Below are 110,217 nucleotides of genomic sequence, written 5' to 3'. Positions count from 1 at the left end.
CTAAATCTGCCTGCTAGAGGAGCAAACAGCACTAACAGGATGCTGGTTCTCGGCGTCTGTGTGAAAACCATAAAAGTGTACCTTACAGCACCTAAACACCAGTAAGATGCAAGCATGCAAAGTGAGCGGGTTTCCACTTCTACAGAAGGAACCCAGAAAAGTACTCCAGATGTCTTCGGAGATCGAAGCAATGACGTTTCACCTAAGAGAAATTTCGGTAAGAAACACACAAGTCCCATAGTATGGAAACCTGTCCTTTGGTGGGATAAAGATGCAGGTGTTAAAGACACGTGTATGCTAAATGTGTGTAAAAGCACTTGTACCTTGTTAGGTGAAAAGGACGGGGTGTAAAAAATGTACAAACAGCATACTTTCAACTGGATGTGGTGGCTTAGTGGATGGACTGAAAGAAAAGCTTACAGTCTCCTGTAAGTATAACAGTGACCCTTTCTGAATATTTAATTTTTCTGTATTTTTAAATAGAAAAGGGTATATAATGATGTATATGTCAGCTTTATTATCAGGAAAGAGGCTCTAAGCGGTACAAGGACTGTACTCCCTGTATTTCAGGATGGCTAGACAAGCTGCAGTTTCTGACCGTTTCTACCCTTCTGGGGTTTTGGGGGTCAGTTCCTCCCACCCCCCAACCTTGTTTGTCAGGTTTCCCAATGGCCCCCTGGCTGCAGCAATGGGGCCAACGGCATTCTCAAAATGTTCCTCAGCCTGACTATGGAAGATCTCCATGGAAGAGTCTCTGGAGGGGATTTAGGGACCTGCTCACATCACAGACTAAACTCTCAGAGAACAATTCATTCCCTAGAATAGGATCAGGGAGCTTTTTCTGTAAAATTCCAGAAAGCAAAGCTTTTCAGCTTTGTGGATCTGTCAACCACTATTCAACTCTGCATCTGTAACATGGAAACAGCCATGGTCATATGTAAATGAATGAGCATGGTGTGTGTCAATAAAACTTTATTTACAAAAACAGGTGCAGGGCCAGATTTGTTGCACAGGCTGCAGTTTGCTGATCCCTGATCTAGAAAAATAGAAGTCACTGGCTATAAGGAGAACCAGATTGGAGAAGGGCCCCACCTGGTCCCCACCCATGGGCAGAATGAAGCATTGGTCCACTTAAGTCTACGCTTCTGGCTCTCTCAGTACCGGACACATTTATTGAACCCTGACAAGTGCCAGGCACTGGGATGAGCCACAAGAAGGGGACATACTTGTCCTCGTCCTCTTGGGGCCTTCAGGTTAGTGGTCAGGCCAAAAGCCACTAGGCAGGGGCACTAAACGTGGCCAGGTAGAAAACACAGGCCTAAGGATCAGGAGAATCAGGTCTTCACTTCACATCTGCTGTGTGGCATCAAGGAATTCACTTGAGCTTTCTGAGGCTGGCTCATCTCGGAAACAGAGACTTGAATGCTTAGTGCCAAACAATGGAAAGACTCAGTCAAGGCCTGATAGTAGATAGGGCCACCAGTGTAGGCAGAGGCAAAGGATATGCAGTACTTCCCATCACTCTTCTCCAAGACATGAGTGGCTGGGGTGTGCGGCAGGAATTACAATCAGCAAAGCCACCAAGTGTTAATTTCCTCTGCCAGAGTTCAGGGGTGAGCTAGACCGGGAACCGAGGGCCATTTAGGGGTCTTCTGGGGAAAATGTGTCCCTGAACATTAACTAAAGCTTGGAGCAGCCTCGTCTTAAAGTGAACGGTGTGGCTCCTTGGGTCCCCAGCCGGACAACTAAGGATTTGCTATCCAAACAGCCTGCAACCTTCTTACACTCGGACATTGCTAAATACTCATCTGGGGGCCAAATGTGGCCGTGCTGCTGATGGGTGATGGGTGAGAGTGCTGCAGCCACCACGTGGTGATGGGCACAGTCACACGGTGGGCGCCCAGTCCCAGCAGCCTCGCTGGCACCTATACGGCTCTGCTTGTGGGAAGGACTATCATATGGTTACGTCTGGTTCCTTAGCTGTTTCTGGGTGGGGACTGTTCTTACGAAACAATACCAATAGAGAGAGGAAGCATTAGGTGGCCAAGTCAGCAGAATTTAGTCTCAACCTGGTATTTACCAGACATCAGCTGGTCAACTACTGAGGAAAATGGGAAAAGAAAAACAAACAGATAAAACCCATGGGATTCTGGAAATATGTGGAGCAGGGACTGTATCTGAAAGGCCAGGAGTAGCTGAGATCTGATTATCTTCGCAATTTGCTGGGGACTCGCTAATTGTGGCCCCTCCCCCACAAGATGGCCACTGTCTACGTGTGACCCTATGTCCATTTCCCTAAAAATGGAGGAAACTGCAGGAAAATCGGGGTGGCATCTCATAGAATCATGCCTGCCTTCCTAAGTGGCCATTGTGCCACTGAGGAAACTGGGGCTCAGGGAAGGGCCCAGGGGATCGGAGCCCAGGTAGGCCAGATAGCAAAGCTTCTGGCTTCCTGTCAAAGAGGAGTCTGGCTTCCCAGGTGGCACTAGTGGTAAAGAACCTGCCTGCCAATGCAGGGGACATTAAGAGATTCAGGTTGGATCCCTGGGTCGGGAAGATTCCCTGGAACAGGAAATGGCAACCCACTCGTTTTCTTGCCTGGAGAATCCCATGGACAGAGGAGCTTGGCGGGCTACAGTCCACAGGGTCGCAAAGAGTCAGACACGGCTGAGTGACAGCATGGCACAGCTGCAGACGCAGCAGTTTTCAAATTTACCTGCCACAGGACCCTTGGTTCAAGTGAAAGCAAAGGTCTCCTAAAATAGAGAACAGAGATATTCTAATAAAAGGTCCTACCCTGGAGAGGCAGAGGGGACTACACCCAAATGCCTGCCCTTCCCTTCCCCTTTCCCCAACACCCTCGTGGACACAAGGGAGGGTTCACAGAATGCCATTTGCTGATTTGAAAGACTGAAGGGGAAAATGGCCACTTCAAGGCCCACCAGAGCCAGAACGTCATTCTATTAGGGGAAACACTGATGGAAACTGCCCACCCTGGCCAGGCCCGATAGTAACCACTTGCATGAGTTATCTTACAACAGGAGGTTCTGGTAACGAACACAGAACTACCAAGCCACCACCGGTGAGAATTCGGGAAAGGTGAAGAGGAGAGAGGAGACGCCAGTCCATATTTCCTATGAACCTCCAAGAATCCTTGCTGGAATCCATCTTGGCCTCTTGGTCCACACCAAGGACCACATCATGGTGGTCCATCTACCACCAAGAAGGACCCTGAGTCAGAATGATTGGCCAGAGACAACCCAGAAACTAACCCCTTCACCATAAAACCTGAGACTGTCAGCTACCTAGCAGAGCAGTTCTCCTGGGTTCCCTTACCCTGCTGCTCTCCACCTGGGGGACTGGAACCCTTTCCCAAAAAGTCTCTTGCTTCATCAGCACCTGTGTCTCCTAGGACAATTCACTACTGAGTGCTAGACAAGAGCCAACCCTTGGGCCCTGGAAGGGGTCTCTTCCTGCAACAATTCCCCTTCTCAATGAGAACAGTTCAGCCCGATTCTGGCTCTATATCTGGGCAGCTCCAGGAGCTGGCTGCTTTCGATGGAAGCCTACAGAGTAAGCCAGTCCTTCAGAGTGAAAAGGGACTCTCTAGGGCTCACTGGATCAGCTTAGGGTGGACAGCAGCTGGCACAGGGGCTGGTCCCAGACCGGAAGGCCAGATGGCAATCAAATCTTAAAAAGGTGCTCCAGACTTCGTGATTTTTCCAAGGAACATAGCAGTTGAAGAAATCAATGCCTCCAACAAGCAACCCCAAACCCTGGGCCTTCCTTGGCCCTAAAGGTACGGAGATTAGGACCTCGGAACTCAAGGGGCTCTCATGGGGGAAGACAGAGCTGTATGAGGAAGCAGTCTTGGTTGCAGACACTCAACTCAAACTGGCTTAGGCAGCAGTAGGATTCCTAGGGTGTTTCGGAAAGCTGGATCTCAGCCATGGACTCAGGGATCAGAAGGGAACCAGGTGCTTTCTTCATCACTGCACACGTGCCCTGCCTGCTTGCTCCCCACACCCCAAATCCAACTCCTTCGTAAAGGACTTGCTGCCACTGAAGGTGGCGGGTTCATTGGTTCAGCCTGGGGTGGACTGTAGTCAGGGGAAGGTCATATTCTGGAAGCAAAGTACTGTTGCCCAGATATTCCACTGGGAACCTTCATCTCCGATAATGTCTGTATTTTCAATTCACTCATTCAACAAATGTTTATTAACAGTGTATGCCAGATTCTACAGACACCAGCGTTAAGTACTGGTTCTGTCCTCATTCCATTTGGGAGAGACAGAAACTTAAGAGTTGATAGAGCTGGTGGTAACAGGTGTTAGGAGCTCTGCAGATACTGGGGGTGGGGGAAGGATGGGTGGTCCTGAGAGAATAGCACAGGTGGAAACGCAGAGGTAGGTCTCTGACAAACAGAACATTAGGAGAGGAGGTCAGGAAGCCAAGGGCCAGGCTTGAGGACCTTCCAGCTTTTTATTCTGAGTGGGATGAAAAGCCATGGAAGGTTTGGAGCCTACAAACAGGAGTCAGTCTACTTTTTCTAAAAGGGCTGGATTGCAAATTTCAGGCTTTGTGGCCACTGGGTCTCCTAGTGCCTACTCAACTCTGAGGAGGTAGAGTGAAAACAGCCACAGATGCTGCTCACATGGGTGTGGTTGTGTTCCAATAAAAGTTAGGGACACTAAAACTTGAATTTGATATAATTTTTATTTGTCACTGTTCTTTTGTGTTTGCTGTTTTCTTACAGCCATTTAAAAATGCAAAAAACTCCACTTCTTAGCTTGTGGATTATACAGAAACTTCCAACAGACAGGATTTGGCCTGTGGGCTTTTGTTTACCCAACCCTGCCTCAATACCTTAAAAGGTTACTCTGGCTGCTGTGCCAAGAACAGACTACAGTGGGGGACAACAGGAAGCTGCATGAAGACATGATGGTTAATTTTTATGTGTCAGCTTGCCTGGGTCACAGGGCGCCAAGACATTTGGTCAAGTGTTCTCCTGGGTGTGTCTGTGCAGGTGTTTCCGGGTGAGAGGCACATTTCAATCGGTGGCCTGAGGAAAGCAGATTGCCCTCCCCAGCGAGGGTGGGCCTCATCCAATCAGCTGCAGACTAGCATAGAAAGGGCTAAGACCAAACTCTTTCTCTGACTGACTTTGAGCAGTTTTGCTGTCTTTGGACTCAGAACTGAAACACTGGGTCTCCAGCCAGCTGACTGGAGACATGGGGATTCGGCCTCTGCAATCATGAGCCCATTGCTATGATAAATCTCTCACTATATACGTATATGGACACATCTCGTTAGTTCTCTTTCTTGGGAAAACACTGTACAGGTCAGTTCGTTTCAGGGCGGAAGGGGGCATGAACTACCAGGGTTACAGTGGCAGTGTGAGAAGTAGCTGGAATATGGGTGTTATTTTCAAGCTGGAGCTGACATGAGTGATTTATGGGCTGTGACAGAGGAGCCAGGAGCCAGGTGGGGTGGGTGGGAGGCAGGGGTGAGTCAAGGGGGCACTCATACAGTAGGGCTGAGGAGAAGACAAGAGGGGAACCATTTGTGTCTCCCCCAGAGACCTTGACAGACTCTATTCAGGGAAATGTCACTCTGGAAGCAAAAAAGGGAAGAGGTGGGTAGGGGTAGAGGTAGCGGAACCAGTTACAAGGCTGTTCAAATGGCAGGTTGCTCTGTAAGAGGGTGAGATTTCTAACGGTGCTCAGGGCCCACATGGGGATCTCTACTTTGTGGTCTTTGGGGACATTTTAATCTACTGCCCTGGTAGAAGCTGGCCAGGCTATACAAACTGGCTTGTCACTTTGGGAAACTGCAGTTGAGGATGGCAGTGTGTTGACCAGGAAGTGCTTTGTCTTACCTTTTAGAATCCAAATAGCATCTTGGCACAGAAATGAATCTGCAGCAACTTCCTGTTATTTATGGGGCAACTTCCCAGCTCTCAGGCCTCATCACTAGAGCCCCAGAGCTGGGATTTTGTTGCTGAAACCCTGAAGGTAGACTTCTTGACCTACGGGGCACTGAGCTTTGGTTCAAACAACCTTTCCTGGCTGGGCCGCTTGGTCATTGGCTCTATTCCAATTTTTCTACAGGCCCTTTAAAAATCTCACTATAAAATAAGTATGTCCTCAGTGAATGCCAAGATGAATGGAACCATGGTGGGGAGGGGTGGTTTAGAAATGAGTAACGAGAAGACAGCAGGGCTGTAAAGAAGATGAAGGTGCCCTGCTCCACACACCCAGCTGCTGCAGCACCTCAGGGCCCCCCAGGACCCTGTGTGACCCTTCGCACTGTGATCTGTCCATACCCCCAAGACTAGCCGGCTGTGAAGGTGGGATGGTACTTGGTGTTTAAAGCCCTTGCACACAGCACCCGACACCAGACCAGTTATTTGCTCTTCCCCTTTCAGACACAGATGACCCCCCTCATCTCTTTCAACCCAAAGCTTTTCCTACATCCGAAACTGTCTGCAGGCCTTTGTCTGAATCATTTCTCCCCGGTGCTGCTCCAAACCCACCATGTCATATTTTCCAAAACTATTGAGTCTTTCAGATCACCATGAGGAAGCCTCCATTTAAAAAAAACAAACCAACCCTCAGCACCTACTGGTTTTGGTAACAATCTGTCCACTTGCTTTTCAATCTCCTGAACTGACCGCTTCAATGGATTAATATCTGGGCTGACCCCAGCTCCAGGCACTGCTCTCTGCTCAGGGGAGCTGGGTTCCTCCCCCCAGCACACGCCACCCTCCATTCATGAACTCAGGCTCTGAAAATCAGCTTTCTCATTTTCATCTCCATGCAGTAAAATGAAACTGCACTGAATCTCCCAGAGCCCCCAGCTTCTCTCAACTCACCTTCCTCAACGTTGCAACCCAACTACCAAACCTGGCAGCCACCTGACCCCCAAAGACCTTTATATCCGGAATAATTTCTCTTTCCACTTTTCTCTTTCGGAAACTTCAGTCAAGTGTTCTATGACTAGTGTCTCCTAACAAACCCCTTCCACTTCTAGGTCTGTGTTAAACCAGTAAGCGGTGGACTAAATTCCGGGGGACGGGATGAAGATTGTTGCTACCTGCTCATCAAAACCCTCTTGGACTTATTAATAAAACTGGACATGCCCCACCGAGGAGGTGGAACCATCCCTGTTCAAACAGAGGTGGTAGCTGGGACTGAGATTAAGCACATTAAAATACGTTACCCCATATCGTGCTGGTTGAAAACACTTTCCCCGTGCTGTGGCCTTCATTTTTATGCCAAGTGTTGAATATATAATTTGCTTTTTATGCAGCCCATCTATCTTCTCCTGTGTGATGCATTCTATCGCTTTAGGATTTAAAATCTTTTACCCACTCTTAAGTCGAGATAAGAAGGGACTGATTTTTTCCTTCTAAATTTGAAGGGAGAGAAGTTTCCTGAGACCCAGACATGAAGAAGGATCTCACGGATGCAGTGGGGGAGGGGAGGGTGGTACGAGTTGAGAGTAGCACTGACATATGCACACTCACCGCGTGTAAAACAGGCAGCTGATGGGAAATCGCTGTACTGCCCCAGGAGAGCAGCCTGGCGCTCTGTGATGACCTAGAGGGTGGAGTGTGCGGAGGGAGGCTCCAGAGGGAGGGGTATATACAGACCTCTATCTGGGCTTCCCTGTTGGCTCAGAGGGCAAAGAATCTGCCTGATTCGCAATGCAGGAGACCCAGGTTCGATCCCTGGGTCGGGAACATTCCCTGGAGAAGGAAATGGCTACCCACTCCAGTATATCTGTATCTATAGTTATGACTGGTTTGCGCTGTTAAACAGCAGAAACCAACATAACATTGTAAAGCAATTATCCAATTTTCAAAAAAGTTTCCTTTTGTTTAACTACTGACCCTATGAAGCATGGACACTGGTGTTCCTGGGAGACCCTAAGGTGTCCCTGCCCCCAGTGAGACTTTAATGTCCCACCACTGAGTGACAATGCCTCCTGCGTTAACGAACTATTATCACTAGTACATTATTAACTTCTTCCTGGGAATTAAGACATTTATAGGAAATTAAGAAATTCAGAAAAAAAAAATCCAGTTAATGAAAAATTACCCACAACTGCTACCCTACATAGCAACATTTGTGGTCTTTATCCTACCTGTAAATATTTGTTACATATACACGCATCCATAAGCTCTGTGCTTAGTCGCTCAGTCGTGTCCAACTCTTTGTGACCTCATGGACTGTAGCCCACCAGACTCCTCTGTCCATTGGATTCTCTAGGCAAGAATATTGGAGTAGGTAGCCATTCCCTTTTCCAGGACCCTCCGTCCCAGGAATCAAACTGGGGTCTCCTATATTGCAGGCAGATTCTCTACCAGCTGAGCTACCAGGGAAGCCCTCATATCCTTAAGAGGGTTTGTCAGAAACAACCTATTCTGGGGTGGTTAATAATGAACCCACCCTGCTCAACTAATTCCTACTCCTCTAATTCCCAAACATGCCTCCCGCTAGCCTCCCTGGGATAGAATTTCCAGAGGTGAAAACATCTGAAGCTTCTGATACACCCTATCAACCTACACTCAGCAATGGTAACAATTTACATACACTCTCTCCAGGAGTGGAGGAAAAACTTTTCAGCCCATTCACAGAAGGAAAGGTGGGTGTCCTTGACCATGACTCACATCTGTGAGCCATGATGGCTTGAGGACCTGGGGATGCGCCAGTGGAAAGAGAAGGGCCACTTAGGGTAAAGAGAATCTGAAGCGCCAGCAGAAGTTCCTCTGGACGCAGAACACCGAGAACGGCAGCAAGGGAAGTAGCCTTTCGAAAAACAGAAGTTCCCCCTCGACGGGGCCTGGCTGTCTGTCTGGGGCTAACACCCTGGGCCTTCTGGCAATGAAGCGAGGCAGCCGAGGGGAGAAAACCAGTCAGTCGTAAACACCCTGCACCACGAGTCTGCACCATGATCGTGGGCACTGAGGGGCTGCAGACAGACGCGGCCAACTTCCGCTTCCTGCAGCCACGGACGGACAGGCAGACCATGGCCCTGGCCTCTGTTCTCCCCACAGACTACAGCAACTCTGGGAGAGGGAATTTGAGGAGAGGAGGCTTCGTGCCAATGAATCATCGTAGTCACAGACATGTAGAGAAAACAAACAGTGGGAAATTCTTTGCTATGATCACTGAAATGTCACGGGATAATCTTTCAGTGTAGAAAGGGGAGCTGAGAGAGGGCCATGAAATTTAAATGACCTCAAATGACCCTGAAAACCTTTTGTTGGAATATAAATCAGTCAAACCAAGGGTACTGGGCTTCTAATGAAGAACTGTGGTGGCTGTGCAGGGGGCTCCTTGGGTGACCAGACACAGCTATTTCTCTCACCTGAACTCTCGTCCCTCCTTCACAGTAAGGGGCTCAGCAAGACTGGCAGTCTGCCCCAGATCCACCCCTGGGGAAGGCTGGAGGCGGGTTCTGAACCCCACTCCACCTCCAGAGCCGGGGGGCCCACCCATACATGCCCCATACTTACCCTCCGAGAAAGGGGGGGTTCCACTGAGTCAGAGACACTGTGTCAGGCAGCAAGGCACTCGCTGCCTCAAAGACAGCGGACGTGTGAAATAAACACGGACACCGTTTTGTAATCAATTTTTTTCTTTTATCTTTTAAAATGGAAGCAAGTGTTTCGACAGAATACGATGGCTGCTCTATAAGAGCCGATCTAGGAGTAATTCACTGGGTCTTCTCTCGGATAGCTCGGATTTAAAAAAGAAAAAAGACAAAACAAGAAAAATAACCCACAGAGCGTCAGACACCAACTCTGAGCCTGGCGGGGAATCCGTTCATTAAATACGCCATAAGCTACACACTCAGGTCAGAATAACCGGCTCCTGCCTCCTCGTCTCTCCAAACCATATTCCTTACTTACGGTGTTTCACCAACAACAGCAATTTTGCTCACTTAATTAACTGGGTATCAGAACCTTAGAACATCTCTGAATCTTAATAATGAAGGTCTTCAGCAGATTGTGTTATAAAGAAACACATACGGGCTTGAATATAAACCACTGTAATTATTGTTTTCTTTATATCTCATTATCCACTTGAGTATTTAAAGCACACACATACACACATGTACACACAAAACCAAACATTCAAATACCCTGAAACTGTGGAGACAGCAATCCCAGGGTTGGCTAAGAACACGGTACCTTTTCTACGTGGACACATGGACACCTTGGACACCTGTCCCAACCCACCGACACCACACTCTGCCTCAGCCTGGCCCCCTGCTCACAGACTAGTCCAGCCAGTCCCATCCCGGCCCCACACCCGCAGGCGCACATGCAAGCGTTCCTGCTGTGGTCCCAAAGGCGTGACACGATCCCTGTTCCATCACTCAGCTCTTCCAGAAGGGCTCCTTATACCTTTCTTTCCTCAGGCATGCGCTCTGAGAAAATAGAAATGGAGAGGGGTTTCTGCTAACCCAGGAGCGGGGCAGGCCTGGGAGCTCAGTGTCTGGCCCGGGACTAGGCAGCCTCTAGGTTTGGACCCAGCCTTGGAGCCACTGCAAGGGGCACGGGTGAATTTGTGTAGAGGGTGCTCAGGGACGAGCGACACCATCAAAGCTACAGTAGATGTCTGCTTCCTTCTCGGCCCTTCTCAGTCTCGGTATTCAACAGCACCCTCTGGCCTCCGCTTAGCAGAATGCAGTTAGGACCAAAAGGCAAGAGGAGGGAAGCCCTGAGAGGGACAGCTACATGCAGAGGAAGGGAGAAAGGAAAAGGGCAGGAGCTCCAGGGACGCTGGCGGGGGGTGGGGGGTGGGGTAAGCTGTCCTGCACAGGACAAGCGGGACAGCAGAGGATCGCGCAGGGCGACATGGGGCGGACGCTCCCCTCCGGGTTCCCTAGTCTGTGCCCCGCCTAACCTTGGGTAAGCTGCTGAAACTGACAAGAAGGAACACTCCATAGCATGTGTGGCTCCTCATCCTGGACACCCTTGTCAAGTATTGACCAAAACCTGAAATATGACATCAAAAGGGATGAAGGCAATAGATTCTATGTGTGTAACAAAACTGCAGAAACACATGCTAGTTTGGGTTAGATTATAATCATCTGAAGCACAGGATAACCAAGAAGCAAAATTCCATTCTGGTACAACCACCCAATTTCTAGAAAAGAGAAAGAAAATGATTCAATATGAGCCTTTTTTTTTTTTTTTGGATCAGAAGACTCAATGGGAGGGGAAGGGTGGGAATACGAATCCACGTGATTTTTCAAGTCTTCCTTTTGTAGTCATTAAGATGACCAGGTTTGTGCTGCAGAGAAGTCAGCACCGTGTGGCTACGGCTCTGATTGTTCTCAGTTGAATGTTTATACAAAATAATATCTTATCTTCATTTAGTTTATAAACATACACAGTGCTGTCCCTTTCAAATTAAAGAAAAAAAAAACCCACACACAAATACTGCAAAGTAGCAAAATATAAAGAAAAAAAAAGAGCTACTTTTGGTTTTGGCAACATTATAAAAAGCAATGTGGCATTGGTCCCTGTTTGTAAAAAAAGAAAAGAAAGAAAGAAAAAAAAGATACTTGGGCAGGACATTGAATCAGAATTGGTTGGGTTTCTAAAATTCAGAATATCTGGGATTTTCAAAGTAGCACTTTTGTCTTTTAGAAGTTCACAAGTCACATAACACTTAAAACATCAAAAAAAGTTTTCTGGTAAAAAGCTCAGCTTTTAAATCACATTTTTTTCCTGCAAATTTGGGAGACGAATTGAGTTCTTACTGGAACGTGGCCTGTCGCTGGTCAACAGATCTGAAATGGAATGTCTCCAAAGGCAGTGCCTCCCTTCGCCCTCCCCGGGACCACGCCTTCCTGCTCCCATCTGGGGGGTGGGGTGGACCTTCAAGCTGCTATCTTCGCCATCTGCTGTTCTAACTTGGAAATACGCTCATCTTGATTGCAGATTGTGTCTTTTATAGATTTGATCTCTTTTAAAATCTCATCCAACTTGGCTTCATTTTGCTAAGGAAACAAAAAAGAGGGGAGGGAAGAGGGTGACTAAAGGCAGCGAAGTTCCACACAGGCAGCATGTACGGGGCATAAACGGGATGTTCTACTTGGAAGCAGCAGGTCGCAGGCTGGACCTGGGAGGAACGCAATGAGCGCCAGCTGGTTCCCTGACCCCACAGCAAAGCAACTGTGCATCACGGCTCCCGGCCCCTCACCTATGCACCTACCTGATGGACTCTTGGGATATAGTTAAGCTGTAGGAAGAGACTGAACCCTGCAGGGCTGCCCACATTCCAAATACCCCAGTCACCCTACTCAAGCAGGAACACCCTCTATGTGGCCAGGGTGAGGGTGACCTTCTAGAGGCGGCCAAGCACCCATCAGCTCCTGTGGAAGGTCCTTCCTGGGAACTACATCCGCCGCCCTGTGGCTCCTCTAAAAGCCTGAGCTTCTCCCTCGTGGAGATGATTCTTGGGGAGGAAACCCTGCTGTCTCCAAAGTCATGGGGCCTCAAGCAGCCTCCTTGGCCACAGCCTGAGGGCACCTGTCCTCTGCTTTGCCACTCCTCTCATCATCGACAACGCCCGGCCCTCCTGGCCCCCAGAACTCCCTTCCATAGCCTGCTGATGCCCCACCCTCTTCCCCTCCCTGGCTCACCCCTGCCCTCCCCCGGGCCACACGTGTCTTCACTGCCAGCTTCTGCTCCCTGACGTAACACTTGCTAAGACACCCAGGGTCATCTCAGCCTCTAAGTCCCACTCACTCCAGATCCTTCCATCACTCGAACACCCAGCAACTTCTAAACTCTCTCACCACTCCTTCCTTCTGGGACCTCCTCTCCCCAGCATCAGTAACAGGCTGACTTCTATCCCAGTCATCATAAAAAAAAGAACTAAAGGAATCAAACCCATAAATGCCATGTGGTCAAGGTAGTTCCTACAGATAATGCCTGTTATCACAGCTGAACCCTGCCTGTCCAGTGGGGACAGTGCTTGCAGACGCCCAGGGCTGGCAGGCACCTCTGGGAGGACCAGGCCAGGCCAGCCCACTCCCCCAGGCCCGGCGGTCCTTACCCCGCTGGCTGCATCTGCGGTCTTCTTGGGGATACTGATCAGGTCGCACTTCTTGTTTGCCGTGGGCTTGCTGTCCAGAATGTTCTTCTTGACCACCTTGAGATCCCTGTTTTTTCCAGGGATGTATCCATGCTTCAGCGAGATAAGGAGTGGATCGGCGTTCTTCCCCTCGAACCACTCTTCCGCCTCCAGGGCCGCCTCAGGCCCTGCCGTATCGGGGTACAGGTCATCTTGGAAAAGGTCAGACTACATGAGACACAGAAGAGAAACTCACAGGTGAGGAAGAAAGGTGTGGAATGCTTAAAATTCTTTTTAAACACAGATCACCTAGACAACTGGGCACTTACCTTTCTGGGGACAGTCATGATAATAGGCTCACACTTTCTTTCATGAAGTTTGAAGAATCTTCAAAGGAGAGATAAAGGCAAAGTGTTATTAAGTGAAACAGGCCAAGTAACAGGCTTAGTGAGGATTCTTGTACATGCTGCATTTGCCCATCACCTCATCTGACAGATCCTGGTGAAGAGGGAGAACTCAGTGTTCCCATTCACAGAGGAAGAAGGGGAAGTGAGAGGAGCTATGCTGGGAAATGGCGGACAGAGACATGAACCAGGAGCAGAGGCCATGCGTTATTGGTGACAGTCAAGTTCCAGTTACCGGGGGGCTGATGAGCCATGGGGAAATGATTAACATCACCAATAAGGAACCGCTTGTGAGAAAATCGCCAAGTCGACAGCCAGGAGACAATGCACACCCACCTCTCTGACAGTATCTATGACCTGGATGCCAGGTCTTCGGCCAACATGAGGTGGCTGAACATTCGTAAGTATAAATAGGGTTTTTAAAAAGGAAATGAAAACAATCCTAGGAATTAAATGTTGGCATCTGAGCAAACCACATCAGGGGTAACACTCAAGAAAAATCTGGAATTATTCATAGCGTGAGAAGAGCAGGAACACCAAGCCCCAAACCTGTGCAGTCAGCTCAGCGGTGGGACGACGGGCCTGAGCTGGAAGGCCAGCTCCACTCCCACCCCAGGGCTTGTGTCCATCTCAGCCAGACTTGAGCTCCTCATTCATGAAGGGGGTACACCAGCACCCACCTCACGGCGTGGAAAGGGGATCTATCTGGGCCATGTAGTTAACACATTGCCCCACACGTAACCAACACCCCAGAAACAGTAAACAGGAGGCGTCCTGACTGACCCACTTAAACAGTCGCTCCTCAGTATCCAGGGGGGATGGGTCCAGGACACCCCAAAACACGGAAATCCAAGGATGCTCTCAAGTCCTTTACAGAAAATGGTACAGCGCTTTACAGTCTAAATCATTCTAGATGACTTATGACACCTAGGGTGACGTAAATGCTAGGTAAACAGTTGTGAACACAGCGTAAATGCTATGTAAATCATGTCCCACGTGCCACAGATTCAAGTTCTGCTTTCTGGAACTCTCTGGAACTTTTTCCCCTCGGTATTTTCAATCCACAGATGCAGAACTTGCAAATTCCAAGGGCTGACTATGGTCTCTTCAAACGTTTAGATGACAGTAAACCTGTTCCCAAATCCTGAATGTAATTTTAAAGTTCAGATTCAGTCTGTTGTGAACCACGTTTTGCTTCTGGCTACCCTGTACAGCCTGCTTCCCTGGCCAGGGATCGAACTCATGGCTCCTGCAGTGGAAGCACAGGGTTTTAACCACTGGGCTACCGGGGAAGTCCTTGAACCATATTTTGATTACTTTAAACCGCAATTTAGAAGTATTTGTGACAGCTTCATTATTCTGGCTACAGAGTTGAAGTATTTAAAAAAAAAACCCTGTAGTGATTATATAAAAATGGGCCCATAAAATTTTCTTTTATTTTTAAAGATGTGTCAGTTATCTGTGTGACCAGCTTAGCACACTTAAACAAATGTCCATGTAAACACAGTGTTATAAAGATGTGGTATGATCATATGCTTGATAATGTTGTGCTAGTTATTTTGTTCTTTAAAATGGCCAGCAGTTGGTTGGTACTGAGAAAAAAAGCCTGCCCCTTAGGAAAGTCACTAGCAACATGGAATACGCATTTTTTAAAACTCCACAGAGTAATAGAGAGAGGCAGATGTTACACAACACAGATGACCTTCCTAAGCCAACTAACATCCGCTATGGATCTCTGCTTCTCTAGTTTCAGATCCATGGGGTCCATGAGCCAGTTAGGAACCTGGCAGGTCCCCTCACAGGGCAGGAAAACCATCTCTCAGTTCCATCCTGGGGACAGGCTCCCTGGTTGCCTGCCAGCGGACACTGGCCGCAGCTGTAGCCTGAAAACAAGAGGCAAAGATTTCACTAAATCAGGGTGTGAGTCACCCCAGTGAAGCCACTTAACTGCTGTATTTCAAGTTTATAATCTGGAGGACGGGGAGGGCACAGTTGGATTAAATGATTTTGAATGGTTCCTTCTTACTCTCAAACCCCGTGTTTCTAAGGAGGAAATGAGACACTAGTTCTACGATTCTACTATACACACACAGGTAGAAAGACAGGGCACAGCAGAAGCACGTGCTCTCACAGAACATGGACGGCATAAGCCTTCTAAATGCTTTCCGATACCGATTCTTTACCTGGCAATCTCACATTTGTTGACATCGAGTCCCCTCTTAGGCATGTAGCCCATCCCCCTCTGAGGCTCCTTGCTGCTGAACGTGTTGAGGTAGTGGACATAAGGGGATTCATCCGTGATCTCGAAGTAGCGGATACTGCTGTCGCCCTACAAGAAACAGGAGACGTGAGCCAAAACACCTGGTTTAGGTGGGCGTCTCACTCCTCCCTGAGCTCAGCGCTGACTGGGACTCAGCTACGAGGCTGACCTTTTTCTCCCCTTATGAGGCTTGGCCTCAGATGGTTTCACTTCCTGAGAGCAAGCCCTCGCTTGTGCAAGGCTAGCATGCCCTCAAAACGGCCTATTCTTGAGGGCTTTGACTGTCCTGCGCTGCGTCTGACACCAAGGCAGAGTAGGGGAAGAAAGGTTCATCGCCCAAAGGAATGATTTTAACATTCCTTCATGGCACAGGTCTGAGGGCACTAACACCACACAACAGGATAAGAAGTACGATTTCTCTAATGAAGAAACATTAGTTTCAGCAAGTACCCTTTAACTTCAGATTGGAATGCTATCTCACTGCAATGTGTCAGGTTCTGCTATCATTTTGTGTAGATGGTCAGAGTTTTCTGAAGATCTGAATACACTGGCCTGAGGATAAATAACTATTGCGCAGTTACATGAAACAGAGTGAAGGCAGCCCTGCTGGGCAGAGGGGAGAGAAGAGGTCTGTGGAAGAAGTGATAAAGAGCTGGGCAGTACTCCACCCTCCTCTCCTTTCCCAGGATCTCCATCTGTTTCAGTGATGCAACTATCTAAAGCAATGAAGACAAGCTAATCACACACTGCTTTCTACATACTCACAATAACTCTCTACCCATCTGGCTGATGTGGTCTATGGCAGATGTTAACATCGCCAAGTACGACTTTCAAGAAAACAGACAAGATCTCAGTTTCTAAGTAACTGACCTATAAAAATGTCAAGCAGGTCTGCAGCTCACTCCATCAGTTGTGAACAGAAGTAATAATAAGACACCCCCAGCTTCACCCAGCAAGGGACTATCTGACAGGTTTGGGGAAGGGAACATATCAAGAGATTTATTTTTATTAATTCAAATATTTCAACTACAAAAATTCTACATGATTATTTAACCTACAAAAAAAGAAGGGATACTGAGGTCACGACTTTCTAAAATGATGTAACAGTAATGAAGATAAAGCTACCAACACTTTAGTTAGGCAGCGATCATCAGGCAGCAGAAAGGGGTTCCGAGTTTTGTGTGGGGTCTTCCTGTAATGACTGTCACCTTCTGACACTTGAGTCAGGCCACATAATCCAAGGCCTGGCTCTTAACACAGAACTCTAGGAGTAAGAACCCTCTTGAGAGTCTCTGAGGCCCTCAAAAGCCCATATCCACAAAGCGCTATTCTCTATACAATTGCCCATCTACTAAAGCTCTGAAGGATAAACTTTTCTTCTTACAGGATTAAATTTAAGATCAAACAGGAAAATTACTGCTTACCTTTCCACATAAGTAAATGATACTGGTGTCGGGGTCGTAGAAAGGCAGCAAAACCCCATTGCTAGTGTCCATTTCATGAAGAGCAATTGGTTCCTCCATGTTTTTCTGGAAGAAAAAGTATATATATACACACATATATGTACACACACACAAACACACGTACATACACACACATTTTAAAAGATGAATTTTCATAAGATGGTACCTTCTTTCATCTCTAAGTTAGCCATTTCCCTAAAATAATGAAAGTTTAAACACACATGTAATACTCATATGTGTAATTACCAATAAGAATACTATATGAGATCCAGCTCACTGAAGTGTGCTGACTTGACTGCATAATTAATGCACCCATCAGTGTGATGCCATGAGAGACGAGAGAGTCCATCTCTTCTGTGACTACTTTCTTTTTAAAGTACTTTTTCTTATTAAAAAAAAAACTCATGTTCTTTAGAAAGTTAAAAGGTGCAGGAAAAATACAAACCTCACCGCATACACCATACTCCACGGTCCAGCGCGGGGCAGGGACTGCTGTGGCCTCCCTCCCTCCCTCCGGCACACAGGCGCACAGAGGGGTCACACCACACAGGCAGCTCAGTGCTTCTTTCCCACTGCTGCTGCCATGAGCAGTTTCCCAAGCAGGACTATTTTGATTTAGACATTTGATCACGTTCTTTAGGAAACATTTTAACTAAGTTCAGAACTTATTTCCCAAGTCTAAAACACTGGATTCTTCATGCATTCTTTCAAAAAACAACAGTCAACATGGACTCCTTAGGAGTATCAAGAATGTATTTTTATTTATTTATTTATTTTTTTTCAAGAATGTATTTTTAAAACACATTCAGCAGTAAGTCTCCAGTGAGGATGAGAACTTCACATCCAATTTAAGATGAGCGGGAGTTTGGCATATGACACCAAGAACCCTATCATCTACTGGCCCACCTCAAGGCGCGCCCAGAAAAGGGAAAGCTCAAGGCCGCAAAGGGGTGGCAGGGCTGCAAAGGCACGTACCGGGTTCCAGAGAGCCAGCTGCCGCTCACTCATGCGACTGAAGCCAGTGGTGAAGACATTGCCATCGGCCAGGAAGATGGCTCTCATGGGTCGGGCTCCTTCATGTGCTTTCTCCTTCTCCTGCGTGAGAAAGCAAAGAGGCAGTTTACACATAGTCTGCCTGCAGGAAGGAAAAATGAAGGACAGTGGGGGCTCAGTGAACCCAGCTACACCCCACATGCCACTCACATCAAAGGTGCGACTGCGTGTGCGCACCTGTATGTGCACACGCACACGTCAGTACTAACCACCTCCCCTCCCTGGAGGAGCAAACAGAGATACCAAGGGATCTGGCCGAGGCCCCTCGGCTGGTGAGCAAGCAAGCATGCCAGGCCTGGACTGAAGGCCCTCAGCCCTTCCACCAGCCCCTGCCACCAACTCCAGTCCAGCCTCCGCAGAAACACGTGAAAGGGCTCTGCCAAACATTTGTTTCTCAAAAGTATGATAATAACCTAAAGGTGGATATATGCTATGGCATCCAGCAATTTCATGGGACAGGAAATCGAGTCGGTTAACCCTTCCTTGGCCTCATCTGTTCAATGGGAGCCCCCCAGCTCTGCTCTATGGAAGGTTCTAGTGGAGAAACCACACGCACAGGTCCTTGATAAGCGCCAGCCACGCCTGTCACCTGACGCATAAAAAGCAAAGCCGGAAGCCAGAAAGAAAAACACCAATATACTAATGCATATATATGGAATTTAGAAAGATGCAAATGATAACCCTGTATATGAGACAGCAAAAGAGACACAGATGTATAGAACAGTCTTTGGGACTCTGTGGGAGAAGGTGAGGGTAGGATGGTTTGGGAGAATGGCATTGAAACATGTATATCATCATATGTGAAACGAATCGCCAGTTCAGGGTTGATGCATGTTACAGGATGCTCGGGGCTGGTATGCGGGGATGACCCAGAGGGAGGAAAAGGGGAGGAGGGAGGTGGGTTCGGGAGGGGGAACTCATGTACACCCGGGGCAAATTCATGTCAATGTATGGCAAAACCAACCAATATAATACTGTAAAATAATTAGCCTCCATAAAAAAAAAAAAAAAAAAGCAATGCCGGGCAAGAGCTACCTTCTCAGAGAAGGGTTGTGACAGGGCACAGATATGGGAGAAGTGACTAAAGGTCTGACTATCCATCTTTGTCATAATGTGTGATTTTGTGGAGGCCTAGCTCAGAGGGCAGGACCAAGGATGTTGTGCTGTGGGAAGAATGCTCAGCGTCATCAGGCCCTTTAACAACGAACTGAGGAGCAGGGGAGGGCATCCACTGAGCTACCTGCAGTCTGAGGCCAGCATGCAGTTAAAACTCTGTGGGTTAGCTGATCTAGACTCGCCAAGTCTTTAAGGGTGATGTTGTATCTTCAACTTAATTTTTTTTAAATTTTATTTATTTACTTATTATTTTTGGTCATGCTAGGTCTTCGTGTGGGCTTTCTCTGGTTGTGGTGAGTGGAGGCTGCTCTCTAATTGCGGTGTGCAGGCTTCTCACTGCAGTGGCTTCTCTTGTTGAGGAGCATGGGCTCCTGGGTGTTTGGGTTTTAACAGTTGCGGTCTCAGGCTCCATAGTTGTTGTGTATGGGCTTAGCTGATCCACAGCATGTGGGCTCTTCCCAGATCAGGGATTGAGCCCATGTCTCCTGCATTGGCAGGTGGATGCTTCACCACTGAGCCACCAGGGAAGCCCTAGACTTGCAAATTCTTAAGTAAACTGATTAAAAAACTTTGTCTCTCTGTGAGAAATGGTTGCCAACTGAGAGGGAGAAAGTGAAAGAAATAAAGTGAAGTCGCTGAGTCGTGTCCAACTCTTTGCGACCCCATGGACTGCAGCCTACCAGGCTCCTCCTCTGTCCATGGAATTTTCCAGGCAACAATACTGGAGTGGGTTGCCATTTCCTTCTCCGGGAGATCTTCCCGACCCAGGGATTGAACCTGGGTCTCCCACATTGTAGGCAGACGCTTCACCATCTGAGCCACCAGGGAAGTCTTACCAGGAAGGCTTGGGTAAAAGCTGCACGTGCACAGCTCTGAAGAGAAGGGCGACTGGGAGACAGAAGCCCGGACAAGCCTTTTCTGATTCACAGTTGGATCTCTGTACACAGCAAGGGTCCACGGACTGGCAGCCCAGCCTCTCTGGTCTGTGTTAAAAAGCAGAAAGCTCTCACCCACTGCAGCACGACAAATACCGGGGCTGTTGCCCTAAGAATACTTACAGCAACAATCTCCTGTTTCCTCGGATCGATTACTCTCACTTTCTTGTCTTTGGAGGCTGTGCAGATCAGACTACCGTTCCGGTTCCAGCTGACATTGTAAATCATGTCTGAATGCATGTCATCCAAGTTTATCAGGGCTTCCCCCGTCCCCACATTCCAGATGATGATGGCATTATCACAGCCTGCAAGCAAGCAGAACCACACCCTCAGGGATGAGAAACGCCTGCACAACAACACATCTGTGAGAACCATAAGCACAGGGAGGATGAATATACATATGTACTGAAATGAAGATGCTAATTATAAGAAGCCCTACTTGCCAGGAGTCAAAACCTGAAATGATCAAAGGAAAAAGAGATTTGGATAAAAGAAACATGGTAAAGGAAAAATACAGCTTATTAAGTCTGGGTTCATGTGAAACAAACAAGAACACTAAGCAAACAAAAAGAACTGCAGGAAAATAGAATCCTATTTTTTTTTTTTTTAAATAGAGTTAAATGGGCTGGTGGATCCTGAGTGACTGTAAGTTTCCTTTTCTATAAAACATGCATCAGAACGAATACAGCTTCTTTCTTTTCCGGAGAAACTAAAAATAAAGGGTTTAAATAACGGTTTAGGAGACTCAAGACAAAGACTGTATAGGAGGTTACTGCAGTCAATGGTGCTGGTCTTGGACCAAAGCATGTAAATTACAGTAAGTGAACGGAAATGCCCAGCCATCTGCTCATAGCAGATTTTTATCTTCAAAAAGGAGAGAAAAATAGGCCAAAACTGGCCTGGTTTGAGAAGCACAAACTGCCGTCAAATAGGCACATAAATTCAGAACCTGATCCCCGAAAAGGCCACAGGTCAGCCGAGCCACAGCCCCTCAGCTCATCAACCCATCTTCCCTCCATGGTCAGCACCCTGTCCCCAAAGGCCCTTTAAAAAGAGGCACCATTGTTGCTTCCAGGACATTAGCACAAGGAGAAAGCAACATAAAGGATGGACATCCTGAAGGTGAAACTGTTGTCAATGAGCCAATTCTGCAAACACTTAGAAAAATTAGCTACTGATAACCAGGACACCTAAGTTACCTAAGGGTTCAGTCAGTTTAGTCACTCAGTCGTGCCCAACTCTTGGTGACCCCATGAACCGCAGCACGCCAGGCCTCCCTGTCCATCACCAACTCCCGGAGTTCACCCAAACTCATGTCCACTGAGTAGGTGATGCCATCCAACCATCTCATCCTCTGTCATCCCCTTCTCCTCCTGCCCTCAATCTTTCCCAGCATCAGGGACTTTTCAAATGAGTCAGCTCTTCGCATCAGGTGGCCAAAATATTGGAGTTTCAACTTCAACATCAGTCCTTCCAATGAACACCCAGGACTGATCTCCTTTTGGATGGACTGGTTGGATCTCCTTGCAGTCCAAGGGACTCTCAAGAGTCTTCTCCAGCACCACAGTTCAAAAGCATCAATTCTTTGGCAATCAGCTTTCTTTATAGTCCAACTTTCACATCCATACATGACTACTGGAAAAACCATAGCCTTGAGTAGATGGACCTTTGTTGACAAAGTAACGTCTCTGCTTTTTAATATGTCTAGATTGGTCATAATTTTCCTTCCAAGGAGTAAGCGTCTTTTAATTTCATGGCTGCAGTCACCATCTGCAGTGATTTTGGAGCCCCCAAAAATAAAGTCAGCCACTGTTTCCCCATCTATTTCCCATGAAGTGATGGGACCAGATGCCATGATCTTAGTTTTCTGAAAGCTGAGCTTTAAGCCAACTTTTTCACTCTCCTCTTTCACTTTCATCAAGAGGCTCTTTAGTTCCTTTTCACTTTCTGCCATAAGGGTGGTGTCATCTGCATATCTGAGCTTACTGATATTTCTCCCGGCAAACTTGATTCCAGCTTGTGCTTCCTCCAGCCCAGCGTTTTTCATGATGTACTCTGCATATAAGTTAAATAAGCAGGGTGACAATATACAGCCTTGACGTTCTCCTTTTCCTATTTGGAACCAGTCTGTTGTTCCATGTCCAGTTCTAACTGTTGCTGCCTGACCTGCATACAGGTTTCTCAAGAGGCAGGTCAGGTGGTCTGCTATTCCCATCTCTTTAGAAGTAGGAAATGGGTGAAAAAGCTGCACAACAGTATGAAGGGTTGGAATTCTGGGATGGAGACTTGACCCGTCCTCTTCCTCCTTCATCACAGGCAAATAAGTAACTCCAGCCACTGTGGATGGATCATATAGTCTTAAAATATGCACAACGCGGCAATCAACCGTTCTCCTCAGCTTGTACAAGAGAAACTGGGCTTGGTCTGCCGATGATACCCTAGGTCTGACCTCGATGAGGCAGGCAGTAGGGTATTTTCCATGATGGAATTCCACCTTTGGAATTGTTTTCTCTCCTTATCAGACTAAGGTTCTGAGAAAAACACTGGAAGGGTTCCCAGTTATAGCCAATTGTGATTTTTAAAAAAAGAATCTTTTTTTTTTTAAAGTAGTTCTTGGTTTCAATAGGCACTAGGCATTTGATTTTTAAATTAACTCACTACATCACAAATACCTTTCATTCCTAGTTTAAAAACTGGACTTCTCTCCTCTTTACTGGTAAAGTGAAAGACTTTAAAATTCTACCACTAACATTAGCACTGCATTTTTAATAAGCCAATTTTTTTAAGGTACAGTTTGCATACCAGGCACTCATTTTAAGTATACACTGGTTAAGTTCTGACAGACATATATACTCATCTAGCCACTATCACAGCCGAGATCTAGAACATTTTCATCACCCCACAAAGCTCCTTCCTGTCCTTTGTATTGCTTCTATGATAGTAGATAAACGCTCATATTTTTGAACCAAGAAAAAGATTTCTTTAAGATGAAACTTGGAAACTAATCAAGTTGGAAAGCAACAGGGAACAACTAGGACTTGGTCACAAGGTTCACTGCAGTGCTGTTTAACAGTGGAAAAAGCAAAAACAACCTTAATGTCCAAAAACAGAGGACTAACTAAATAAACAGAGGTATCCAGACACTAATGGACTACTAATGGAGTCATTAAAAATATCACACAGTGTGTATGAAAAGGACTACAGTGTACCAGCAAGTGCAGAAAGCAGGTCACGTGAAAGAGTCTGAACCCTTCTTTGTGTGTAAAATCATTTATGCACACAGAAATATCTTCTGGAAACATCAAAATGGGGTAATGATGATGTTTCCTCTGGGTGACAGGGTCATAAGTGATTTTTATTTTCTCCTTTTTGTTTATATATATTCTCTATAATATACATGGACTCCAAGAGAAAAATGGAAGTATTTTTAAAAGGAAAGAGCATATTTAACTAACAAGATCACCCCAACACTGGCAGCAATACCAGAGCTCCTGATTCCGGCTTGGGCTCCTTCTACCCTATCAGGAGCAACACTACAACTGCGGGCTCTGGGAGCCCCAGCGGGAGCCGTGACCCTGCTGAGACCCACTGGGGTCACAAGGCGCTGGACACCCTAAGCAAGTACGTGTCCATGCCTGGTTCTAGACAAGAAGTCCACAGCTTTCACTAGATCTGCCCAAGTGGCCTCAACAGACACACACGCGCGCGCGTGCACACATGGGTCAGGGGACACCTGCAACCCACTCTGGGTTCTTCTGATTTCACAGCTGCCAGCACAGTCAGAACGTGTCTGTTGCTTCCTCCACACGGGGCAGTGGGGAGTGAAGGGGAGGGGAAAGCAGAGGCCGCGCGGCTCCTACCTGCGCTGAGAAGCACATTGCGGGCCGTCGGGTGCCAGGCTACGATGCCAACTCTCTTTGAGTGGCCTTCTAAGATGACCACGGGCTCGGTCAGGGAAAGGGTGAGTCCATTTTCTGGGATCTGCCATACCTGTTGGAAGAGGAAGAAAGATGATCCACATGAAAGTGGTCGGCTTTGGTTATCAGATTTATTGCGACCATCCCGTGGGAAGCCTCGCTGTGCGTAAATAGAAGGCACGGTCGTCTCTGGATGAAAGGCTGAATGTGGTGAAACACGAACAGCTGTTTTTCAAATGGAGCAGGATAGCAAAGAGCAAATATCCATCAGCTCTAAAAATGTTAGACCTCTCTGGCTTTTATTTACTATTAGTGGAGATTTTATTTTATAGTCCCTGTTAAGTTAAAAACTCTCCAGTTAGAAGCATACCAAAAAATTGAAAGAAAAATTAAAAAATGACTGAAGCAAGCACCCCCAAAAAGAAGCACTGGGGTGAAAACCCCTAGGTAAGCCCATTGTCTTGAGGGGAAAGCAAACTCTATCCACCAAAGGTTCTTGGGTGGTGGCAAAGCTTTTCAAACATCATATTTTCTATAATTTTACATTGGGAAAATAAAAAGATACCTAACAGTTTTGTAACATGTACTGAAGAAATCTTCTTACAAAAGAAAAACCTTAATTGGACTTCATCAAAATTAAAAACTTTTGTGTTTCAAAGGATACTATCAAGAAAGGGGCAAGACAACCCCCAGAATGAGAGAAAATAATTATGTCATATATCTGAAAAATGACTTTTATCTAGACCATATAAAGAACTCAATAAGAAAAGAAAAATAATCCCATTTTTTTAAATGAGCAAGAAATCTAGATACTTCTTCAAGGAAGATATACAAATGGCAAAAAAAGCACATGAAGAGCTACTCAACATTATCAGCCACCAGGGAAACAAATCAAAACCACAATAACATATCACTTCATACTCACGAGAAGTTTGGAATCAAAAAGACAGATACCAACAAGTATTGGGGAGGATGAAGAGAATTCAGAGCCCTCATACACTACTGGCTAGAATGAAAAATAGTACAGCCGCTTTGGGCAACAGTTTAGAAATTCATCAAAAGATCAAGCACAAAATTACTCTCAGTTCAGTTCAGTTCAGTCGCTCAGTCGTGTCCGACTCTTTGCGACCCCATGAATCACAGCACGCCAAGCCTCCCTGTCCATCACCAACTCCCAGAGTTCACTCAAACTCATGTCCATCAAGTTGGTGATGCCATCCAGCCATCTCATTCTCTGTCGTCCCCGTCTCCTCCCACCCCCAATTCGCCCTAGCATCAGACTCTTTTCCAGTGAGTCAACTCGACGCATGAGGTGGCCAAAGTATTGCAGTTTCAGCTTTAGCATCAGTCCTTCCAATGAACACCCAGGATTGATCTCCTTTAGAATGGACTGGTTGGATCTCCTTGCAGTCCAAGGAACTCTCAAGAGTCTTCTCCAGCACCACAGTTCAAAAGCATCAATTCTTCGGCGACCAGCTTTCTTCACAGTCCAACTCTCACATCCATACACGACCACGGGAAAAACCATAGCCTTGACTAGACTGCTAGGTATCCAAGAGAAAGGAAAATATATGTTTTGCACCATAAACCTATTATTATTCATCATACCCAAAAGGTGGAAACAATCCAAATGTCCAGCAACTGATAAATGAATACAAGAAATGCGAAACACATTTCCCAAAGAAAGGGATGAAGTTCTGACACACTGGACTTCCCTGCTGGTTCAGTGGTAAAGAATTCACCTGCCGATGCAGGTTTGATCCCTGGGTGGGGAAGATTCCCTGGAGGAGGAAATGGCAACTCACTCCAGTATTTTTACCTGGAAAAATCCCATGGACAGAGGAACCTGCCAGGCTTCAATCCATGGGATTGCAGAGTTGGACACAACTGAGCATGCACACATTGACAGATGCTACAATGTGGATGAAGCTTGACAATGCTGGGCTAAGTAAAGAAGCCAGTGATGACAATCCACATATTGTAGGATTCGTGCATATGAGATGCCCAGAAAGGAAAATCTATAGAGGCAGAAAGTATACTAGTGGTTGCTTAGTGCTGGGTGTGCGTGTGTGTGCAACAGCATAGAACATGGGGTTTCTTTCTGAGGTGGTGAAAACATTCTGTGGTGATGTCTGTGGTGATAGTGGCACATATCTGTGAATATACTAAAGACCACTTTAAATAGGATAGCTATATGTAAATTTAACTCAATAAAGCTGTTAAAACCAGATATTAAATAACATTTAAGCTTGTGAAAAGGTTAAAGATTAAAACAATTATTTTCTTCTGTATGAAGATTAAGTAAATCTTCTACCATAAAGAAGTGTATGGAACTAGTTCATAACAAATTTAGAACTTGCCAGTGGAAAAAGTCATGCTCAACAGTGGAACAAGTGAGAAACAGAATTTTCCTTTGTTGGGGATTTTTAAGGAGGAGACAAACAACTGTCTGTTTTCAATTGCTTAGTGGAGGCAGAGTCTGGATTAGGAGTGGTTAAGGTTCAGCTCGGTTCTGTTGTCCTGCAAAGAATCAGAACAAAAAGGGTGCCAGTCTGAGGACTGTAGGAAAGTCGTGAATTATGGGATTATTCAGAACCCTACCTTCTGAGGGCTTAAGAAACCACCTAATATCCCCTGAATGCTCCATCATTCAGCGGGTTTTAAGGCAGATATGAACCAGCAGGGGAAGGCAAGGGGGACCGACCTTGCTCCTTCCCACCCCTCACCCAGACCAGGCTTCTCTCCTCCGAACAGAACAGACTCTGGCCTGTGGCCCCCTCTCCTGGAGTGTGGGTGTCTGCTACCCTCTAGTGTTATCTATTTGCTTTCCCCTGTTTTTATTCAAGGGTTTATGATCAGTAAAACAGCTCCACATTGAACTTGGCTATTTGAATGTAAATACATTCAGGACAGAAATTTTGAACAGAAAACAAGTACTGATTTAATCAAAGCACGAAGTCGGCAGAGAAACAATTAGGAAGTGGGAGTTCAGTGACTCAACAGGAAATGCATTTTGCAAAATGAATTCTGACCAGGCTTGGGACAGAAAGCATGTAATTCCACATGCTGTCTCCAGGTGGCATTGTGACCACGGGCTGCCGGGTTTTCCCACAAGGATCATAAAACCTTCAGTGACTGACTGACCCCAATTAAATAGTGCATTTTCTAAATCCCTAATGAGGCGTGGAGTGATGGGTGGCTTTGGATATAATCAGCATTTCCTGTCTTAAACATGAGAGCTCATAATGGGACTTCATCTCTTCTTTCTCAAGCTTCTTCATCCATCTTTTCTTTGGATGGCAAGGAGATTTTAGTGATGGTGCATAATGTTTATTATATACTCTTCAGTTCAGTTCAGTCGCTCAGTCGTGTCCAACTCTCCGCGACCCCATGAATCATAGCACGCCAGGCCTCCCTGTCCATCACCAACTCCCGGAGTTCACTCAAACTCATGTCCACAGAGTCGGTGATGCCATCCAGCCATCTCATTCTCTGTCGTCCCCGTCTTCTCCAGCCCCCAATCCCTCCCAGTATCAGAGTCTTTTCCAGTGAATCAACTCATCGCATGAGGTGGCCAAAGTACTGCAGTTTCAGCTTTAGCATCAGTCCTTCCAATGAACACCCAGGATTGATCTCCTTTAGAATGGACTGGTTGGATCTCCTTGCTTAAGAGTATATAAAAATACGAGGAAATTCTTTGTCCCTTCTTTACCTCACTTTTGGCAGACCTCATGGTTCCGTCAACAAGGCTTATGCATTTCACCCAGACACCTAACCCATCTTACTACCTCGGTCACTCACTCAAGAGCACTTTCCTTGAGTAGCCACCATAACACAGGCCCATTACCAAGCAAGGAGGGGAAGGACAACTAAACTCAGATCCTGCTCTCAAGGGGTTTACAGTCTTAACAAAGCAGAGCGTGCAGTCTATGAGACTGAAAGTCAAAGACAGCAAAGTCAAGCAGACAGCTGGAGCACGGGCTCAGGAACCAGACAGATCTTGGTTCCACTCCAGCCCAGGCCTCTTATGGTGATGGTCAAAGGGCTCAGTACAGGGAAGTGTCAGACTTCGTTTAGTGCCGTGAGGACTAAACGACTTAACAAAGTCCTGGAACAGTGCCTGACAAACAGTCAGTGCCCCCAGTACAGTGCAGGGGTGAGGAATACCCTAATTCTTCTACATATCTGCTGTATGACCTTAGGGACATTCACCTAACCTATCTGGACCTCAAGCTTCCTCACCTATAAAACGGGAATAATGAGGACTCTGTTCTCACTGGGGTTGTCTGGAGACCAATGTGACAACATGAATCTAAAGCACTCAAAACAATGCCTGGCCTAAGGCAGGCTCTGGGTAAGTGTTAGCTGTAGTTATTACCTGTCTTTTTCACTAGGAAACCACAGAGTCTACACTACCAACACGACACTTGTGTAAGATAAGTGGAGTGAAAATTAAGTGTCACGAGGTTGCCTTCCTGCCACCTGAGTCTGGTACATCCGGGAAGATTCCCTGAGGAGACACCTCTAAGGATGAATGGGAGTTAGGTGACAGGTGGAAGCAGGAAAGAAGGAAGGAAGGAAATCAAGGATCTAGTTTCAAAATAAAACAGATGTAGGGAGCAATTTTCTACAGAGTAGATGCTCCAAAGAGGCTAGCTGAGGGGCTGAGAGACAGCAGAGTAAGAAGGTAACACTGGCAGGGGATTCCCAGAGGAGGGGACAGTGACGGGAAACTCCTGTGCAATGAGACGCCAAGACAGCAGCCCTCGAGCCTCTGCAGGGAGGAAGGCGGACTCAGGAAAGGACTGGCACACCTGTAAGTCCTTCCACACAAAGTGGACACAGCCCTGCTCGGTGCCCACTGACCTGGCTCACAGGCCTGCTGGTACATGGCTCTTTGCCCTTTGATGGGCTCCCTGCAACAGCCACAACGGCCTTCCAGTTTGGACTGGAGAGATCGCAAGAGTCCCATTCAGTCTAGGTTTAGTTTTCCTGCGCACGACCTGGGATGCAGCCTGGTGTGGATGCTGGCCAGGATGTCAGAGACCAGGTTTCCGCCAGAGCTGGGACGCTCATGGGCCACGTTAGCATGAATAAGGGGCTTCACTTCTGGGAGCCTCGATTTCCTTGTTCAATTCATGGGACAGCAGCAGCTCTACCCTCTCAGGGTAACTGGAAAGGTCAAACACGTCGAAACATTCTGCACCCCCAAGCATCACCCAAAGGTGAACTACTACAAATGGAGTGACCTTTGACAAAACTGTCACCTCTCTTGGGACTGGGCTTCCTGAGTGGTAAAATGGGACACACTCCTGCCTCACTCTGCTGTTAACAGTGATTAAATATAATCACCACATGAAGGCTTAAAACAGTGCCTGGCAAGAAAAAAAAAGGGATCTATGTTCATGATTATTTTTCTTGTTGGAACTGTGACCCCTACGACCCCAATATGTAATTTTAAGTCTGAACAGCAGGATTCTTGGCAATAAAATTAATTTGTCTTCAAATTAATTCAGCCCTGTACCTAACTGCCTAATTTATGTCCAAGATATCACATGTGTGAAAGCTCTAGTTCATGTCTGGGCCAATTAGCACAAATGAGATCAGCTCTGATCTCCAGGCTGGTCCGTTAGCTTCTCTGTGTTCTGTGGCCACAGCAAGGACTCTAATACCACTCGCTCTTCCAGAGGCACACTCAGGGAGCAGAGAGGAACAGAGGCATCAGACACCCTCTGCTGAATCCTCAGTGGGCATTCAGCCTGGCAGCCACTACAAGCTATCCCCTTGCCGCCTGGCTTTTTTCGTTTTTAAAAATAATACTGTGTATTCCTGGCATTTTCTGTGTGGATGATACATTACTAAGGCAATGTTTTATCTTGTTTTGTTTTGAAAGAAAGGGGGAAAAAATGCCATCAGTCTTCAGGGCTTCCAGATGAAAAAGTGAATCAGTGGGTGAAAAGCCAACATGGTCCTGGAAAAAAACAACTTTAAGCCCCTGTTCAGGAATGATGGTATCACTGGTCTTTTCCCACATGAATTTCTGAATATGAAAAAGGACAAGTCCAGAGAACAGTTCTAATAGGAAAAAAGTGAAGAAAATTAAGAAAAGCAGATTTCTCTCAAAGCAGTCATTTTAAAGTGTATCTGTTTGACGGTTTTATTTCTCAAACACAGTGCAAATTTAAAGCAAACACAGTGTTTCCAGACACCGCTTCCCTGTTTTAATTACCCATCGTGAACTTGCTACCGGGCCAGCTACTGGAGTTACGGCCATAAAAAGGAGGATTCCCCACAAAGGCCGCATTTTTTTTAAATGCAGAAGAAATCAATTCCAAAAGCAGAATGAAGGAAAGTGCTGATATGAAGGGGCAGGGAGAGGCTGAGACTGCAGCCGCTGCAGAGCAGCAAACCCCCTGCAGAAGCCACCGTCCAACCACCTCAGCGGGCAGGACAGAGTCAGGACATCCCTCAACGAACCATGACACTGAGAACAACACTGGTCTTGAGAAAATCAAGACCTGAGAGCGGGGTTCCGATGTGCCAAGGAATAGCCACTTGGCCAATGGCCCAGATGCAATCTGGATAGAATGGAAATAACAAGTTCTGCCGAATGACTGAGAGGGATTAGAGCCCTGGGGAATGTGTGCTCATCACCAACCATGTCACTTCCATCTTTATTTCAAGGCAAAGCCCACAACAGGAAAATTTACAACAGATGCAAAACTGGCTAAACTAGGGAGCTGATCACCGTTGTTGTCCACAAGAGTGTTAAGACCGATTTGGGAAAAGGGAACAGTGTCCATTTAAACCTCGTCATTTGGGACCATCAGAACCTCCAGGTGAAAACAAGTAAGAGTGCTCCTCCTGCAGGAACATTCCCTCTCCCGGACTCTGGAAGAACCAACCAGATGGCCCCACTGTCTGGATAGCTGGTCTTTGCATCTGTGTTTGCAGATAAGGGACATTGTTGAATTGACGCCACTCAGTAAACCCTACCTTGGCTGCTCTTTGTATTATATAAGGTGCTGTTATTTTCTTGGAGTTAAAATTTTCCCAAGTAAAATACTCAGCAGCTGTAATCTTTCAAACTCTCTGAGGAGATTTTGTTAAAGAACTCACAGAATCAAAAAATCGGAAAACCTAGGAGCAGAGTACAATTTCCAGGAGTAGGGTTTATATCATTGCTATTTGCTTGTACAAAACATCACTTCAAGAAGCAGTACACCAGGACTTTCCTGGTGGTCCAGTGGTTAAGACGGTGCACTTCCACTGCAGGGAACACAGCGTCAATCCCTGGTCAGAGAACTAAGACCCCACACCACATGCCAAATGGAGTGGCCATAAAATGAGAAGAAAAAAACAAGTAGTACATCAACAGCAAACTGCCTGTAAAACTTACCTTCAGGTGGCTTGAAGAAGCCATCCCTAAATGACGAAGGGAAGCGCCATGAGGCCGGCGCTCCTCCTCTAAAGGTGCGACCAACACTAACACCACCGTCTCGGAATCAAGCCCGCACGGTGAGCCAGCCGCCACGTAAAGGCGGAGGGCCTCACGGAACAGACCATGAGCCCAAGGAGCGGGTTTTAAGATTGATTTAGGCATCTACCGTTCAGCTGGGAAACTGGTTTTGTTGTATTTTTTTCTATTGAATTATCTGCTGAAGACATTCTTACTGCCATGAATCCACTGTAAGAAAAATAACTCATTATATATTTATACCTTCCTTGATCCTCTCAATTGTGTGTTTATTTATTTAATTCTCTCAATTTGTGTGTTTATTTATTTAATTTAGTTTTTGAAACAAGTAAGGTAACTGAGGCTGGGAGCATCGATGTATATATGTGTGTGTGTGTGTGTGAGGCCTGGGACTTTCTCAGCATCCTTTCTCTGCAAGAGCTGGGCCCTGATAGCAAGCTACATTTGCAGCTCCTGGGCTATCACCAGGTGGAAACTACAGCCAATTTCTCTTCTTTTTTTTAATTAATAAAAGCTGCTGTTTGAAATCATTTGGTCTATTGTACGGTGTTCTTTTATCTTCAGAACAAGTGGAAAAATGAGGTATTAAGAAGCAGGTGGGGGAGGAGATCAAATACTTCTTAAAAAACTTTTTTTTCAACTGCTGAGTTATTAAAACATTTTGTAATTAGCCCAATAATAATATCAAATGATGTGAGGCAAATTAAGCAATTAAAATATCAGCCCCATACTTAAGGGACTAAAAAAAAAGCTGGAGGAAGATTTATCCCAAATTTACAAAATGTTCACTCTGGCAAAACCAATAAAGGGGCAACACGGGAGGATTCTGGGAAGATGGTGGTGTCAGCGGCAGATCTCCCCAAGTCCCTGCAGAAAAACACAGAGCACTCAGATGAGAAAACAAAACACAGGGACCACATTTACAGAAAACGAGGTGACAACCCAGATGCAAGTAGGTGGAGGAAAATCACCAACAGCCACACAACCCGTGTGCTGTTGGTCTCTGTGTGAAAAACTTATGGGGCAGCAACGGGGGCCCCACAGACCTGAGCAGAGCAGGCCGTTACGAGACCACAACGGAAACAGGAGGGACTCTGCCTTCTCCAACAGTGGATGAGAACAGGGAGCTGAAACAGTAAAGGTCTGAAGGGCCTAGAGAAATAGAGACCCCAATATTCTAGAAGGCAACCAGAGAGGGCTCCCTTCTGAGACAGGCCCACACTGAGAGGCAATTCCAAGAAATGGAAGCAAAGCTGAGCAGGACAGAAGTAAGATGGACAAAGGAATCAGAAAGGTCAAATAAAAAGCAGGTCAGGAAATACAGAGCAAGTCACAGTGTTCCTCAACACTACCTGAAAATGACAGAAGAGGGCGCTCTGCAAAGTTTGAATAGCTATAAAGCAGACCAGCTTTCGAAAGCTTTGGAAAAACTGTGAAGTGAAGTGAAGTCGCTCAGTCGTGTCTGACTCTTTGCGACCCCATGGACACCAGGCTCCTCTGTCCATGGGATTTTCTAGGCAAGAGTACTGGAGTGGGTTGCTATGTCCTTCTCCAGGGAAGCTTCCCGACTCAGGGATCGAACCCAGGTATCCCGCATTGTAGACAGACGCTATACCGTCTGAGCCACCAGGGGAGTCAATTCACATAAAAATAAGAGAGAGGTAAAATAAATAAAGGCTCCAAAACTACTATGAGAAAAAAAGAGAATAAGGTAAAGAACAGCACCCCGAAAGACAATACAGAACACTAACAAGATCCGCGCCAAAAAAATGATTTAAATACTATCACACACGCTTCAAAAGACATTATTAAGAGAATAAGACAGGAAACATTATAAGTCTGAACTTGAAAAATTTAAGAGCAAGGTTGTGGAAATCAAGAAAAAATTAAAAATACCTTAGAAACAAAGGCTAACTAAGAAACTAAGAGCAAACAGACACAAGTAACAACCCCAAAGAAATAAAAGGTAAAAAGCAGAAAAATTTTAGCCTACAAGCAATGAGTAAGAGGGGTGTCTCTGGTACACCCATGCAGGGGGCCAAGGCCCGCAGACCCCAGTGTGGCTGAATTCTGCAGGTCCCGCCATGTGACAGCACCCGAGGGGCTCCTGAGCCACCCAGTGACCCTGGGATGGAACCCTCGGAGGATCTGAGCCTCTCCACTCCTCTTGTAGGCATCCGGGTTCCTGACCACGCCTTTCAGGCAGGACTCAGCCCAGGCGTTTGCGGGACCACTTGCTTTCACCAGCACCAACCTCAGCCCTCAGGCCAGCTCTCTGAAAGTCAAGGAATTCCAGGACCTCTGGCCTTGTCTGTCCCTGGATTGACTGGGGACCAACTGGGGACAACCAGAGTCCTGAGGCTGACTAGGCTCAACTGTGGTCTACTTGCCTGTGCCTGGAAAGTCCGGCATCCTTTGCCCGGTTGCGCCCTGGGGAGTATTGGGCCATCCTCCAGCAGTATGGGCTGCTCCCCTCACATGGATCCTGCCTGTGAAACTACAGGGACGGAGGCCTGGGGACTGGTGCTGGACACTGTTGTGTCCAACTGCTGGTGGCTGGCAAGGCCTCTTTGCAGAGGCTGCTGGGGCTGCAGTGTTACTAGTCTGACCTTTTAAGGCAAAGTTTCTTTCTGAACACGACAGATAGACCAGGCCTCTGAAGCTGCTGCTTAAGCCTCACACCTGGTTGGGGAGGGGATATTTATTTATCTGTAATTTCATATATCAGTCACAAGCTGAAGAGAGATTTTTTGAACATTCCTAGGATGGCCTCGTTCTCGTAAGTTTCTTCTTGTTTTGATTTCTGAAAAATAAAAAACAGATTCGGAATCTAGTGAGAGCCTCTTCTCTGGTGGACAGTGGCATTTCAGGTCCAAATCAGCCAACACATCAGTTGGTGCTTTTTTAAAGTCTCAAGTGACCAAAGGCATGAGTTTGTGTTCCTGAAGCTGGGGCAAAGTTAGGATATAAACTGTAGCGCCAAACACTGCTTCCACTGAACCAGGGGTTGGTTCTGTGCTGTCACTGCCTGGTGGAGAGTCATCATTATGGTTTAATGGTGGGAAGTAAAAAGTTCTTGGTGGGATGGGGGCATGGTGTGTTGGGTCCAAATGAAAGACTAATGAAACATAAATCTCTACTGTCTTTTTCAGCCCCTTTTTCTTAGTCATAATATAAATTATAATGAATTATACCTACAACACATTTATTTAAATCCAATATCTACTCAGCAGCGTTTCTCTTCATTCAAATGTATATACCAAGTGTTAAACTAAACATAATTACTGTTGGGCATTTGAACTTTGTGTTTTCTTTAATAAACAGAAGTGCTATTAAACATCTTTGTAAATGCAAAAAAAAAAAAAAGAAGAAAAAGAAAGGTTTGGAGAGAAACTGATAAATATCAAAGCTAGATAGATAATATCAAACATCAAAGAAAGAAGATAAAGCATTTGGATAACAGGAGTCCCTGAAGGAAAACAACAAAGCAAAAGAACAAACTTTGAATACTTCTAAGTCAAGAAAACTTTCCTGGAGGGAAGGGGGAAAAAAAAGGACTTGAAGCTACACTGAAAGAGCACAGCACACATTCAGAAACACCAACTCAGAATAACCACAAATAGTCTAGCAAAATTTACTACATTTTAAGGAAAAAACAAAAATCTTATGAACATCTAGGCAAAAAGAACATACTCTATAAGGAAAAGAAAATTACACCATCATCTGGTTTTTTATAGCAACACTTTATGCCAAAATAAGATATTTAAATACTCAAGGAAATGCTGCGTGCCAAGGATTTTATATCCAGAAAAATTTACCTTCAAGTATAAAGGTCACAACAAGCTACTGTTAATATAGAAGAGCTTAGAGCGCTTGTTTCCACGAGCCTTTCCTAGTTGATTCCATCCCTTGGAACTGCTCCTCAGTATGGATCCAGCCCATCCCAGGAGGGAGCCCTCGCAGGTTGGTTTCCAGAGAAGTGGGGTCTACCAGAGGAGGAGTGTCAGATGATCTAAATCACTTTTTTTAAACTGCTTTCAGCAATCATGACAGTGGTGATACTATTGGTATTTTTAGTGTGAGACTACTGTGTGTATACCGTGAAACAGCAAATGAGATAGATTAGACTATTTTAATTCATCTTGAATCCCTGAAAACCAGGATTCTGGGTGTGAAAGAAAGGAGTCAGAGATGTATTATTAAAGAAGTCAGATAAAAACTCTATAGTCCTGACTTTGAACTAGAAAGATTAAAACTAAGTCACAAGGTATTATATCTTTAAATGTACATGTATATTCTGAACAAATTTACTGCACGGTCTTATAAGCAATGGTCACCATAGTAACAATGAGCATCCCTGAGCACCCGGACAGTGACCTAGAAATTCAATTTTCCAAAGAAACCAGAGCTTCTGAAAGAAAGGCCGATTCAAGGTGTGGGCCAGAGATGTCCAGGATGGGCCTTGGACACTTCGACATACCAAAGAGTAAGGAAGCAAGAGAAACAAGTAGGGTCATGTCAGAAGGACTCGTGAACTGCAGACAGGTTCCATTAACAAAGACTGAATGAGCTGAGCTTTGAAAGAAGAACTGTAATGGATCAAAACCTGTGAAATAAGTTCAAATCCATGAGTTCCATATGAAATGAAAGGGGAAGAAAACCTCCAAAGGAAAAACTAACTGGTCACCTTCTGAGGAAGACCGAGAACCAATTCACTATCTTGAAAACCGGGTAAATAAAAGGAAAGAATCAAATGTCTACCCTGCTTTCCTGGATGAACTGTACTCCTGGGTAACTAAATAGCAGATAAGAGGGAGGACCAGCTTACAACTTTTACCAGCTGAAAACGGAAAACAACTGATATCCAGTAACTGCGCAAGTTAAAAAAAAAAACAAAAAAACAAGCATCTTGAGACCTCATGCCTTGAGGGAGACCAGAATTGGAGCTCTAGGCTTGTCAAAGGGTTGGAATCTAAATCTAATCACACTCCAGGATGCAGCTGCCAACTCGCAGGGAATCTGAAAGACAGAGAAGCAGGTTGAACTGGACCATGAGGGTGCAATCAGCAGAATCTGGACTGCTGGAAGCTTCAGGTCGAAGGTCAAGCGTCTTCAACAAGGAAAGGATGGAGGAAGAACTCCTGTAGACTAGGAAAGACTTAAAAGATCTATCAAGCTCTTAAAACTTGGAAGACTGAACTCTAGCATCATCCAGAGATGCACGTTTGCATGATTAAAACCACAAAGAGAGGCAAGGAGGTGAATTTACTGGTTACTTGTGGAAGGAGGGGTGGCTCGGGATTGGGGTGGGCATAGGCAGAGTCTGAGAGGGCTGGGAGAGTCCTACTTCTTGACCTGGGTGGTGGTCAAAGGATGTTCACTCTGTCATATCTCTCAATTCACTTTTTTACCTAACTGATTAGTGTGTTTTATAATATAAAGGTGGTTGTTTTCTTTTTTTAAAGGGCAACATGACCAATAATGCTGGAGATGAGGAAAGATGGGTCAAACACCCTTCTCTAAGAAAGGTTAAGGTTTCTTAGATTAAGATTTGGCATTGGGTCTGAACACTGTTCCTCTCCCTTAGCAAAATGTGTCTGCAGCCATTCAAATGATCAATTTAGCAAGGCATGTTAAATGGAACAATTCCTTTCAATAGCAGCATATTTCTTTAATATGCTTTGGCTGCCAAAATCATGAGATCACAGGAGGAGTTATCCTCAGCCAAAAGTCCATGAGAAAAATTGGTAAATGTTTAAATGGCACAGTTCAGGAATTAATTTGTGTTTATGTAAAATAATTATAATTAACAAAGCCTTCCAAACAATGTTTCTAGGTCTGGTTCAGTGCACAGAAAACCAAGCGGGAGCTACCCGAGTGCAGTTCTTGCAGCTCTCCACTGCCAAGTGAGAGGCTGCCTTAGGGAAGACCTGTCCCCATCCAGACCTCACTTCAGGACTCCCCTTCCTCACTCATGCTCAACCTTTCCAGTGGATGTTGGGATAGGGTTAAAAATGGATCCAAACCCATAATTACATTTGAAGGCTAAGAAGAACAAAATCAAGAACAAGAAGCTTCACTTTCAAAAGTATTCCTTCCCTCCACCAAAGCCTGGTTTCACACATAACCTACTTTCAGAACCTAGGGAACACAAAGAACTTGCTTTAAAAATCTTTCAAGTTGGATGTTCGTACACCTGCATAGAAAGGACTTTCTTAATCAGGGTCCACAAACATTAGCTTGGAAATAAGCACTTGTAGAAAACTCATTACTATCTCTCAGTATCTGTTTCATGTCCCATTTATCTGTATAACCTCTGGCATCATACTTCACTGGAATATGCAACTCATGCTAACAATTTTGTATGCCTTTTTGGTGGGGAGGGAGGTCATGCTGTCCAATGGCATTCACGGAAATATTTGAAAGTCACTTTACCTTTTCTAAAATCTTCCCAACCAAGCAGATGTGTCAACTGTTAACAGGGAAGAACACACACGCGCGCATACACTCATGCGAAAGAAGAAAAAAAGAAACAGAGTACAACCCCTTGATATAAGGGCTTGTAAAATGGTTTATCAAAGTTAAACTTCGATGTTGCTAAATTCTTACATAATACAATGGACAATCAAAGCTACTAGGATTTCTGCATCTCAAACCTCCGCACACACTCTTGGAAGGCAGCATGTGAGCTGCGCTGGCCTGCATGCCCACCACACCAGGGACTTACCATAACAGTGCAGTCCTCCGAGCCGCTGGCAACGACCTGGTCATTGTGTGGGCACCAGTCTATGTCCAGCACTGGTCCTGTGTGGCCACACACTGTGGGGTAGGATTTGTCAATTCGACCAGTCTGAAAGGAGAGAGAAACGTACCTGTGAGGTATCATCGAGGCCACAGAGTCTGTATGTTTTCTCAGACCCATTTTCCTTTATTACCTCTACCCCGAATTCTCAACGCTCTACCAATGATGATATTCAGATCAACCAACGTCAACCACTAAGAACTGTCAACTTGCATTTCCAAAAATAGTTACTACTGAGGACACTCTATCAAACAAAGGAGCTACAATTCCAGAACCAGAGATTTAATTAATCAATGGCATTAAGAGACATAGCAAAGAAGAAAAAGTCTTTTTACCAAAATACAATTCTAACAAATAGTGGAACTGGAAATTATAGGTGCTTCTACTGTTAAAAAAAAAAACCAAAACCCTAGTATTACTCAAAGTGTAAAATATAACCTTTAATATAATAAGCTAATACCCTTGAATATACAAATTAACAGCTCTGGAAGAGGATGGCACTGTGAGCAAGCAAGTGAAGGTAATACAAAGAAAAGCTTTCACCACTGCTCAGGGGCTGAAGGACATAGGATGCGCCAAGGTCTCTGCTATCTTCAATCAGCAGAAATGCCAGCTGGGCCTTCTAATTAACCACTTTAGCACTCAGTCATTACCCAGATCCACATCTTATTAAGAATACAACTTTTAAGATTGGTCATAGCAACCATCACAATGTGCTCATGTTACACACTTGAACATAACAAGCCAATGTGGCTTATTGGACCAATTCTGTGTTAACCAAGACAAATGTGATTACAACAACAGGTGTATAAAAGCTATTTCCTTTTTAAAAGGTCAGTGCCAGTCCTTTCTGAGGTTCTTCTACATGTGCTAAACACAGGTGGACAGAAAGGGATCACCACCGTGTAAAACTGAACCCTCTCCTGTTATGGCCAACTGTCACAACACAGGGGCAGGTTTTTTTGAAAATGTTTAAGATCAGTAAATTAGGATTTCTCCACGGACTATGGAAATCTCCAGGGAAGCAGTTTGCTAAAGCAGAGATCACAGGCTCAGAGTCAGAGAGATACGGGTTCCAACCCAGGCTCTCTTGGTTAAACAGCATATGATCTCAGACAAGTAATTTCTCTAAGCTTCAGCTCATCACCTGTTAAATGAGTAATAATAATACTTACCTTCTAGGATTACCATGAAGAGTAAATGAGAAATGAGGTAAATCATAGCCCAGCGTTACAATGATCTATATAAGATCTATTAAAAAATTATAGTACCTGGAATACAGTAAACATTCAATGAAAAAATGGCACTTATTACTAGTTTTTCCTGCATAACATATTAACTTACTCCGTCATTAAGAATTACAAATGTGCGTTATCTGTGAACTTTGGGCCAGACACTGAGCTGAGTGTTGGAGACACAGAGGTAAGCAGGGAGGCCTGTCCTGGCCGAGCATGGAGTCCATCTAAAGCTCCAGTTACAGTGCAGCACAAGACGTGCAGCAGCAGGAGAGGCCCCAGATGTCAGGGACACAGGAGGACACTCAACCAGAGGCATCGGGCTTAATCTCTGGGAGGGTTTTCTGCTGAGAAAGGTGAGTTCTAAGTTGACGGGTAAAGATGGACCAGCCTACGGTTTTTTCACACACTCCCCCTTTCTCTTGCAAAACCAATTCAACCCAGAGTGTGGGTCTCCTGAATTAGTACTGTAGAGAACCTGGGCCATATGAGAAGCCATGTGGGTCACTGACAGGCCACAAAGCAGCAAAAGTCAGGGACCAGGTGCCAAGGCTGGGGTGTGGCACTGCCATTTTCTCCCTGAGGCCCTGGCCAGGCCTCAGTTCCTCCCCCATAAAACAAGAACCCTAGAGTTCTTTCTTCCAGAACTGATGTGAGAACTGACTGACATAATCAAGGGAAAGCACGAGGTACTGTCCCAGCACTTTGAATGCTCAGAAAATGTTGCCAGAATTCAACAACTGCTGGAACCCACTCTATCAACATCCCTGACCACACCCTTCCTTAAAGAAGGAACTGCTGCTAAGCACCTAAGCCAGGAGTTTTTACCTGGCTCTCCCTGTGAGCACCCTCCCTGGAGCTCCTGCCCCAGGTAATAGTCTGCTGCTCGAGGTGCTGCTGGTGAACTCACACACGTTTGTTTTCTAACATCAGTATCATTATATTATGCATTATTATCATTCTTTAAACTATACAGCAGTCACTCTCTTGAATGTACGATATTTTGTCATTTAAAACATTCTGAGACATGAAGCCCAAGGTGGGATCTGATACACACTGCAACAGACATTGCAGAAGAAGAGGATGCAAAAGAGGCAAAAACTGAGGAGATGAAAGCTGAGGATTTTCCCAGTTTAACTGAAGGTGAGGTCTTCAGATTGAAGAGGCACAAGTCCCAAGGAGAATAAAAACAAATCCACATCTATTCACATCCTAGTGCAATTCCAAAACACCTAAATTCTCAAACAAAAGCAGCCAGAGAAAAGACAAATTACTTGGAGAAAGCATGACTAGGTCAACTGTGGGCAGACTTCTCAAAAGCAAGTACAGAGACAAAGATGCGGGCAAAATATCTTGGAAATGCTAAGAAAAACAACCACCCGTGCATTCTATACCCAGATAAACCATCATTCAAAAGTGATGGATGGCCAAGAACAGGGGACATTTGAAACAAAAAGATACTGAAAACTTACCATTTAAAGACTCTTATGCAAAGAATTAAGTTCTTGGCTTATTTCAAAGATAATTTCAAAGAATTAAGTTCAAAGACTTATTTCAGGATAAAAAAGTTAACCAAGAGAAAGAGCTGGGATCCCAAATCAAGCAGCAATCAAAAAACCTGGTAAATGCGGTGAGTGTAACTGGGCGCTGACTGTATAGAACGGTAGTAACCATGAGTAACTGCAGTAGAGGTAAGATGAGGCTCACATTAACACCGTTTCCAAGCACATGTTAAATGTTTATTTTTAAAATAACGAATTAGGGTACCACAAAGTAAATCTCAAAAACTACCAAGGAATCAATATCCTAAAGTGTGTGTTCTAAGGACAATGCAATACAATTAAAAATTAACAGAAAAATATAACCCAAAAATCTCCAATGCATCTGAATTACTAAATAATTCACATAGAAAATCAAAACTGGCCAACAGCCAATAGAAAAAGGTTTAAAAAAGAAAAGTGAAAGTGTAAAAAAAAGGTTAAAACTGGTTAGTAAATACATGCCATATCAAAACTTGTGGAATATAGCTAAAACAAATCTTAAAATTCCAGACAAAATAAGCTATCTTCTAGAAAATATGTGATGTATCAAAAGTTTTTCAATAGGAAACCTAGAGAGACCCAGAACCATAAAAGAACCAGTACTGTAAACTCCATATATCACTGCCCACTCAAAACCAATCAGTTAGTAAATTTCAAATGTAACAGACCTGGATGGTTGTACAGATGAATTTTACCCAACATTCAAGGAAGAACTCATCTCCAACCAACATTCCCAGAGAACAGAAAATAAAGGCACACTGCTGAACCCACTACCTAAGGAATGTACCACTTGACATGAATGAAACCTATAGGACATAAATATTGACGCAAACATCCCTCAAAATGGGGGAAAAATGTAAACTAAATTCAGCAGTGTGGGTTGTTCTCAAAAAACATAAGTAAAAAGATAAGTTTCAAAATGGGAGAAGATTTAATATTTACATCTGTATTTGTACACTATTATATGCATGTATACATAAAATGTATATCTGACAAAATCAACAACACTTTAACAGAATAAGGGGCAAATGACAGGAACAGGGATCCACAGGGAAGGAAGCCTGAAAAGCCAACAGATGTATGGAAAGCACTCCATCTCACTGGTAATCAGGGGACTGCAAATTCAATAAGGTAATAATATCTGACCCCTATTAAAACTGGCAAGAATTTAGAAATCTAAATCTACATACAAGTGCGAGCAAAGATGTTGGGAAAGGGGAATTCATAAAAACTGCACCCAGGTATCCTGCCACAATTCCTTTGAGAGCAGTCTGGAAACAACTGGAGTGGAAGATGCCCACCCCTCAGCAATACCACTTCTACATGGTTTGTCCCACATTTTGCACAAGAAGGGTATTCATGGCAGCACTGCTGGATGGTGAAAAAAGCAGAAGCAATTTAACTGTCCTTTGGTATAAGAATAAACATCACTTACATAAAAGTTTAACACATAGAAAATAATTGTCTGTGTTATAGTATATGTACATGTAATCAAAGTACAAACATATGATACACACCAACTTTGAGAAGATGATTACCTCTGGGAAAGAAGAAAAGATGGAAAGGGGAATGGTGTTTCAGCTACATCTGTTATGCTTTACTGTTCTTCAAGAACAGAGATATGAAACAAACATGGCAAAATTTTAACATCTGTTTAATCTTGTGGGTGAGTACAGGAGTGTTCTATTATGTATGACTTGCTTCCTAGTTTTAAAAACAATTAAAATATAATAAGGTTGAGAAACACACTAATGTATTGCTACTAATTTACATTTTTAAAAAATCTTTAACTTTAGAAAGTTTTTCTACCTGAATTGTTTTATTTGATCTCAGGGTCTCTGCACTCTGGGGCTCTCCCCAGCAAACCACTTGTGGCATTCTTAATGGTAGAGTACAGTCACTAAGCTCTCAAAAGCTAAGGACACCAAATAATTTTTTTCAATCTGGGCTAAGCAGAGCTTTTGCTTAGGTATACAGCAATCTTGAGGGGAATCCGGGAGTACATTAACACTGTGCTGTGCGTGCTCAGTTGCTCAGTCCTATCCAACTCTTTGCGACCCCACGGACTGTAGCCCACCAGGCTCCTCTGTCCATGGGGATTCTCCAGGCAAGAATACTGGAGTGGGTTGCCATGCCCTCCTCCAGGGGATCTTCCTGACCCAGGGATTGAACCCAGGTCTCCCGCATTGCAGGCTAACTCTTTACTGGCTGAGCCACCAAGGAACTAATTGTTCTTATATACTCAGAAGCTTACTAAATGACTTTTCTTTTTCAGGTTAAAATTACACAACCCTGGCCAAAAGTTAATAGCTACTTACTAGTATTCTTCAGTCAAGTAAGGTCCCTGAGAATAGTAAAAAGCATTTCTGCATTCTCAACTCAGTCCCAACAAGTCTACAGCATAAAAGTACTAAACGGCCCAACATTTTCATAGGGACTTGGATGTCATTTAAAGGACAAGTGCCACTTATTTCCCTCCTTTCTATTAAAAAAATCAGTAATAAAAATCGCTAGTGGTTTCAGAAGACTTACACTACATATTAAGAACTGTATGAAGATCTTTTATCTGCATTATCACAACTACCTGCATGATACAGCAACTCTATTATTCCCATTTTCTACATAAAGAAATAGCAACAGAGACAGCCAAGAAGCAGAGATCAAAAATATCACTGACAATCCTACAAGGTTTCTACAGGGAAAGATAATTTCCACTATGCCATGAGGTTGTGAAAAAGGCACGAGAGTAATGTGGAGATTATTGGCAGCTGGTCATCAGAAACCCAAAGTTAATAAAAAATGATACCCTGCAAACAGCTGCTTCCTCTGGTTATAACATCACCCTAAATCCTTACAACAAATACAGCAGGGAAAGTCACATCCTCCTACAACACAGCAGGAAGGGAATCAACTCAATGTCTGGTAGTGATAAAGGAACACAAGGCAGAACGTGTGAGAAACACTGCCGTTTCCAATGTGCACTGATGGTTTTACACGCAGGATGCTCTCCACACACGGTCAAGCATCAGCCCTTGATTCCAAGGGCTTGCACCTCCGAACAGTTTCTTACCCACAATAAAATCAAACCCAAAGCACAACATATTTCACCCATGAGTATGTATCTTTAAAAGGGCGGAACTGGGCAATTACAAATTGCTGAGAGCTCAAGTCCCTGGAAACCAAAGGAAACCATACAATAATGGCCTTATATGGTAAAGATGAGGGCATATCATTTCTGAAAGTCCTTCTGCGCTGGGATCTAATGAGAATGCACTTCTCATTCATAATCATGACACATCCTCATTTATCAACCAGTGAATAAACTAAGGAATCTATATCTAATTCTAGATTGTGAAGGGCCATTCAGAAAGACACGACTATAAGTCACGGTGACAACATGGCTTACCTGCACATCTAAACAGCAAATTTAAATGAATGCAGAGGATGGAAGGAAGACTAACAAGAACTTAATAACAGCTCTGAAAGTATCATCTCTGGCTAAACAGTGATTTAAGAACTACTCATCAATTTCCCAAGGCTTATATATAGAATAATTTCATTTACTAACAAATCAGTCCACTGTTTCATTAAGGATGCGTCACCTCAGTTACATCATCTAGAATATTACTACTTTGCTAGCATGGAATTCAAAGCTTAGCTGAGACTAGCCAGTCAGATGTAAATTTCCTGCTTTAAATAATTGTTTAAATGTTTTGATTATTTACTAGTTATCCCCATCACATGCCATAGGACAACTTCTATTGTACCTTTCCAGCTAAAACTCCAAGTGATGAGAATTACCAGCAAGTCAACTCAAGTGGCGAAAATGACCAACACCAAGGTTCCCAAAGTCCCTGGCTCAGACCCCACTGCATACACTTGTGGGACATATCAGTGAAATAGGTCAGAGCACTGACTTACAGACTATTACTATCTAAAGGATTCAGTGGCCCGCCGGAGACCCAGCAATATGAGCCCTGGGGAAAATGTAGCTCCGAAGTGCGTGTGTGGCTGGCACCAGGGACAGCTGTGACAGCAGTTTCCATGTGGCGGCCCAGGCTGAGGCTGACGGTTCCGACAGGTTCCAGCCAGCACTCCTGGCAGTTGAGAACCACCAGGTCACTGGCGCTGTCATTTACTCTGGGTTTGAGGAAAGTCCTCAAATATTTCAAAGTGGCTACAAGCCTCAGCACAGCTCCTGGAGACTGACGCTTCACTAAACCCACAGAGTTTGGGAACACTTTCCTCCCATAGGCTTTCTTTTCTTGGGGGGTGGTGAAAAATCAAAATTTAAGCATTAGTAAACACATCTTTGTAAAACTGCTCTAGGAAGGAATGCTTGCAATTCTAAATAAGTTGGCAAAAACATTCCTCCTTAGGCATAGAAAGTTCAACGTAACTCCAAAATATTTCTAATTGCAAAGGTATCTCCCATTAGCTTGAATAGGAAACCACAACTGCTTCCACTTACATCTAATAGTGTATCTCATTTATGTGTCACAGAGTGGAGTGTTGGTCGCTCAGTCACGTCTGACTCTTTGCAACCCCACGGACTGTAGCCTGCCAGGCTCCTCCGTTCATGGGATTCCCCAGGCAAGAATACTGGAATGGATTGCCATTCCCTTCTCCAGAGGATCTTCTCGACCTTACCTGTCTTATCTCCTTTCAAAAAAGAATCCATGTTTAGGAAGTGCACTCATCGCATTCACTGAAGACACTACCATGCAATCAAAGCACTTTCGATACATACAAAACAGACACATACAATCTTGTCACAGACGTTTCTATAAAGGAGTTCCACTCTGGGATGTATTTTCAAGGAAGCTAATGGTGTATTTTACAGGTGCAGACATTTCACCCTCCCAAAGTCTCAAAATACAACTCTGGAACGCTTCCGTAAGACCTTTGCATTAATCATTTAGGATGACTGTTTCTTCTTTTAAGACAGACCGCCTGACATGGTAACTGCTTTCGATCCACACATTAGTTCACTCAATATTAAATTGAAGATGCTACCAAACTGGTGCCAAGGAGGCTCAATCTGATAATTACTGGTTACTTCCAAAAGCGACTTCTGGTAAAAGCCACCCAACACTTTACCTGGCAGGCTTATTCTTTCTCATGACTAACATGCTTCCGTAAAGTTTAAAAATAAAACAAAACTCCCATGGTGTCAAAAAGTGACACGTGTTAGTTCTATCATTCAAATCAGATATTCCCTTTTAAGATGCTGAGGGTATTCCACACACAATGTTCTTCTAGTTGACACTGTGGATTCAGTTATAGACATGCAAGCTGTTCCGGGGCGGTGGGTTCTACCTGCTTCCTCGGCAGTCTCCCTCAGTCAGTCCAGTACAGGCAGCTCCCAGGACTTCCCTCCAAACTTCTCATCTGCAGTTTTCTTATAATTCAGCCATTTTATAATCCATTACGATAATCTGAGTTTATTATCCAGACTGTTTACACCATCCTCAGATGTAAGGCCCAAACAGCTTCCCCCCATATCCTGGCTCAAGGAACAAAGATTTTTCCAAACTGTTCACCCCTACTTGATATTCATACAGGTTTTCATTTTAGGGAAAAATGCTGATCAAAATCACTTGACAAGTCCAAAGTTCAGTAACTATCACACTGTCGATACATCAGAAGATCTTTTCAGAAGCACGAATCATATCTCACCACCAGCCTTGGGGTAATTCCCTGAAAACTCATTCTCCACAAGGAGAATGGTAAGTCAAACATGTGCTCGGACGCAAAGGAAAAGTGCTGAGCCTGGGCATAAGGCCTCCATTCACGCTGTGCAGAGTTCAAAGAAGTCAAAAAAGGGTAACTATTGAAGTGGGTTTTTCTTTTTTTTTTCAACTTCCTTTTTCTTCAAGCAGTATTATTTATGTGGATATGTGTTCTACTGAAATCTCTTCAGGCCCTGCTCCTCCACAGGAAGGAGCTACAGTGACTGGTGGGCGCGGGGGGCAGGGGCGGGTGGTGCAGGGGAGAGTGGTCCACAGAGCAAGGCTAGGCGCCCAGCAGCTGACTGGGAAGACCAATGCACACGACACAGGGCCTGCAGACAGGTCACCAAGAGTGACAGCTCGTGCATGGCCCAGGAATGGACCATTCTGAGGAGGTTTTCCTTTAAGGGAACCAGAAACGCCAAACTTAAGGTGGAGGTGAGAGGAGGTCTCAGGAAGAGCACACACAGATTGGGTTACCGCGTGCTGGAAAGTAAGCCGGCCCCCACAGCCGCCAGGTGCGGTGTGGGAGCCCTCACCTGCCTGCGAGCAAAAAGCAACAGTCTCTATGGGCACGAGTGAAAATGCCAAGCAAACCATTCTGGCACCACAGGTCCTCTTTAAAAACTGGATTGAAAAGTGAGGAGACCATTTTAAAAGTCCATGAAGAATCTGAGGGCTGTTACTGTAAAACTATGGATATTTTATCATCAGAAAGCAGAAAGGTGGAAGAGTTGGCATTTCCTGGCTCAGCCACGCCTAAATACACAACAGCAAACGGAGAGGCTCTATCTCCTAACTTCTTGACTTAATAGAAAATTGATAAAGCAAAAACCTCATCACTGCAGACAAATAATTCCATATGATACCTCTGGTCTGAGAACAAAGAAAAACTAGGAACCCACGACGAGGTAGAAATGAGTCAAAACACAGTTCAGCTTGAAAGGAAAAGCTGGAGAGCAAAAGAACTATCAATGTAAGAGCAACTACAGGAAACTAAAACAAAGCATTCAGTATCCACTCAGAAAGGAGAGTAACTGGTTGCCGAACCCCTTTCCTGAATGTCATCTCCCTGACCCTGGGGTTCCTCCCACAGGACCCTCCATGAATGAGGAAAAGCCCCAGAGCCACCCCTTCCAATCCCAGCTCTGCACTGGTTTACCCACAAGCCTCAGAGCAGAAACCCACCCTTCCTTGAAGTGGGGATGAAAACCAGAAAAATATCACAGCTCTTTTCTTTCTTTCGGCAGATGCTTTAGGCCACAAGGCCAAGGCAGCTGGCATCTTGCAGTGGTTGTAAACAAGCAGGAGCACCGGAGCAGAGGCCCAATTCAGTAGCCTGTATCATTTACTCCCGACTCACAGCTCAGCCAGAAAGGAAACCCAAGTCCCCCCTCCTCTGAGAAGGCCAGCACGTGCTCATCACTGCCCTCCGGCTCAGCCTGGACTCAGCTCAGGTCCCACCCCCAGTCAGCGCAGAATTCAACTTGGCTAGAGCAGAACGTCTACTACATATGGTTACAAAGAGGCTTCTGGACAAACGGGGACAGCAGGAATCTGTCTACGGGACCTGGAGTCTATTTCAGTAGCATAATTGGTATGTAGAAACCTGCTCCTCGCTGCCTGCCTGACGTGGGGTCATCGTCACGTTTATACACAGAGGCTTCTGCCAGCAGCACTGCCTGTGTGCTCAGCCCAGGCTCACACGCTCCAGAAAACCAGGAAAGAGTTAAAAGTTCTTTGCACTTGACTCAGTGGCTTCCCCTCACCACAGACTCCCAGATCCCACCATTCTCCAAGCCTGCTGCACAGCCAATCAAAGCAAAGGAAGGAAACGATGCTGGCCGGCTGACAGCCCCAGAGCTCTGATGGCCATATATGGTAAAAACTACTGTCAGAGCCTGTCAGGCCTGCGGGCCGGCTGCTGTGGACATATCAGTGAACTGCAGCAGCGTCAGAGGCCAGCCAAGGAAACGTACAAAGCACAGGCAGCCTGCTCATCTCCAGGGGAGGGCAGAGGATGAGGCGGGGTGGCGGGGGGTTGTGGGGGGTGTTGCGGGGGGGTCATCTGCCAGGGCATACTCTGAGACATAGCCACTCCCTGCAATCAAAACTAGCCCCCGGGTACATGGTGAGGCTCCTTCTGCCAGGCTTTGTGCTCCATTGTTAATAATGGGGGTGAGGAGGGTGCCCCCCCTGCCCCCCGCATGACCGTGGAGAACAGTCACTGGAGAGAATGGAAAGGCCTTTCTGTGGCGCTTCGTGTGGCAATGAGGCTGTGCGGCGCTCGCGGGGCTGGCAGCTCAGGGTGCAATTTGGAAGTCATTGTTCTGCACCTGGTGCCCGCCACTGCCACCACCACCCCCAGCCCCCGCCTCCCGGCCCCCCACAGTCGTCTGTACAATCAATGGTTCAAGTGCTCAGGGCAGCAGACAGCATCTACTTCAGGAGGCAGTAAACGGGCATCCCGGGACACATCAGGGCACTAGCTCTGCGTAAAAGCTCTGGCCTGTCATACCAAAGCTACCCTGTGCCAGACGTCCACATCTGTACAAAAGGCTACAGGCATCGCCAGCCCTCTCCAAAACGGGGCACGGATATTTGTGGGAATGGAAATTGCCTGTCAGCGGCGTACAGTCAGGGGCAGTCGCAGCCAATGCAAATCCAGCAGGTGCTGGCAGTGACTGGGGTCACAGAGAAAAGCGCCATCGGGAGACTGCCGTTCCTTTTGAACTAGTCCATGAAAGAAGGCACTTATCAGCACGATGCCTGGCACTTAAAGGAAGCCCTCAATGATGTGAGCCGCTGCGACTCCATCACAGCCGCTGTCTGCGCGCAAAGCACAGCGGAGACCAAGCACTTTCCAAACCTCGAGACAATTCTCAAGCTGCCAGAATCGGAGCCCTGACAGGCTAGTGTTTTTTGTTATTAAGCCTTCCAACCCCAAAGAAAGAATGCAAAGGATTAAGTGTCAATTAGGCCATGGTTTCTATTTTTTTTTAATCTTTCACCCTCAGTGGAAAAAATAAATGTTAATCAAAAATATACATGTACGAATCAAATAGAGACTCAAAGTTCTAATCCATGGAAGAACTCAGAGTTCTGGGCAATCACTCGGTCTGAGTTTCAATTTTTGCAACTGAAGAACAAGTGTATGACAGCAACCCCACTGTACACAAAAACTAAGACATGATGTGAATGGGACCCGCCAAGCACATTCTTGATGTCGTGAATATGACATGAAGTCACCACCGCTTTCTGAAGCTGAAACAGTGCAAAGATGCTATATGGATCCAGTTTTAACAATAATCCTAAAATACAGAGCAATGCTTACTCTGGTTTTCCTTCATATAATGGTGAAGGAAAATACCACTTCTGCACTATTTACACCGGAAGTGAAAGGAAAAAACGGCCCAAAAGTGTGAGATTTTTCTACCAAAAGGCTGTTCTAAAGCTCCTCCTAATTCCCCCCCAATCAAACATTCCATTTCTCCAACATTAGAAAAGGTCCTCCCAACGTAGGAAGGAGGGACAGGGCTCCCCCTGGTTCTCTGTCCTCCTGGGAACAGGGCCCCTCTTCTCACTCAGGGGTTTAGTGAGTTGGCTGGGCTCCTCTTCTGTTTCACCTCTGGCTCCTACGCTCAGGAGAAACCCAACTTCCAGTATTCTATCCTGGAAGACTTTATTCTCACAGACTATATATATTCTCTGTGACATCTTCCTTGACTTCTGAGGCTCGGTGAGAACTCATTTCCCATCACTGTGTCAGAGTCCTTTAGGCACAAACATATCTCCCCATTGCAGAGATCAGCGTCAACTGTTGGCAAAGCCTTTTTAAGAACAAGAATCCAACACACGTTCTGGCAGAGCAGGTGCTCAAATGTCTCATAAATAAGCATGTGAATGAATTAATGTAATTTTTCTAAAGTACTGACTTAGCTTTCATTAAAGTTTATACAACAATTAGCTCTTTGTTTACACTTTGGTAATATTAATGATAATGCTTTTTAAAATATTTACATGTAATAAATTCATATAAAACATTTTGAAAGAAGTACAGGTAATTATAAAGAAGAAAATAAAAATCACCTTTAGTCCCACCATCTATGTTAACATTACAGTTTTCCCCCAGAATTAATAACATAATTTGAAGTTACACATAAGGCAGACTATAACCTTATAACACATTTTTAGGTTGTATGACAAAATCACAGAACATAGGATAAAAGTATCTTGTCATCTAACATAAATTTCTCTTACTACTGTACATAATCCCTCAATATTCATTTAAGATTTATTGTCTAGTCAAGGTTATGGTTTTTCCTGTGGTCATGTATGGATGTGAGAGTTGGACTGTGAAGAAAGCTGATCGTCGAAGAATTGATGCTTTTGAACTGTGGTGCTGGAGAAGACTCTTGAGAGTCCCTTGGACTGCAAGGAGATCCAACCAGTCCATTCTAAAGGAGATCAGTCCTGGGTGTTCATTGGAAGGACTGATGCTGAAGCTGAAACTGTAATACTTTGGCCACCTCATGCGACAAGCTGACTCACTGGAAAAAGATTCTGATGCTGGGAAAGGTTGGGGGTGGGAGGAGAAGGGGACGACAGAGAATGAGATGGCTGGATGGCATCACCAACTCTGTGGACATGAGTTTAAGTGAACTCCGGGAGTTGGTGACGGACAGGGAGGCCTGGCGTGCTGTGATTCATGGGGTCACAGAGAGTCGGACATGACTGAGTGACTGAACTGAACTGAAAGAATGCTATATATCAATATGTATTTATCTACATCGATTTTTTTAAAAGAAGAGATGGAAAGAGTATCTAAAATTACCCAAAAGGCCTTTGAGCCTCATAAGAGACATGGGTTCGATGGCTGGGTTGGGAAGATCCCCGGGGGAGGGCATGGCAACCCCCACCATTATTCCTGCTTGGCGACACCCCATGGACAGAGGAGCCTGGCAGGCTACAGGCCATAGAGTCACAAAGAGTCAGACACGACTAAAGTGACTGAGCATGCAGGCAAAGGACATTTAAGCTATTTTGAGTTACTTATTTATGCATTGTGTGATCTAACATTCTGAGTCAAGTAAGCATCATATTCTGAGAATACAGCTGATCCTTGAATAACATGGGTTTAAACTAGGCAGGTCCACTTAGGATGCAAATTTTTTTCAATGAATATGTACTGCAAGATGCACAGTTGGTTGAATCCACAGATGCAGAACCATGAATACAGAGGACCAACTGTAATCTTAAATGAGTATTTTCAACTGCCTAGGGGTCTGTGCCTGTAACCCTGGCTGTTCAAGCGTCCACTGCTCAATGTTTTAGTTGTCATCACTGCTTAACTGTCGTTGCTCAGTCACTCGGTGGTGTCCAAGTCTCGGCAACCCCGTGGACTGCAGCATGTGAGGCTTCCCTGTCCTTTACTACCTCCCCGGAGCTTGCTCAGACTCATGTCCATTGAGGCAACAATGCCATCCAACCACCTCATCCTCTGCCACTCCCTTCTCCTCCTGCCCTCAATTTTTCCAAGCATTAGGTCTTTTCCAATGTGTTGGCTCTTCATATTAAGTGGCCAAAGTATTGGAGCTTCAGTTTCAGCATCAGTCCTTTCAATGAATATTCTGGTTTGATTTCCTTTAGGATTGTCTGGTTTGATCTTGCTGTCCAAGTGTCTTGGACTGCTTAACGAGTCATCCTAAAATTTAGCTACTTAAAACAATAAATATTTCTCATCTCACAAAGTTTCTGTGGGGTCAGGAGTGCAAAAGCAGCTTATCTGGGTGGTTCCAGCTGAGGATTTTCATAAGTCAAGGTGTCAGCCAGGGCTGCAGGGATCCACTTTCAATATGGCACACTCACGAGGTTGGTAAGTCAGTGCTGGCCACTGGCAGGTGGTCCCAAGGACCTCTTCAAAAGCTAACTGAGGGTCTTTACAACATGGCAGCTCCAAAAGAAACAAAGTGGAAGTCAATATGCTTTTAAGACCTAGTCTCGGAAGCCACACTCCATCAATTCCTCCATATCCTAGAGGCTGCCACCACAGTGAAGTAAGGTGAGATGACGGAGAACCCTACCATACAAACATCATCCAGCTTGCACACCATCCAAGTAAATGTCAAGACATCAAATGCGTACCATTCCAATCACCCTCCCTTTATCTGTTAGGTGGCTAAAAGTATAATTACCTGACAATGTGGTGATGCAGCAGGAGACAAGCAGCTAAGGAAATACAAAGTTTGATTTCCACTGTCTCAGTGAATCAGAGGTAAACTCTGAGTTGTATACTAAATATCAAGCAGCAGCACTTAGAATACTGACTACAATGAATCAAGATTTCTTCCTCAATAAATTTCTTCTTCAATAAATATGATAGAAAAGTACTCTAAAGCAGCCCTTGCCAACCTGAGTTCATGGAAGAATTAAGTCCTAATGCCCTAAGGCAGCTACTTATGTAGTGGATTAATTTCTTTCCTATGCATCTACAAGGCTTAGCAATGTCCATGCCTTGAGAGAACTAAGAAAATATTCACTGAGATGATTTCTGTAGGGCCGAATTCTTTCACAAAACTCCATTTGTAAAGGGCTACAAATGAGTTGAAAAGATAGTTCACAGACATAAATAAAGTAAGGTCCCAAATACTCCCACAAAATAAATGGGAGAAACAAAATGATGTATAAGAAAGCAGCACACAGCAACGCCAGAGGAGCAAGGAGAGAGAGGAGACAGAGACCCAGAAGGTTAACGAAGACTCAGCCAGATCCACCCCATCGTGGTCGAGAGCAGACCTGCTCTCCAAGGCAACTGCTGGGAAGAAGAGATCAGCGATCACTCCAATCCTGAGAAGTAAGAACCATCGAGGGATGAAGGGAGACAGGAGCCCTCCACTTTGCATCCTACACCCAGGTGGATAAGAGATCGCAAGCAAAGAATTCTAACCAACTTCCTCCAACCCTGCTTAGGTTAGATTCCCAGGTTCTCTGTGATCGGCAGCTTCAGTGTGTGTGTACACACATGCACGCACACACCTACCCACAAACACCGCCGTGTTCGTGTGAGCCACGGCAGCGCACAACAGGGATGGGACTGCCTCAGCCCCACATCATGAGTGTGGCTCCCACACTCGGGAAGGCTTGTTCAGGCCCACGTAGTAGAGCGCACAGGGGGCCAAATCCTGTGCGCTCTGACATGGCAGCTTGTGCAGTTGTGGGGAAAAAAACCCCACGGCCAAAACCACAGAGCCAACTTCAGTTCGGCAAGACTGCTGTTATTCATCCTCTGAAAGACCAAAGAATAAGAAAATGTACTAGGCCACACCTTGAGAAGTCATGACAGGACAGCATGCCGCAGCTTGATGGAAGCATTACGGAAGAAACCCTAAATCATGCGTGCTAATCTAAATTGCCCCACCTCGAGGCTCAGTACTTTCCACATTCCCCCAGCTGCTGCTGCTGCTAAGTCACTTCAGTCGTGTCCGACTCTGTGTGACCCCATAGACGGAAGCCCACCAGGCTCCCCCATCCCTGGGATTCTCCAGGCAAGAACACTGGAGTGGGTTGCCATTTCCTTCTCCAATGTGTGAAAGTGAAAAGTGAAAGTGAAGTTGCTCAGTCGTGTCCGACCCTTAGCGACCCCACAGACTACAGCCTACCAGGCTCCTCCATCCATGGGATTTTCTAGGCAAGAGTACTGGAGTGGCTTACCATTGCCTTCTCCGATTCCCCCAGCAGTGACCCCTTAAAATGCCATAAAATCTTCTGGATAAAAACGTCATAAACCAATACACTTAAATAAACATATTCATTCCTAAGCGTACCTCTTGCTGTGTACATGTCAATATATTTGTCTCTAATACTCTTTCCAGTTTTAAAGTCCTGGAAGACAGAGACCATGATCCTCCTAGAGTCTAACCACAAGCCTCATGAGGCTGCAGTAAGAAGTCCTATTTACTGCTGACACTAACTTTGAAGAGAAACTCACAGGGGCCATGTTTTTAAATGGGGAGCCTTTCAGAAAGAGTCACAATATATCTTAAGATCAATACACACATAGTCAATATTAATATGGACAGAAAACCCCCAAAGCACCACCAAAACCAGACTGGCTGACTATAACCAGGGGTAAAAACTGCAGTGGCAGAGGGCATGGGTGGGGGGGGACATGGGGGTGGGGAGCAGGGGGCAACAGACATCACCAGAAATCTCTGAGATATTCATTTAAAACCATACACACCTCCTTAAGTTCATGTTTAGAGAAACCCTAGACTGCCATCCTCACACACAGGAGTCCAACACACACCCAGAGCATCATTTCCTGCAATCTTCATTTCAAGCATCACTTCATATTACATGTGGAAATTTGGTTTTCCCTTCCCTTTAAACAAAAGCAGCACCTCATTATAAAGCTATTTCAAAGTTGCCAAGACACTGAAGTTGCAGGATCTCTTTTCCAGGGCAGAATCCTGTTCAGGATCAAGGGTTCAACATACACTCAGGGTCCCCAGTGTTTTCCTCCTTCAAGGCTGCACTTCTAAAGGGGAGACAAACATCTCAGTACCAGCAATCTTCAGGGGGTGGGGGAGGGTGTCAGGAAACTGACCACCATGAAAGGTAGACACAGCACTCCTGGAGGACAGAGATCATAGACAATCCAACCAACTGATCACGTGTGCACATCTAACAATGAACTATCACCTGTGAAAATGTAAAACTTATGATCCTCATTCAAATATATACTATTAAACCAAAATTAAAAGGAAATAGATATCCAGGGGCAGTTGGCCCCACGAAGCAGGCAGAAATCTAGGTTTCCTGACAATGTGGAACACAGTTCTGTTTTCTAAAAGCACAGGTAGTAAGCAGTTAAGGGACAGGGTCTTAGGAAGGAAAGAAAGGGGAGTGTTACCTGACACTCCAGGGCTCTGGGCTAGGCCCTGCCATCCTAGCAGAGCCTTTCAAGACCTCCTGAGACACAGGACTGTCTACAGGGGCCACGGATTACTTTTCTTTGCTTGGCTCAGCCTTGCCTTTGGTGGAAAAGCAACCAGGAGTAAACAGGCATCTACTTTGCAAAGTAATGGTTCGCACTAAGGAGGGAAAAAAAGGAACGACAGCATTTCCCTTGCTGACTTCCAGGTAGCAAAATGCGAAATCACAGTAACACTGAGAGCCAGGGAGACGAGAAGCACTTCCGAGGTCACCTGGGACTGCCAAAGCAGAGAAGCACCTTCACATAATACAAAGCCCTTCAGTTCCAGAGGGAGAAACGGGAGAGGACAGAGGGAGGAATCCACGCCCCACCAGAAGTCAGTGACCGAGCCAGCACTGAGCCCCCAGCTCCCCGATTCCCGGGCCTGTGTTCCTTCCTCAACTCCACACTGATCCTAAGGGCGCAACACACATGTTTTAATACACAAAAATCCCAGAGTGTGTGAACTCACTGATTATAAAATTTGGATAACCTCAAGTACTGGCTTTATTTCCAACGGGTGTCACTGGGCTTAGTTCATGCCAATGTCACCTCCTCCAACACAAATTAATATTTAAGGAGCAAAGCCACACAGAATGCTATTATAAGCCTGGGAAAGATAGGCCCTGGAGGCTCCTCCAAAACCACCACTTTGCTCAAACATGATAATTTCTGAAGCAACTTATTCTATCCTAATTCCTACACAGTTGCTTAAAGAACAAAATGTTAAAATCTACTTATTGACCACTTCATGTTAAAAACCAAAGCACAGGATCCAGTTAGCTTTGGACCTGCACACGAGTCTCCTTTACACGGTATAAGCAGAACACTAAGCTTCCCATGGAGAAGGCAATGGCAAGCCACTCCAGTACTCTTGCCTAGAAAATCCCATGGATGGAGGAGCCTGGTGGGCTGAAGTCCATGGGGTCGCTAAGGGTCGGATGCGACTGAGCGACTTCACTTTCACTTTTCACTTTCACACATTGGAGAAGGAAATGGCAACCCACTCCAGTGTTCTTGCCTGGAGAATCTCAGGGATGGGAGAGCCTTGTGGGCTTCCGTCTATGGGGTCACACAGAGTCGGACACGACTGAAGTGACTTAGCAGCAGCAGCAGCAAGCTTCCCATGGTTGGTGAAAGCTAAGGTGGACTCACAAAGCCTTCTGTGGATATGGGACTTGAAAAGAACTGTCTGAACTCAGAGGAAGATTAGCCACTCAGAAGTTTATTTTGGGCTTCTTAATTGGCTTGTTCCATTTCTTTGAAGCAAAAAAAAAAAAAAAACAAACCCAAAAGTCTTAAATTTATCCTCTTGAACTCAAAAGAGATCACAGTGGCTCAGAGCCTGATCTTGGTCAACAAGCTGAGCGGTATCTTCTCAGCTACCCACCGTTAAGACACCACTGAAAGTCAAGTTTTCAAGTGCTCCTTGCTCTTGCTCCTTGCTCTTTAGACAAATCAACTAAAAAGTCATGGCGATCAAATGCAAAACTGGCATTAGATTCTAAACCCCACCTCAAAATCAGGTTCAGTACAATTGTAACACTGTAATGTATTATTCTGCTGGGAAAGATTGAAGGCAGAAGAAGAGGGGATGACAGAGGATGAGATGGTTGGATGGCATCACCGACTTCAATGGACATGAGTTTGAGCAAGCTCCGGGAGTTGGTGATGGACAGGGAAGCCTGACGTGTTGCAGTTGATGGGGTCGCAAAGAGCTGGACACGACTGAGAGGCTGAACTGAACTGAATGTATTTTTTTACCACCAAAGCAGACGTTTTCTCCACAAAAGCAAAAGTATCTGGGGTACAAAATTTAATTTCAATTTAATGAAAAGTCTCCTTTAAAAAATGATAGACAACTTTGCCAATAAGAAAGTACGTTTGGAGACATATATCAGATTTGTTCCCCAAAGGCATCCATCTCCTGTTTCTATAGTGAGATGGTTCTGTTGTATAATACCACATCAATCCAGTCACTGAAGTGCAGATCAGATGCTAAAATAAAACAAGTTTAGTCACAAGCATCTGAGAGAATGAAAAGTCCAAAAAAACTGGAAGCTTTCCCAGCAAGAGTCTTCCTAAGAAAAAAACAGCAAAATACAATGGGAAACAAACTTTGACAGAAATTCACGGACTGTAACCATTTCAGAATTACACGGCCCATCATGAGGAGACACACCCCTAACGGGCATGGCTCGGGCTCAGGGAGACCCACTCACTGTTCCCAGCAGAGTGGAAACAGCTGTGACGTGACCCAGACTCTGCGTCCTTATCATGAGGGCTCAGGACTCACCAAACCTATTTTCCTCCCAAAAGCTAATCAGAAAATGACTCTTGCCAGGCTCTCTCTTCACAGTGTTTCCCGCTGCCCCCTCCCCCATTATTTGCAATTCTGGGATTTCCTGTTAAAGCTTGCACAGACTCTCATCTACAATTTTCAAGAAAGGTCAGAAAATTATAAACCACCTAGCTGCTCCCCCATTTTGGAGAGGGTTCTCTGGAAGGATGAAGTCAGGAGAAGGGAGAACTAGGAAGCCCAGCAAGGCTGAAAATCACATGGAACCACTTTCAGTAGAGAACCTTTATTTCCACCATTTGTGAACGCTGATTAGATCCTACGCTGAAACTTACTACTGCACAGACTTGCAAGGTGCATTGTCTGGGGACACTTCTTGGGCTCTCATCCCACTTACCATTCAAAACCAAACCCAACCAAGAAGCCTCAGTCCTCATGACCACTCTCACACACAGACACACAAACACACACACTCACACACACACTTAGGAGTTTCTTATATATCTCTTACAATTTCTGCCCATTTAAAAACATTACTGCTTTTAAAGTTGCACTTTGGGAATCTGTTAAGGCAAGCGGATGATTACTAACCAAATCATCAAGTTCCTGTGCGTGTCCACACTCACAGCATCACTGTAAGAATCTTTCCTAGCCATAGAGGGCACGTCCAGAACAGAGTTCACCATTCTGTTTAATGATTTTCTGTCAGAGAAAAACTGATGTGGTTAGTAAAGCGTGTGGAACTTAACCTCAATTACATCAGAGTTTAATGGTCCCAGAAATCACACAATGCTTAGTGAACTATCAGTCTCCAAAATCAATCCACTACAGGCTAAACAGAGATTACTGGAGAGTGTCATCTCACAGGATGGAAAGTCAGATGACTTACCTTGTGCAAAGGGAGTACAAGGAACGCTCCTCCCCCACTCGCTTCTATGATTATGGCAACGAATCTGGGATTGACAGCGCAAAAGGAACTATCCCAGGTCACTCGAGAAACCCGGATGTCATCGTAACACTGGTCATTTTTCACTGCTTGTCCAAATACATGCCGAAACTTGCTCTGTCGTACCACTCGCCTCATCGTGTCTGTGAGAGGACAAAAAGTAAGTTAAAATCATGCCCCTGAGAGAAAGTTTACCTTTACAAATGAAGAGCTCCAAGTCAGGAAGGAAAAAAACAGAACAGTATAGCATTTTGTCTGCTCTCCTAAATGGTGGCCAAATGGCAAATCCAAATTTCCTTTAGCAGCACGTACTCAGAAAAAACTGTGAAATGCGTCAGGGAAAGAATTACAAAGAAATGAAAAATTTCAAATTCGAGATCCAGAAACGGCTCATTAGTTTTAATTTTAAGAGAAAGATCAAGGTAAAGAATGAAGGAAATTAGCCTTTCAGGGCTGGGTGGGAAGAAAAAGACAATCCACTAAGACCCCCACCCCCACCCCTTTATAGATAAGAAAAACTCCAAAGTGAAGTCATTTGGTTGATTTGAAGCTGAGGAATCCCCTCCTCCCCCAAATTATGATACTGTGGCTTTTTCCTCAGTCTGCCAAGGTAATTTTTCCATTTTTTAAGCATTTTCCCCAGACATCAGCACTCTGCCATCTGAGAACAGTATCTGCTCACGAGTGTTTCCACAAGACCAGCTACGAGCAGTGGAGAATTCAACACAAACAAACCGCCCTTGCCTTCAATAGGCTTCCAACACAAGCAGACCAATCAGAGCAACTGAGAACCACAACTCTGGTGCTAACTGTTACCTGGAGTCTGACTACTACTGCTATCGTGGAGCCAAAACCAGGTTGAGGAAGAGAAAAAGCAAGGCAAAAGTTTTCATGAAACATGGAGATGAACTGGATAACAAGAGGGGTGCCGCTAGCACACTGGACTGATTAGGCAGGAAGGGGCCGGGCTAAGAAGCTGCTGAGATGGAGAAAGGCCTGGGGTAATCATGGCAGCAGCAGCAGCGAGCAGAGGAAAAGAAAAACTCAGGGACGGGAAAGGAAAGCAGTATGTCAGAGCTGATCACTCAGCACAGCCACTTCCCAAGTAACCCAGAGGACCTGGGGACAGGAAGTGACACAAAGCTGGTGTTCCCAGGCTTCTCATGGGTCATTTCAGACCCCAAATTCCACTGGGTTGTCCAACATTGAAAGTAGTCAGGCTTTATGAGCAGCAGGCCCCACCTGACTGAGGTCTCCTGGGCTGCACTGCAGTGTCATTTTCCTGTCCGCTAACACAGGACATTCCATTCATGCTGGCCAGGGAGGAAGGAGCCCCCAGAAAACACAAGTGACGATGGAACACAGGCAAACCTTCACCACTCAGCTGAAAACGAGTCCCCCTGTCCCCAGGGACAGAGCAGGGCAAATAATACCTGTCCACTCGCGCCAAATGGGACACACGTGGGGCGGCCGCTGATTACCACCAGCCCCACCCTTGAATTCCCTTCCTCGTGGCTCTGGGCCCACTGCTAAGTGCAGAAGCCCAGGGCATGTGGCTGGGCTGAGGCAACAAAGCCTTGGCAGGCTGGTGAGCCCCGTGTTCCTCAGCGCAGCTGCTGCCAGGCCTTCCCAGCTGACCAGGAAGAACAGATGCCGAAAGCCCTTGGTGAGGAGACGGTAAATTATTTCCTCCCACTTGGCCAGGGCCCTCCATCCGTGTAACAGAATGAATTTGTCTCAAGCTGCAGAAGATAAGACAGCTTCCACAATGTAGTGAAACCTAAAGAAAAGCACGTCCATACAAAACCAATGTACAGTCAGCTGGTCTCAGGGTCCACTTCCCTCCCCGACCACCTACACAAATCGCAGAAGCCAGAATTCCCGCCATGACCTTCCAGCAGGCCTTTCAGAAGTGCAGTTAACGCAGAGGAAGGGAGAACTGCACTGTGTGCCAAAGAGTTGATCCCGCTTAAGTAACAATTTTACAGATTCCAAACATGAAAATCCCAATGGGAAATCACACAAAGGACATGATGAGGTAATTTACAAAAGAAATTCACAAATGGCATTTCTCTCTACTCCTTCCCAAAATCCTAATAAAATGACAGTAAAGGAAATAAACACAGGTATAAACGCCAAAAGAGAAGCCAAGACACTGGAAAGGCGCCTACAGAGAGCAAACGGGACCACGAGCCTGTGCAAGAGGAATGCTGTCGAGCCCGTGGAGCTGACAGAAGTGAGTGCTCTCCCCGTGAGTGGAGGTCTCGGAGGAGCAGCTCACAGAAGGACACCAGACCCAGCGCTCAGAAGGGGAACCGATTCGGGGAAGGGGGGAGGCTGCAAGGAAAATTGACCGACAGCCTATTTGCTGCTGCTGCTGCTGATAAGTCACTTCAGTCGTGTCCGACTCTGTGTGACCCCATAGACAGAAGCCCACCGGGCTCCCGCGTCCCTGGGATTCTCCAGGCAAGAACACTGGAGTGGGTTGCCATTTCCTTCTCCAATGTGTAAAAGTGAAAAGTGAAAGTGAAGTCGCTCAGTCATGTCCGACCCTTAGCGACCCCACGGACTGCAGCCTACCACGCTCCTCCATCCGTGGGATTTTCTAGACAGCCTAGTTAGGAGCCGCCAAACACCCAGCTCTGCTCCTCCATGTGGCACAGTCAGGCGCTGCCTCCACCCGCCCCAGAAACCTCACGGGGGCCCTGGACAGGACAACACAGCACAAGTGAGCAGAGCTACCAGGAGATGCCACCCAGACAGCCTGGGTCTGGACAGCGGAGCCTCCAGCCCCGGTGTCCCAGCAGTTCCCGGAACACTGGCTGCCAGGCCGAGACAGCGCTCACCCTGCTCCCAGGTCAGCCTTCACCGCCCTCTGGGAAGTCCTCCACCCACCCAGCCCCTCCACCCACACAGGCACTGGGTAAGCTTTTAGGGACACCATTCAGTCAGTGTGAACAGACACATAAGGAAGCCCTCTAACTTGAAAAATGGAGACAGTTTTTCCTCTTCACTCAAACAGGCCAGGATATCATCTAATCTCACCAACAATATGAATATTGATATAAGTATGTTTTGAATGTCTTCACTGGAAAACATCTCACAAAGCTGCTGGCTGTCTGACATACTAAAATACCTTTAAAAGTCACTTCTGTATTACACAGAGTGACATATGTTACACAAATTTCCATCCCAAGTACACGAAGTGAGAGTGAGAGGTTCTTTTGCTATAACCATGGAGCAGAGTGTTAGCAGCAGAGCAGAGAGGGGGAAGGCCAGGGCTTTTGCCATGCTGCGCTGTCTGGGCCAGGCCATCCACATCCGAGGTCGAACCTCATCTGGGCTCAGCTGCCCACATGTGGCACGGATGCTCACACTGCACACAACAGAGTAGAGCAATGAACAGGGTGGCCTCGCAAGTCGGGCAGTCTTGTGAGTGCGAAGCACACCATTTACTTCCTGGCCGTGGTTCAGTAGGGCAAGTCATAATCTCCTTCAGGGTCAAGTTCTCTGCCTGGAAATGGGTACAATACACATAAAGTTGAAGTGACCATTAAACAAGCACTTGCTAATGGAACTGTAGCAGGAGAGCATTTTATTAAAGTACCCCATATAGCTAGAAACAGGTAACCAACTACACAGTAAACCGGCCATCTTTATCATTCTAGTACTCGACATAAGGTAATCCAAATTCAAGTTCTGCCACTAACCTTTCTGAGCCTCAGTTTCCTCATCTATGAAAGAGGATGAAACCTTATATTAAGAATTAAAAACGATATTTGACATACCAGGTCCAGATGACTTCACTGCTGAAGTCTATCAAATGTGAAAGAATCAATACCAGTTCTTCACCAATAACTTCCAAACTAATTTTATGAGCCCAATATTACTCTGATACCAAAATCAGACAAAGAAAACTAGACTAATATCTTTTATAAATACGGATGCAAAAATCCTCAACAGAATACTAGCAGACCAAATCTAGCAACATGTGAAAAGGATTCTACACCATGACCAAATGGGACTTTTCCCACAATGCAAGGTTGGTGTGACATCTGAAAATCAATTAATGTAACATGTGTCAGTCAAATAAAAAACAAAAATCACATGACCATCTCACAGAAAAAGTATCTGACAAAATCAGAACAAGGACAGACATATAAGTGAATGGAATAGAACTGAAAGTTCCTCCTGTATCTTTGATCAAGCGATTTCAACAAGGGTACCAAGATGATTCAATGTGGGGAATAAGATTCTTCTTTTCAACAAATGGGGCTGAGACCGCAGGATAGTCACAAAAGAAGCTGGAAGCAGAACTATATGTAACTTTGTTCTGTATTCTCCAAGTCTTCTGTAAATGTGTTATCATATTTTCATAATAAATGCATGATTTAAAAAAAAGGCTGGACCCTGACCTCACATAAAATAATTAACTCAAAACAGATCAAAGATATAACTCTAAGAGCTAAAATTTTAAAACTCTTAGAAGAAAACACAGGAGTAAATCTTCACGACCTTGGATCTGGCAAAGGATTCTTAGATATGGAACCAAAAACAAGCAACAAAAAGTATACAAAATGGACTGCGTAGCAACTAAAAACCTTTGTGCTTCAAAGTCACCATCAAGAAAGTAAAAAGACAACTCACAGAATGGGAGAAAATTTTTGGAAATAATATATCTGATAAGGCGCTTGTCTCTAATATAAAGAGTTTCTACAACTCAGTAATAAAAAAGACAAATAATCTAATTTCAAAATGAGCAAAGGACTTGAATAGGTCTTTCCAAAAAAGAAATGTCCAATAAGCACAAGAAAAGATGCTGGATATTTTTGGTCACTGGGGAGATGTAAATCAAAATCACATTGAAATACCACTTCACGCCCACCAGGATGGCTAGAATCAGGCCAGAGAATAAGTGTCAATGAGGACGCAGAGAAATCTGAACCCTCAGACACAGGTAGTGGGAATGTAAAACAGAGCAGCTGCTTGGGAGGGCAGTCTGGCAGTTCTGAAATGATGCAACAGAGTTACACTATCACCCTGAAATTCCACAACTAGGAACATACCCCAAAGAACTAAAAACAGGTAGTCAGACAAATACTTGTACAGGAATTTTAAGAGCAGCACATTCACAACAGCCAAAGAAAGGGTGCTGCTGCTGCTGCTAAGTCACTTCAGTCGTGTCCGACTCTGTGTGACCCCACAGACGGAAGCCCTCCAGGCTCCCCCGTCCCTGGGATTCTCTAGGCAAGAACACCGAATGTTCGATACCCACTGGACAATGAATGGACAAACAAAATGGCATATATCCACACAACGGATATTATTTGGCAATTTAAAAAAAAACTAATACATGCTACAACTTAAATAAACCTTATTATGCTAAGAAGCCAATTACAAAAGCTTACATATTATGATTCCTATTCACACAAAGGCCCAGAATAGGCGAACCCATGGACACAGAAAGCAAGTGATTGCCTGTAGGGGAGGAAGGGGTATCACAGAATAGGAGGTTATAGCTAAAGAGTACAGCCTTTCTTTCTGAAGTGATGAAAATACTCTACAATTTGTGGTGACAGCTGTACTATTTGTGAATATATTAAAAACCATTGAACTGTATACTTTAAGTAGGGTGAGTTGTATGATATGTGAATTATCTCTCAATAAAAATGTTTTTTAAAAATATGCAATGTGCCTAGCATAGAATCTGAAGCATAGTAAGCACTGTCCAATAAATGTCTGCAACTGCTATTTCAGAGCCTGCTAATAGGTTTCCCTACCCCAAGGGAAAAAAAACAAGTCAATTTTCTGCCAATTTATGAGCCAAAAGTATGATTTCACATTAATGAGCTAGCATTAGTTATCAACGAACCTTTACAAAATTTTACATTCTCCCACGTCAGCATGGTGTTTACTACAGAAAAACAAACCTCTTCTTGAGAAAGAAGCCTGTAGTATCAAACCATATTAATGTTTCACCAATTTTTAAAACGTTCAGCTATAAATTTCCAAAGTGTTATACCATCAAACTTAGGTGCTCTTTTATTAAATATCGTATCCCAAATTACACAATGAAACCATCCCCCAAATGAAGGAATTTTATAAGCAAATTTAATTTTCAGTTATATTAAAAAGAATAGATGAACCAATCCTGAACAAATACACAGACACAAAGTCCAAGGATAGAATACATTCAGTTTCAAATGTCTTATCAGAGTTCAACCTTGGAGAGGTTGCCTGCCCATTAGTCTTTCAAGTACAAGTTCTTTGAACTGCATAGGACCTTTGCTTTCCAATGATCACAGTAATTAAGCATCCTCATGGTAATAAAGAGGGAGACAATGTAGTAATCATTAAGCAAATCAAAGAAATGTTTACAAATTTCAAAATAAACTGATTTTAGACGGAAAAAATGCAATGTGGTTTTTGTTTGCAATGTGTTTTTTAATTTCCACAAAATGTTGGGAATTATGAACCATAACCAAGGGCTTATAATAAGCAATTGATCATTCTGCCCAAATTTCCAGTAAGACTGGGACTGTTCTAGAATGATTTTCATTATAATAAAAACTGATGAATCTCTGAAAGACAAAGACTGTGAGAATAGGCTGAGAGCACAGGTTCAACTATAAAACACTCTCACAGACACATCTCCTCTGCCCAAGTTTCTACGTGATATTGAAAGCCAAGCAAGCAGATTAAAAGTTAAGTCTTGACTGTTTAGTAGCCATCATGGCAAGCCTCTTTTTAATTCATTTATCCTGTTTATAGTCGACAGGCTATATATTAGGACTATTTATATTATCACCAGAAGTTCGTACCTTTAGACCACTTCACCCATTTCACCCACCACCTCTGGCAACCACCAAATGTGCTATTTTCCTAGAGAGTTTGGGTTTTGTGTTGGCTTTCGTTTTTTAAGATTCAGCATGTAAGTGATAAGCAGTATTTGTCTTTCTCTGTCTGATTTACTTCACTTAGAATAATGCCCTCAAGATCCATCCATCTTGTCACAAATGGCAGAATTTCCTTCTTTTTAATGGCCGAATAATATTCCACAATACTACACTTTCTCATCCATTTATCTGTCAGACATCTGAGTTGTTTCCATTATCTTGGCTATTGTAAATAACACTGCAATGAACACAGGGGTACAGCTATCTTTTCAAGATAATGATTTAGCTTCCTCTGGATAAATACTCAGAAGCAGAATTGCTGGATCATATGGTAGTTCTATTTTTACCTTTTTGAGGAACCTCCATACCATCTTCCATAGTGATTACACCAATTTACATGCCCGCACAAATTTCTCATCAGTAGATAATATGTTCTTGTTTTCTGCTTCATGAAGAAAATCTAGGGCTCCCCTGACGGTCCCCAGTGGTTAAGAATTCATCTGTCAATGCTGGGGACACGGGTTTTGATTCCTGCTCTGATAAGACCCCACAAGCTATGGGGCAACTAAGCCCATGCGCCTCAACTGCTGAAGCCCAAGTGTGCTAGAGCCTGGGAGCTGCAACAAGAGAAGCCACAACAAGAGAAGCACAGGAGCTGCCACCAAAAGTGTCCCCACTCCCTACAACTAGAGAAAGCCCAAGGGGAGCAATGAAGACCAGCACAGCCAGAAAGAAATAAACAAAGCTGATGTGTAAAGAAAGACTCTGAAAAAAAGAGAAAACCTACAAGCTATTAATACCATAATACTTAACAGTTCAGCTAAGGAAACAAAAAATTATTAAAACTTTCTTTACATGTTGGGTAAACATTTTAACCAAGAACAAACTGTGAAAAGTAAGGTCCATGTTTTAAGGACCTATTTTATAGGCATCAGAGCAAAGTTTGCTAAAAATCATTCTCAGAAGAAAACTTCCATATCACAATCAGCTGATCATCATCGACCTCTTCGAGAGTGTAAAGGCATGCTTCTTGCGGTAATGCCTAGTCAAGTTAACGGAGAAAATTTATTTCAAAGGCCATAAAAGAAATGTGTTAGGTGTTTAGAGGGGAAAACGTAGACAAAACAGGGTGTTTATAATACTGTAATGGCACCAAATAAAACACACTCAAACACCTGAGTAAATGTTACTTCGTTTTTTTCTCCATTCTCTCTGCTTCCATCAATCTCATAAAAAAGGGACCACAATTTTGACATTTTCCTGTTTATTGAGAAGTTATCTGTTTAAAGATTCCAGCAGATGCACTTCTATGGTGTGTATGAAAGGAAGCACATCCTGCTAGGAACACATACAGGAAAACCCCTACTAGCAGCAAAATCCTGCTCAGCACATGTGCTGAGACCATTCCAGAGTCCAGATCACTCATGGGCTCAGGAGGCTGAGCAGCAGCAACCACAGGAAGACTCCAGAGTGTCCCAACAGGGAAAGGACATGTTCCCTCTGAGCTGCTACTTTTCTGGCCCTTTTAGATGTGGGAGAGATCAAACACGTTATTTAATAGAAAGTGGCAAGCAGGACAGCAAACAAGGGTTCCCAAATCCACTATTTAAATGGCAGCGCCAACAGTTAAAGAGTCTTTGTGAGAAGTTGGAAAGGTATTACGCAAGCCTATGTAGGATGTACATTCATAAGACAGCAGACACCAAGAGCAAATACGGGAGGTACTCTGATTAAATACAAAAATTCAAGGTTCATCACTTCTGGATATGAGATGGCTCGGCTTTTTTTAATTTCCTTAAACCAAATCCACCAGTGATACTTGAAGAGTTCACCTAACAAATTACTTTTATTGCATCCAATCCCTTAATAAACAGATCCACATATGAGAGCCTCAAAAAAAATACGCCTAATTTACTTACTTTAATAGAAGCTGTTTTACAAAGGAAAAAAAAAAGACCACATGCAACAATCTGCTTTATATAAAGCACAGCAGAAAGTCAGACAGACACACGACATTCCTTACACACAGCAGCTAAGGGTGAAAGTTTGCACTCCAGAGATGCTGGAAATTTTTTTTTTTTTTAGAAAAACTGCTGACCACTTAAGACAACTGACTGCAATTATGGAACAGCCTTGATGTTGGTTTAATTCATCACGACACCAGGAATGGTGACAGGGCTTCCCTGGCCAGTGGTTGGGACTTTGCCTTCCAATGAATGAGGTGTGGGTTCCATCTCTGGTCAGAGAGCTAAGATCCCCACAGGCCTATTTGCCAAAAAACATAAAACAGAGGCAATATTGTAACAGATTCAACAAAAGGCTTAAAAAAAAAAGGCAAAAGTAATGGGTGAAAATCCACTCATTATAGCTTTCCAAACACTGACGGCCCCTTATAACTCAGGTTCTAGGTAAAATGCCACGAGTGAGGCATACCAACAATAAGTGCACTTTGCTTTGACCCAAGAATCCTACAACAATTTGGTTTTTAAGTGCTTCTTGGAAAGAAAATACAAAGAAATGCAAGTAAGATTTACCAAGAAATATCCAGACCAGGCCGTACAGAAGAAGCCTGGAGTAAAAAGGGTCATCAGTTCCAGGCGCTTCATTTTTAGTCCAGAGACACTGCGTGACTCGCCCAAAGATAAAGGACTCCAGAGAGAGACAGGATGACCTCGAACCACAAAGTACAGGGCAGTTCAGTTTCTCACCCCCTGAACTTTCATACTTTTTCAGTGATAAACTCCACACACACATACAGTTTGGGTTTCCCACGTCAGCCAGCAACGCCTCTCAGAACTCCTTCATGCGGTGCCTCCACAGTTCCCAGTTCCCCTGGGCCTGCTGGTGCCATTTTTAAACAGGAAATGACACTTGGCTCCCACGTTATAAGCTACAGAAGCTGGCTGTTTGCACTCAAATACACTGAGACAAAGGACAGAGCACATTAGGTGTGGCGAAGGAAGCCAATCTTTGCTTCTAGTTGAAAACCCTTAGATCTAAGCCAAGGGACTACGTGCTCAACAGTCCAAGAGAAGAGATGGGCATGTATAAAAAGCTGGAGATCTCCATGTCAAGATTAATTTCTGGGCTTCCCTGGGAGCTGCTCAGTTGCAGGAGACATGGGTTCGATCCCTGATCCTGGAAGATCCCACATGCCTTGGGGCGGCTAAGTCCGAGTGCCTCAACGACTGAAGCCATGAGCCAAGGGCCTGTGCTCCATGACAGGAGAAGCCACCGCAGTGAAAAGCCCATGTGCCACAACTGGAGAGCAGCCCCCGCGTACCCCCACTAAAGAAAAACCTGCACAGCAACCAAGATCTAGCACAGTTAAAAATGAGATAAATTATTTTTTTAAAAAAAGAATACTTTCTAAAAGGCGAGGTATGAAGAACAGGTTTACTCTTTTTAAAGCTTTCATGCGACGAGTTGACTACTGGAAAAAACTCTGATGCTGGGAGGGATTGGGGGTGGGAGGAGACGGGGACGACAGAGAATGAGATGGCTGGATGGTATCACCAACTCGATGGACATGAGTTTGAGTGAACTCCGGGAGTTGGTGATGGACAGGGAGGCCTGGCGTGCTGTGGTTCATGGGGTCGCAAAGAGTCGGGCATAACTCAGCGACTGAACTGAACTGAACTGAAGAAAATAACTCCTACTTTTACAGTTTATAACTTTGTACTCATTTTAGGAACTGGTTACAAGAGTTTCTAAAATGAAATCAGTATAGGCGCTCCCCGATGACACAGAGTAGGATGTGCAGCTCAGAGTGACAGCAAAAAATGCAGTGACAAGAGACCAAACAAGCTATCTACCTGCACCAAATCAACACGAGGTAGACTTCATTCAGACATCTTACAATTAACTGTCAACACACTCAATAAGGCTGTATTTTTTAAAAAAGAAATGAACATGACGTGAACAGCAAAAGAGAAACAGAAAAAGATCCTAAATACAAAAACTCAAAATCCCACTTCGGCTCTCGCACGCTTGTCTTAAAGACAGACCCTTCATCAACCAAAGAGGTCTGTGCTGGAACTCCTTTAAAATGAAGAAGAATGACATGCCATGAATTTTAGTTACTAAAACGAGAACTTTTAAAAGGTTGCAAGGGTCATCTCTAGCTCTTCAATGACAGAATTTTTTTTTATTACATTATCAAAGGAAGGGCAGATTTTCCCCCAAGATAACATATAAGGATGACATGTTTACAATCCCTTGTATCTCCCAGTTTTTTGCTATCACCATCATCATTATAAGCACACCCACACTATGCTTCCCTTGAGCTTTAAGAAAGGATCACTGAAGAATCCCCCATCGAAGAGACAGGCGCCACCTGTCCAGACAATACGATGGAACTGAATAAAATCCTTTGAGCTGAAGCATCTCCCTAAAGTGCCCCACAGGAGACCAGGCTCGGAAGATTGGTTCTGCCTCCCTCTTCAAAGAGCCAAATTAATCCCAAGAGTGCTCATCCCAATTGCAGAACCTTTACCGACATGACTGGCCCAGCACTCACTTAAAAATTAATGACGAATGTGTTTCGAAATGCTCTTTCTATACTGATGACCTACTTTTCTTATCAACAGCTGGGGGAAAGCACATTGTATATGACTGTTCAAACTTGCTAAGTCTGTTTCCACTACTGAGATGGAGTTTCTCTTGGAATAAAATTTTAATAATTCTTCAGCAATATACTTAGAGCAGGAAATGAAATTACTGGTCTCCCAGATCTTTCTGTGGGTTGTTAAAGGCATTTTTATGAAGACCCTCATAAGGCTAGCCATAGGAAAAAGTAGCAATGTCAAAAAAAAAACACTAAGCTCCTTCAACTGAAGAACTGCCATCTTCCCTTTTTAATACCATATACCCTAGGCAAGCAGTGATCAAATAAACATACTCTTGACCCTGTTTCAAGGGAGGTAGAGTAGGAATAACTTTGGCCTGGATGCAAGATAAACTTATCCTGACACAGTCACCTAACCACTAAATCAATTCAGTCCTATGGTTGGTTTTCTTCATCTAAAAGTGGGAGAACTAAAATAAATTATTTCTAGGGTGCTATTATTAATACAATTATTATTAAATGTATTAATCTAAAGCCTACAAGTCAATACGGAACGTTTCTTTCACTGGGATGCAATCTACACGCCCCCATAAAACACGCACAATTCAAGGAGAATGGAGTTAACCAGCACCCCTAGGGTTATACTCATAACACACATGCTCGACTGTGAATGCTGAAAGTGAAGTGAAGTCACTCAGTCGTGTCCGACCCTTTGAGACCCCGTGGACTGTAGCCCTCCAGGCTCCTCTGTCCACAGGATTCTCCAGGCAAGAATACTGGAGTGGGTTGCCATTTCCTTCTCCAGGGGATCTTCCCGACCCAGGGATCGAACCCAGGTTCTCCGACATTGCAGACAGACGCTTTAACCTCTGAGCCAGAATGCTGAAGAGGTCTTTAATCCCAGTCATTCGTCATGCATTTATTCACCAACTGAGTGAATTTACTGAGCTCTGACCATGTGCCTGGCATGATGCTAAGAAGAGAAGCCAGGCTCTTACGGAGCTGACAGTCTCCAGGAGGAGACACTGCAATCGAACATTCACACCAAAATCCCTGTCCTGCTGGGACACAAAGTACATGGGGCAGGGAGTCGATTCAGGGTGAAGAACCACCTTTTTAGGAAGAGTTCCCAAGAGCCTTCTCTTTACAAGCAGGGTATCTGAAAATAGCAAAAACTAGGTGAAAATATTTAAATTACTTACTGTGACTTTCCAGATTAGTAACAATCTGTGGCTTTAAAATTAAGGTAGTTTGACCACAGAGGTGCCCCAGAGCTTGAAGGTAAACATACTGAACAAGCTATTTGAAAACAAAACTAACACTGTTTAAAATAAAATCTCCCTGTTTCCAGAATGGTCAGCCATTTTATAGAGACAGGAAAGTGCACAGGTGTACACAGCTTAAAGATAATGCAGGTTCAGTTTCAAACCACTGCAACAAAGCACATCTCAAAGTAAAGTGAGTCATAAGAATTTTCGGGTTTCGCAGTGCATATATAAGTTCCGATCGTGTTATCCGTAGGACAAAGGAGCCTGGCAGGCTACAGTCCACAGGGGCACAGAGTCAGACGCGACTGAAGCGGCTTAGTGTGCACACAGTCTATTAAGTGCACAATAGCATAATGTCTGAAAACAATGTATACATCTTTATTTAAAAATACCTAATTGCTTTTCTGAAAAACCAGCTATCATCTGAGCCTTCAGTGAGTGATAATCTTTTTTGGTTGATGGCTGACAGATCAGGGTGGTACTTGTGAAAGGCTGGGTGGCTGTGGCAATTTCTTAAGACAACAGTCTGCCACATCAATTGATTCTTCCTTTCACAAAAGATTTCTCTGTGGCACGCAAAGCTGTTTGATAGCATCTTACCCACAATAGAACTTTTTTCAAAACTGGGATCAATCCTCTCAAACCCACCTGCTGCCTTATCATCTAAATTTATGTAATATTCTAAATAAAACCTTTGCTGTCATATCAACAATCTTCACATCTTTACCAGGAACAGAATCCACCTCAAGAAACCATTTTCTTTGCTCCCCTGTGAGAAGCCCCTCTTCATCTGTCTGAGTCTGATCATGAGACGGCAGCAATCCAGGCCCGTCTCGAGGCTCCAGTTCTAGCTCTCTTGCTACTTCCATCACATCTGCAGTTACTTCCTCCACTGAAGTCATACATGATAACTGGACTTACCTTCTTCCAAACTCTTGTTAATGTTGATATTCTGACCTCTTCCCATGAAGCATGAATGATCTAAGTGGCATCTAGAATGGTGAGTCCTTTACAGAAAGTTCTCAATTGACTTTGCCACAATCCATCAGAGGACTCACCATCTATGGCAGCTATAGCCTTACAAAAACGTATGTCTTCAATATTAAGATTTGAAAGTTGAAACTACTCCTTGATCCATGGGCTACAGAGCTGAAGCTGTGTTGCCAGGCATGAAAACAACATTCACCTCATTCTACCTCTCCACCAGAGCTCTGGAGTGACCAAGTATGTCATCAACAAGCAGTAATATTTTGAAAAGAATATTTTTCTGCACAGTTGGTCTCAACAGTAGGCTTAAAATATTCAGGAAAGCATGCTGTAAACAGATGTGCTGTCATCCAGGCTTTGTTGTTCCATTTATAGAGCACAGGCGGAGTAGATTAGTGTGACTCCTAAGGGCCCTAGGATATTCAGGATGGAAAACAACACTGTCTTCCCTTAGGTCACGAGCTGCATTAGCCACTGAGAGTCAGCCTGTCCTTTGAAGCTAGGCACTGACTTCTCCTCTCTTGCTATGAAAGTCCTAGGTGGCATCTTCTTTCATTAGAAGATTACTTCATCTATGTTGAAAATCTGTTGTCTAGTGTAGTCACCTCGTTAAGAATCTGAGTGAGATCTTCGGGATAACTTGCTCCAGCTTCTACATCAGCACTTGGTTCCTCACCTTGCACTCTGATGTTACAGTGACAGTTTCCTTCCTTAAACTTCATGTAGAAACCTCTGCGAGCTTCAAATTTTTCTCCTGCAGTTTCTTCACTTCAAGCCTTCACAGACCTGAAGAGAGTTAGGGCCTTGCTCAAGATTAGGCTTTGGCTTAAGGGAATGCTGTGGATGGTCTGGTATTCTCTCCATACCACCAAAACTGTCTCCATATCAGCAACAAGACTGCTTTGCTTTCTTATCATTCCAGGCTCACCACTGACCTTCAGGAACTTTTCCTTTGCATTCACAACTTGACTAACTGGCCCAAGAAGTCTGTTAGCCTCCCTCACTGAGCTTAATTATTTCTAACTTTTGATTTAAAGTGAGAGACCTAACACTCTTCCTTTCACATGAACACTTAGAAGCCACTGCAAGGTTATTAACTGGCCTAATTTCAACACTGCTGTGTCTCAGGGAATAGGGAGGCTCAAGGAGAGAGGGACAAGGGAGCAGCCAGGTAGTGGAGCAGTTAGAAAAACCCTTTATTAAGTTCACCATCTTACACGGGCACGGTTCGTGATGCTTCAAAACAACTACAATAGGAACATCAAAGATCACTGATCACAGAGCACCATACCAAATATAACAATGAATGAAGAAGTTTGAAATATTGCAAGAATTACCAAAATGTGAACACAGATGTGAAGTGGGCAAACACTGTTGGAAAACAATGGTGCTGACAGACTTGCTGGATGCAAGGCTTCCACAAACCTTCCCTTTTGTGAAAAAAAAAAGTATCTGTGAAGTGCAATAAGGAAATGGCAACCCACTCTAGTATCCTTGCCTGGAAATTCCCATGGTCAGAGGAGCCTGGTGGGCTATGGCCCATGCGGTCGCAAAGAATCAGACACAACTGAGTGTGAGCATGCCTGTACCTCTTGAAGTCTTACTGCACCTTTGGACAGATCATTTTGTCTAATCCTTTTTGGTAAAATTACAAACTACTTCCTCATCAGCACACCTCTCTTCTAAAGGGGGGAAACACAAAAAACTCAGAATATCAGTGTCTACAACCAAGAAACTGTAAAAATGTAACATCACTAGGGAAAATGTAATTACTATCAAACAAATACTTTGCCACCACTCAATACCTTTAGAAGGTCTCAGTTCTTTTAAGTGGGAAATGGTACACATCTACTTTTACTAATAAAATGAAAATACCTCTGGGGAAGTAGAGACAAACAAAGATCACTTTCAGAAGCAAAATGAGCTTTCATTTGGGCTAAGTATTTTGGGAATGAATTCTCTATTACTAGAAGCTTTTACCAGCCTTAGCTGGTAAAACTGTAACCTTATCCATTCCAAATCCAATTTCCTCCAAACCGGATAAAGATTTGAAAAGAAAATCATAGCCCTTAATCCTTTATGTTAAATTAATTGGACTACATAATAGTAACTAAAAGAATTTTCAAATGCCTCAAATGAAAGCAGGAAGAATCCTTTACGCATTTTGAGTAGAAGGTCAGCAGAAAGATCAGAGGTGTCCCACCCCCTAACAGTACTTGTCTAAAAAACTACATTTATAACAAACTTACATGAATAGTTTGCAGGAACCTCTAAAAATGGCCAAAAATAACACACACAAAAATGCAGCTACAAAATGATTCTTTTTTTGTAATCACATGTTATAACAGGATATAAACCAAAGCCTACAGATTTTCAAATTTTAATACTGCACAAATGAACTAAATGATTCAACAGATGGAAGGGTGCCCAATTCACCCTACCTTAATGTACTTGGTTCCTGTCAATTTTTCAAGTGAAATGAACCCAAGCACATTAAATTCTTGGAGATCCAGGAGCCACTGAAATGAGCTGAGACCTGCCCTGTGACTCCCCAGGGCTGGCCTGGGGGCCCTGCAGTGTCTACTATGGGCACTTTATAGCGAGTACATTAAAGGACAGGAAACTGGACAGAAGGAGAAAGACAAGAAAGGGAAACTCCATTTTTTCGAGGGCTACCTTAACTATAAAGCCTCACAGATCAGGTTTCTTCCTATACCTGTTTTGACAAAAACTCTCCAGCCGAAGGCACACTTCCACTAGGATGTTTCTTCAGATTCTTTCTAAAGTCAGAGTTGCAAGAATACTGGAGTGGGGTGCCATTTCTTACTCCAGGAGATCTTCCCCACCCAGGGATCAAACCTGGAGCTCTTGTGTCTCCTGCACTGGCAGGCACGTTCTTTATTTACCACTAGTGCCACCTGGGAAGCCCCAAAGTTGCTAACCAAACCACAAATCAAAGCCCTAAGAACTCCATGCTACCAGTACTTTCAATTTACTCAATAAATTAGTTCATCAGAATTTATGCTTTAAATAACTAGAACTCCAAAATTTGCTTCACAGATAAAACATGTTTCAGTAAGTAAATGTGTGTGTATATATATATATATATATATATATATATATATATATGCTAACAACTTTATTGAAATGAAAATGATGACTAGCTTATCATAAGATAATTTAACCAGCAAATGTTTACAATCAGCAGTCCTACACCACAGAAAATTACCTCTATTCCTTTCATCTTCTAGCAAAATAGGAAGACTAACAATCCCTAGCCCAAGGATAACATGCAAAACTGAAATTCAATTATTTGACTAGCATTTACTGAACATCTACTGTATGCCGGGCACACAGCAGCGGACTGGGAAATGATGGCACAAACAACGTGAGACTTCCCTGCCTTCGAGGAAAATGGCATATAGTGTTCACTTTCACAAACGGGAAAATAATAATTCCACACTTGTTTTAAACCTTCTACTCGTTTAGCTCAAAATGTAATTAGTATTAGCACTGAAATCAGTACGTTAGTGACACCCATAAATTACATTTCCATCTACCTTTATAACTCCATGGCTAAACCATACTTCCATTTTACTCAAATGCACTGTATAAACGTGTATTCTGTTCTCATGACCTTGGACAATCTGGGTCATCTGCCTTATCCGTCAGATATTACTCTTCCCCTGTTACACCTGCCCTGAGTCAGCCCAGTGCTATTTCGTAAACCCGAGGGCAGGGCCTCAACCCAGTGTCCCAGAGACACTGACTCTCCACCGCCCTGTCCTTTCAACCCCCACACGGCTCAGGCCCCACACAGAGAATTCAGCATCAACAATTGTATACGTGGGAGCTAAAGGAAGCTTGTAATGTATTTTTACAACTATTACACATTTTAAAAGTAAATCAAAACATTAAGACTGCCATTAACACTTTGTGAAGAAGTCTTTTCTACCTGCACCAGAAAAATCAAGTCCCTAATCCTCATTATACTTAATTTCACAAAATGTTGAAGATGTTCTTAAAAACCGGACAATCCAAACCCTTTAAAGAGGTAATAACGAAAAGGAAAGATCAATTATTTCCCTTTGTTTGAGGAAAGAAGGGGCTTTGTGATAAGAGTTTATGAAGGATTAGAAATACTGGTGGAGACGAGCACACAGCTCTGGTCAGCACAAGTCACCCCAACTTATAGCCTTTACCCTGCCTCGATCCACCACTGCTCCAAGATTCCAGAAACCAAGTCACTGCGAAAACTTAAAACCCTTTCAAGCCTCGGTTCCCAAATGAAAAGAGGGGGAAAAAAAAATGGATCATGAGTGTTTTGAAAAAAAGCTGAGCAGATTCACTGTTCTCAATGAGGAACTTTTCTTTTTCTTGAATTTAAATGCATTTTATTTTTAGACAACGTACATGACATGTTTTCTTAAAAACAATGCCTTTGTGCCAAATAAATCACTGTTCAGAACAAATGAAGAGCTCGAGATGACATCAGTCCCATTTGTCTAAGCCCTGGTGCTGCGTGGATGAAAAGCAGCAGCCAGTCAGTTATGACGACAGGTGACAGACCCAAAGTAACTGCCAACTGTGTTAACATATTCCATCTCTAAACCATCCCTAAAGAAAATCATATACAAGGTCACACCATGCTCACGGTAGTCCAGCAGAGCAACCCTGCCATCTGGATTCATGTTTTCATCAATAAAGAACTGATAGTTTTTTAAATTAGCAAGGATGTGCCTGATTTGTTCTGCAGTCCCTATCATAAAATGTTCTACTCTTTCTGGTCTCTGTTCTTCAAGTTTCCCTTTGATTGACTTTATACCATCTTTGATGTACTTTCTGTAGGCTTTTTTTGTGAAGCTGGTTTTCTGCAAGTGATGGTTCAAGACAATATCAACACCAGTGATTACTGTGCTTTCAGTAATCAAAGCCCTTGGGGACTTCAGCAGAGGCATAGACACCAATGTCATCAATGTTACCTTCTGTCCTACTGACCATATTCCCCTCCCCCTCCAGACACAGCCCATCCGCGACCTCCCAGGTCTTTTGGATGTGGGAGAATATGTCATCATCTGCTCTCCAGAAGGAACCTTTCTAAAGCAGACAAGGCTTCTTCCCAATTCCAGGAACCAGGGCTGCCTCGTACATGGGCTCTGCCTGAGCCCGCTCAAATTCCCTCAACCTTTCCCTTGAAACTCTGTTACACTGACTACAGGCCAACATTTCACAGAGATGATGTTTATCAGTAAGAAATCTCCTTTGTAAAGATAATAATACTGTATCTCTAAGAGGGGCAAGAGACATGAGCTTATAAGCTAAGACAATTAAGGCCATAGTTGTTCTAGCGCTGGGTAACAGTGGTAGTCTAGTAGGAAGGAACCGTGGCCCTCCAGAAGCACATTAGTTAGTAGAAGCGCATTTGAATCACCTGCTTTGCGACTACTATTTAAAGGAGATCAGTTGAACAGGGGAGTGGAAGCTTCAAGTCAAGAGAGAAGGAAGCTGAACTTGAAGGGCTGCTGTGGCCTGAGGCTGCGGGATGTCCCTGTACAGACAGGCATGGGCGGGGCACTGGGGAGAGCTGGGTTCCTTCCTTACTTGACTCCCAGCTCCCAAGACCGGGAATTCAGCTATCATCACTAACAGTTTAAAAAGTTGTGCTGTGACTTAAACAGATTTCTTCAGTCTAGGTTGGGAACTTAACCCACCGCTCTAACACTGAATCTATACCAAATAAATGACTTCTCAGTTCCAAATAACTGAGTTAGACTTGGGAACGCAGCCCAGTCCTGGGTTGGGGACTGAATGGACACGCTGCCTCCAGAACAGAAACTGCAGCTGGGCTCTCAACTGTTCAGGGTCAGGGAACCACGTGACTCACAACTATCCTTTGCAGGTAAGACATATCACTTGTTCCACTTGAAATTCAGCCCAGGGCATGCAAGATAGCTCTATACTGCATAAGATCAAGGACATCTCAGGGTTAAAATAAACAAACAAACTTCCAGTTTCCCTTTTCCTCTGTAACACTGTAAAGCAACAGTGGCTCAAAGAAAAGACAGGGAGCCTAAGGGGACAGTTACTTTATTTCTAAAACAGACAACACGCATCTTATTAAGTATCACCCCAAAGAGCTATGGCCAACACTTGTTGGCTCTGGCCTCTCGCCTGCTTGCCAAGAAAAACTAGATGACAATGTTAAACTAAAGACACTACTAACCACAAAATTAATTTACCATCTAGCTTGTAAAGTGACTAGTCTCCTAATAAATCCTTCCGCTTAACGGAGATGATAGCTCAAGTTTACATGTGTTTCTCAGTCACCGCTCAGGAAGCGCTTGAGTTCTTATATTAATAAATCGGCCTCAATTCTTTAAGTTCCTAAGAATGAAAGGAATTAGAGTCTTTAACTAGAAAAGAATGCTTGACCATTATGAAAAGGAATTTAAGTATCTTTCATGTGAAGTAAGCAAATAGTGGTGAGTAAACATTCGTCCTACAGAGGGGGAGCCTGTGAATTTTGTCAAGAACCCTGATAATGTCAAGAGTGGAAAATACACCCCCAAAGGCTTCACTCTTCCAACACTTCCTTTCCCATGTGTGTTTACGGCCGTTTACAAAACTGAAAAAACTACGGCTTTGTTCACACAGGATGAAGACCTGTCACAGACTGTCAGAACGTGGGGACATGCTATGAGTTCATAATGGGGCAAAAAAGGCTCTTCCACCAAATGGCCACCTGCCAGGCTCCCGGGCCATCTTGGTTCCCCAGAGACACAACGACCACACTGGGAAGCAATGAGCAACTTCGGCCAACCCTACGGGGTTTTCATTACACCTGTCTGTAGTTCCAGTGCCCAGCAGATCTTGTTCCTGTCAAAATGAGCCTTTTCATGTATGGATGGCCTAATGGGGCTGACCTTTGCAATATTAATTGGTCTCTGAAACACCCAAGATAAATCCTTATCATAACTAAATACTATAATGGCCAGATTACAAGATTGAGAACACAAAAAGGGGTCAATAAAACACTGTCAAGGAGCTTTACATGAAAACTAGGACGTCTACCAAAAGCTTATCCGAGAGTCCATGTATTTTCAAGTTTCCCCAAACTACATCTAAAAAGAAACCCTGAAAATCTGGACCAAGTTTCCTAGTTTAATACATGTACAATCTGAAGATGAGAAGCGGAAAAAAGAAATTGGTTGCTAACTACTAATCTGGATGATGAACTGAAGCGAATGACAGTGAGTGGGCTCAGTGTGTAAATTTGGCAAAAGACCATGGTGGAGGCTTAAGAGGGAATTGCTGCATTGTGTCAAGGACTAAAAATTAAGGAAAGCCCATCAGGGTTCACACTGTAAAAAAAAAAAATCCACAATATAGTATAAATCCACACCACCAATTACAAAAATGAACTTATGCCATCCATGAAAGGCGGAACGGAGGGACAGTCAAGTTCCTGATCTTGGGAAGTCTCTCAAGCACCTGTGATCACAGTCCCCTGGTCGTCAGATGAGGAACAAGCCAGCGGGGTTCTTTCTGCTCGAGCTGTGATTCAGAGTCACCAGGGAGCTGGAGCCCAGGCAGCTGGACTGACCAAGCTGAACCTCATGGGTATCAAGTTGAGGACCTCGGCCTGAGAAATAATCTCCCAAACCCACTAAAATGATACATTCGTCAAAGGACAGTGACCTATACCAGTGCTAAAAATGTGATCCATTATTCATAATTTTTTAAAATGTAGATAACTGCATGACCAAAGGGGAAAAATATGTATTGTGAAATTCCCACCTTCAGTCATGCAAATCACAAGCGTTTCTACTCCCACTGAGAGTACACCTTCACCCCAACCTCCGCATTAATTTGATTTCTCTTGACTATGGCAAACCGGAGGAACGATTTTTGTCATTAATGTAAGATTCAAATGACAGGCCTAATTTAACATCCCATGAGACAACGGAGGCTCTATTCCCACACAGAACATTACACTTGATCACAACACTGCCACTCACACAGTACTCCATCCTGTGAACATCTCACACACTGCAGCGCAATTTCCTTCCAAATCCTAGAAAGGTCCACCTTTTTGCCAGTAGCTAAACCTTTTTCCTTAAAATGCACAGACCGAATACAAGCCTAAGGCCTGCATAAGAGAAGCTCGTCTGAATAGACAGTTCCAATTCAGATCGATGGCCAAAAACTGTCTCATTTTTAACACTACCTTCCTATCCTAAAATTAAACTTTTTCCCCTACAGTGATTCAAGTTTGATATGAAGTCTAAAATGCATAGGTAGCAGTGAGAATCCATACACTAATAGCTTAACATCAAAAATAAAATGTATTAAACTTCCTCTCGTTGGTTCTCCCCAATTCCATTCATTAATAGACATTTAAGAGTGAAGACAGAGGGAACACAAATTTATTCGGAGTCTACTCAAAACCTAGCAAGGTACCCTTAGTATCTCCGTATCACAGAAGAGGAAACTAAGGCTCAGGGAGGTCAGGTAATTGACAAAATCGCAGCTATTAAAAACAGGAGTAGAGTGTGAAACCCCCTCAGTCTGGCGCTGAAGGTCTGCATTCTTCGGTGCTTCAATTTCTCTGAAGACAAAACTCTCAGAGCAAGAAACAATGTAAGAACAGATAGCTCATTGAGCCTGATGAGACAAAGACCAAATTTGAGATTTATTATTACTATTATTGTTTGAAGCATTTATTTATTTATTTATTCGGCTGCATCGGGTCTTAGTTGCAGCACACAGGATGTCTGCTGTGTCATGAGTGATCCACTCCGGACTCTCTAGCTGTGGGGCACAGGCTCAGTAGTCGAGGCACCTCGGCTTAGTTGCCCCTCGGCATGTGGGATCTTATTAATTAATAGCTTCCCAGCCAGGGATCAAACCCATGACCCCTGCACTGCAAGGCAGATTCTTAACCACTGGACCACCAAGGAAGTCCTGGAAATTTACCTCACTCCACTCCAATCACTTCAGTGACCACACAAAAAAGAAAACATAACCTCAAATGGACACCTGGTTTTTTTCTAATTCTTAGGAAGATCCTAAATGGAGTATTTTTAATTAAAGTGTTAATCGGATGCTCTGAGAGAAGCAAGAGCAAGTGAAAAGGAAGGCAGTATGCACCTTTAAGACTCAATTTACACACACCATCAGGGGTGCACACGAGCAGTTCCAGCACTGACTGACTGACTCAACACCATCAGGGTAGGTCTGCTTGCACTTGGTGTGGCTAAATCATACCAACCAAATGTGTTCCCTGGCCATCTGCCCTGCTGAGAAGGCTGTGAGCCAGTCATCACTGTTTATTAGGGGGAAAGAGCCTGGATGAGAATACTCTGCCCTTAGGAAAATGTTTCAAACACTCAGTTTACATCTGAGCGATTTTTTGGTAAAAGCTGGACTCGGGTGCCAGAAAGGCAGAGGGGAATTACCTCTGTACTTGTGTTATTTTAACAGAGGCAACAAAGGTATAAATAATAACCAGAGAAACAAACCCACTGACCTCAGGATCTTTCCAGTTAACTTCAATAAAAATAATCATTCAGCACTAGAGACCACGCTGTGAGCAAACGAATCTCGATCTGCCTTCCATGTCCATTTCTCTCTCACATTCTGCCTTCTATAGGAAGGCGCCTTTCAGACAGTGAGCTCAAGTTCAGGTACAGTCCTTGTAGCAGACAGGAGTGATGAACGTCCGAGCATGAGGACAGGGACAGTGTCTGCCTGCGAGGACTAAGGAAGGTTTCATGGAGGATCCCAAAGGACAAGAGGGAAATGTAAATCAAACCCACAATGAGACACCACTTCACACCCACTAGGACTCCTAGTATCAGACAGTCAGGGGATAACAAGTGTTGGCAAAGATGCAGAGAAACCGAAACCTTTATACACTGCGGGTGGGATTGTAAAATGCAACTGCTTTGGAAAAATCTGGCAGTTCCTCTAACAGTTAAACACAGAGTAACCAATATGACCCAGTAATTCCCAAGAGAAAGGAAAACATATGTCCATACAGAAACCTGGACACAAATGTTCACAGAAGCATTATTCATAATAGCCAAAAAGGAGAACCACCCAAGTGCCCATCAACTGATGAATGGATAAACAATGGAACAGAGTATTTTTCAACTATTAGAAAAAGAATGAAGTACTTACACATGCTGCAGCAGAGATAAACCTTCCATACACTGCGCTTAATAAAAGACACAAAAGGCCACATACTGTATGATTCTACTTATAGAAAATGTTCAAAACAAGGGAAATCTACAGAGACAAAAAGTAGACATGTAGTTGTCTAGAGCAGGGGAGGAAGAAGAATTGAGGGATGGGGGTAAGACTGTTAATGGGCACAGGGTTTCTTTCGGGTCGATGAAAATAGTCTAAAATTGTTATGACGACTGTACGACTCTGTGGATATACTAAAAATCATTGGAGTTTACACTTTAAATGGGTGAATTGTATGATATGTGAATTATAGCTCCATAAAGTAGTTATAAAACAAAAAAGATTGCATTATGTGCCACTGAAATACAAAATAAGCTCTCAAAAGGAGTGCAGAATCTTGTCCACTCATTTTAAAGGATCTGAACTAGGGCAATGAAAACCCAGAGAGATTCTATTACTTAACATTCTGGGTACTAGGTCATACTAAAATATTCATGAGCATTTCCATGTTTTAATAGAGAAAAGGCATCTTATGTTTAAAAAGACATATACGTGTCAGAAAAGAGTTCTTATGAGTTCACTCAGGAACAGGATGCATCCAAAGGAACACAAACCTGGATTTGTACCCTGCATCGAAAAATAGCACCCAAAATTTATTATTGTTCCACCTCTGAAAAAGAAATCAAACGTAAAACAACTTGGTTAATATAATATTTCTAAAACACTGCTTGCAACAAAACAAAGTATTAAGAAATAATCTGCCATCTTACAGAAATGAATTTCCACACCCCCAGTGACATAACTAAGAACTGATCGCTTCTCCTTTTGTACATTCCATTTTGTAGGTATCTGAGTGACTCTCTTCATGGGTGGAGTGAATCTCAACAGCGACAGCTGTGGTAAGCATAAAACTTAAATTAAAAAATCCAAGTATTTAAAAAGGGCTATATGTCAGGGGTGAACGGAGTCAAGAAGTACAAATTTCTAGTAACAACATGCTTAAGTCATGGGATTTTACAGACAGCACAGTTACTAGTCAATCAGTTCAGTTCAGTCGCTCAGTCCTGTCCGACTCTTTGTGACCCCATGAATCACAGCACGCCAGGCCTCCCTGTCCATCACCAATTCCCGGAGTTCACTCAAACTCATGTCCATCGAGTCGGTGATGCCATCCAGCCATCTCATTCTCTGTCGTCCCCTTCTCCTCCCGCCCCCAATCCTTCCCAGCATCAGAGTCTTTTCCAGTGAGTCAACTCGTCGCATGAGGTAGCCAAAGTACTGGAGTTTCAGCTTTAGCATCAGTCCTTCCAATGAACACCCAGGACTGATCTCCTTTAGAATGGACTGGTTGGATCTCCTTGCAGTCCAAGGGACTCTCAAGAGTCTTCTCCAGCACCACAGTTCAAAAGCATCAACTGCATATTTGAAAGTTGTCAAGAGACTGAATCTTAAAAGTTCTCATCACAAAGAAAAAAGAAATGTTAACTTTGTATGGTGACGAATGGTAACTAGGTTTCTTGTCGTGATCCTTTCAGTGTATACAAATCTCAAATCATTATGCTGTACACATGAAACTAACAATGTTACATGTCAATTACACCTTAATTTTTTAAAAAATATAATGAAGCAGCACAAACATCAAAAGTCCTGTCTGTCAACCCTGAATCTGATCCCAAACTATATTATATAAAGTAATAGACATAACTTCTGATTAGCACAATCTGCATGCAAAGAAACAAATGATCATGAAAAACTAACACTTTGTGCAGTGATCTCTCATTAGGATGTGTCCATCAGAATCCATCAGGCTTTAATGTACCTTCCACAAATAATTGAAAATAAATACAGACAGGGCACATTCCTGATTTGTCAAAAAGGTGTGTACCCAACCTTTATACCAATCTTTGTTCAATCCCCAGCACACACGACAAACATCTACCACAGAACATGGCACCTGGAGCCCTACTATACAACATAATTCCCAGTTTTATTTCACTTTCTCCCCCTATTTATGCAAACTCCCAGACCCAGGAGTTACTATTAGGCTTCATATCCAAACATGGTGCTGTGACTCTGAAATGTACCTCCAAGGCAAAAAAAAAAAAGTTTCCTTTAAACTAATTTTCTGAAATACACAGATTCAAGTCCAAAATAGAGTCTTCCCATGTCTTCAGTTTTACAGGCAGTGCACCAAGTGCAGTCCTATAAACAGATATCTATTTGCCTTCACAACTGAACAGCAGACGGTACAAAGCAACTGCTTATACTCAATCATGTTTCTGTCTATTCTAGCAGGCTGGTGTCAGGAGAGAGTTCTGCCAGAAAGGACAATGAAATGCATTATTATAGAGTGACTACCAGCCCTACAAGTGCTGTTTAAGGATGGAACCCTGGGCAGCAAGGCTGCAGTGAGAGGGCCTGCTATTCTGTTGTAACCATTTCTAAAAGTAAATACATTCGTTCCCCAGGACCAGTTTACAAACGCGCACTATATTCAACTCTGCTTAAATATCTTACAGGAAAGAAAGGCCTCTGTATCTTGCTCCCCTGGGGAAGATGAGCGGCCTGCAATTTGCTTCTTACCCTGAATCCCACGTTTGCAACATGTAGAGCAAGGACTTCAGACACCACAAAACAAGGACAGCCTACATTAAAGCCAAATATAGGATGTGATTCTAAACCGCGATGCAGTAAAGCCTACGTTTCCTTTTCCAGCCGTCAAAAACCTTTGAACACTCCCAAAAAAGGACGGGAGGGCCAGCGCCTCTCCGGCAAGAGGAAGCCCCTTTCTTCTCGGCTCTCCCCGCAGCCGGCCACTTGCCCCCAACACATTCACATCATCCGAGAGACGGAGGGCAGCGTGTGCGCGCCTGTGTGGACAGGCGGGAGGGCTCGGTTCCCGTATTTCCAGCCTCTACATCTGAGCTCATCCTCAGTCATTTAGGCGCAGCGGAGCCCCACCTGCACCGCGCTCCGTCTTAACTGCGTCCCTCGCCAGCTGCTCCGCTCTCACCCGAGCCTCGCTCTGAATCACCCACCGCACGCTGACGCTCCAGGCCCCCGACCCTGCCGCCTTCCTGCCCCATTCTTCCTCTCCCAACCTGCCCCCCCGCCCCTCCCCCGCCAGTCCCAGATCTCGGCTCCCACCCTCCCGGCTCAGCCTCCTCTCAAACCGCCCCCACCCACATCACTCCAGCCCCAGCCCTGCCCCGCCCTTCCCGACCCCCAACCCAGCTCTTCAGGGTCCAGAGCCGGGCTCTCACCCCAAAGCAGGCACCCCGAGGCCAGACCGCCGCCCTCACCCCTCCCAAGCAGGACCCAGCTCCCCCAGACCCCACGTGAGCCCAGCCCCTGGCACCCCCCCCCCACTCGCTCCCCCGGGCGGCTCAAGCCCCGCCCCCAGGCCTGGCGCCCCCCGGGCTCAGCGCCCTGGCCTCTAGCAGCCCCACCCAAGACCCCACCCAACCCGGCGGAGCCCTGACCCCTAAAACCCTTCCCGGGGTAGCCCCATTCGCACGCGGCTCCTCACCCGTCCCGGAGAGTTCCGGACCCCTAAAAGTCTCCCCTGAGCAGCCTCCTCCCCACAGGGAACCTGGGTTCACTCCTCAGGCCGAGCGGCTCGGTCCTCAACTCCCCGCCCCGCCGGACCCCAAGTCTCCCGAAGCAGCCCCGACCCCTGCCCCTTGCACACCGGCCAGGGCGGGCCCGCGACCCAGGGACCCGCGCCGCGAGCGCCCACCCAGCCCTGCCCGCGCCACCCGGCCCTGCCCTACGCCCCGCCGGCTCCTGTCAGCCGGCGCCCGCACATGCCGAGAGGACAGGTCCGTCCACCCGCCCCGCTCGCTCCCAAGCGGCCCTGCCGGGCGCGCGCAGCTCACCAGGGCCGAGGTGCCTGAGGCGCCGCTGCCGTAGTCCCCACTGCAAAGCCCGGCAAAGCCTCCAACCGCTGCCGCCTCCCGCCTGGCACTGAGCGCCGCGCGGGGGAGGGGCGCGGACAGCCGCCACCGCCCCCGCCGCCGCACGCAGGCTCCGCCCCCGCGCCGTGCCGCGCCCAACCAGGGCCGCCGAGCTGCGGCACGCCACGCCCACTTCCGGGAGGGGAAGCCCGCTTCCCACCCCGCGTTCCACGCCTCACTCTCCCTAGCGCCTCCTCCGGTCGCGCCGAGGGATGCAGGTGGGCCTTGGAGGAAGGCGGAGCCCAAGCGCAAGCACCGCCCACTAGCCCTCGGAGTGACCGGAGAGCCACGCCCACTGCCCCCTCAGAACAGGGAGCGGCGACCTGAGAGCCCGCCCACTGACCTGCTTGGTTCGGCCGAGCCACATTCCCTGGCTCCTCAAAAATTCCCCCAGAGTCCCTTAAAACCGGAACACCAGCTCCTCTAAGCCCCGCCCACTGTCCCATCCGAACCCTTCGCCGGCTTCTTGGGTCCTTAAGCCCAGCTCCCCTCCCATTCCTTCAGAACTGTCCCTTCTGCGTCACAAACCCCGTCCCAGCTTCTAGAAGCCCCGCCCACGGGCGAACAACCCTTATTTGTGGCATCGCAATTCCCGCCCGGGAGTTGGTGATGGACAGGGAGGCCTGGCGTGCTGCGGCCCACGGGGTCGCAAAGAGTCGGACACGCCTGAATTCCCGCCCAGGGCCCATCTAACTGCTTTAAATCTCAAGCTCCGCCCATAACCCTCGAATCCCCGCCTCTGGCTCCCGAAGCTCCGCCTCTGCAGCCAGCGCACCCTCCCACCGCTTCTGGTAACCCCTGAGGCTGCGAGCTTCCTTCCACTACACCTTGTCACTTTGCTAGCACAAGGTGGCGGCCCCTGGATACCCACACCCGCGTATCCCCCACCACTACACAGGAGGGCCTGTCTTGACCCAGTTTCGCAGGTGGGGAAATGAAGGATGACAGGGTCCCTCCCTTTCTTTTCCGGGCCGAAGTCCCTCACTTAATAACTGGGCGACCCAGGCCTAAAAAAGTCAGAGCGCGGGGCTTCGAGTCCATCTCTGCTGCCGTCAGACTGTGTGTCCTGGGGCAGTTGCCTTCATCTCTCTGGACCTGAATTTCCTGATCTGTAGCGTGAAGCTGTCCTCTTGATAGCCAGAGTCCCTTTCTCAAATGCCAAGCTCTGAAATGTCAAGATTTGGGGTAGTTAATCTTCAGGCCTGGTAAACTGAACTGACAAAGCAGATCTTCTGATGGGGTAGGCTATTTACTTCCCAAAGCAAAACACCTTTGCAGTTAACAGTGAGGAATTTTTCATTTTCAGCATCAGCCACAAAAGTGTGTGTTATGTAAAGCAGGATCCACCTAAACCACAATAGCTATCAAAGCAAATTATGTTTCCTCTCTAAGCCTCAGGGTTTTGGGGAGGGGGGCGGGCTGCACCATACAACATATGGAATCTTAGTTCCCCAGGGATCAAACCAGCGCCCCCTACATTGGACCCACAGCCTTAACCACTGGCCCACCTAAGCCTCAGTAAAATATAGATAATAGACGCACCTAAGGAAGGATTCCGGAGAAGGCAATGGCAAGCCACTCCAGTGCTCTTGCCTAGAAAATCCCATGGATGGAGGAGCCTGGTAGGCTGCAGTCCGTGGGGTCGCTAAGGGTCGGACACGACTGAGCGACTTCACTTTCATTTTTCACTTTCACACATTGGAGAAGGAAATGGCAACCCACTCCAGTGTTCTTGCCTGGAGAATCCCAGGGACGGGGGAGCCTGGTGGGCTTCCGTCTATGGGGTCACACAGAGTCGGACACGACTGAAGTGACTTAGCAGCAGCAGCAGCAGCAGGAAGGATTCCATAAGGTCCCAGTTAGTAATACACTTATCAAGGAGCCTGACTTGGCATAAGCCCTCAGTTAGTCATTAGCGCAACATTAAAATGCCTCTCTGGCAGCATGACAGAATAGAAAAAACATGAACTTTAGATTCTGACAGTCTTGGCTCTAAATCCAAGCTCCACTTCTTACCAGTTGTGTGACCTCGGGCAAGTCACTTCCCCTCTCTGCACCCAGCTCTCCTCCTTTATATATAAAGTGGGATTCATCCAAGTACTTACTTCAGGGAATGGTTTTGAAGAATCAGTTTAGATTCAATGAATTAAGGCATGGCAAAGCATCCAGCATAGTGCCTGGCATTCAGAAGATATTTAAAACGTATTGATTCCCATCTCCCAGTTCTATAAATGATAAAATTAAAGCAAAATTTCCCAGGATATCAACTCCCCGCAGATGACACCACCATACCACAACCATGAAATATACTGAGAAGGATCCCAAGGCATTTGTCTTCTAGTTTTATCCTTAGGGTTGGAAGATGATTCTTGCACAGAAAGCATCCAAAGCCAGAAGCAATGCCATGTCTCCACCTCACCCCACACCTGACCCAAATGTGCTCAGTGAAGAGTTCCTACTTCCAGAAGCAGCTGGAAGATTGCGTAACTCTTTGAGGGGGAAAAAAAATCATCCCATTGTTCTTGAATCTATAGCAACCTCTTCACGGGTCTGAAAGGAAACCTTGGTCCTGTCCAAGTTGGCCCCAAATGGAGAGATTTAGGTGCAGGTAAGATGCATGTCTTAGACTCTGATGCTGGGAAAGGTTGGGGGCGGGAGGAGAAGGGGACGACCGAGAATGAGATGGCTGGATGGCATCACCGACTCTGTGGACATGAGTTTGAGTGTACTCCGGGAGTTGGTGATGGACAGGGAGGCCTGGCGTGCTGTGATTCATGGGGTCGCGGAGAGTCGGACACGACTGAGCGACTGAACTGAACTGAACTGAAGATGCATGATTTGTAAGTCTTCTGCTCTCAAAAGCTGGTGATTTCTGAAGTAGCCTTAAAAGAGAGACGCTAGATGAAGATGAATTTAGTGATCAGGAAAAAGAGGAATGGTCCCATATCCTACATGATACACATGCCAGCTCATGTATGAAGAAGAAAGAACTGTGAGACCTGCATTTGGAAGCGCCTAAGAAAATCTTTTTTTCTAGTTTCTCTTAATAGCAAATGGGGACCTTAGTCTTAGGTTGCCAGGGCAACACAGAAGCTGAGCTGCATTAGCCCTATGGAAGCATTAACAAATGATAAAACTATTAATTGAATGAAAGGCTGGAAGTAATCTCAGATTACTGGAATAATCTCAGTAGGCAAGACCCCTGCTTGAGTAACAGAAGAGGACAAAACTTGGGGAATATTAAAATTCACCCTCCATTGATCAGTTTTGATTCTCACTGCTTGGAGTGCTTCTTTCTGCAAAATAGAACTAGAAATGATTGATTGGCAATGGACAGGATGTCTTTTTCAAAAATTTATTTTACTGAAGTATAGTTGATTTATAACGTGTTAATTTCTACTGTATGTTATACATGCATATACATTCTTTTTCATATTCTTTTCCATTAGGGCTTATCACAGGACATTGAATATAGTTTGCTGTGCTATACAGTAGATCTTATTGTTTATCCATTCTATATATAATAGTCTGGAATGCCTTTCTTAATTTAAATGTTTGATTTTGAGATAATCGTAGGTACACATGCAAATATAAGAAATAATACAAAGAGATCATGTGCTTTTTACCCCAATGGTGTGCGCTTTGCTAAGTTGCTTCAGTTGTGTCCGATTCTTTGCAACCCATGGACTCTAGCCTGCCAGAGTCCTGAGTCCATGGGATTCTCCAGGCAAGACTACTGGAGTGAGTTACTATTTCCTCCTCCAGAGGATCTTCCTGACCCAGGGATCGAACCAGTGTCTCTTACATCTCCTGCATTGGCAGGTAGGTTCTTTAACCACTAGCACCACCTGGGAAGCCCTCCCCCGGTGGTAACATCTTGCAAAACTGGAGTATAATCTCACACTCTGGATATTTATATCTTGATACAAGATACAGAATATTTCCACCACCAGGAAGACCCCTGACATTGCCCTTTTACAGCCACCCCCACTTCCCTCCTGCCCCTATTCCCTCCTAACCTCAGGCAACAGCTCATCTGTTCTCAATTTCTGTAATCTTTGTAATTTTAAGAGTGATAAATGGGACTTCCCTGGTATTCCTCTGATTAAGAATCCACCTGTCAATGCAGGGGACCCAGCTTTGATCCTTGGTCCAGGAAGATCCCATATGCTGAGGGGCAACTAAGCCCATGTCCCACAGTTACTGAGCCTCTGGGCCCTAGAGCCCATGCTCTGCAACAAGAGAAGTCATTGCAATGAAAAACCTGTGCACCACAATGAAGAGTAGCCCCACTTGCTGCAGCTAGAGAAAACCCACTCACAGAAACGAAAGACCCAGTGCAGCCAAAAAGTATATAAATATTTTTTTTAAAAAAAGAATGACAAATGAATTCATATATTGTGCAACCCTAGGAGGCTGGCTTATTTTCACTCAGTATAACTCTCTGGAGATGCACTGAGACTGTTACATGTTTGTTCCTTATTACTTTTTGTTAGTTTTTCGTTTTTCTTTTGTCCCTTATTATGACTAAGTAATATTCCATAAATAGTAGAATTTGTTTAACCCTTTATCCATTGAAGAATGTCTGGGCTGTTTCCTGTTTAGGATCATTTGTTATGAATAAAGCTGCTATGAACACTATACATATTCATGTACATGTTTTTGTGTGAACACAGGTCCTCATTTCTCCTGGAAAAATGTCCAAGAGTTTAATTGCTGGGTCATATGGTACAGGGAGACCTCAGAGATACTGTAGGTTCAGTCTTAGACCACCATAATGAGTCCATGCACAACAGCCCTATTGGATTGAGCTGACAGTAGAAACTTTGATGTGATGACTGGCCCTGCCATTTCCTGGCTCTGACATCTTGGACAAGTCATGTTACCTCCCTGGGCTTCAGCTTCCTTATCTCTTCAATGGGGAGAAATAACATTAACCTATGATTATGTTTGTGAGTGTACCTGCTACAGATCTTCAATACAAGTAAATACTATGATGGAGCTTGTACTTATTAAGTACATACTGCTCACCAGGCCCAGAGTTAACCAACTGGCCAGACACTAACTCTTTGACTCTTCATAAGTTGACAGGAAATAATATGGCTTTTTAAAAATCAGCGTTTTACAGAGGTGGAAACAGGTTTGTTACGCAGTAAGAACTGATAAAAACTGAAAAGACCTCAGTAGAGGCATTCCATGTGGGCTCAGTAATTCCATTCTCAGAAATTTAACCTAAGGCAATAATCATGGCGACAGGCAAAAACACAATCAACTCTCATTACTCAAGAGAGATATTCTATAAAGTCACCACAAACACTCAATGAGCGAATATTGAATCACTGCTTCTGGGAGAAATATAAAATTAGGTTCCCACAGGCTTCTGGTCGCATGTTCGCCAACCAATCATATATAACATGGCTTTATGTGTGCTTCTGTTTGAAGACATCTTATTTAACATGTACATTGTTAAAATATATACGTGCGAGTGTGTGTGTGTGTGTAGTTGATTCGACTTCCCAGGTGGTGCAGTAGTAAAGAACCTGCCTGCCAATGCAGGAGATGCGGGTTTGACCCCTGGGTTAGGAAGACTCTCTGGAGAAGGAAATGACAACCCACTTCTTGCCTGGGAAATTCCGTGGACAAAGGTCCCTGGCGGGCTACAGTCCATGGGGTCTCAAAGAGTTGGACATGACTGACCAACTGAGCACACACGCACGCACAGAGCTGATTCACCAACATTGGACTGACAGCCAATAACAGCGCAGCTCATGCCTGAATGAAACTAACACATGGATTTTCTCCATAAGGCACCGGAAAGTCTTCCTGTCCTTAGTTACTCTAAACAGCACTTTATCACTACTCGGGTGCCATTATAAGTAGCAAAATCATGACGAAACACACAAATGCTAAAAATGTGGTACTCGATTTATAGGGAAAGGATACTTGTTTACAGTACGAACTGAAACAAGCAGACAGAGCTTTACCTCCTTCAACCTCAGCTGGCAACCTGTGCATTGAGTAACTCAAATTTTTTTCCACTCTGCATGCGCACACGCCCACGAATGACTAATAAAGGACAGTGAGTATGGTTTTGTGGGGGGTCACAAATTTTAATGAGTAGCTGAATTTGAAAATATAGAGTCCACAAATAATGAGGATGAACTGTTTATGTGGAAGAATGCTTATCACACGGCTATCTGCTAGGGAAACTGCCCTCAAGGGAAACAGTGAGACGAGATGGATTAATATCAATACACTCCAGGGTAGGAACTGGACAGAAGGCTATAAATGAGGGACATGATCAGAAAGACAGATAGGGCTAGGCACTGGAGACAGTACACAGCAGCCAGAAATGTCTGCAGCTCACCCTGGAGGCAAAAATGACTTCCCATAACCCAACCACTGCCTTCCCCTTTCATGGGGTCCATAGTCTCTGCCTCCATGTGTCCAGGTAACACCTGGACAGCATAAATCAAGGAGTGTGGCTTCATCCTTTTCCCCCGTGAATCCCATTTCCACCAGGAGCCACAGGAGGTTTTTAAGCAGGAAAAATAAAAAAATTTTATGGAAGAATATTTGTTGTTTCATGATACATAAAAATGTTCCAGACACTGTTAGATGAAAAAGGCAGGTCAGAAAACAGTATGTCCTGTTTTCATAAAACACACATTTTGTAATTGTATTTTTGCATCTGTGCTCATCAGTTATACTGGCCGGTAATTTTCTTTACACATACTATAATAGAAATTATCTCTGAGTGACAGGATCCCACTTATGGGTGAGTTTCCATTTTACACTTCCTGTTTTGTGTTTTCTACTTCTTTTGCAAAGTTCATTCAATGATATAAATTTTGAAAAAAGTTATCTTTTTAAAGGGAAAGGAGAAATTCTACAAATTCAAGGTGTTCTCTCCAGACTCCAAGCCCAGTGTCAACCTCTGACAACCTCAGAAGAACCCCAGTTGGAACAATTTCTCCAGACAATGCTCCTGTAAAGAGTTTCCAAAATTTAAACATGAATTTTGGCCAAAAAAAAAAAAAATCCCTCATCTGCGTCAATCTCATTACTGAGATTGAGGTTTATTACAAACCTTGCAACTGCCCAGGCAGTCTGCAGCAGCAAGAGCTGCAGCTTCCAAAGCTCAGCCTGGCCTCCCCTTGCAAATCAGGTGCCTCCGCCTCACATGAGAAGGGGACTATTGTCCATAATAGCAACAGGACAGGAAAGGCTTAGACCAGAGGTTCTCAACCAGGCGGGGCGCAGTGTTGCTCCCCACTTCCTCCCCGGGACATGTGGCATTGTCTGGAGACATTTTGGGTTGTCACAACTAGGAGGGCACTACTAGCATCTAGTGTGTATAGATCAGACATGCTGCTTGATATCCTGCAGTGCACAGGACAGGCCCCCTCCCAGCCCACAACAGAAAAGGCTTAGGTCCCAGGAGCCAGCAGTGGTGAGACTGAGAAACCCTGGGTCAAACACGTACCGTGCTGCGCTTAGGTTCTCAGTTGTTGTCCGACTCTTTGCGACCCCATAGACTGTAGCCCACCAGGATCCTCTGTCCATGGGGATTCTCCAGGCACAAATACTGGAAAGGGTTGCCATGCCCTCCTGCAGGGGATATTCCCAACCTAGGGATCAAACCCAGATCTCCCATATTGCAGGTGGATTCTTTACCGTCTGAGTCACCAGAGAAGCCAACATAGAACCTTATTAAGTCTGGCTGGACCAGGGGATTTACAGGAAAGATCCCATTTAATCCTCATAGCAATCCTACCTAGGAGATAGGGCCCATTACTCGCCCATTTTACAGAAGAAGAAACTGAGACTTCTGCTCGGCAGGAAACCTGAGATTATGACTCCATCTTGCAGAATCAGAAATCGTGTTGAAGGAAGGGGACTTCCCTGGGTGGTCCAGTGTTTAAGATTCCACACTTCCAATGCAGGATATGCAGGTTCGATCCCTGGCTGGGGAACTAAGATCCCACATGCTGCAAGGTGCAGTCAAAAACAAAACAAGAATCATGTAGTAGGAATTTGTGGGCAGTCCAATGATTGGGACCAGGGACCATGGGTCTTGGTTGGGACCTGGTTGGGTCCAGTGCTTTCACTGGTAAGGATGAGGTTCGATCTCTGGTCGGGGAACTAAGATCCCACGTGCCATACAGCGTGGTGCAGCAAAAAAAAAAAAAAAATTTTTTTTCCTAACTCAGCACCTGCACTCTTCTCTCCCCACACCCTGTACCCAAACTGCTGAGACACTGTTGTCTCAGGGCTGCATTTGGGACTTAATGGGTGCTGTGCTCTCGTACAGAATCAGAACTCCCTGAACACGCAGAGGGACATCATACCAGCCTGCAGTTCTCGGAGCCACAGGAGCCCCTGTCGAGTGGTTTGGATTTGTTCCCTTTTTCTTTACAGGTTTCAGTGTTAGTCCCCATCAGTGGCTACCTTTCCCAGCAGAAGAGCTGGTTGGAGGATCATCTCTCTTCCCCAAGGAAGTGTACCTCCATTTCTGAGAGGCGAGAAAATCGGCTTTTCCCAAAGGGAGGCTGAGATGGGAGAACAAATGCTCTGAGACACAGATGCTTTTGCCTCCAAAACTGCTGGTAGTAGGAAGGAACCGTGTAAAGTGGGAGTCTAGGGAGCTCTCCCTCCGTGTCTGCAGGATGCAGAAATTCTTCCAGCTGATGTATTCCCGGTGCCTAGAACAGTGCCTGGCTGTGTTGGTTGCTCAGTTGTATCTGACTCTGTGACCCTATGGATGGTAGCCTGCCAGCCTTCTCTGCCTATGGAATTCTGCAGGCAATAATACCGTGGGTAGCTATTCCCTTCTCCAGTAGATCTTCCCCACCCAGGGATGGTACCATTTCACTGGGGGGCCCTCAAATGTTCGCCAGTCCCCTCTGTGTCCTCGTCACCTGTTCTGCATATCTCATGGCCAGCAATGCAGGCATGTAGGACCTTTCTAAAATATGGATCAATGAAAAAGTACTTTCCTTGTAGAAGGTGGAATAAAACAGCATAAAAAGAAAAAGCACGCAGCAACTTTGTTTACAGGGTACACGCTATGCCACAGACTTTAGGTACAGCTCTCTTCATGCTTTGCCTCATTTTATCCTCCCCTAAACCCCATGAAATGAAAGTCACTCAGTCATGCCTGACTCTTCGAGACCCCATGGATTCTCCAGGCCAGAATACTGGATTTGGTAGCCTTTCCCTTCTCCAGGGGACCTTCCCAACCCAGGTCTCCTGCATTGCAGGCAGATTCTTTACCATTTGAGCCACCAGGGAAGCCCAAGAATACTGGAGTAGGCAGCCTATCCCTTCTCCAGTGGATCTTCCCAACCCAGGAATCAAACCAGAGTTTCCTGCACTGCAGGTGGATTCTTTACCAGCTGAGCTAACAGGGAAGCCCAATAGTATGAGAAGTAGCTGGAATATGGACGTTATATTCTGTATTATTAAAAAATAAATAAATAAAGCTGCAGAGTTAAAAAGGCTTCCTAGGTAGTGCAGTGGTAAAGAATATGCCTGCCAATGTGGGAGACACAAGAGATGCAGGTTCAATCCCTGGGTGGGGAAGATCCCCTGGAGAAGGGAATGGCATCCCACTCCAGTATTCTTGCCTGGGAAATCCCATGGACAGAGGAGCCTGGCGGGCTACAGTCAATGGGGTCACAAAGAGCTGGACACAACTCAGCAACTGAGCACACATGTGCACACAGAGAGTTAAAAGAACACTGGCTGAGGACTCAGATTGCCTGGGTTTAAATCCTGGCCAGGCCATTTACTAGTGAAAGATCTAACCTCCCTGTGCCACGCCTTCCCCATCTGCAAAATGGGAATGTGATACTAGCAGCTGCTTCATAGGGCTGTTATGAAGACTAAGTGAGTTAATGAGTATACACACTGAAAACAAGGTCCGGCACGCCGCTGGCACTCAGGGCATGCCAGCTGCTGTCATTAACACTGCTTCACGCGTGAAGACACTGAGGCTCAAAGATACGCCTGCACTAATTAATTTCACTTAGCTAGTTGATGGTGAGCAGAATCGTGGACCCTGGTCTGACAGACTCGCGTAACAGCTCCACCACTCCTGGAAGTTCCAGGACCATCTGCCCACCACCCAGGGTCCTGCCTCTGCCGCCAGAGTTCCAGCCCCAGAGTCAAGCGAGGACTTGCTCTGTCAGTTCCTAGCTACACAAATGGATTACAGAATGGTTCCTCAGAAATCCACGCCCAGCCCTTAAAACCCATGAGAAAGACCTGGTTACGGCGATTATAAAACTGCATTGCAATCATTTGCTTTTCTGATCATCTTCCCTCACAGAAATAGCTACTGTATATTACAGGTCTGTGTGCTGAGTGTCCTTAGGCAGACACTGTCTTGTTTAATCTGCACAATAAGCCAGGAAGGCGCATTGATTAGACCTAGTCTACAGATCAAGAACGGAGGCTCTGACTGCTGCAGGCATGTGTGTGCAGTCACACAGTCGGGATTCAAGTAGGAATCTGTCTTGTTTTGTGATGTGGGCTCATTCGAGGCATTGTATTACTGTATTACCAACAGTAACAAAGTCCGTACTCATTAGAAACAGACTCACAGACCCAGGGAACAGATTTGTGGTTGCCATGGGGCAGGGGGAGGGATGAGTAAAGAGTTTGGGATTAGGAGATGCAAACTATTATATATAGGATGGATGAACAACAAGGTCCTACTGTCTAGCACAGGGAACTATATTCAATATCCTGTGATAAACCATAATGGAAAAGAATATGAAAAATAATATATATTATATACAGATATATAACCAAATTGCTTTACTATACTAAAGAAATTAACACAACATTGTAAATCAACTATACTTCAATAAAATTAAAAATATACGTATATGAGTCTGTCGTATTTCCTGATGTGAGCTCATTTGAGGCCCTGTGGGACCTTCTACTACCAACCATAAGGAACTCAGTACTTGTTAATTCACGCCAGGTTCTAGGTCCAGAACCAACTGTTTCATAGGCATATCTCATGTAAACCTCAAACCATTGCAAACAGATACTACTGTCATCTTTTCCTTTTAGAAGAGGCGACTGAAGCTGAGAGAAGGGCAGAAACCAGTCCAGGGTTACACAGTTTGTTAGACAGGTTAGCTGGGATTTGAACCCAGTACAAACTGTTACAACCATGGACATTTTACACCATTTGCTGCCTCTGTGAATAACTTCAAGCACAAAAACCATGACTTACACGCCTCTGAATCATCTCAACGGTGTCTGAGATGCTAAATAAATATTTACTGAGCATATTAATGATTGAATGAATGGAGCACTTGGTGTTTCTCCCAGTGCTCAGGCAGGTTCCCCAGGTCTGTGCATCACGTGGGGAATCTTCGCAGCACGTGAGTCAGAGAAATGGAAGCCGCCTTGCTCATGATAACCCTTCTTTGAGTTGCATGGCCTCTGGTGAAACAGTCCTCACGAGCCAGATGTTTTTATCTTTGATACTTTCAAAAGCTTTTGAGAATCCAGAGAAAGCAAGGAGCAATTAACTGACAACAGACTGGGCTTTCTCTGCTGTGCAACGCAGGTTATTAGAAGGTTTAGCTGGGCGCAGAAGCAAGTTGTGAACATCTTTCCCTGAAAGGGCTCAAGGCCACAAATCAAAAGCCAATCTGCATATGGGAACAGCCTGGAAAGGGCTGTTGGTCACATACGGGTGTGTGTGTGTTTTCAGTCATTTCAGTCGTGTCCGACTCTTTGTGACCCCACGGACTGTAGCCTGCCAGGTTCCTTTGTCCATGGGGATTCTCCAGGCAAGAATACTGGAGTGGGTTGCCACTTCCTCCTCCAGGGGATCTTCCTGACCCGGGGATCGAACCAGCGTCTCTTGATTCTCCTGCATTGGCAGGTGAGTTCTTTACCACTAGCGCCACCTGGGAAGCTTTGGTCACATGTGGGGCTTTCCAATATACTCCGCATCTCCAGAGCTAATGGGAACTCCTATCAAGAGGCCACTTTCAATCATCAGGTCAACTACATGTCAAAGTCAGTGCTGACAATCTGGCAATATAAAAAGGAAAGAAAAAAAATGGCACTCTCCATCATGCGTCTAAAGAATGCTCTGGTCTTCGGTTCAGCATATTATTAACCTACGGCTGTGAAACAAACTACCCACAACAGGTTGGCTTAAAACAGAAATATCATTTATCACGTCTGGTGGACTGGAGATCTGGAAGAAGCCTCCACTGCGTGGTTCCGGCTCAGGGCTTCTCATGAGTTTAAAGTCGGGTGAAAGCCAGGGCTGCAGTCAGTGGAAGGCTTGCCTGAGACCCCCACTTCCATTTCCAAATTGGTCCACATGCATGGTCGACAAACAGGGGGGCTGTTGGTGTGAGGCCTCAGTTCCTCCTCAGGTCTGATTGAGTATCCTCAGCACATGGCGGTTGGCTTCTCCAGACTGAGGGATTCAAGAAACCAAGGCAGAGGCTGCAATGCTTTGTATAACTTAGATTGAAAGTCACACACTGTTGGGACTTCCCTGGTGGTCCAGTGGCTAAGGCTCCTCCCTCCCAATGCAGGGGGCCTGGGTTTGATTCCTGGTCAGGGAACTAGATCTCCCAAGCCAAAACTAAGATCCCACATGCTGCAACTAAGACCCACTGCAGCCAAACAGATTAAATAAAAATGTGAAAAAGAAAGTCACGCTGTCCACTCAGGTCAGCATAAGTCAGTATGGAAGACAGCACAAACTCTGGGACTATTAGGAGATGTGGATGGCTGGGAGGGTCCCTTGGAGGTAGGTTGCCATTTCTGAGAACCAGGTCTAAGGAAAGATGGCAGCTGCTCCAAATGATTTTAGGCACAGAGCTGTTTGTCACAGCATCGTTTACAACAGTAAGCAATTGTAAACAATCTATGTGTCCTTCTACATTCAGATAGGCTGAGCTGGCTTCAGCACTCAGACCCAGAGAGGAAGTGGGAGGACATTATCTCACTCTGAGCAATGGCTCTTTCTGCGGGTGGGCGTGGGGCTGAGTCACATAGGTATAAAACTGAGGCTCAGAGCGCCCCGATGTGGGACTGCATGAGGAGGAAGGAGAGCTCTTCACTGACAAATCCATCCTGCTAGGTTCTTTCTCCTCGACACCCCCAGAAAACGGAAACCGAGCACTTAAGCTTGAGTACCTGTATGGCCGAAACACCCTCTTAACCAGGCTATCTTTCCAGAGGCTTAGCAGCCTGCTGTAGGGTTTGATCTCAAGAAGCAGCCTGCCCAGCTCAACATCAGGGGCCAGCTCTCATCCACTTCTCCAATCTTCTCTGTCACCTGCACTGATTAAGACTCCGAAGGTTCTCTCCGGTATCCAGGGCTGGAAGGGCCGCGGGAGATGCCTTCTCCTGTTAATCACCAACAGACGTTTATCCCTTACTCCCTCTCCCTCCACCAGTCCAGTGGAAAATGGCCAGCCATTTTCCTGACCTTCCCCCCACCCCTGCCTCCAACACAGTAATTATCAGAGATTGCAAAGAAAATGAGACCATTTCTGGAAGAAATCTATGGCTCCATCTGTCCCTATTTCCCTACGGCTTCCAGATCTGGAAAAGTTTTTAGTGGAGGCACACACGGGTTTGTCTAGCCAGACTTCTGCGGTCTCCCTGCAGATAAAACTGAGCCTGGGAGAATTCCATCCCTAAGGGAGAAGAGAATGAGAGCCTGAGAGAACTGGATGGCAACTCTTCCTCTGCCTCAGTCAGCAAACCAGAGGTGAAAGAGAAAAAGAAGCCTTCCTGCTATAATCTGAACAGAGATGAAGCAGTTTGGCACTTAAGCACAGGTTTTGGCAGTAAATGGACCTCATCTTGATTTCCGTCTCGGCCAAAGACATGCTGAGTGGCCTCGGGCAGGTTGCTTTGTCTCTCTGTGGCTCCCTTGCCTCTCTTTGAAAAGGGCAAAGTAAGAGGGTCTACATGGGCTTCCCTGGTGGTTCAGTGGTAAAGAATCCGCCTGCCAATGCAAGAGACGTGGGTTTGATCCCTGGGTCGGGAAGATCTCCTGGAAGAGGGCATGGCAACTCACTTCAGTATTCTTGCCTGGAGAATCCCCATGGACAGAGGAGCCTGGCGGGCTACAGTTCTTGGGGTCTCAAAGATTCTGACACGACTGAGCACACATGCACACACGCTGAAGAGAGCCTACCTCTCATGGGTGCTGTGAGGTGTAACGAGATTGCATTTAAAGGCTTAGCAAAGTGTATGGCACAAAACGTGAGCATAGTGAATGGTCCTCAGGATTAAAATGGGGCAGTCCCAGTGAAAGGAGGGCTTCCCTTGTGGCTCAGCTGGTAAAGAATCTGCCTGCAATGCGGGAGACCTGGGTTCGATCCCTGTGTTGGGAAGATCCCCTGGAGAAGGGAACGGCTACCCACTCCAGTATTCTGGGCTGGAGAATTCCATGGACTGTATAGCCCACGGGGTTGCAAAGAGTCGGACACGCCTGAGCGACTTTCACTTTCGGACCCACGGACACCGTCCTCGGGAGCCGCGCCGCCAGCATGCGTGTGCTGTCAGTCTGGAGACTCCAGCGCCAAACGAGCGGCGCCTCCTGCTCTTTCCTTCTGGCTGAATGGTCCCCGCTTGGGGATCGCGGTGCTCCTTTATCACTTTACGGTTTGCTGAGCCCCAGAGGAGGAAGAGTCTGGGACACACCCTGGGGTCAGAGCCAGAGGGGCCAGATTCAAGACCCGGGCCTGCTGGCCTAGACAGAGCCTCTGCAGAACTAGGAGAAGGTGGCCAGAGTGCCGGGGGCAGACTGCTGAATGCCCCTGACCTCAGTCTCTTCATCGCTGAAGTGGCGATAAATAAGACACAGCCACCCGGCTGGTATGTTGAGGTCAGCCACTGGATTGCTTGTAGACGGTCAAGCAGGGTTCAAACCCCACTTAACAGACCTCACTGAATTAACTGCACCTGTTCCTCCTCCCCCTGGTCTTTAAGACACCCCACCCCATTTCCCTGTGACCCGTGACCCAGCTTGGGTTTTTCCCATCTCCAAGAAAAAAATTCCCTTCCTCCACCCAGCATCGCCTTCAGTAACAGCCTTAACTCTTTCACCAACAAGCTTCTCGAGACTTGCAGCCATTTCTTCAATCCCAGTTGGCCGGGCCAGCTGTCAGTGTCCTCTTCTCTCTCTCTCTCTCTCCCTCCCACACCCCGAATCATCTCTTTCCAAAGTCACCAGAAACCTGGCTGCACCCAGGGCTGGCTGGTCCTGGTTGACAGGTGCCTAGTGATCCTGGCCCTGCAAGCACTGCTTGCCCCTGGCTTTGCTGCTGCTGCTACTCTGGCTATGTCATCTCCCGGGCACTGGCCCCAGCCCCTTCTTCTTTATCTGCATCCTCTCCCGGGATGGGGGCACGGCATCTCTTCTCAAACCTCTACCTGGCCCACACCTCACTGCCGGCCTCCGGGCACCAAAATCCACTGGCCTCCCGGACATCTCCACGTGGCCACGGCAAAAGCACCCAGACGTGAGCTCATCCTTGTCCCCCACCCCCACCTGCCTCCCTCCCAGGTCCTCACCTTGGGCAACAGCCCCACCGTCCCCTCAGCTGCCCGAGCCAGAGCCGAGGTGCCGTCCTTGGCTCTTGAACCAGTCACCTCACTGTCAGTTCAGCCTCCTGCCGGCCTCCCGAGGTCATCCTCTCATCTTCATCCCCATGACCTCACTCAAATCCAGCCCTTTTGTCCCTCCAGTGGTCTTTTATTGACTGCCAGCTGTGTTTCCAGCAGCATGGGAGGCCCTGGTCACTGGCATCTCTCACTGGATTCCTGGCACCCCATCTTCACTGGTCTCCTCCTCCGACAACATTTTCCTCCCAGAACCCTGAGTGACCTCTCCAGCACAGCGCTGTCCACAGAACTTCTTGCAGTGATGAAAATATTCTGTATCTGTGCTGTCCAGTATGGTGACCAATGTAGGCACTGCGCACCTGAAATGTGACTAGTGCAATGAGGAACTGAATTACTAAAAAAAAAATGCTCATTATTTGGCTGCTCCAGGTTTTAGCTGCGACAGGCAGGATCTTCAGTTGTGGCGTTTGAACTCTTAGCTGTGTCACGTGGGATCTAATTCCCTGACCAGGGATGGAACCCGGGTCCCTTAAATCGGGAGCTCAGAGTCTTAGCCACTGGACCACCAGGGAAGTCCCAGGAACTGAATTTTTACTTTAGTGAACCATGTGTGTATTAGTCATCTTGGGCTGACTAATGACTAATACAGTCATAAAAAATATCACACTGGGAGACTGAAAAAAAAGAAGCTTATTGGACTTCCGTGATGGCTCAGTGGTTAAGACTCCACATTTTCAATGCAGGGGGCACCAGTTCTATCCCTAGCTGAGGAAGTTATGATGCTGCACAGTAGAGCCAAAAAAAAAAAGGAAACTTTTTGTCTTAGAGCTCCAAAAGCTGGGGAGTCCAAATTTAAGGTGCCAATTCAGTTCCTGGTTTGACCTGTTCTCCTGGCTTATAAACGATATCCTCACATGATAGAAAGCTCTGAGCCTCTTCCTGTTCTTATAAGGGCACCAGCCCTATACAGTTAGGGGTTCACCCTTGTTGTTGTTTAGTTGCTAAGTCACGTCCGGCTCTTTTGCAACCCCATGGACTGTAGCCCGCCGGGCTCATCTGTCCATGGGGTTTCCCAGGCAAGAATACTCGAGTGGGTTGCCATATCCTTCTCCAGGGGATCTTCCCGACCCAGGGATCGAACCCAGGTCTCCTGCATTCTTTACCTTTCTACTGGATTCTTTACCACTGAGCCACCAGGGAAGCTCCAGGGCCTCCTACCCTTATGACCAGATTTACTCTTTATCACCCTCATAGGTCCCATACATGGGTACTTGGCTTCAACGTGACTTTGGGGGAGAGGCAGAAATATCCAGTCCATGACAATGGGGCTGGGGGCAACCACACTGAACAATGGGGTTCAGGAGGGAAAGTCAATCATGCCCTTCCAGAGTCTGCAACCTCCTCAGCTCCTCAGTGCCCTCAGGATCAAGTCCAGACCCCGGACAATGGCCTACAAGGCCCTGCAGAGTCTGCACCTGGCTCATCATTCTAGCCCAGGGGTCCCCAGCCTCGGGGATCTAGTGCCTAATGATCTGAGGTGGAAGCGATGTACTAATAATAGAAATAAAGTGCACAATAAAAGCAACGCACTTGAACCATCCCCAAATCATTCCCCCATCCCAGTCTGTGGAAACATTGTCTTCCACGAAACCGGTCCCTGGTGCCAAAAAGGTTGGGGACCGCTGCTCTAGCCTCTACTTGCTATCCTGACTGCTGAGAGTCTGCAGAAGCCAGAGCTCTGGCCCCCATCGCTGGGCCTCTACACCAGAACCCTCCTCCACCCAGAACATGTTTCACCTCCAGATCCCCACACAACTCCCACTTCTCCACCTCACTCTGATTCCCAAATCAGGGATTCCCCTTTAGACATCTGTGAGGGCACTTCCTCCACTGTGTGTGGAAGCTGTGAGCAACAGTGACAGGCTGGGCCAGTGACACAATGTCCACATCCATGGTCCCTCCTCCCAAGGATGTTCCCCAGGGATAAGGCAGAACGGTGGTCTCAGGGACCTGAGGGTGCTGACCGGAAACAGGAGCAAGGACCCCTTGACCTCTCCTCTGGGAAGCCAGCCCTTGTGGGGTTCAAGCAGATGATCTGAGGAGGAAGTGCTTCAGTGGGATGAGCATGGGGCTTTGAAGTCAGGCCTCGGGGGTGGGGGGTTTCTGGGCGGCCCCATTTCTGCAACTCTCATTCACCCACTCAATCCTAAAGGAAATCAACCCTGAATATTCATTGGAAGGACTGATGCTGAAGCTCCAATACTTTGGCCACACAATGCAAAGAACTGACTCATTAGAAAAGACCCTGATGTTGGGAAAGATTGAAGGCAGGAAGAGAAGGGGACAACAGAGGACAAGGTGGTTGGATGGCATCACCAATTCGATGGACACAAGTTTGAGCAAGTTCCGGGAGATGGTGAAAGACAGGGAAGCCTAGTGTGCTGCAGTCCATGTGGTTGCAAAGAGTCGGACAGGACTGAGTGACTGAACAACAACATCCACCCACTCATGACCCTCTTTTGGCGGTGGGGCATGCCAAGCAGCATGTGGGATCTAGTTCCTCCACCAGGGATCAAACCCATGGCCCCTCCAGTAGAAGTGCAGAGACTTAAGCATTAGACCAGCAGGGAAGTCCCATGATCTCATTTCCATATCAGTCAAATGGGTAACAGCACCTCCCAGGAGGGTTACTGTGAGAATTCATTAAGGGAAAGCAGGTTCGAACAGACCAGGCACTGTTATAATCCTACAGGCAGAGCCTTTCACAAAATGAAGTCTCCTCTTTGAGTTTTAAGGTGGAAGGCCTAGCTCAAAGCCATGGTGGCAGACAAAAGGAAACTGAGGGTCAGAGAGGATCTGAAGTCACTGACAAATGGGCAGCGGTACTGAGATGCCCAGCAGGTGCCCAGATGCCCCCAAGGAGTAACTGCCCAAACAGCCTGTAGGTCCAATGGAGGGAAGGGACACTCCCCAAAGTGCTCACCTTTTCGAGTGGAGGGTTCTGTCTTCTACCTTTCGGACCTTGAAACTAGTGGGTCCTCACGTGGGGAGACCGAGACGGCTCCCGGTACCTTGGTGGGCTCCCTGGAGATGGTGCACCTGGACGCCAGGAGTCCGGAAGGCGCACTGAGAGTGCTCTCTCCTCCAGACTGTACACGACGGACCCAGTGGGTCCGGGTGCGGGGTAGCCCCAGGGAGGAGGCCGGGTGGGCGGCGCTGCTCCGGCCGCACCCCGTGGGCGGGGCTTCAGGAGGTAACGCCCCGCCCCGCCCCGCCCCCGAGGCTGCAGAGGACAGCTGGATGCTCATTTGCCACCGGGGCAGGCTTCTTGACTAAGGGGTGGTCGATAAGGATGACAGGGTTTCCCCTTCCCATACTTTGGAAGTAGATGCTGCTGATATGGTGTCCACCACCCCCACCTCTCATCCCAGGGTGAGGGAGGCGACCAAACACCCCAACCCACATAACTCAGGGTTCCTCCATTGTCCACTCTCTGCTCCTTTATTCAACAAACAGATATGGGTCTGCGGTCAAGACGCTTCTTCCCACCACTGTGTGATTGGAGCAAGTAATTAACGTCACCTCGCTGAGCCTCAGCCTCCTCATCTGTAAAATGAGGGTGACAACAATACCACTTTCATAGCTTTTTCAGGATTTATTGAGAAAACGAGTAAGGCCCTCAGCAAGGGAGGCTATTCCTGTTGACACTCTGCTCCATTCCACCCTCTCCATCCCCTCAGCCCAGGAGACCCCCTGTCTGTCTACCCAGAGGCCCAGCCCTGCTGGTATTTGGGGCTGTGCAGGGGAAATAGCTAAAGCCACAACTGAAACCAGCAAGATATAGTCTCTGTGACCTTGGAAAACACACTGGCCCTCTCTGGGTCTCAGCTTCTCCATCTATGGAAGACAAGAGCTGTGCCATGAAAAGTGAGAGACAGCCATACCTGGTGCATCTATGCAGTGCCAACTGTGTGCTCCACACTTCACCTGCATCCCAGCAACTCTAGGGGGCTTGCCAGCAGCAGCAGCAGCAGCCACATTGTACAGGAAGAGAGGCTCAGAGAGGTGGGGTGACGTGTCCACGGTCACACAGCCAGGAGTAGGGGTTCTGGGCTTGAAGCCCCACTTTCCTGTCTGAGGAGCTTGGCCCCCTGGGAAAGCAGGGCTAACTCTGGAGGGGCTTCGTCTTGCCCTCCTTCTCAGTGTCCACTGGGAGGTGCACCCTGGAGGAGCAGCCGCCGCCCTGCCTCCACCAGGCTCAGCACAAAGCAGGGGCAGAGCTGGTGCTCCAACTCCAGCTCATCGGAAACGAGATGGAAAAACACAGGAGAGTTGGCCTGGGAGGGGAGGATGCTCAGGAGCCGGCGCTGGCTCTCTGGGGCTGCAGCACGAAGAGCTGAAACAAGATTCCATTCCTTTGAGCGTGTTAGGACCTACTGTGTGCCTGGCACTGAGCGGGGCCAGAGGGTGGGTGGGAGAGCTCACTCTCCATCACACAAGCCCTCCAAAGCGCCACTTCCTTAGGGCGCTCACCGGGTCCCGTCACTCATCACCACGGAGCTACGGGTGCCGTTATCACCCCCAAGGAAGTGTCTGGAAAATGAAGCCCAGAGAAGGAAAGTGACTTGTCTAAGGTCACACAGCTAGACTGTGTTGGAGCTTGACATTGGGCCTGAACTGGCTCTCTACAGGACTGTTTACGGAGCATCTACTATTAATATGTGTAGTCATGGTAGGCCATCTCCGACTCTCCCCTCAGAAGGAAACAAGCTCAGAGAGGGTAGGTAACTGGTCAAGGTCACACAGCCAGGAAGTGGCAGAGGAATGAATCAAACTCAGGCCTGATTCTCCCAAACTTCTCCTGGACCAAGTGGGGAAAAGAGAACAGCTCCACCATTCACTCATTTAATTGTTTATTCATTCATCAAATGTTTATTGAGCACCTGCTCTGTCAGGTACAGGGACAGGGTGGGCCACAATAAACCTGAGCCAGCCTCTGTCCTCAGGGGGTTCATGGTTTTTTTTAAGACTTATTTTTATTTATTTCGGCTGCACCAGGTCTTAGCTGTGGCATGCAGCTCTCTAGTGGTGGCATGTGGGATCTAGTTCCCTGAGTACATGCTCAGTCACTCCATTGTGACCAACCCTGCAACCCCATGGACTGTAGCCCGCCAGGTTCCTCTGTCCATGGGATTATCCTGGCAAGAATACTGGAGTGGGTTGCCATTTCCTCCTCCAGTTCCCTGACCAGGGATCAAACCGGGCCCCTACACTGGGAGCATGGAATCTTAGCCACTGGACGGCCAGGGCTGCTCCAGGATCCTGGTCTTGAGCATGCCCATGGGGTGTTGGGACAGAACAGCCATTTCTTCTAGAATTGGGGCAGGAGGAGGTGCTGCTGGGGATGGCTTCCTGGAGTTGACTCTGGAATTGTCTACCCTCTGGCTGGGCCACCTGGCCCCAAAGTCATTTACCTTCTGAGTCTCATCTGAAAAATGGTGATAACAAGGCCCACCTTGTCCAGTTTGGCCCAAGAAATGTCACTGCTATTACTAACATTATGGTCTCAACCGAGCCCCCACGGCAGGGCACAGAAAGCGGGCAGAGGAAAGGTGTGCGATGCCACCGATGTCTAGGCCTTGGGGAGAGGCAGAGAGTGCCAACACGCTGAGAACGTGGGGACACAGCACAAACCAATGAAACAAATTCCCAAAAGCCTCAGACCTGGGGTGGCTGCAGGGAGTCTAGGGCTGGATCTGTGACCTTGGCTGGACCCCTGCGGCCTCCAGCAGGAATGAGGTCAGGGCTGGGGCCTGTGATCAGAGGGGTGGGTGGGACCCTGCAAGGTGTTCAGGAAGCAGCAAAGGGTGGGGGTTTGAGAGGGTGGAGCAATCTGGGCTTGGAGCACTAGGGTTGGCATAACTTGGGTTCAGATCCCACTGGGCACCTCTAGGCCTCAGTTTCCTCCTCTAGAGGATGTGTTCCCGACACCTGCATGGCAAGATGGAATCAGATCGCACTAACAAACTGTTTTATTTAACAGACACTTGTACAGTGTGTGCTGTGGGTCAGGTGCTACTCCATGGACCTTCTGCCTGGGTTTGTTTGTTTTTTTTAAGTATTCCTATTTGATTTATTTGGCTGTGCCAGGTGTTAGTTGTGGCATGCAGGATCTGCGTTGCTGCCTGCAGGATCTTCTGGTTTTGGCAGACAAACTCTTAGACGCAGCATGTGGGATCCAGTTCCCGGACCAGGGATCGAACCCCGGGCCCCCTGCATTGGGAGTGCAAAGTCTTAGCCACTGGACCACCAGGGAAAAGTCCCTGCCTGTGTATCTTTAATGAGAGGCACGTGCTCCTAACCACGAGGGCAGCTCCTGTCAGATGGCTACATCATGTAACTGTGTTACAAGGACCCGGTTTTACTTTCGAATCAGGAAAAGCAGTAACAGCCAGGAAAGTGAATTCCATTTCGGGAGCAGACTGGGACCCAAGAGGCTGGCTGTGGACTGGACCAGGACGAGAATTCAGGACAACCCGGTCCCTGCCAGGGCTGCTCTCCAGGAAGAGAAGAGAATTGGGAACCCTTCTCTATGGGAAATCTGCCTGTCCTGGAAAGCCAACTTGCATGCGTGCGTGCATGTGTGCGTGTGTCTGCACGTGGATGTGAGTCTGTGCGTGCATGTGTGTCGGGGTGGGGGTAGAGGCGGGGACATCCCGGCCCTCACCCGTCCGCAGCCTCACCAGCCGCCAGCCCCAGCCGTCTGTTGTGGCAGATGTTTGGCTGTGCCATGGTAACGCCAGAACAGGATGTACCTCTGGATTGCAGCAGGGACAAGCCCACGCTCACAGGCCGCCCACACCGTTTCTCTCCCCAAAGGCCTGTTGCAAAGAAGAACCGCTTGGGTCCAGGTTGGGGACAAATGGGGTTTGTGTTGGGAGGGAGGCAGAGATGGCATCCTCCATGGGGTCAGCGGTGGGGAGGGGAGGGGAGAGGAGGAGGAAGACACGCGTGTGCACAGCCCAGCCGAGGCCCTCCTCTGGGAGCTCGCGGCGGCTTCCCTCTGCCCAACAGAGGATGCTAAGGAAACAGCGTGGGAAGAGGAGCTGCCGTCAACAGGGCTGGTCTGCGGGCGGCTGATTGGTCTTTCCCACGATTACAGTGGCTCCTCATGGAGGGAGGGCTTTGTGCCAGGACATGTGCTCAGTACTTCGTCTAGCAAGTAATACCTACGTTCACGGGTCTCTGCTGTGCACCGGTGACACGGTGCACATCTTTGAGGCAGTCCTATGAGGTCATCCCCATTCTTCAAATGAGGAAAAGGGGGCACGGAGAGGTGAAAGCCAGCGCTCTGGGTCACAGAGTGGGTGAATTAGGGGGCAAGACCTCGGGCTGTCTTGCTCCCAAGCCCTTGATTAAGGGTGGTGACGCTGCCAGGACTGGCCACATCCTCTGCAGGGCCCAG

General features: G+C 45.8%; 1 protein-coding gene and 1 pseudogene across 3 annotated transcripts; both read right to left on the bottom strand.

Annotated features, from left to right (window-relative positions):
• Positions 1 to 11,081: 11,081 nt before the first annotated feature.
• Positions 11,082 to 105,848, bottom strand: CORO1C (coronin 1C). Of its 3 annotated transcripts, none has more exons than XM_055404459.2 (11): positions 105,736 to 105,848; positions 59,198 to 59,397; positions 38,453 to 38,575; positions 24,192 to 24,321; positions 20,455 to 20,636; positions 18,203 to 18,322; positions 17,189 to 17,293; positions 15,688 to 15,833; positions 13,430 to 13,487; positions 13,083 to 13,328; positions 11,082 to 12,021 (listed from the first exon to the last, which is right to left on the bottom strand). In XM_055404459.2, exons 2-11 carry the CDS (start codon positions 59,390 to 59,392, stop codon positions 11,902 to 11,904), a joined length of 1,425 nt encoding a protein of 474 aa, XP_055260434.1. In that variant the 5' UTR covers positions 59,393 to 59,397; positions 105,736 to 105,848; the 3' UTR covers positions 11,082 to 11,901. The 3 variants fall into 3 exon arrangements, with proteins under 3 accessions (XP_055260434.1, XP_055260433.1, XP_055260437.1); XM_055404458.2 differs by lacking the exon at positions 105,736 to 105,848 and adding an exon at positions 87,463 to 87,597; XM_055404462.2 differs by lacking the exon at positions 105,736 to 105,848 and adding an exon at positions 87,042 to 87,195.
• Positions 76,206 to 84,312, bottom strand: LOC148774906 (translationally-controlled tumor protein-like; annotated as a pseudogene).
• Positions 105,849 to 110,217: the final 4,369 nt, after the last annotated feature.

Source organism: Moschus berezovskii, chromosome 19, assembly GCF_049115385.1.
Source record: "Moschus berezovskii isolate FMDL1 chromosome 19, NW_MosBer_1.0, whole genome shotgun sequence".
NCBI lineage: Eukaryota > Metazoa > Chordata > Mammalia > Artiodactyla > Moschidae > Moschus > Moschus berezovskii.
This window is presented reverse-complemented; position numbering and strand designations above follow the sequence as displayed.

What these genes read in the sequence shown, in the direction of transcription:
- CORO1C (XM_055404458.2), bottom strand. Translation starts at nt 87,565, where the DNA reads ATGGGACAGTGGGCGGGGCTTAGAGGAGCTGGTGTTCCGGTTTTAAGG. An exon ending in GGCTCGGCCGAACCAAGCAG is followed by an intron (nt 59,398 to 87,462) that starts GTCAGTGGGCGG and finishes GTCCTCTCACAG; the next exon opens with ACACGATGAGGCGAGTGGTA. An exon ending in CGGAGGACTGCACTGTTATG is followed by an intron (nt 24,322 to 38,452) that starts GTAAGTCCCTGG and finishes CTCTTCCAACAG; the next exon opens with GTATGGCAGATCCCAGAAAA.